Source organism: Chiloscyllium plagiosum, unplaced genomic scaffold (genome assembly GCF_037043375.1).
Source record: "Chiloscyllium plagiosum isolate Xiang-an unplaced genomic scaffold, Cpla_swu_hap1 HiC_scaffold_36, whole genome shotgun sequence".
NCBI classification, from domain to species: domain Eukaryota; kingdom Metazoa; phylum Chordata; class Chondrichthyes; order Orectolobiformes; family Hemiscylliidae; genus Chiloscyllium; species Chiloscyllium plagiosum.
Window position 1 is genome coordinate 11374700 of NW_028270174.1, and position 144179 is coordinate 11518878.

At 42.0% G+C, this 144179-nt stretch overlaps 1 protein-coding gene across 2 annotated transcripts; it reads left to right on the top strand.

Moving 5' to 3' along the window:
• The first annotated feature begins 15455 nt into the window (after positions 1-15455).
• Positions 15456-90893, top strand: LOC122539488 (alpha-synuclein-like). 2 transcript variants are annotated; one of them, XM_087979811.1, is made up of 7 exons: positions 15456-15666; positions 15769-15905; positions 16995-17036; positions 30106-30251; positions 85921-86013; positions 90226-90254; positions 90374-90893. In XM_087979811.1, the coding sequence occupies exons 2-7, from the start codon at positions 15785-15787 to the stop codon at positions 90441-90443; spliced, it is 501 nt and encodes a 166-aa protein (XP_087835937.1). In that variant the 5' UTR covers positions 15456-15666; positions 15769-15784; the 3' UTR covers positions 90444-90893. The 2 variants fall into 2 exon arrangements, with proteins under 2 accessions (XP_087835937.1, XP_043530319.1); XM_043674384.2 differs by having other exon boundaries at positions 15461-15666; positions 90393-90893.
• The last annotated feature ends 53286 nt before the right edge of the window (positions 90894-144179 follow it).

Consider the following 144179-nt stretch of genomic DNA (forward strand, 5'->3'; position numbering starts at 1 on the left):
GCTTTCAAACCAGATTGTCAGCCAATCACTGACATACGCAGTTCTCTTGGTAAACTCACTACTACCTTCATTGAAGCCAAACCCAGAGAACATATCAGTGCATGTGCAATCTTGGATGTATTTAAGGTAATGTTTGTGTGTAGAACTCATCTGATATATTTATCTCCACATAGACCACTACCTTGTGCTTCTTATCACCTTAGGTAGCTCTTCTATTGTTTCCTTATTCTATATTACTCTAAGTAAGATGTGTAACTCAATTCAATGTTTTACACCATGCCACTAACCTTCATAATATATTTTTCTCTCCTGTTTCACCCTATACACCATACAGTATTGTTATATTAGTCATAGAGATGTACAGCATGAAAACAGACCCTTTGGTCCAACTCATCCATGCTGACCAGATATTCTAACCAAATCTAGTTCCATTTGCCAGCACTTGGCCTATATCCCTCTAAACCCTTCCCATTCATATACCCATCCAGATATCTTTTAAATGCTGCAATTGTACCAGCCTCCACCAAAATCCTTGGGCAGTTCACAGCTACCAAACCTTCTTCCTGGTATTAGTCTAAGCTACTGATACCGTGTAGGACAGATGCCCACATGAAGTTTTTGTCAGAAGATCGGGATAACCTTGACGAACAATGAATTGGTTTATTATGTATTACTTAGTAGTTAGTTACATTACATCTGAGATACATGATGCTCTCTTGTGATACATCAGGCTCAATTTATAAGTAAGTTAACTTTACTGAAATATACTGAAATAAAGCAACAGCTTTGTTAACAAGCACAGAAGGGCTAGCTCCTCCCAGGATCAATTCTTTTATCCCTTAGGGGTGGTGCTGATTTTATTGTGTCAGTTAGCCCTTCCAGGTACTAACTGCCTGATACAACAGTACTTTTGCTCCTTCCAAACTATATCACTCACATTTCCCATCTGAATTCCCATCTAGACCTATTTCATAATAACATCCTGAAAAACAATAGCCACATCAAGCAGGTAAATCTAATTGTAATGATTGTAACACTTGCATTGCAGTGCATATATGAATGAGTTAGAGAGATTCTGTTCAGGTAAAATCACTTCGCTCCTGGAACTCCCATCATGAAGATAGTAACAGGTAAGGTTGCCAAAGTCTCAGAGGAATGCTCTCTCATTAGAGAGAAATGGTTAACAGTGGTTTAACCAGAGGTCACCGTGTCTCAGGGGAGGGGAGAAAGTGAGAAGGAGAGTACTTCATGGTAACCTCAACTGGAGCCAGAATTGAACCCAAGCTGTAAGGATTGCTCTAGACTGCAAGCCATGCACATGGGCAGCTGAGCCAACCAATACATGTCACTAAAATAATGCAACACGCCCTATTGAAGGGGATATTTTAGTCAAGATGTTTGCAATCAAAAAAAGTTTAAAATTCCCAGCAAAGCTCAGCTGATGTGTCAGAACTATTCAAAAGATTTCATGGCAATGTTGATGTTGGACAATGGGGCACGTTGAGTACCATGAAACCAATTTTCTTAATTCATTAACAGTACAGGCTAACCTTCAAATTATAATCATTTATCATGATGCTGATTTAAAGTTCAAGTTGGTCAGGTCTCTCTAACATTACAAAATCTATGAATGAGCATTTTGTCCATGCCTATAATACCATATGCCTGTACCTAAATTATCATGTCAACTTGTGATCCTCATTATACAGGTTGAGGAAACCAGTTCAAGTGAAATCGGATATACTTCCTTATTACTGTCATTTAGCATATCTCCCCAATGTTAAAATGTAATTAAGTTTTTTCTTTGAGTTATGAATTAGAATTTACATTAACTCTTTAACTGGTCACTAAAACATATGAAAATATAATTGAGGTAGTTGGCAGTATGGGGAAGAATACACAGAGCTTTATAACAAACAAGCTACCTGTGTCTTAAGAATCCCTGCAGCATGGAAGCAGGCCATTTAGCCCATCAAGTTCACACCGACCCACTGAAGAGTATCCCACCTAGTCCCACGCCTTTATCCTATACCTTTAACCCTGCATTTCCCACAGTCAAGACACCTAACCTGCATATCTTTGGACTATGGGAGGAAACTGGAGCACCTGGAAGAAACTCACATAGACACAGGGAGAACATGCAAACTCCACAAAGACAGTCACCCAAGGGTAGAATTGAACCTGAGTCTGTGGCTCTGTGAGGCAGTAGTGCTAATCATTCATGCATTGTATCACCCAAAGCTGAATAAAACATAACAATGAGACTCAGAACAACAAACAGGGATATTCAGCAGCTCATAGCTCTCTTGCGGAATCAGTCTATTTCTTTTTAAAGTGTTCAATGTTTAGCTAGCTATGTATCAACATTAATTTTGGCAAAGCAATTACTAAAGCTGCTTCGGTGAATGATAATTGAAATAAAACTGTTCTCAAGCTATGCATGAAATAAGGAAGTTGTATTTTCTCATTAGGAAGTCTTATGATAACACCAGCACAGCTTCTGTCTCTTTGATATATTAGCTCGATATAATTCAGCATTTTGTTTTTAAAAAAGGGTTCCAATCAGAGTCTGTTCTCAGTCAGAATAGTGTGATTTCTTTCTGTTGTTTTTAAAGTTCATATACATGAAATAAATATCCTTTGAATTCCTAGTTCAATTCATTATCAACAGTCACAGGTAATGTGTATGAAACAACTTACTAACTGGATAGTGTTGAGCTCCTTGATTGTGCTCTGGATGTAGGTTTGCTCACCAAGCTGGAAGGTTCATTTCCAGACTTTATGTCATCCTATTAGGTACCATCTTCAGTGGGCCTCAGGCGAAGCACTGCTGAAAATTCCTGCTTTCTATTTATATGTTTGGGTTTCAACCAACCAACACAAAGAAACCTTTGTGAAGCACTTGACAGGAGGCTCCCAAGCATTGAGGATGTCAGCTAGACAGGGGACAAAACGTCTGCAACACAAATTCCCAGTTCGGCGAACAGAACCACAACAACGAGCACCCGAGCTACAAACCTTCTCAAAAACTTTGAATCCATCACTGTTGTTTGGGAGTAGGCTGATGGGCTGATAAATTAGTTCGATTGTATTTTTCCTACTCTTTGTGGACATAACTGGGCAACTTTCCACATTATTGGGTAGATACCAGTGTTTGTACAGAAACTGCTTGGTACGATGCATGACCAGCTCTTGAGCACAAGTGTTCGATACTATAGTCATGGTGTTTTTAAAACCCTTAGCTTTTGGTGTGCCGGTACATGCAGTCTGTTCCTGATATCACAATATTAAAGAAACTTGAGTGCTGCAAACAAAACGATATCTCATTGTTCACCCAGATCTAACGGAGCACCATTATCTCTGATAGGATTTCCTTCCCTTTCATAAATTACTCCTGATAAATAGCTCTTTATTATTTATCAGGACTAGGGGTCAAAATGAGAAAATTGTTAAATTGCTTTAAAATCATAAGTTGATCATGCAAATCATTGCCTGGATTTGGCTTTAGATGGTTTATGACTTGTCCATTCAATAGAGGAATGCAGTATGCAATGGAAGTTATGTTCACTGTTAGGACTTGGAAACTGACCATGAGCAGAATGTTTGTCCATTGTGAAACCTCCCTGACTGTTGTTCCATTGATTTAAAAATCATGTCAATTACTATCACCTTCAATGAGATTGTTGGGAGTCGCACAATTGCTTTAAATTTATAGAATTCCAAATGGTGCTTATACCCTATTAACAATGAATAATACAAGTGATAGTTGCCATCACTTCATTCATTGGCAAATTATGGACACTTTTGCAAATCATATATGCTTCTGTTGAATGTAAAAGAAGTAGATTTTATTGGATTTGAGATAGTTTAGAGGAATGATCTGCTAATACCATGCAAAATTAATAAGGGCCAGGCTAGGTTGGAAAACAGAGCCAAGACAGGGTTACAGCAGCCAACTGTGATGTTCTGACTGGAAACATTGTGCAGAAGAAAGAGGTGAATGAAGTCAGGGAGCCAGACAGTCTAGAATCAATGAACATGATACCTTTATTCTGAGCACAGCGGAGTCTTGTAAAGTGGCAGCAAGTCACCTGCATGGTGTGTCACATATTACACAGTTACCAAGTAGTGCAAGTTGATTTGGATTAGTCAAGGTTTAGCGCATTAACCTGACACACGAGGCAGCACATGAGCATGAAGGTCACAGTCAGTTAAAACTGTAGGTCAATCCATGGCTTGATATGAAAGAGAATAGGAAATAAACGTTGGTTCATTTTGCTACTTTTGCAGCCACAGGATTTCCAGAAACACTTTTAAATAAGCAAAAGTGGAGTGGGGTGGGGTGGGGGTGATGGTAGGTGGGGGCAAGTTCTGGGGGGAAGATGGAATCAGTCAGCCAGCTGGCAAAACAGACTGATGCCATCAGCGTGGGTTCAATTGCCACACCAGCCAAGGTTACCGTGAAGGATTCCCCTTCTCAACCTCTCCCCTCCCTGAGGTGTGGTGACCCTCAAGTTAAACCACCCCTCTGTCATCTCTCTGTCTAATTAGATAGCAATCTATGATGGGGTAAAACGATGGTGACTTTACAACAAATTAAGTATTTATTAAAAGTATGGTCACTGCTGTTAAGTAGGAAACATGGCAGCTAATTTGTGCATAGCAACTCCCACAAGCTGCAATGTAATAATGACAAGATATCTGCTTTCCCACCATTGATTGAGAGATTAATGTTAAGTGCGTTAGCAGTACTAACTCCCTTGCTCTTCTTCAAAGTCATGCCATGGGCTGTGCTATAGAAGGAAAATGAGGTCCTGGGATAATATTTTTTTCTGAAGGACAGTACCTTTGACCGTGCAGTACTCCCTCAGTACTGTATTGGAATGTGCATTTTAATTATTTCCCTCATGTTCCTGGAATGAATCATGAACAGCATATCTCCTATCTCAGAAGAATGGTACCAACTGCTACTTACAGTATAATAATGAGTAAATAACACATCTTGTCCACCTGACAAATCAGGAACCTACTTCATTTACCTTGAGATATTGGCAACACTAGCAACATAAACATTTATAGCTCATCCATTTATTGCTCATTCCCGGAGGACATTTAGAACCGTCACATACTGTAAGGTTGTACCTGGGTAGAAATAGCCTGGGATTTGACCCTGAAAGACATCAATAAAATAATTAGGATTTTTGTGGAATTCTGACAATTTTCATTATTTAACTAAAGCCAACTCACAAACTAGGACGTTCATTGCACTAATGTTACGTTTGTCATAATACTCATGTTTTCTGCATTGTGTGATTAATATGTCCTGTTTAAAGTTTGGAGTACTTTATATACTTGGCACTACCACTTTCCGATTAAAAGTTAAACCAAAGTCCCATTTAATCTCTTGGGCACATTTAAAACATCCCATGGCACTTCCAAATAAGACAAGAAGAGTTCTTCCATACGTCCTTGACAATATTAATGTCTGAAATACTGTAATTACAGTAAAACACCTGGTCCTTATCACATTGTTGGCTGTCGGATTTCACAATGCACAAAATAGGAGCTGTTCTAATGTGCTTACATTCAAACAATGGCTACACATCAAAAGTAACTTCTTGGGCGGGAGAGTGCATGGAGGATGTCAAGTTGCCAGAGACACTAGAAATGCAAGTACTTTTTTTGTATTGGATGGAAAGAAAATCAACATTAATGGAGCAAATTGAATATTATAGACAACTTGGGCTCCAGTCACCCACGAGGGTTACTAGTTGGCTTCAACTGGACAACTGCAGCCTCTGAAAATGTAACATGAGATTTGAACACAGACAGCCTAAAGATCAACAAGCATGGATTCTTTATCCCGCTAAAAACAGAAGAAAATTGAGGATAAATAAGGAACTGTTTACACTATACACATGAAAAGAGAACATGGGTGAGGAATTCCTTTTTCTGACTCCTGTCTTCCCATTAGCCCTCTATCCACCAAATACACTTTCTCTCTTTTTCTCTCTCTTTCTCGCTTTGTCTTATGGAGCATAAGTCCATTCAATGGCTCCAGATGCCCTCCTTCACCATCCCCATTGGCAGCTTGAGTACATCAACCAAAGGCACTCAATGCCCAATCTTGGGATTGGAGTTTGGGAAGGAGCAGCCATCACCATTTCATTGCAACTGATCCCACAATATCTCTCCCTCCCCACCCACATTACTTGTAGCTTGGGCCACTTTATGGTCCTGAGAATCCTTAAGTGTACTTCTGGCTACAGCCACCACATCGCTAATGGCAGTGGCAATCGCAAGAGCTTCCAACCTCTGAATGGTCTCTTGATTGGCTGCAGTCCTACCCCTGGTGTGTTGATTTCAGGCAAAGGCTATTTGTGGCCTGATTAACTGATTGATTGGGTTTTGGTGTGGAGAAAATATAGAGAATCACCAGGAGACACAGTGAGTCCCTCAAGAAGTAGGTCTTTTATTTGGAAACAAAAAACCGTGACATTGAGAAAGCAGATTCTCGAATGCCCATGAACCTCAGGGTCCGTGGATTTTTTTAAAATCATGTTTCTGTTAGCTTATCAGCATGTCCAACTATATTAGTCAAAGTACCTCACTCTAGCTACATAATAAACCAGTGATGTTAGTTCCCATTATCTCTTTAGTTGTACATTCTACTTAATGTTATTCTAATGTCACGGTTAGATATTTAGTGCTAACTCTTGCAATGATGGTCTTTCATTCCAGATCCTACTTAACATTTTCCTAATGTCATGATTAGATATTTATTATCAGCTCTGCTACAGTGATCGTCCATTCCAGACTAACCTGTCATGCTAGATATTTAATAGTCTATTACAATAGTCTCCTGTCTCAAGCTAACTCTACTAACTATTAATTAGGTATTTTAGTATCATGTCCCAAACATTTATGGTCCCAATCCTGTCATAATAACACTTAACAGAGAAACTTGCTTTATTACTTGTGTTATCTCATCTAGTCATAGTGACCTTTCAGCCTTAACCTTACTCTGCTAATTGATGTAAGAGCGTTCCACTATGCTTATCCCATCTTGTCTACCACACTGCCAGTGGAAGACAAGATGGGATAAGCATAGTGGAACGCTCCACTTGATTGCCAGTGGTCTTCATGCTTTAACCCTTCCCATGCTTTCATGTTCTTTATGTTCTATAGTCTCCACCCAAACTGCAAAAGCTCTGATGCCACAACAAGATATAGAAATGTACAAACTAGTAGCAGAAGTAGGCTATTTGGCCCTTCAAGCCTATTCCACCATACTATGAGAGTATGGCTGATCTATGATCTAACTCCCATGTACCTGCCTTTTGCCCATATCCCTTCTTACGTTTGCTTAACAAAAAAATTATCTATCTCAGATTTAAAGTTAACAGCTGGTCCAGCCTCAACTGCCATTTGTGGAAGAGAGTTCTAAACATCTTCCACCCTTTGTGTATAGAAGTGCTCCCTAACTTCTTTCCTGAATGGTCTGGTACTAATCCTCAGGCTATGCCACATGGTTCGAGGATCTCCAACAAATAGAAATGGTTTATCTTTATCTAACCTGTATTTTCCTGTTAATATCTTGAAGACTTCAATCAGCTTATCCTTTAATCTTCTAAATTCTAGAGCAAACAGGCCTAATCTCTCCTCATAACTTCAACTCTAAAATCAGGTATCATTCTTGTAAACATATATTATACTCCCTCCAAGACCAGTATATCTTAAGATGTAGTGCACAGATCTACTTACCATAATCCAAGTGGGGGTTAACCGGGGTTTTTGTATAACTGCAACATAACTTTTATATCCCTATACTCCAGTCTTCTAGATATAAAGGCCATTACACAAACTTAATGTTTCAGGTTGGTGAATTTTCACCAGAACTGGAAAAAGTTAGAGATATCATAAGTTTAAAGAAAGCACAGAAGGAAGATAAGTTGAGAAGGAAACAATAGGAGGGAAGATCAGAGAACAGAGAGAAAGTGAGGGGCTGCAGATGCTGGAGATCAGAGCTGAAAATGTGTTGCTGGAAAAGCGCAGCAGGTCAGGCAGCATCCAAGGAACAGGAGAATCGACGTTTCGGGCATAGGCCCTTCCTGAAGAAGGGCTTATGCCCGAAACGTCGATTCTCCTGTTCCTTGGATGCTGCCTGACCTGCTGCGCTTTTCCAGCAACACATTTTCAGTTCAGCAGTGATTTAACAAGGTCAGCCAGGTGGACTTCATAGATTATGAATTCCCTGAGTGGGGCAGTTAACCTGGTCCAATCAAGGAGTCCTGGTTGACAGATTTAAACGGGACTGTCAGAGTTTCTCTCACCCTGAGAGCTGGCTCTGAGGAAGCCGTACCAGTGTCAAGTACCAAGCACAGGTAAATAAAAGGGGACTTGGTGATGAGTTACTGGCCTCTGTGGAGTTATCTCAGATTGGGTGGTGGTAAAGGTGATTAAATGACAAAAGAGGATAATGCTGAAAGGCAAAGGAAGATGGTGATAGAGCAAGGGAACAAACTGAAACTGGCTCCAGAGGAGGCATAATGACAAATGCAAAATAAAAATCAATGATTGCTGTTCAATAGAATGAAAACAGTGGTTATGATGTGAAATGGTTGAACTTTGTATTGAAGCTGAAGTCTTTAATATGTTTAACCAAAAGAGGAGGTCCTTTTCCATTTAGTTTCAACAGAATACACTTGGAGGCTGAGAATAAAAGGTCAGATTGGGAATGGATAAAAGAAGTTGAATGATCTGAAGCTCGGGGTTGCTTGTATTTTGAGTAGGGCCCGAGCTCGTTAGAGGCTGGCTAAGGTGGTGCTGACTAAATGTCTCATAATGTTGACTGAGTAAAGAGAAGAAACCTTTTTCACTCAGCAAGTGGTTAGGGTATGGAATGTACTGCCTGGAAGTGTGGTGAAGGCGGGTTCAATTGAGATATTCAAGAGGGTATTGGATGCTTTATTTTGGATAGTAATAGGATGCAGGAATTTGGGGAAAGGACAGGAAAATGACGCTCGATATTACAGACAAAAAAATCTGTAGATGCTGGAATCCAAAACAAATAGGCATGTGACTGGAAGAACATAGCAGGCCAGACAGCATCAGGAGGTGGAGAAGTCGATGTTTTGGGTGTAACCCTTCTTCAGGATTGCATGTTACAGAAGGGTTACACCTGAAACGTCAACTTCTCCACCTCCTGATGCTGCCTGGCCTGCTGTGTTCTTTCAGCCTCCTGCCTGTCTATATTACATAATAGAGTCAGACTAGATAACAGAGGCAGTACAAGCAGAATGGATCAATTAGCCTCTTTTTGCACTATCATAATTCTGTGAAGATCTGCACCAATAAAAAAAAAGTTTTTAAAATGGCATCTCTTTAAATGTGGTATAAACAATTGCAACAATGCAGACTTATTGAATATTGCATTTATCCACTTGGTGATTTCCAAGAACTATGTTTTTCCCAGATTTTCTGTTTGTAATGACTTTAATGAGCTATCAACCTCTGCACATCAAGTAAAAGCAGAAGGTGAAAAGCATTGGTTTTGATGTTAAAAAAATATAATTCCTATTGATATCTGAGCAATGAGCACAGAGCTATGAAATTTCTCTTGTAATTCCATACATAAAGATGCACCTGTTTGATTTTGGAACTGCTAAGCCATAGTCACTTTGACCTTCTGGCAATGATGACAAATGGTTTGTATTGTGATAAAGTAATAATGTTTTGTTTTCCTTTCACCTGAAGAAAGGGATTATTACATTCTGAAGTGCTTACTGAAGTATTAGATGACAATGGCAAAGAAGCTGACCAGCGATTTGAGTCTCTCATGCTTCAGGCTGTAAGTGAGCATGGCAGATTCATTGTGTTACTCTGATTTACAAAACCTTTTCCCAACTATAACCATCATGTGACTGGAATTGGTAATGATGTCTTCCTGAAATTCACTTTGAAAAACATTCAAAGAGACGTTAAACATAGATTCTGGTAACTTTTCACCTTTATGTTCTTGTTGCAGAACAATCCTTAAACACACAATCTGAACTTGTGCCTTTATAATTTTAGTCTGCAATGTCTGAGCCAATAAATACACTGATAATGATGGCAAAACAGTGTGTGCTCAATATTGTTAGTCCTCTGAAACTGATAGCAACTTCTGCAAGACTACTCATGCGCCAGATTACATGGAAATCCAGAAGTGGCTGTCATACTGTTCTAGAGATTATGCCATTGAATCACACCTGCCCACCCAACGCCCCCATTCTGAGATCAATAGGGAATCAGTAAACATGTGGGAATTTTCACATTGACATTGTTCACCAGACAGTTAAAAAATTGAACTATTAAGAGACAAATATTAGGTAAAGTTTCTTTACATGAAGACAAATCAATATTTGAGTAAACAAAAACAGAAATCGCTGGAAAATTCAGCATGTCTACCATCATCTGTGGTGGGAAAACAGAGTTAATGTTTATTAAGGTGAAAGTAAGGACTGCAGATGCTGAAGATTACAGTCGAGAGTGTGGTGCTGGAAAAGCACAGCAGGTCAAGCAGCATCTGAAGATCAGGAGAATCGATGTTTCAAGCAAAAGTCCTTTATCAGAGTTAATGATTTTTAAGTCCAGTGACTGTAAAGTTTGGAGTGATCTTCCAGACAAAGCAGTGGACACAAGGCTCCTGGAATTTATGTTTGGTTGGTCTTATGCCCACTTGTCCCATAATGCAGTGCAATTACCTTTTCAGCACTCTCTCAACAATTTTATATGTAGGATAAACCTTTCTCTGCCATGCTCTTGGATTGTTGATATATTTCCAGATTTTTGCGCAGTCACCATCATGAAATTTATTTTCTTTTTGTCCATTTAGTGTTTTTAAGAAGGTTTCATTTTTAATTTGTTGTAGTTAGTGTTACACATGCTGCTTCCAATATATTTTCACCTTTGTGAAAGCTGAGACTGTGATATTTTCCAGTGGTTGTTTGAGGATCTACAGGAGAGGCACTGTTCTTAGATAACGAGAAGTTTTATTACAGAATAACATTATGTACAACCATATTTGGTCAGGCATAATTACCAGAACCTTCCGGAATTGGTCCAGATATATCTGTTCCTTCAAACACTTATCTCCATCCATAGATTGAGTATAACCTCAGTAAAAGTGTGGTACAAATGTAAAGTGAACATTAACTGCTTCAGAATCATTACCATATGCAAAACCTCCCTCCCAAGCCTTTTTTTTCCCATTGTTAACTCAATATTCAATCGCGGAGGTAACTATATCACACTTACCATGGCCCTATCTGCTCTCAGGTTTCTGGTTTTACAATTGTAGGTGGTAAGTTCTGATTTCACACCCTCGTCAGATTGCACTCTCTTCACATTTGAAACAATGGTCCTCTTGCTTCAGGATTATTAACCCTCATTCTGATCTATGGATTATTTCACCATTGAAGGATCTCTTTATCTCTTCTATCTTCTTCATAGATGACCATATTCCTTGTGCACCTTGTTGATAATCCAAAACCTTATGTGGAGGTACCGTTAACCTCCTGAATTTCCTTCCTGGAAGAAGCTGATCTGTTGAAAAGATTACATCATTCCTTGTCAAATCCTGGATTTCTGGACCAAGTAATATCTTTCTCACTGGAAATAGTAGACAGCCCTTTGATTTTGCAGTAAATTTTCAGTTTTTTTTCCTACTTGACAATGTGCTGAATCTGTGAATGTCAATCTTTCTCGCATAGAGTCTGAAGCAGCTTATCTCCCTGGAGTTATCTGTCAACAAGGACATCTTCACTCAGCATTGTTGCTTGTTTGGTGAAGTAAATTTTTTTCAGAATATTGATGGTGTTACTGAAAGACTGTTATGCAGTCAGCGATATACTCATCACTGGCATTGGCTGCTTTGTTGGTTAAAGAGGATCAGTGAAATATTCCTGAGGGGGCCCAAGTGGATTGTGCTGCTCATTCCTCTTCTCAGTTCTCACTTATTCTCACAGGTTTTTGCTGGGCGTTTGCTTCTGATCTGCCTCCATTGATGACAGGGCTGTTTTGCAAACTTGCCAAGCCTGTATAAGTGCCACCCAATCCCGCCACATGACAAAACTGGAATGGCTTCTGTGCTGATTCCTCAATCATACCGAAAGCTTGCCACCATTCCCTCAATCCTTCTCTCCCCAACAGCTCAGTTACCGACATCTCGGTGGAAACGTTAGCCAGATTAAAATTTGGAGCAAGTGCTGGTGAGCACACCACTGCCGTGTTTCCACAGCTGATCGAGGGAGAAAACTCCCAGGTCACTGGAACTCGGAGGACTGCTGAAGATCAGGCACCTGCTCAGCCCCAGGCAGGTCAGGAGTCTGTCCGCAATGTGTAACTTCACTGATGTGCACAAGCAGACACAAGAGCAATAGGCATGTTTGTCAGGGACCCTGGGTAACCTGACCCAAAGGTTGTGGGACTGCAGTAATACAGTTGGGACCATGCTGCCTCAGACGTGCGAGTGTTTGGCTGCATCCGCAAGATGGCACTCCATCACTCTAACCATTGCTGCTCAGCACCAGCAGCAAGGTAACAAGGAGACAAGGGGCCTTGAGCTCCTTCCAGGAGCCCCTTCTCCACAAGGAGGCAAGGCAGTGTCATCAACTAGGGAAGGAATCACACATTGGAAAACCCCAAACACCTCCTTTCAGGACACTCTAGAAAGGAGCTATTGCGTTATATCAGAACTGACTGTAACTGGGTCAAAATGCCTGGCTTTCTGTTTGCACAAAAAAACAGGGAAACATTGATGAGCCTTTAAGCTCTGGCTGAAGTTCAAAAACGCAATGCAGAGATGCTGTGAGTGTGGATGTTGGCACAAAGTGAATGAGTGCTAAGAGAGCAAACGAGAAGCCCTGAGATACTCTATGGAATAATACATGATATGATAGGTACACTGCAACGTGCAGTGTTGGAATGCAGAACCATATTGTAAGTGGATCAGAGGAATGCCATGATGATGTAGTGGGACTAGTAAGTATCAATGCCAATGTATGTAGACAGTGGCCAGATGCGGTCACTGCCTATGGAATGTACTGTATGATTTTGGTGCTGGTTGTCCAAGATGAAGGTACAAAGGGGCAAGAGACAATCTGGAGTCGCCAGGTACCCACTGTGACTTTGTTAGGAATTTTCAGTGTCTAGTTCCATCTGGTTGGTGGGAGACTGGGAAACTGCACACTAATGAGATGGTAATACATCAAATAGGCCTCATGCTACTCACTGGTGAGAATCTCATCTCATTGTTCAATAGTTGCATCTACTGAATGACAAAAAACTCTTTGCTGCCCATCTCATCTGATTTTCCCAACTTTCTCACCACAGCCTGTGTTGTTCAGGGGCAAGAAACTTTGGATGCCTGTGCACCAGAAAAGAAGATTAAAGTGAGTGTTGGTTGAAAGATTCCATCCCATGTATTCTATGTATCATCAGCAACAAACGCATTAATTTTCCCAGACCTCGGGGTAAGGTTGAAATGGCATCAGAAGTGCCAATGTTTGATACAAGACTTTGCTAAGCAAGAGAGACAATTTACAGGTACTTCAGGGGGTGAAGTTTGGTGTAGACACCACGGCCCTACATGGCTAAGAGGTGTGGTTGACATGAAGTCAGGTCCAGTGACGTACAAAGTTTGGGTAGGTGCAACGGTCCTGAACAAGCAAGTGGAAATTCCAAACATGCAAACAGTGCAGGAGGAAATCATGCTTGGCTCCTCGACTGCCTTCCCAACTGTTCCAGAACCTATGGGTTCTCCATCCCTGTCAAGCATTGAAAATACCTCAGAATCTGAGATGGACACATTGGATATCGTCACCTCGACAACTTTGCCACCTGAAAAGGAAAATGAATTTCTTCCGAGATGCTCCAGGAGCAAGAGGTCAGAAACTGCATGTTACATGATTCCTGTACCTGAAGCAAAGTTGGAGGAATCTGACCAATGCCCAGGAGGAGTTACAAAAAAAAAACTGACCTCTCCCCTCAAACTCGGGTGGGGGACGGATGCAGTGATTGTAATGAGGTCAGCCAGGTAGACCTCACAGAATATGAGTTCCTTGATTGGACCAGACTAACAGCTCCAATCACGGAGCTCTGGCTGACAGATATTAACAGTAATCGAGAGTGTGGTGCTGGAAAAGCACAGCAGATCAGGCAGATCCGAGGAGCAGGAGAGTCAATGTTTCAGGCAAAAGCCAAAAGCCAATGATGAAGGGCTTTTGCCCGAAACATCGACTCTCCTGCTCCTCGGATGCTGCATGACCTGCTGTGTTTACCAGCAACACACTCTCGACTCTAATCTCCAATATCTGCAGTGCTCACTTTTGCCAAGATAATAAAAGAGTGTCAAACATTCTGTTCACTCTGAGAGCTGGAGTAGTGTCAAGGACTCTCAATGTGTAAATAAGGGGTGACTTGGTGACAGGATACTGGCCTCTGTGGAGTTATTTCGTTCATTGCAATCACTTGCACGATTTGTTGAGGCAATGTTCCATTGTTGAAGTGTCACATCTACACTCCCTCACATATTAACACAGAAAATCTTGGAGAAACAATTCCCTCAGCAAATATTAATACAATTACTTCATCCCTCACAGGCCTTACTTTAATGATTTTTCTTCCCACAGTACAATCAGCATCTTATTTTACACTGACTTTGTTTTTCATTGCATGGAATGAAAAATTAATTCAATGTGACTAGTGACTATTTCTTTCTGCTCTATTTAGCATTTACACTTCCCCAGATGGCAAAAGTCACCAGTTTTTGTGAGGCTGCTCCTTGTGACTTTGCACACAACACATTAAGAAAAATAAAAAATTACTATTAAAATATTACAGAAACAACACAATTATTGAGGAGGTTTTTTTAATGCTGTCAATACATGAAATCATTTAATTTGACATAAGAAACAAAAACAAGACCAGCAATTAATTTAAAATCTCAAAGAAATGTTCATTTTCACCTGGCTGGTTATGATTGTCAAGAAATCACATTAAATTAAACCCTACCACAGTAATGGAGGGAAGAGAGTGTAGTTTCTTTACACACGCTATATTAATAGCAAATCTACCAGACACTACAAAAAAGGTAACGTGTTAAACATATATTGCTGTGCATTTCTCCATTTGAAAGATTTGAAATACTGCAGGGCTCTAATCTTCAGCGCACATGGCAACAGAGGAATAATTTCCACAGGCGAGACAGATCCAAGATGATGAAACATTACCTTCAATAGAAGTTGTTGATGTGTTTTATGTAAATGTTGGAGCCGAGGGCGTAGAGGAAGAGAGAAAGGTGGAGGGGAGGGAGCGGGATTGGGTGGTCGTTTGTCCCACTGGTGGTGGGAGGTGGGTTGGAATCGAGAGATGAAAGTCCTTCACACCAACAAATCAGGAAGCACGTCCTCAGATCGGGACGCAGTGGGGAGAAGCTGGGCTGCTGAGTTGGAGTCAGAGCCAATCCGTTCCAACACCAGGGTGTTCGGTAGTTTCAGCTCCGCGCTGCGTTTAGCTCAGCCATCCTAAACCAAACCTCGATGCTGCAGTGATGTACTGAACGGCTGGGGAAATTATTTCTCTTTCTCTCTCTCTCTCTCTCTCTCTGCCAAATAAAACCAAACGGTAAACTTGTCCATTGCGTTTGTGGTTCTATGAGATTTTAGATGGTTTCAGTCATTGTGGATGCTACTTATTGTGTGATCTCTCTCTCTCTCTTTCGTCCAGTGACCAAAGAGTAGCCATGGATGTTTTCATGAAAGGGCTGTCCAAGGCTAAGGATGGGGTAGTAGCAGCCGCTGAGAAAACGAAGCAGGGAGTGGCAGAGGCGGCGGGAAAAACGAAGGATGGGGTACTGTATGTGGGTAGGTAGAAAAATTAATGTTTCACATGGCAAAGAAAATGCAATATTTGGCATGGAAAAACTCCTTCCACCTAATCTTACACCTTGGGTGGGGGGATGTGTAAGAAACCAGAGCATTAATAGAAAGCTTTTCTTTTCTTCTCTGGTAAGAACGTGTGTAAGTGGTTGCTAGTCAGGGAGAAAGGATAGCTGACACTTCCAAATCCGAAATGTTTAAGTTGTAGAGCAGCAAAGCATCAAGTGTTTGGATCCGCGAGGTAAAGAGATTTATATATATTTTATATATATATATGACAAAAAGACAAGACTAATCCAATGCAGTTTTGTAAAATTTAAACTGTTGGGTGCTAAAAAGGAATCCATTTTTTTCCAACAAATTAATACGAGGGTAGCATTAGATATGTGTTAAATTCGACGAGGGGGAAGGTTAGCGTCAAGGTCATTTCACTGCTGAATTATGAAGACCTTTTCTGCTGTGTGCACCGAGATTGAGACATTGACCTGTGTCAGTATAAGGTCAATTTCATTCATTTCCTGGAATTTGGAATTTTAAGAAAATAAAACCAGAATTTGATTTATTTTTCCACTAATTTAAGGTTTTTAATTCTGCCCTTGCCCTCCCGTGCCTTTCTTGCACTAACCTCCGAGCTGTGATTATTATTAGTTTTGTTATTAAAACAAACTGTTTGGACATGTTATGACACAGCTCAGGGGCAGGTGCGATTTGAAGCTGTTTGCAGGCTGTCAGTTCTCCCGCGGTCCGTCCAGAGGGAGGAGAGAAGATGCAAGGGTGGGGATGGGGAAGGCAGAAGGTCCTGGGTGAGTGGAACAATGGCGTGTTTAACCCTTTCCTGACAGGTAGCTCCTTGCCCCTTGCTGTTTCCAGACCCCGTGGCTCTTCCCCAGGTGACCACCCACTTGTCAGTTTCGCCAGCTTGAGCAGCTCTTGATAGTAGCTTTTAATTCCTTTCCACATCATGATGACTTAATTTGACCTGAACCTGGGGAAAGGGAATTTGCTGCTGTGATTTGTGACAATTTATTAACAGGGGTTTTTATATGTTTTCTTCTTAAATGTATTTATCTCCAGGCTCCAGGACTAAGGAAGGTGTATTTCATGGCGTATCTTCAGGTATCAGTAATCAATAGAATTCTGTAATGTGTGTGCTAGTCTCTTTGTCCACGTGTATGTGTCTGTCTGTTTCTAGGTACAGAATTAGGAACACAGAAAGAGGCCATTCTGCCTTCCATCCTGTTCTGCTATCCAGTTCGATCATGGCTGACCTATAAGTGAGCTTGGTCCTGTAATCCTGAATGCTTCTGCTGTCAAAAATCCAATCTCCATTTTGAAATTTTCAATTAAGTCATGGCCTCAAATGTTTTTGGTGGAGCAAGTTGGAGATTTGCACTGCACTTTGTTTGAAGAATTAGTTCTTGACACCACCCTTACTTAATTAGCCTGGTTTAAATTTTAATTTGTGTTCTGCTCACCCTCTTTCCCCCCCCCCCCCCCCCGCCAGAGAAAGTACTCTGTCTCTCTCTCCTACCAACTCCTTTAATAATCTCTAATCATAATTTGAACACCCTTCATCTCTTGTACTCAAGGAAATACAAAGCAAGTATTTCTCATAAGTTAACTCTGTTAACCCCAATATGTACAATGGGTCAGATTGGCCTGTCGAATTGATTTGAGTTTTTCTTTGATGCTACATCTGAGAGAAGAAACAGCCACTGTTGCAGGAAGCATTGCGTGAATATCCTATACTTACTACTGGCTTTCTGAGCAGTGAGTGTGGTTTCACCAACAGACCACGTGTTTAATGTCATTTCCTGTTGGCAGAATCTCCAATGTTGCATTGATTTCCCTCTGGCATTGTGTGACCCATAAAACAAGGGAGAAGGAGATCCACATGGAGATTAAAGCTTGGCAGGCCGCTTGGACTATTTCTGTGTGATAAATTTCTATCCAATGCAGGTCACAATTGGGACAGAAAATGTTAGAAGATGTAAATCAAGATATGGTAACATTGGGGCTTGAAACTGTAAGAGTGCAGTGTACAGCCAACAATGTACCCTAGCTCTGTAGAGCTTGTGTGGATACAGGTTAACTCAGTCTTAAAATTGCACCTTAAATGTTGCATCTTGTGTTTAACTGTTTACATTTTCTGTATTAAGTGTCTGAATTAATTCCTTTAAGCATGTACAGAGAAAACCGGGACAAGCTGGTAAAAGGCAACCTCACAAAACCATTCTTCACACCAAGAGAAATTAACTTGTTTGATTTGGTTTTTCAGATGGTGCCAGAATCAAAAGTTGCAGACTTATTGAACTATTTTAAAATGATGAGTTCTGTGAGGTTGCCTTACCTGTGCAAAACTTGTAACAGAATTATTTGGAGTACTGTTGTGCTAAGGCGTTTTTGGTGTCTGTGACAAATCTGATATTTCCACATGTAGCAGTTTTCCATGTGACTACCACCACTTGCTAAACTTGTTGAAAATGGAAAAATGATCATGTGTATAAGTGCTGATGGATGTTAAACAGACAGCAAGGAGCTGTCTCTCAGTGACATGTTTTGATTCACTCTCTGATCACTTTCCCTTCAATTTTTAATTTGAGTCTTGCTCATTATGTTCCCTCATGGTACAGTTCCAAGGCTATAACAGGCCTCTCTTACTTCATTCAACAGACTACTTATTTTGTGCCTGGACATTGGCTGGTAATAGGTAGATATCAAAGCCAAATAAACAATTGCTACGTTATAACAGGTTCGCAAACAAAGTTGGATTTTTGAACAATAATTTCTTGATGTCTGGGTTATTGACAGCACTGAGTCTCACAGCAAAGACTTTTATCCTTTCCCTTGTTGCTGTTTATCAGCAGCTGTCCCAATATATATCACTTGACTGGCATTTATGAGCCTCTGATTGCTGCTGTCTGCATGAACTTGTTCCTCCTTTTCTACTTTGGAGATTTTTTGTTTACATTTGCAGAGGCTGGCATGTTGGAGAAGAAGCTTATTCCTCCCTGTGCCCACGGCAGCATTGGTTATGTAAGCAAATGCTTTCCAGAATATCAAGGCCAATTGATGTGGAAGGATAGCCATTGCAGCTTTGTATTTCAAAGAAAATAATCTAAGTCCAAGGGAAGACTTAATGCAGGTCTGCCACCAGTTTGTTTTTATTTACCCGCCTAACTGCGGTATTGCTTATTTTTCCCCCGGCACCCATGTTGTGTGTGTGCAGGTGTGAGACACAGTGAAAGACACAAGGTGCACGAATCTTTATTCAAATTTCCACCACCAGAAAGAGAGGAAACACCCGAGTGGCCAGTGACAAGCAGTGTCCTTCACATCAAAGGGCAATGCTGTTTGCTGCCACCAGTTGATGGCCATTTGCCCATGATGCTTATTGGCCTCCAAGACAATCACTTAGTCAATGAGATGAGGGGTTTATGATTAGATCAGATCCCCTACAATGTGGAAACAGGCCATTCGGCCCATCAAGTCCACCCCACTCTCCGAAGAGTAACCCACAGACAGTCGCCTGAGGCTGGATTCGAACCTGGGACCCTGGTGATGTGAGGCAGCAGTGCTAACCACTGAGCCACCGTGCCTCTACCTCTAGTTTGACTTCTCTCTCAAACAATGTGGATCTTCTGTGCAGTAATATATAGTTGATCAAGTTGGAATTGATGTACTAGGCTCACTCTGTAGGAGAAAGTGAGAACTGCAAATGCTGGAGATCAGAGTCAAAAAGTACAGGGACTGTCCAACCACATGGGATCAATGTTGACTTCACCAGCTTCCTCACCACCCCTCCCCCACCTCATCCCAGATCCAACCCTCCAACTCGGAACTGTCCTACATGTCCATCTTCCTTCCCATCTATCCTCTCCACCCTCCATTCTGACCTATCATCATCTACCTATCTTCATCTACCTATCACATTCCTAGCTACCTACCCACCATCCCCACCCCCTCCCTTTTGTCTCTCAGAGCACTTGGGCACCCCACCCCACACCCCACACCCCACATTTCTGATGAAGAGCTTATGCTCAAAATGTCAACTCTCCTGCTCCTCAGATGCTGCTTGACCTGCTGTGCTTTTCCAGCACCACACTTTTTAACTAGGCTCATTCTATTGCCTGCCTGTAGTGACGGGAAGAATAGAAAATATGCAAGAACTTTAAGGAGAAAAAATCTTTCGGAAATGTAAACCACTTATGGTGGCTAATTTTCACCTGTTTGGGACGGAGCTGTAATTGGCATGGTGATTGGTGCGAGGCAGGGACATCTAATATGTCAGAACTGGAATTAACACTTTGTGTTCTGCTGTTGATGTAGCAGCTAGCTGTTGGTTGATTTGAGCTAACAGGTACTATGTACTAAAAATGAAGCATCTATATCTTGTTTTAATCTAGTCTGCTGTCCCCTTAAATCATATAAGGTGTATGAATTATGAAGCAATACAAAGTGCCCCAAATGTATTTCATCCTGTGTTTTTGAACTTTGTTATAAATAGAATCCATACAGCATGAAGGCAGGCCATTTGGCCCATCAAGTCCATACCAACCCTCCAAATAGCATCCCACCCAGACCCACCTCATCCCTGTAACTTTCCATTTCCCATGGCTAATCCACCTAACCTGCACATCCCTGAACACTTTGGGCAATTCAGCATTGCCAATCCACCAAACCTATACACATCCTTGGGCTGTGGGAGGAAACTGGAACACCTAGAGGAACCCCACGTAGACACAGGGCAAATGTACAAACTCTACACAAACAGTCACCCAAGAGTGGAATTGAACCCAGTTCCCTAGCTGCTGTGAGGCAACAGTGCTAACCACTGAGCCACCCTGTTGCCTCAGCAATACGTTTGAGAGGAATCCTACTGGAAGATTCTCATATATATACAGCTTTTGGATGGCATGAATATTTTTGAATTGATAACAGATTTTTTTTTGTCAATGAGGTTGTCAATGATGAATTTATATAATGTGTTGGCTGCAGGTTAAGAGGAACGAGTAATTCATTATTTTGGTTGCATGAATCAGACACATTTTAGATAGCTCCCCACAAATAGAAGAAAGGAGCGCTGAATGTAGTAATAGTTTTTTTTTTAACAAGATACAAATTAACATTAGATTTAAAATCTTTTACTATTTACAATTTCAACGACCTGAATTATGCAGTTTTCACTTTAATTAGTTATCTTTGCCACTGAAGGTGATCGGAAGTTTCCAGCACCGCACTTTTTAACAAGGCTCATTCTATTGTCTGCCTGTAGTGACGGGAAGAATAGAAAACATACAAGAACTTTTCTCCAAAACTAGTGAACAGATATCAACAAAACTTGGCACACAGGGTATGGCCCTGAAGGGAAAACTGATTAGTTTTCTGCAACAGAGCAGATCCAAATCCAGAACTTTTAAAATGATCAGTTAACATACAGACATATGAAATAGGAGCAGAAATAGACCATTTAACCCCTTGAACCTGCTCTGGCATTCAATAAGATCATGACTAGTCCTGTCTCAAGTCCACAATCCCTCCCAACGCTGATAACTTTTGTGTCTCTTGTCAGTCAAGAATATTGGGAAATAGATGTAATTGTCTTGTTTTTAAACAATGTTGTGTATATTTTGTTTAGAATATTGTTGGTTTATATTTAGGGTGGTGTTTATTTGAATTGCTGTGGATGAATTTGTCACGGTTGTCAAAAGGTGGGCAGAGTATTCAGATCAGGTTGTTGGATTTGATTTGGCTTGAATCCTCTTCAGTCAGATGGAAGGTCTCGATGAAAAGATTTATTTTCAGTTTTATACCTCCAAAGCATCAACCAGCCAGAGAAAAGCACCAAGGAAGAGCTGTACAATTATAATAACATTGTGTTAATACAGTGTGGTAAAGTTATGCACTCTACAAAGTGCCTTTCACCTGGTTTATGATATAATTGCTTGTTTATTGTTAAGTTTGCTTATTACCTTACTATTAGAGTTAGATTGGATTTAATATATTATCACTTGGCCAACAATCATTTCAGTAGCTTGAAAACAACCAAGAGACCAGAGCTTTCTGTTTGCTCCATGCATGTTACTGGGCATTATCCTTTGATAACTCTAAGGAGTTTCTTCATGTAGGCTCGAGGAATTGAGCCTCACTTAGAATGACTTGGATAGAGAGCCAAAATATCTGGACCAAGTAGGACAGAATAGATTGAAAATGTAGTACATGGCATAGCAATAAATGCAAACTACTATAGATGCTGGAAATCTGAAGTAGAGAATGCTGGAGAAATACAGCAGGTCTGTGGACAGACAAACAGTGTTAATATTTCAAGTCCAGTATAACACCTCTTCAGAATGACTCTATCTTCATGGATGTTGCCAGACCTGCTGTGTTTTTCCAGTCTTCTCAGCGTTTGGTTGTCTATTGCCAGAGGCAGTTGCTCATAGAGGACAGTTTTTGCAACTCCTCCAACCACCTCGTATGGAGACTCCAGGTTCCTGTCAGTGCAGTATTCCTTTAATGTCTGCTGACGTACCTCCACTTCGCAGCTAACATGGAGGCCATATTCTTGACCCAACCACTTATTTCTCCAAACAACAAATTCAGAAGTTAGTGATCAAGTGATCACTTGCATGATTTTCTCACAAATGTCATTGGGTGTGATGTACAGATCTAGGGACACAAATATGAGGAAAGTAAGTAGCTGCATTAGAAAGAAGAGGAAATTTATTTCACTCATTGTGATAGGTGCCTCGTTTCTGTGTTCCTTGTTGTGGTTCAGTGAACGAAGTAAATGTCTAATTGCAATCTTTGTGTTGTTACCTACCATTTAGTTTAAAATTTCTCAAGTGTCTTCCAAGCCCAGAAAATTGAAGTGGTAGCCTTTGTCCACCTCAAATTCAGTCATACACAATAAAGTGTTGAAGCTGAATTCAATGACCTTTTTTCTTTATTCATTTGTGGGATGTGGGTGTTGCTGGCTGGCCAGCCTTTATTGCCCTTGAGAAGGTGGTGGTGAGCTGCCACCTTGAAGTGCTGCAAACCACATGCTATGGGTTGACCCACAATGCCATTAGGGAGGGATTTCAAGGACTTTGACTCTGCAACAGTGAAGGAAGGATGTATTTCTAAGTCAGGATGGTGAGTAGTTTGGAGGGCAACGTGAAGGTGGTGGCGCTCCCATATATCTGATGCCTTTGTCCTTCTAAATGGAAGTCGTCATGGGTTTGTACAGGACTATCAGAGGAACTTTGATGAATTTCAGTGAAAGACTGCTTATGGAGGAATAATGAACTGTGATCAGGAGCATTACGTTTAATGAAACATCAGTCATATACTTCTAGAACAGTAGGAAATCCCACGGAAGAAAGACAAGTAATTCTTTCACAAAATTGAGGGAGAAAGTTAGTGTTACACTCCTAATGAATTGACCAGATTGAGGGGGGAATCTAATTTGTACCAGCATGCTATATTTATCAGTTGTATTAGTGAATAGGTTAAGAACAGAAAATGACTTCAGCTCCCCCACCAACACCCCTATGTGCTGCTTGAGATGTCACAGAAGGCTTGCCAGTGTCTGTCAAATTCTGACAATATTACTACGTACAAGAGTGTGTGCTGGAGCATAAAAGGCACAGAACGTGGCATGTTCAATGCTTCCTACAGAAGTGTTGCAAATTAATTGCATTCTGCTTCTGAGAGAGATCAGGAGGAGTGTTGTCAAGGAGATGCTGAGTGAATATGACCACAACTTGCAGTGAACCGCTTTATCCCCCTCTCTTCCAGATAATGAGACTGGAGTTCAAAATCCAAAGTTGAACCTCTGATGAGAATTCCATTATTTGTCATGTGGCATTGTTGCTTCAAACTTAACATTGCTATTTCAGCTTCTGGCTTGGTTTGTTAAATATATACACAAGCAGTAAGGTCAGGAGTGAGAATTCTTTTCAAAAGGAGAGAAAGGGAAAGAGGTGATGATATGAGCCTACTGCTTTCCCTGATAAATGCACATTCTAATCACCTGTCAAAATGTACATGGAGAAAGCTCTGTGTGAGTTATCATCTCATTGTAGATTATTCTCACAGCAGTCTCATGTCTGATGTAAATTAACTGCCTGCTGCAAAAAGGATTGAGATAATTATACGTTTGTATTGTACTTTCCTTTATTTCAGTGTCTAGGTTGTGGGTTGGAACCAAAATTTAGGACTGTTGATTAACTGTCAATTTCCAGAATACTTTGGAAGATATTATCATTAGGATAAATACTGTCTGTATATAGATGTAAGCATTTCAGATAATGATAATGAATTATCGCAATTTCTGTTTGAAATGGTGATGTTTTTAGCTTGAGGTCAGGCTGAAAGTGCTTTCTGTGAAAGATCTCCTGAGATTGTTCAATCAATTATGGCATTTTGTACAAAGATTATTAAGAAAGTGGATTTCTATTTGATGTGAGTATCACTCACCATCATTGAGTTTGACCAAGCTTAGGGTACAACCTAACCAAGTACTTCACTATTCTCGATACAGGCTCAGGTCCCTCCTTCAATGTCATTGGTCACAGTTTCCAGTTACAAGCTAAACCAATGGGTGGGCCAGTGTTATGACAGCTAATGCATTAACAGTATCTGAAATTTCGGCCATCCAATTTTGGTGAAAAAAGTCCATTTGGATTAAAGGTTTCTTTTCAAATCACATTTAATTATTCACTGAAATTTGCATGGACATGGACTTGGCCCCATGATTTGGCTATTCTGTCTGCATAACAGAAGGTAGGTTTTCAAATCATAGTTGTAAAGGGCAATCCATTGGGTGGCACGGTGGCTCAGTGGTTATCACTGCTACCTCACAGCACCAGGGACCCAGGTTCGATTCCTACCTCGGGTGATTGTCTGTGTGGAGTTTGCACATTCTCCCCGGGTCTGCGTGCATTTCCTCCGGGTGCTCCGGTTTCCTTCCACAATCCAAAGATGTGCAGTCCAAAGGTGAATTGGCCATGCTAAATTGCCCATAGTGTTAGGTACATTGGTCAAGGGTAAATGTAGGGGAATGGGTCTGGGTGGGTTACTCTTCGGAGGGTCGGTGTAGACTTGTTGGGCTGAAGGGCCTGTTTCCATACTGTAGGGAATCTAATCATATGTTTAGCTGAATAGAATTCTCAGTTCTGTTGCTTGCTTAGTACAAGTTGAAGATGTTCAGTTTCAAACTGCACAGTTCCATGTTAGGAATTCACCTTGGTTTATGGTCACCAAGAGATGAGACAAGCTTTCTGTCCAACTCAGTATTGCAGAGAAGAGCAGGGGCTGATTCTTGGGGCCAAAATGATGAGCTATGAGGATAGGCTGGAGTAATCAACCAGAAGGTATTAAAAAGGCACCTTGCGTGAGTACCTCTATGATTTAGGCATGTTTCATATGGATGGCAGGAAATAGTTAAAACTAGTGAAGGAGAAATGTTTGAGATGGCTATCCAAAAGTTTCGTATGCCAAGTAGACAACATTTGGAATTTTCTTTGTGTAAAGGTAAAAATTTAGGCTTCTTTGAGAAACTGAGATAACCACATTGTCAGTGTTTTATTCTAGACGGATGAATGAGCCAATTGCAGAGACAGTATCTTGCAACAATACTTATTGGGATCTAATGCAGTGTCCTAGCACATTTCCCTTATCCTCTCGCCTTCAATGATCACATCAACATTGGGTAAATTTCTCACTCAATGATAAAGTGATGCAATACAGGAGGAAATACTTCCAAGAGCCCAAACAGCAAAGATGAACTGAAAAAGCGGTCCAATTAATATCTCTCTTCTGATTTTTCCTCAGAATCCCGTAGTTCATTCTCTTCAAATATTTATGCAATTTCCTTTTACATCTTCTTATGAAAAATTGTTTCTGTCACCATCTCAAGCAGTGGATTTTACAGCATTATAACTCGTTCAGACTTTTTTATTTCTCCTTTGTTCTTTTGCTAATCACCTTAAATTTATATTTTCTGATTAGTGATCCTTCTGCCACCGGAACCTTTTTTTTTCCTTTTTTATTCTATTAAAGCCATCAGAATTATCATGGTTTAAAGACCTCAATAAACCCTCTTTATTTTTTCTATTTAACAAGAATAACCATAGTTTCTTTCATGTCTCTATTTCATGGAAGTCTTCCTTCTATAAAATTTCCTCAGGCCTCACTATCCTTCTATTAGTAAGGTACTCAGAACTGCACATGATACTCCAGCTGAGACTTAACTAGTGTTTTATAAAGGCTTAGCTTAATTCCCTTGCTCTAGTCCTCTTATACTATATTTGCAATGCCACGATCCTATTTAATTTTTTTTATTAATTCACAGAATATGGGCATCATTGCCTAGAGCAGCATTTATCAAGTTGCCCTCGAGAGGGTGGTGGTGAGCTGCCACCTTGAACTACTTTAGTCTGTTTTGTGTATGTAGTCCCACAATGTCATTAGGGAGGGAGTTCCAGGATTTGGACCCAGCAACACTGAACAAACTGTAACCCTCATGATGTTGTCAATGGAGTGATGGTAGTGCCATTGAATGTTAGATTCTCTCATTGGAGATGATCATTGCTGGCATTTTTGTATTGTAAATTTTACAACTTTTTTCCGTCTTTTTAAATTACCTTTACACAGAGTATCTCAAAGTTGTCTTCCTTCTCTCTCCAATTACATGTAATATGAGACACAAGCATGAAGTATTCCACTTAACAAAAACTGGAGTACATTTAAGAATCTTTGAACACCCCCAAAGTAACATTGAATTAGTTTTGGGTGCAGACCTGCTGTTACATTGGAAAATAAACAATTTTCTTGTGGAGATGAAATGTTAAACATTTGCTATTTGTGTTTTGCTCTGGATTCATTGGACTTTAATGACTGTGTGGCACAGAGATTTAGAATCTGGTTATTTTTAACTTCAGTTCATCAAAATTGCTCATGTAAGTGATTTATTACTTATTAGGTGCATATCTAAAATTATAATTTCCAGACAAATCAAATAAACTGGCAGTATGTTCATTTCAATACATGTGGGTGTATATTTCAAAAACAAAATCAAATTGTAGAATGATGAGTTTACATATCTGCATTGCAAATAGAGAAGAAACTCCTTCAGCAATTAATAATTAAAAAGCCTGATGATGGTGAACCAGTGGCTAACATAACATGTGGTTTAATTCTTCTACATACTTAGTGTGGGTGAGTAACGTAAGTCACCGTCGTCCTACTGGACTATAAGTCCTGTCTCTTATTAGAGAGATACAACTGTTGGTAGTTTAATCTGACAGTCATCACACCTCAGGTGAGGGTCGAAGTTGGGAATGAGGGACCATCATGATAACCTCAGCCACTACAGGAATTGATCTGTTGGTGTTGGTATTACTGTTGGTGTTGGTGTTACTCAGCATTTCAAACCAGGTGTCCAGCCAACAGAGCTAATTCAGCCACTAGCATGGGGGAAGAGAGGTAAAGAAACACAGAACTGCTATTGTATGTTGATGATGAGAAACATGTTGGCAGGAGGTAGGGAGCAGATGCCCTTTTTGTTTGGGAAGGAGACATGTTGCAGTTGAACAAATCATTGAAGTTCAAATTCCTTTATACACCTTGCTGACATTTAATAAAGTCTGTAAACTTTATTCAATGCTACTATTTACTCTAGGGCAAAGGTTTCATTCAATGAATCTTAATTAGTTTTACATTTGCTGCATTATTGCAAAGACCGCTTCATTCATTAGCAAGCCCACTATGGTTCCACAGATCAAAGCAAGTGAGAGGTTTGGTCTCTACACAAGGCAATGGGGAAAGGAAACACTCTGTGAGGTGGTCAAAGAAAAGGTTGCAGACCATCCAATTGATCTGTGACAATGTTGGTCTACTCACCATGAGACTTGATGGAATAATTAGGAAAGAACTAACAGTTATTTGGTAGCACAGAACATTGCTAGAGAAAAATATATGTTTAGTCGAATCTTTTTGTCTTGCACTCAGCAGGCCAGTTCACAAGAAATACCAATGTAAAGAGAAAATTCATACTGTATGTGAGGAGCGTGCTGAGTGTTTGGCAAGTGGACTCCATCAGTTTTCTCCTCTGAGTGTATTATATATTCATTTTCAATTGTCCTGGTGAGTGCGAAATGAAAAGCTTTTGACAAAATGCTTTTTCATCCAGCAATACTTAAGAAAGAAGTGTTTCCTGTGGCATTTGAGTTGGTAGTCTGCTCTAGATTTTAAAATATTATTTGCTCATGGGATCTGGGCATTGTTGGATACATCAACACCTGCTGATCCCTGATTGCTGTTTGAGAAGGAGGTGGTGAGCTGCCTTCTTGAACCACTGCAGACCTCTGAGTAGGGATGTTCAGAGTTGTTAGGCAGGGTGTCCCAGGATTTTGATCCAGTAATAGAATGGGAATGGTAATGTAGCTACACATCAGGATGGTGTGTGACTCCAGAAGGGAGTTTTCAGATGGCTGTGGTTCTCATGTCTGCTGCCCTGTTCCTTCTAGGTAGCAGAGGTCACTGGTTTAGAAGAGTTATGAAGGAAGTTGGGTGTGTTGGCTTTTGTAGGTGGATCATACACAATATTGCTCATGAGTGGAGTGAATTTTGAATCTGTTGGTTGGGAAACCAATCAAGTGGGTATGCCTTGTCCTGGGTGATGGACAAGCTCTGGGGAGTCAGCAAGTGAGTTACCTGCTGCAGAGTTCCTAATCCCTGGCCTGCTTTTGTATTTATGTAGGTGGTCCTGGTCAGTGGTAACCCAAGAATGTTGATAGTGGGAGAATGCCATTGAATGTCAAGTAGCAATGGTCAGATTCTCTCTTGCTGGAGGTGGTCATTACATGGCACTTGTGTGGCACAATATTATTTGCCACTTGCCAACCTAAACCTGGATATTGTCCAGATCTTGCTCTATTTGGCTATGGACTACATAAATATCTGAGGAGTTGTAACTTGTGCCATCATCAATGAACATACCCACTTTTTTCCCCTAATTCCCATTTATCCCAGTTTTGCCAGGGCTTCTTGATGTCACAGTCTGTCAAATGCTTCCTTAATGTGATGGAGAGTCACACTTCCCTCCTCTGTGGACTGTTATAGTGAAACAAAGAAGTCAGTCTACACATTGCATCTTTTTTAACATTCCTATAAAGCAAATATTCCTTTCTCGATTAGTTACTACTAAAGCACAAGAAGCTATTGATCAAAGATAAATAGTTCTATCACTGGTATTCAATATGTTTTTCAACCAAAGTGTAGTAATTGCTGACAATTGTGCCAGTCACACTTGTGTGAGCAATCTGTAAACCAAGGTTGGTAGAGATCAATAAAGCTCTCTGTTCTAAGAAACTGAATTGTCAGCCCCAGAAAACTGGCAGCCATTATGTCCGCTTGCCTATTCTTTTTAGAAATAAATCTGGCCGTTGCCTTGGTGACATGCTGTACAATCCTGCACTAAAATGTTGAGACTCCTGCCCATCTGTTCAGATTGCTACAAGTGGCAGCAAAGGAATGTGTTTCAGACTCGTGTTGCCTTAGCCTGAATTCCTGCCCCTATTTTGGTGTTACAGAGCAAAGCTGCATGTGTTTGTGTAAGTTTCATTGGCAGCTTACTGCATCCTCCAAGCACTTCACGGCCAATGAAGTACTCTCAAGGCAGCAGCTTACATACACACAGTCTGGTCTTAAATTAAATAACTAAAATATCTTGCCATTGGTTAAGATACAAATGTTGACCAGGATGACTGAATGCCCTTAGTGGGCAGAGATACTATGAAAACCCACAGTTAAATGGGATGGAGTGGGTGGTTGTGCCTTCAACTGCTCTGTGCACTAAGTCCTTAAAATCTTCATCCTTCTCTCTCACATTCTACTTAACACAGTCTGATCAAGCTTCTAGTCACCTGGCCTAATGTCACATTGTCACATTTTGTGAAGCACCTTGGGGCATGACTATGTTGAAGGCATTATATAAGTCTAAGCTTTCGTTGGTTAGAGTATTATTTAAAATATTCTAATCTGGAAATTGCAACTCCATCTTAAGAAAATGGACCAAGTCACTCTCCAGCCCAGGGCTAGTACTGTTTTGCCATTCATGTACAGATTGGAAAGGATCACTTGTCTTCTGTTGTGATTTTGCAATGAGTCTGAATGTTCCCATTGCTTCTCTTGTTAGTGGCTGAGAAGACCAAAGAGCAGGCGTCTCTGGTTGGTGGTGCCATGGTGACTGGAATGTCTACAGTTGCTCAGAAGACCGTGGAAGGAGCTGGAAACATTGCAGCTGCTACAGGTCTGGTGAAAAAGGATCAATTGGTGAAACAGGTTAGCTTTTTAAAACTAATCCCCTCTCTTCTAGACCCATCTCTACCTGGGTTTGTCTGCAAAATCAATGACTTACCCAGCTCCCTCCTATCTGTTTTATTGCCGTCTGATACAGTTTCATAATAACATTTTTATTTGCATTGTAATGACAGTGAGTGACGTCAATACTATCTGAATGTAATCTTCTGTCTCCGAAGAGACCCAAATGGCTGAAGGCTTTGGAGGAATAATATAAGCGTGGAATGATTATATTAAAATCTATTTTGTCAGCATGTTAGCGAGAGGATGCTGAGAATCACTGAGAGTATTAAGCTGAACATGCAGGAATAGACTGGGTATGTGAAACTTGTGAAATGCAGTGAACCACATAACTGTTCTATTAGCCAGCAAGCAGTATTGGAAGAGCAGTTGCATTTTAGTTGTGTCTTCAGGTCAATTTACTTTGAGAAAATGTGAAAACAAATTCTCTGAGAGAAAAGCTCCCTTGATTAGGAGTTTGTAGTGAATATGTCATATGAAGCTATGAAAATAGAATCATTTTAGAACTAGTGAAAGCTTTTCATGGTGAGACCATGGAGATAAGCAAGAGAATAGAATTCAGAGCTTGAAGTGATGAGATTCCTTCAGTTGCTATCTGCACATCTGGATGCTAACCGTCTTGGGTGCAGGTTGGAGCAAGTCTGGTGAAAGGTATCTTTAAGAAATGCATTCAAACTCTTTGGTTTTTTTACTAGAGGGATAGAATCCAACAACAAGTAAGGTATGCTAAATGGATTACTGATTACACTCCAGTATTGTGTTCAGTTCTGGATGTCTTACTTTAAGAAGGGTATTGAAGTTTTAAACAGCGTGCAGAAGTGGTCCAATAAAGCAGTTTGTTTTTATTGATTCATGGGATATAGGCTTCACTGGTTGGATCAACATTCATTACCTGTCTCTATTTGCTTTGGGATGATAGTGGTAAATGGCTTCTTGAACCATTGAATTCCATGCAGTGTGGCTATACACCCACAGTGCTGTTAGGGAGTGAATTCCAGACATTTTACCCAGTGCCAGTGAAGGAACAGTAATGTAGTTTTCAAGTCATTATAGTGAGTGGCTTGGAGGTCAACCTGCAGGAGGTGGTGTTCCCATATCTCTGGTGCTGTTGTCCTTCTGAATGGAAGTCAAGGATTTGGAAGGTGCTGTCTCAGAAACTTTGAATTTCTGCAGTGCATCTTGTAGATTGCACATACTGCTGCTACTGAGCTTTGTTGGTAAAGGGAGTGAATGCTTGTGGATGTGATGCCAGTCAAGTGGATTGTTTTGTGCTTTGTCAAGATTTTTGATTGCTATTAGAGCTGCACTTACCTGGGCAAATGGTAAGTATTCCGTCACACTCCTGATTTGTGTCGTGTCGATGGTAGACAAGCTTTAGGGAGTCAGGAGGTGATTTACGTGCCATAAAATTCCCAATCTCTGACCTGCTGTTGTAACCACAGTATTTATACTTGTACAAAGCTTCTCCATGATCACGTTAGAACCAACCAAGTGCTTTTGAAATGTAGTTGAAAAGTGTGGTGCTGGAAAAGCTTAGCAGGCCAGGCAGCATCCGAGGAGCTGGAGAATCAACGTTTCGGGCATAAGCCCTTCTTCAGGATTCCTGAAGAAGGGCTTATGCCCGAAATGTCGATTCTCCTGCTCCTCGGATACTACCTGGCCTGCTGAGCTTTTCCAGCACCATGCTTTTCAACTCTGGTCTCCAGCATCTGCAGTCCTCACTTTCCCTTTTGAAATGTAGCCACTGTTTCAGGAAATATGACATCTAATTGACACATAGCAAACTCCTTCAAACAAGAATGTGTTAATGGCCAATAATGTGCTTTTGTGATGTTTAACAAGGATAAACATTCACCAGGATACTGGGCTTAATTGTATGGTGCCAGGAGTGAGGAGGGGTGTGTGGAAATGCTGGAAAAGTTGTGAAGAGATTTGATGGAAATAAGTAATTTGGATATTGTAACTAAGGAAAAACTGTTGGCAGCAGGATAATTGACAAAACCAGAAACAACATGAGAGAAAGTTGTCATGATCCGGAAAGATTTCTCTGAAAGGCTTTTGGAGCACAACATTCAGTTCTGGTCTCCCTGCTACTGGATGTTATGAAACTTGAGAGGATGCAGAAAAGATTTGCAAGGATGTTGTCAGGGTTGGAAGGTATGAACTATAGAAGGTGGCAGAATAGGGGCTATTTACCTTGGACCATCCAAGACTGCGGGGTGACCTTAAGGAGGTTTATAAAATCATGAGAGACATGGATAGGGTGAATAGTCAGATCTTTTTCCCAAGGAAGGGAGTCCAGAACTGGAGGGCATAGGCTTAGGGTGAGAGGAGAAAGATCTAAAAGGGACCTAAGGGACAACCTTTTCACACAAAGGGTGGTGCGTGTATGTAATGAGCTGCCTGAGGAAGTGATGGAGGCTGGTACAATTCCAACGTTTAAAAGACAGCTGAATGGGTACATGAATAGGAAGGGTTCAGAGAGATTTGAGCCAAATAATGGCAAATGGGACTGGATTAATTTTGAATATCTGGCTGGCATGGACAAGTTGGACTGAAGGGTCTGTTACTGTGCTGTAGGTCTCCATGACACTCTGGAAACAAACTCAATAGTAACTTTCATGAGTAACTTGAATAAGTTTCTTTGAGAGAGGATGTTTACAGGCCTCCATGGGTAAAAAACAGGAAGATTGGATTCACTGGGTAGTTCTATCAAAGAGTGAGCACAAACACAGTGGACCAAATGGCTGCCTCCTATGGTGCTTCACCAAATGATTCATATTTGATGATGTGTCCTGTTCCTTCTCAGAGGAGAGTTTTTTTCTCAGGTGTACAGAAATGTCTTCCTATCCATCACTTTGTAAAATGCATATTTCCATTAGCTTATCACTGATGGTTTACAAAAAGTGAAAATATAATCTCTCCAACTGACTCAATTCTGATGATTTGTGGCAGAGCAGCACTTTGTACTTGCTGTGTTTGGGGGTAAACAAACAGGCATTCAAACTCCATAAACTACCCTTTGTAAAACCATAGCTGAATCCTGAAAGAATGCACATTCATCAAGCCCAGGTTTACTATTAGAGTTAGCACACATAACAAATTGGAAATAAGACAAGCAGTCAAATGATAAATCTGTCACATTTCTGTAATTGATGGGTGGATGAATCAGAGCACAGCAACTATTCACCACTGATCAAACTGTAATTTTAGGTTCATACTGAGATGTGTTTAAAAACATCTCTTTTCATCTCGGTAAAAGTAAAGTTACCATAGTACTGCTATCTCCTTAGAGAGGGAGAGAGACAACTGGTGGTGACTTTAACCCAAGGGTCACCCTGCCTTAGGTGATAGGGGGAGGTTGAAAAGTTATGATTTTCCTGGTGAACTGCAGCAATTGAATCCATGCTGTTAGCTGGTTTGCGATGCAGAGTGATGCTGTCCAATCAACTGAGCGAACCAAACCCCATTTCACCATGATAATGTTATTGTAGAAAAATGGTGTACAGAAGGGAGGCCATTCAACACTGTGCGGCTAGGTGTCCAATTGTATAAAGTTTTGTGATCCCATTTTCCTGCTGTTGCCCTGCTTCGCATCACATTTTATTCAAATCTCCCTTTGCTTTAGAAAGGAAGAAGTGTTTTCAAATCCTCCTCAGCTTCTCAGCACTTTTCAGTGTCATCGATGTTGGAACATGGGCAAATGCAACAGTCTGTTCACTTAGAGCAAAGTCTCAGAGATAGCAGTGTCATAAATGAGCCAATAATCTGTTTCAGTGATAGCTCATTGAGGGGTAATTGTTGGTCACACCACTAGGAGAACTGCCATCCTATAAAGTGTTTGATAAATTCAACAGGTCTGGCAGCATCTGTGGAGAGAGAAACAGAATTAACTTTGAGTCCAATTTCTGTACAAATCCTGTCAGACCTGCAATGATTCTGCAGCATTTTCTGTTCTTACGTCAATCTCCAGCATCCTCAGCATTTTACATGTTGTAGAATCTTTTACACCCACCTGTAAGAGGAGACAGGCCTCCATTTAATGTCTCATTGGAAAGGCAGTACAGCTAACAGTCCTGAGCTGATGTGCTACTCAGTGTTTTGAGTCTCTAGAGTGGGGACTCCGCCTTCTGACTCTGAGGCAGAAGTGCTACCACTGAGTGAAGGCTGATGTTATAAGAGATCATTTACAATTTGGTGCTTGAACGAACACCACAGAGGCCGGTATCCTGTTATCAAGTCACCTTTTATTTACACATGGAGTGTCCTTGACACAATCCAGTTTCCTCAGAGCCAGCTCTGAGTGAACAGGATCTCTGACACTCCTGTTCTTTTTTTTTAAACAAAGGAGACAACAATGAGATAAGGGAGGAGTTGACTAAAGTAGACTGGGAAAAAAGATTATATGGTGTAGGACTAGATTAGATTATCTACAGTGTGGAAACAGGCCCCCCGGCCCAACAAGTCCACACCGACCCCCCCCCCCGAAGAGCAACCCACCCAGACCCACTCCTCTCCGACCAATGCACCCAATCCAACGGGCAACCCAGCATGGCCAATCCACCCGGCCTGCACATCCCTGGACCGCGGGAGGAAACCGGACAACCCGGAGGAAACCCACGCATGCACGGGGAGAATGCGCAAACTCCATACAAACAGCTGCCCACAGCCGGAACCGAACCCAGAACCCCGGTGCTGCGAGGCAGCAGCACCAACCACTGAGCCACCGTGCCGCCCACATTCCTGTTCTTACCTGTCACCCAGGGCTCCCTGATTTGGGGCTGTTAATCTGGTTCAATCAGGGAACTTGCATTCTGACTTTGTTACAATCACTGCAGTGCTAATATTGAAACCTGATGTTGATTGGAAACAGGCCCCGGGCAAGTGGTGTTCACAACATTCAGTATTTTAACCTAATGTTTACAAACATTGCTTGAAAGAGAAACTGAGACCTGGGGGCCTGTGATGGAACAGGTGAATGCTCAGCCCCCTTAATTATTTGATGGACTAAGAATTAAGGCAATGTATTGAGGGTCAGCTATTGTGTTTCCTACAAGATGGCAAATTACTGAGACTCTGTCATTGGAGTTTAGAAGAAAGAGAGGTGATCTCATTGAAACACGCAGGATTCTTAAGGGGCTTGGGAGGGTAAATGCTGGGAGGATGTTTCCCCTTGACAAAGTCTCTGACCAGAGGCTGTAGTCTCAGAATAAAGGAGTGCCAATTTAAGACTGAGATGAGGAGGAATTTCTTCAGTCAGGGTTGTAAGTCTTTGGAACTCCTTGCCACAGAGTTAGTGGGCACAGAGTCCTTGTGTATATTTAAGACTGAAACAGAGAGGGGCAGAATAGGAATCAAGACTGATAGAGAATACACAGGAAAATAAATGTGAGGAGTGTTGGATCAACCACAATCCTTTTTGAATGGCAAAACAGGCTTGAAGGATTGAAAGGCCTTCTATTCCTGTTCCTATTATTTATGATCTTACAAGGTGGCAGCTCATCGCACTACTGTGCTGGTTTCCTACAAAACCTGAGAATAGTTGTGGGAATGTTCTGAATCATCTACATTTTGTTTAGTGAGGATTTTCATTGAGTTAAATCTGTGAACTGATATCACGTATCAGGAGGATAAGCCACAATTGCAGGTCACTAATACGATTAGGCTGTCAGCCTTTTTCACAGTTACTGCCCAGCCATGTGAAGCTGTGACACAAACTGCTGCCTTTGTTTTGCAAAAGTATGTTTTATTCATAAAATATCCATACATTTATAACAAAACATTTCAAATCCAACGTGACAGAAACACTATGTAAAACAACTTTTCTCAATTCTCTTGGGTGGCTCAATGCAGTTGCAAAATTGTAATGTTAGCTAAGTACAGCAAGAACTATGCAAATTCCATTACTGTCATAGAGCCCGAAAGGTTCTATAAGTTCCCAACCCCTTGACACAATAGGTCTGAAAGGCCTTAGACAGTGGTCTTTCTCAATTTGTGGTGATGGTCAGTTACCTCAGTTGGCTGGCCAGCTGCTTTTGTGATGTAGTGATGCCAACAGTGCAGGTTAAATTCAAGCATTATTGTGTCCCTCAGCATGTAGTTTTGGACCAGGGCACAAGCCAGTTTGCAAAACACTGTTGAAGATAACTCCTTGTACTAGAAGGCCAGCAACTTTTGGGCAGACGGAATGTTTTTCACTGAATCCACAAACACACATTGAAGCTACAATTTGAATGCTATCTGGGATGAGCATTTCAGTATGGGCAGCAGAACCTTCCCCTTGAATAGCCCCACCCCACTACCAACTTTGGCTTTAAGAGCTGTCTCTATTATAGTGAACTGTGGACAGATGTGTCATTGCCCTAGGAAGTATAGAATCCCTACAGTGTGGAAAGGGGCCATTCAGCTCATCGAGTATGCATTACCCCTCTGAACAGCATGCCACCCTATCCCCATAATGGGGCATTCAGCCTGGCCAATCCACCAACGTGCACATCTTTGGACTGTGGAAGAAGATTGGAGCACCTGGTGAAACACACTCAAGACACTGGGAGAAAGCTCCTCACAGGCAGTCACCCGGGGTTGGACTAGAACCCAGGTCCCTGGCACTGTGAGGCAGCAGTGCTAACCACCGTGCCACACACTGAGGGGTGAAGAGGAGATGAAAGTGACAATTGTGCTGAGCAATGCCTGAGCCATCTGTTGCTTGGATGTGTGATGTGACCAGGGGTTCACAGTGCTAACTGGGAATGAAACACAAGTGTAATAGCTAACTGATGATGGCATTGTCCCCGAGTGTCACACTTACCCTTGCTGCAGATGGCTCAAGCTGTGCCTTGGGTGGCATGCTGAGCCAGTCCTAGCTGGTAGATTTATAAAAGTGTACCCATATGGTCTGGCGCTTGTTATTGTCCTTGGCAAATCTTCACAACCTTAAGTAGTATTTTCAAAGCACTTTCAAACCAATTTTTGAAAAAAAATTGGATCAAAATGAATTAATACGAAGGCTTTCAGTGTTATGGAAGAAGTCGCTAATAAAATAAAATGTTGTTTTCAAGAAAAATTGCTGTTAAGCGTTGCACAAAGACTGAAAGGTTGATCCACCTGAGGACCTTTAGTCACAGGAACAGGGTGGAAAGAGCAATATCTGTGCAAATCCAGCAGAATTCTGCTGTGTTCATTTTCAAAAGAATTGGCATTACGTTTGGGCTCAGGCTATGTTTAAAATGTGGACATAAGACATTTGGCTTGCAAAAATGCACCAGATTGGATGCCAGTTTCCCACAGAGTTGCTCAATCTGTTCCCCCAATTCTGAAATTTCCCTAGGGAATTCTTTCTAGCCAGTTTTGTTTTGCACTTTTAATTTGTGATTTGGCAGTTAAAATGGTTTTTATGAAGTCTGTGCTCAATGTTTCCAATATTACCAATATTTATCCTTTGTCCAACAGGAATAAGACAGCCTATCTCATCATTATCGCACTGTTGTTTGTGAGAGCACTTCATATTCAAATTGGCTGCCATGTTTTCCACATTATAGCAGTAACTATGCTTCAAATTTATATCATTGGCTGTAAAGAGCTTTGGGACATCCAGAATTGGGGGAAGGTGCCATATAAATGGAGTTATTTCATTTTTCACCCTTTCACATCGCCTGAGCTCATGAAACAAATGGAGCAAGTCTTTGACTGAACCCAGAATCTGCCAGATTCCCATGGCTGAGTTCTGCAGAGGACACTGGAGGATTGATTGGTTGAGCCACTGGGTGAGTTGTGTGGCTATTATTCATGTTTGGTTTTTTTTGGTGGGCGATAGAACATTAATAGCAGTTATCTCCGGATGAATCCTTCTGTTAGAAGGTGCCTCTGGCAATGAAATTAAATCTTTCTTTAAAGAAAGCGGAGTTATGCCATGTACATGCACAGCTTTAGTCATTCCTCTGATTAACTGGAGACCTCTGAAGAATGGAGACCTAGATTAATTACATTGGTTTCATTCACTTGAAAGGTTTGGAAACCACTAAAATATGCAAGACCATTTGCAAACTCAATATCCATTTTCAGACAATATTCTTAAAATGATATGACACCAAAGATCTGAACAATTGGACAGCTGTGTGTGCCCAAAGCTGATTATCACCAAATTAATATTAATTAATATCAGGCTGATTTTTAAAGACTAAAATAAAAATCCTAATAGGTTTAACACTTCAAATTTCTTACGTGATATGCACTTCATTGATTTTCACTTCTTGCCTTGATTGGTTTGATAAAAAGTATATTTGTTGAAGTCTGAGCATATTGGCTTTATAAAGAACAAAGAAAATTTACAGCCCAGGAACAGGCCCTCCAAGCCTGAGCCGATCCAAATGTACTGTCTAAACCTGTTGGTCAATTCCTAAGCATTTGTATCCCTCTGCTCCCCATCTACTCATACATCTGTCCAGACGCATCTTAAATGGATCTACCGTGCCTGCCTCTACCACCTCTGCTGGCAACGCGTTCCAAATGCCCACCACTCTCTATGTGAAGTACTTGCTGCATGCATCCCCCTTAAACTTTCCACCTCTCACCTTGAAAGCATGGCCTCTCATTATTGAATCCTTCACCCTGGGAAAAAGCTTGTGTCTATCCACCCTGTCTATATCCTTCATGATTTTGTAAACCTCAATCAGGTCCCCTGATTGCTGATTTTATCATTTAAGCAATATCAATAAAACAGAGGCTCTGATCATTATACCATTGCTGTTTTGGGATCTTGCTGTGCACAAATTTGGCTAAAGAGTTTCCTGCATCCGCATTTGCTGCTCTCACTGCCATGGCCCAGGTTTGACTTCCAGTCAGGGCACAAGTGTTTATCTGTTCAATGGGGTGGCATGGTGGCTCAGTGGTTAACACTGCTGCCTCATAGCACCAGGGATCTGGCTTTGATTTCACCCTTGGGTGACTGTCTGTCTGTCTGTCTGTCTGTCCTCCCATAGTACAAAGACATGTAGGAATTGGATTAACAATGCTAAATTGCCCATAGTGTCCAGGGATATGTAGGGTAGCCATGGGAAATTCAGGGATGCAGTAGAGGGAGTGGGTCAGGGTGACATGATGTTCAGAGGGTGGTTGTGGACCCAATGGGCTGAATGGCCTGCTTTCACCTAAGGAATTCTCTGGTTTCAAAAAATAGGTGATGATGCAGCATAAATACACTGACTGTGTGATATAGCCAAATACATAATGCCACATTTTGGTTGTCAAAAGCACTATATAAATGCAAGTTTGTCATTTTCTTTATGTCCTTCCTTGTCACTAACATTCCACGCCCAATGAGCAGTGTTGACGCACATGGGTACTGAGGACAGATTTCAGAAATTGGAAAGTTTGGCTCAAATCATGGACACAAGTATTCCAGACAATCCCTAGGGAGCTGCAAAGTCTGTATTTGGTTATTTCAGTGACTCCGAAAGGGCATCATCAGAGCTCAGCTAGTGAGGAGGCAAGAATCCACTAACTCCTTCTTGGGAAGTACAAGTTTTCCTTGTCCTACTATTCCAAGGGTTTGGGAATCTCACTGAGTCATCCAAAATTTGTACAAGGCTTAACCGAGTTGATGCAGGAAGAATGATTTCCCCCTAGCTGTGGAAAGGGGTGGTGCAGTGGGAGGGCATCTAGAACGAGGGGCACAGTCTCGGAATAAGGTGCAGACTATTTAGGACTGAGAAGGGAGAATTTCTTGAGTGTAATGAATTTTTGGAATTCTCTACTCCAGAGAGCTGTGGTAATTCAGTAGTTGAGAATGTTCAAGCTGAAAAGCAATGTGTCTCGAGATATTAACAGCATCAAAGGCTATGAGTACGTCTGGGTAAATGGCATTGAGGTAGGAGGTCAGCAAGCTCGAGGGGCTGAACTGCCTACTCCAGTTCTTTTTTCCTTCTGTTTCTATCAAAAGAACTGTTCCTGAAGGTACGACCTCTTGCCTTTCGCAGTAACTGCAGGTTACCTTAGTAAGTAATCTGTCAGTCGCCTGAAAGGTAGTGACTCACAATAGGAGATGGAATCATATTGAAAACCAGTTCTCTGTTGTTACAGGTCATCTGCTTGAATAGCTGTTCAATGCTTATAATTTGTATTTTGATTCACTGCACGTTTTGAAACTCTTTATCAAGCTCAAAAATCACCTCTTTGTTGTAGGAAAAAATTGTCTATCAGAAACAGGTCACTTAATTGTTTTCTTTTAAGATACCTGTTAATGTTGTTGATTTTCCCTAAAGTTCTTCATTGGTTGGAGAAACTCAGCAGGTCTGTCAGCATCTGTGGAGAGAAATAGATTTAAAGTCTCAAGTCATGTATGACTCCTCTTCAGAGCTAGAAAAACTGATGAAGAAAGGCCTCAATGTTTGAAGAGTCATTCCAGACTTGAAACATCAACTGTTATTTCTTGGATCCTCTATTTCTAGCATCCAACAACCTGGCATTCTCCTTGTTTGTTTGATTTTCAGTGACCATAGTATTTTGCAATTATTTCCTCATTTGTTGTTGGTCTACAGACTAATGCCTAATGCTTCTTCCCAACTGTATGTACATGCATGAATTATATATGATTGTTCTCCTAGCACAGAATGTCAAGTGTCAAAAACATACTCGTACGAATGCCTGTAAAATTCTTCAGCAGCCTCCATCATCTTCAAGGGAAACCTCTTGAGTGCTGTACTCAGAATACACGACAGGCAGTGGGCGAATTTCTCCCTGAATTTTGCAAAATCTCCAATGAACATTAAATCATAAAGGCAACCAATGAGAGAAAGTTTGCACTTGTTCACGGGTGTGACAGAATTGATGTGGAGCTGCTCTTCCGGTCATAGATTCTGTCTCTCCCATGCAAGCTGGTCCAATTGAGTGAGTGTGACCCTCTATGTCTACTAATGATATCACCAAATGAAGAAGAGGAAGGCCGGGGGTTGGCCCCCTCCAGGTCTCTGAAGGTAACAGTGAGGAGGCAGGAAGAGAATCTATTGCGGGTAATACTGGTTATATTCATAAGACCATAAAACCAGAAGACATAGAAGCAGAAATTAGGCCATTCAACCCCTTGAGTCTGCTCTGCCATTCAATCATGGCTGATAAGTTTCTCAACCCCATTCACTGCTTTCTCCCTGTATCCCTTGATCCCCTTGACAATCAAGAACCTATCTATCTCCATCTTAAATGTACTCAATGACCTGGGCTCCACAGCCTTCTGTAGCAATGAATTCCATAGATTCACCACCCCCTGGCTGAAGAAGTTGCTCCTTGTCTCCGTTCTAAAAGATCTCCCTTTACTCTAAGGTTTTGCCCTTGGGTCCTTGTCTCTCCTACCAATGGAAACGTCTTTCCAACATCCACTCTGTCCAGGCCACTCAGTATTCTGTAAGTTTCAATTAGATCACCCTCACCCTTCTAAACTCCCTCAAACATAGACCCAGAGTCCTCAAACGCTCCTCATATGTTCAGCTTTTCATTTCTTCGGCAAAGTGAAACCGAGTGAGAGCAATCCCATTGAATGGAGCAACAATAAAGATGAGCACAAGGAGTGTCATGTGTTACAACATGGGTGAGGAATGATGGTCACGGACGTGTTGTGATTGTATTTGGGGTAGTTTAGTGGCAGCTAAATCAGTACAGGAATAGAGGGTTATGAGGAAAGGGTAGGAAATTGGGTGTGAGGAATATTGGATCAGCCACGATCCTATTGCTTGGTAGACCATGCTCGGGCGGCCACACTGCCCACTCCTCTTTGTTTGTTATGGTCAGCAGTGGAAACTTGATGGAAGGGCTTGAAGCATGAAGCTATCAGCAAGATGGACACACTTCCTACCGTTGTGAACTCAGATGTTGTGGAATTTCTATCCCCATCCTCTTTAACTAACTGGAATGTGATAATTGAAACAGTCTTGACAGCTTAAGGTCAGTAACATTGAGTTTCTCCAGTGGTTCTGCTGATCGAACAGGAATCAGCTTAAGGCACAGGACTCAGAATGGGTCAAAGCCCAATCCCTTAGTTGATGTAGTTAACCGATCTCAGCCCTGGAGATTTGGAGCTGGCAAGAAACCAGCACAGAGTCCCACTGGACCCACTTGAGAGACAGGGTGATTATTTTTTTCTTTTATTATAATGTTAAACATTGTCATTTCAAAAGTACATGACGACTAAGTCATATCCCTGATGCCTTTTATGACTGTATTAATTCTTAACCCAATGAATTTTGGTCTTGTTGTTTTATGCAATTAAATATTCCTTTCTCCACTCCTTAAATTCTATAGTGGCCTCCATCGTCTTTGTAGGAAACGTCTCCAGTGCCGTGCTCAGAATACATGGCAGCCCACACAAATGCCAGCTTCCACAAAGTCTAAGGCAAGATTGCTGTTGAATTACATACAGCAGCTCTGATGTGTGCAGCTGTGAGAATACCACTGAGAGATGGGTGACCAACCAAATGGAAACATGACCCCCTGTCAATTTAAACATTGGTGTGGACACACCTGGAACACACAGAGCCACAGGGCCTTTTATATTCATCTAATGAATGGCCCTTCAGTTTAATTTACTCTTGGCCCAAATAGTCAGGGTTGTGAGAATGTAACTTTTCATTGGAAATATGGCACTTCCAACAAGGCAGTGGTCCCACAATATTAAGTACACTGAGTTGTTTGTGCTGAGCATGTGCAGAAAACCTGGAGTGGGAGCCCACCATCCACAGAGTGCTACCAACTGAGTCAAGGACATTATTGACAGTCATACTGACCAGATCTTCTGCCAGTAGTAATGTTATTTCCATTTGATTGGTCTCCCATCTCTCAGTGGTATCCTCACAGCTGCACACATCAGAGCTGTAATTCAATGGCAGTCTTGTCTTGGACTTTGTGGAAGTTGGCATTTGTGTTAGGGCTGAGAGAAACTTGTTCAGTGAGTTGCCCTTATTGCAAAATCCACATTTCAGCTTGCTGTTCACAAGTCATCTTACGATATCCTTTTTCTTTCTCTTTTCTGACTGTCAGCTGTGATTGCATTCTCTGATTCCAAGAGTTATTTTTTGAGAGCTCTGCTGCTTTGCTGACTCTCAGTCGACATGTTACTGTTTCTTGAAGGAGGTTTTTTTATCCCTCATGCACGAGTTTATAATCCTATGTATGTTGCAATTTCTGAACCAAGGTTTCTCCAATACCCAGGAGCTGGAGGAAATTGCCATTTTGTGAATGAAACCAGAGCTTGCTTTCATGTTGCACCTTTTAATGTAGAGCAATAATACAAGAATGTCATTGGTGTGTTATCAGATAAAATTTGGTCCCAAGCCGCATAAACTAATACTAGTACGGGTGACGAAAATCTTGCTAAAGATAGGTGTGGGGTTATGCCAGTTCACTGCTGTATAAGTAAATGTTGCTCCACTTGTGGTTTCATTAACTGGCTCTTGCTTTTTTTTCGGTTTTACTCTGCTATTTCTCTTGGTAAAGCTGAGCTGCTTATTAGAGCTTGACTTGATGTTACAACTCAGCCGTTCTGATTTCATCAGTGTTATTATTGGTAGCAAAACCAGTGCAAAATGTCATGAAGACAGATCTAGCAGGCAACAAAAACAAACCCTTGCTCCCCCAAACCATGGCCAGCAGCACCCTGTGCCAAGGTGTATGTACACAGAATCATACAGTACAGAAGAGGTCCTTTAGCCCATTAAGTCTGTACTGCCAAAGCGATACTAAATCTACAGTCGTCCCACTTTCCAGCACTAGCTTGTAGCCTTAACTGTTATGACATTTCAAGTGCTCATCCAAGTACCTTTTTAAAAGGTTGGAAGATCCCATTTCTTGCCTCATGTGGTATCTTCCCTTGCTGCTCACATGGTTTGTGAGCTGAAAGTCTCTCTGTAGAGTAGCATGTATGCAGTGAAATGGAGTCTCATCACAAGGTAGCTTTGCTACCACCATCCTCTTTTTAGTGGAGGACCTGCTGAATCTAGTGTAATAGAGTAAAGCCACCCTTTTGGAGTGAACCTAAAGTAGCTTATTGCATATTATAATTAGTTACAAGTTGCATTGATATGATGGACATTATTGCAGAGCATGTGAGAGGGATCTCTGATGATATTCCTTTGAGATCCTTAGCCATTCCATCCACAAATCCATTTGAGTTCATTCTAATAGATGATGCTAACAGAGCCCCTCTGCACAAACAGCACAGTGCTAACACACAGGAGGAACATACTCAGTGCTGATTCAATAACCATGTTTGAGTTTGGAATCAAGGCTGGATGATTGGGATGAAATCCTTGTGCTTGGTATCTGCTGAATGAAGTGAATTTGACCAACTACCGTCTTAGCACCCAATGGATATGAATCATCAGTATTCTGCCACAAATAAAAGGATCCAGTGATGTATTGCCAGTTCTAATGAATGCAGTCCCTTTCTGCATTTTATTAATTCATTCATGGGATGTGGGTGTCGCTGACTGGGCCCCACATCACTGCAAGTCTGGAGTCACATGTAGGCCAGTCTAGGTAGGGGCTGGCAGGTAAGAATGTTAGTGAACCAGACAGGTTTTTGACAATTAACAGTGCTTTGACTTACACTTTGTTCCATATTTTTTAATCCAATTCAACTTTCACTATCTACCAGGCAGGGATTTAAAGCAGAATATTAGCATGGGTATCTGGATTGTTAACTCTGTTTCTCTCTCCTCAGATGCTGCTAGATCTGCTGAGTTTCTCCAGCACTCTGTGTGTTTCTGGATTACTGGGTCAGTATGTGATCCCTCTGCTATCACCACCCCCATGCTTGGAGTATATTTAGGGTTGCAACTTTGGGCTCATTAGTGAACATTCCAACAGTATATGTAAAGTTGATTTACTGAAATAAAATTGTGCTCTTTAACTGGTCCATTGTTACAGGTATCATCAATGCAAGGGTTAGCCAAATTCTCTAGCTGTGTTTCTTTTAGAATCTTAAGCCTAGATTTTGAACTTTTTGGGAAGTGGAGTGAGTTGGGATCATTCCCAGCTCCTAGGGTTAAGGTGTCAGGAAAGATGGAATTTTCATTCCTGGGATGAGGGCGGGTGTTAACAGGAGTTCACCAGAGGCAGTCTGGTGTAGGGCTTAGCTGTTTAAAATGTCTTCCTCAGTGGTATTAGAGTTCATCCCAATTACAGTGAAACAGGCCTTCACCCCGTCACCCCTCACTCATATCTTGCACTCTTTGTTCTCCAAGCACTCCCCATGCCCAATCTCTTCCCACAAACAACTCTCCTAGACTCTCATGCTCCTTCCCCTTTCCATTCATGCACTGTGCATAAGCAATGAGACCCATAGTAACATAGAAACTGGGAGCAGGAGTGGGACATTTGGCCCATTGAGCCTGTTCTGTCATTCAAAACAATCATGACTGATCCTCTATCTCAATGCCATATTCTCGATTTCTTTTCATATCCATTAATGCCTTTAATAACTGAAAATCTGTCTGTCTTTTATCCTGAATCTACTGAGTGGCCTGGCCTCCACAGCTTTCCATGGTAGCAAATGCAACAGGTTGACCACCCTCTGGGTGAAGAAGTGATTCCTCCCCACAGTCCTAAATGGCCTATCCCTATTGGTTTATATGTAAAACAAAAAGCTTTTTAAAAAAGTCAATCATTGATATTTTCGACATTGAAAGAAAAACACTTTGCTACTACTGGACAACAGAAGTGTCAATCATCCAGGCTCTTTAAAGTTCCAAGAGCCAAAAGTGAAGACACTTAACCCCAAGGCAGCGAAATGTGAAATCGATACTAGAGATCAGAGCTGTTAATTAAACAGAGGCTCAGGTGTCTTGAGACTAATGGACATTTGGGGTTTCATCCTTCCTAGACTGTGATTCCCTGAACTTCCCAGTACACTAGTTGTGCCTGACCAATGCTTTATAGAGGTTCAGCATAACATCTTTGGTTTGGTATTCAATTCTTCTAATTATGAAGCCCAAGATCTTTACTAATTATTCTCAGAATACGTTCTGTCATCTTTCCAAGGTTGAAGATACTGGACCCCCCCCCCAAGCTCCATCTGTTCCTGCAAACTCTTCAAAACTGTGCACTTAAACCAATATTTCCCCTCTCAATTCCTTCTGCGATTCACCTTAGTTACCTATTAAATTACATCTGCCATTTATCTACCGACGCTGCTGACCTAGCTACATCATGCTGCAGGTGATTGTGTCATTTTCTGTGCTTGGCATTTAGTGTCATCAATGAATTTTGAAATTGTACTGTCTCTGTGCCAATATTCAAGTCAGTTGTACGTAGCAAATAAAAGCAATAGGCCTGATGCTGACCCTTGTGGAACAGCCCTAAGGGGCATGTTCTGGTCTGAAAAATATAATGTGACTTGCTGTTTTCTGTCCTTTGGCCAATTTGTTTACCCAAATGGGTGTTGTCTCTGCTAGTCCACGAGCCTCAATTTTGTAAATTCTTGTGTTACTTCCTTCAAATCTTTTACAGCTTTGTCAACCTTGTCTGGTCCTTCATCAAAAATTCAGTTCAGTTAGCCAAGCGTGATCCATTCCTGCTGGCTATCCTTAATTAACATATCCTAAATTTAGACCTGATGTGCTGCCTTATTTTGCTTTTTCCAATTGCTGTCGTACTCTTCAAACATCAAATAACATGGAATTTACAACACAGCATCAAGCCGTTTGATCCTGCTGCACTGGGCTGGTTCTTGTGTCTCATATGTCTGCTTCCACTTGGAACCAATCTCAAAATGGTACATTTTATTTATGTAGCATTTTCAATGTGGGAGACTTCAGAGGTGTCATCAGACAAAAATCAGTGGTAAGACCAAGCTACAGATCTTGGGACAGGATCCAATAAGTAAGGAAGCCTTACAATTTAAAACTCCAGGCTGCTCGAAGAAAGATGTGAAATATTTTGCATGGACAGCAATTCTCGTGTCATATTTTTCTCTTTTTAGCATTTTAGTCTTCCTTGTGTATCCTTCCTTGAACACTCAACATGACTGTGGAATACAATGTGGTGGTTTCCTCACCTTTTGTCTGCCCAAAGCCTATCCACCATCTACAAGGCACAAGTCAAGAGTGTGAAGGAATATTCCCCACATACCTGGATGAATGTGGCCCCAGCTACACTCAAGGTGCTTGACGATATCCATGATGAAGCAGCCTGTTTTAATTGGCACCCTGTCCCACTGCATTAAAAGTGCAACCCCTTCACCATAGATACACCATGTGAGTGCTCAATGCCATCTACAAACTGGCAACTCACCAAGATCCCTTCAAGAGCAAACCTTTAACCCCTACCCATCACAGGATAGCATCATGGAAACTCCCACTCAAGCACCAGTTGACTATTTGCACCCCCTCAACTGCAGCAAATCAAGAAGACAACATACCATCACCTACACAAGGTGAATTAGGGATGGGAAATAAACATTGGCCTTGTCAGCAATACTGTAAAGAGAATATAAATAAAATATGCTGACAGTCTGTTTCTAAAATCGAAAAAAATGCCTTGGTACACCCCTCAACCAGTTGGGAAAAAAAAAATTGACGGCAGCTTTGCTATAGAGGGATGTTCTGACCCAGTATGTGCTTAAAATTTGGTTTAATATCTAACATCCTATAGCTATCTTTCAGGGCATATCTAACTCAGTTAGTCATTAAACTCCTTCAGACATGCAGAGCAAACTCACATACCACTAGTTCAAATTGAAATTCTAATAGAAATTATACAAACGCAGTCTGCATTATCATCATCATTGGCTGTCGATCACAGACAAGGATGATTCTCTTCCACTCTTGGGATGAGTTCTGTAGGTGGCTTTACAGACTGATGTAGCTACTGCAGGCTCTGTTACACTTGGGACAGAAGCTGGTCAGGGTGGGTGGAACATTGGCATGACAGCGTGCTCCTTGCGCTGTTTCCACCCGGCTTCCATTGGCAAGTCGATGCCTTCCCGGATGTGTTCGCCTGCCATTTCAGAGCTGGGAGTGAAGGACCTGCTTGGGGAGTCTCGTAATAGCCATGCGGATGACATGCCCAGCCTGTCATAGCCAATCAAGGCAGGGTGGGGGAATCAGTGCTTCGATGCCAGGGATGTTGGTCTGCATTCCAGAGCGTTAAGCAAAAGCCACAGTACATCCCTCTGTTTATGAACCTAAGGATTTTCAAGTTTGTACAGTGTAATAGAGGTCATTTAGACCTGAGGAAGGGTTATACCTGAAGCATTGATTTCTCTGCCTCCTGATGCAGCCTGGCTTGCTGTCTTCTGCCAGCCTCCTGCTTGTCAACTTTGGATTCCATCATCTGCAGTTTTTTTGGCTCTCCTACTGGATCAGGCAGTGCTTCCAGATTGTAGAAATATATAAATTATAAACAGAAGGAGACCATTCAGCCCCTTGAGCATGGGAGAAAGTGAGGACTGCAGATGCTGGAGATCAGAGTCGGAAAGTGTGACCCTGGAAAAGCAGAGCAGGTCAGGCAGCATCCGAGAAGCAGGAGATGTTTTGGGCATAGGCTCTTCACCAGGAATGCAGATTTTGGAAGGGGGAGGTCCAAGGGGACTGAGAGATAAATGTGTGAGTGGGGAGATGGTAGCTGGGAAGGTGATAGGTAGATGCAGGTGAGGGGTGATAGCGGTAGATCGGAGCGGAGAGTGGACCAGATAGATAGGAAGGAAGATGGACAGTTGGGACAGTTCAAGAGGGCGGTGTCAAGTTGGAGGGTTGGAAGATGGACAGGTTGGAGGTAGGGGGAGGGAGATGAGGAAACTCTAAGGTGGTCGACTTTGCTGTGTGGTTGGAGGGTCCCAAGGTGGAGACTGAGGTGTTCTTCCTCCAGTCATCAGGTGGCTTGGATTTGGTGGTGAAGGAGGCCCAGGACCTGCACAACATTGGCGGAGTGGGACTGGTCGGCTACAGGGCAGTGGGGTTGTTTAGTGCATGTGTCCCAGAGATGTTCCCTGAAATGTTCCACGAGTTGGCATCCTGTCTCCCCAACATAGAGAGGACCCGGTGAGAACCGTGGACACAGACGAGGTGTTTGGATGTGCAGGAAAATCTTTGCCAGATGTATAAAGATCTTTTGGGGCCTTGGATAGAGGTGATGGGGAGGTGTGGGTGCAGGATTGACACATCTTGCAGTGGCAAGGGAAGGTGCCGGGAGTGGAAGATGGGTTGCTGGAGGGCGTGCACCTAACAAGGGAGTCACAGAAGGAATGGTCTCTGTGGAACACAGATGGGGTAGGGGGAGAAATATATCTGTAGTTGTGGGGTCTGATTGTAAGTGGCGGATATGGTGCAGGATAATGTGCTGTAGCTGGAGATTAGTGGGGTGAAAGGTGAGAACCAGGGATGTTCTATCCATGTCGAGGTTGGAGGGATGGGGTTCAAGGGCAGAGATGTGAAAAGTGGAGGAGATGCACTGGAGGGCATTGTTGGCCACATGGGAGGAGAAATTGCGGTTCTTGAAGTAGGAGGTCATCTGGGATGATGGAAGTGGAGTAATTAGGAGCAAGGGATAGTGTTTTTACATGAGAGAGGGTGGGAGGAGGTGTAGTCCAGATAGCTGTGGGGAGTCTCACTGTGCGATAGATCAAGATCAATCAGTTTGTGTTTTGAATTTCACATTCCCATCTGCCTCCAATAATCTTAGTTTCTTATTTATTCCTTCCTTAAAAATATTCAATAAACATGCATCATCATCTGAGGCAGGGAATTCCAAAGTTGCACAACCCCCTGAGAGTAAATAAAATTCTCAACTTTTTTACAAAAAGGGTGACTCCTAATTTTTAAAGAGTCTGGATTCTCCCACAAGAGGAAACATCCTTTCCACTAAAATAAAACAAAGAGCTGTCCTGTCTCTCGGATCCAAAGTTCCTCAAACTGCAAACACTTTTAGGAAGGATATTGTTAAGCTGGAGAGTGTTCAGAAGAGATTTACCAGGATGTTGCTGGGAATGGAGGGATTGATTTTATGAGGAGAGACGGGATAGGCTGGGATGTTTTTAAATGGAGCTTGAGGGATGACCATATAGATGTTTATAAAATCATGAGGGGTATAGATAAGGTGAATGGCAGGTGTCTTTTCCCTCAGGTGGGGGACTTTAAGACCGGGGGCATATTTTTAAGATGAGGGGAGAAAGATTCAAAAAAACGGCGATTTTTTTTTTACATAGAGTGGTGTATGTGTGGAATAAACTTCCAGAGGAAGTGATGGATGCTGGTACGGTGATAGCATTTAAGAGATGTTTAAATAAGTACATGAATAGGAAATGTTTAGAGGGACATGGGCCAAGTGCAGGCAGGATGGGCTAGTTTAGTTTGGGATTATGGTTTCCGTGTTGTATGTCTCTGTACTGTATGACTTTATAACTGCAGATGCTGGAAATTTGAAACAAACAAAAACAGAAAGTGCTGGTCTGGCAGCGTCAGTTACAAAGTTAAAAATCACCCAACACCAGGTTTATAGTCCAACAGGTTTATTTGAAAGCACTAGCTTTCGGAGTGCTGTTCCTTCATCAGGTGGTCGTGTGATTTGTAATTTTGTACATGCTAGTTCAGCACCGGCATCTCCAAAGCACCAGTTACAGTTGCATGACACTGTGATCTTTTGCTATAAATTTTGTCTTATGATCCTGCTCCACAGCTACCTGATGAAGGGCAGCACGCTGAAAGCTAGCGCTTCCAAATAACCTGTTGGACTATAATCTGGTGCTGTGTGATTCTTAACTTTGTCCACCCCAATCCAGCACCGGCACCTCCACATTATGTCAAGAGAGAAGGGGTTAATGTTTCAGGGCAAGCGTTATCATTCTACACATTCACCGAGGTGCTGACATCCTTCTGTATGTGTGTGATCACAGTTGTGTAGCTGAGGCTGAACAAATGATTTATGAAGGTTGAGCATAACCCTTTTTGGTGGTGATGGGTTCTAATAACATTGCAATTCTTGTCCCTTTGACTGGAGTAAGTCAGAGAGAGGAGTGTGCAGTCAAACTAGCTTTAGTAACTTGGTGCATGAATCATGTATACTACGACTGCTGTTTTAATTATGTTATTTAATAAGCAATACATGTCATTTATATTTTAGCACCATTGATGTTTATTAATAGGAATACTGTTAATATGGGTATTCTTCCTGGAAGCTTTAATCGAGAATTAAAGACAGAGTTCTAAACATTTAGAGAACTTTGCACTGATTTGTGAGAGACAGCATGAATTTGTGAAGGGTATGTCATGTCTAGAAAACCGAATCGCATTTTTTGGAAGAACGATCTCCTCAATAGACTAGCAATTGTCCACAGATGTCGTTTACAGAGATGGCCAGAAGACATTTCATAAGATATTAAGTAATCATCTGAAAACAAATGTGAAATTGAAAGCAAATTATTAGCCTGTTTAGGAGGTTGGCTAAGTGATAGAAAACCAAGATGAAGGATACATATGAAAGTCAATAGAAGTGACTCATGGTTGTCCTAAAAAAAGCTGGCTTGGAGCCTCAAGCATTCACTAAGCTTATTAAAGACTTATATAACATATCCTCAAGGTTGCTGATGTGACAAGAATTGGTATAGTTGGGTAGACAGGAGCAAACCAACACAGAAATGCAGAAAGAGAATTTTGATGCAAGTAAGCATGAGGTCATATAATTGTGCTTCAAAGTGGATCAGTTCAAATATTATTTAATGGGTGAAAGGCTCGGAACAGTGAAGGCTGAAAGAAGTTTAAGCATTTGAATGACAGATTGCCAAAACATAATGGTCCGACACAAAAAAAATTAGCAAATTTGCAAATTAGTAGATTCATCAGATGTGCAGGTTAGGTGAATTGGCCATGCTAAATTGCCTGTAGTGTTAGGTGAAGGGGTAAATGTAGGGGAATGGGTCTGGGTGGGTTGCTCTTCAGAGGGTCGGTGTGGACTTGTTGGGCCGAAGGGCATGTTTCCATATTGTAAGTAATCTAATCTAATCTAATCAGAATGTTGCTATGGTTCCTTAGATTCTGAGGTGACATTACTATAAACTAAGTTTGAATTTACTACAGTCTGGGAATTTGAGGGGTAGTTCAGTTGAAGTCATGAGGATATTTGAAAACAATTGATGGGATAAATAGATAGAGAATGGAAATCTACCTCAGAATATGCTGCAATTGCTCACTCAATGACTAATTTTAATTCTGAGAGCAGTAAGAGTTTTATTAACCAAGTGTATTAAGGAACAAGAAGCCAAGGCAAGTTTAGATGGATGGAAGCATTGAAATTGAGTGGCCAAAAGATTTAAAGGGCTGAATGGCCTACTGCTATTAAATATAAACAGAAAATGTTGGAGAAACTCAGGTCTTGCTGCATCCATGGAGAGAGAAAAGTTTTCTTGAACTTGCACTTGTGGAGAGAGAAGCAGTTAATGCTTCAAGTCCAATATGAATAGAATAGAAGAAGGGTCATACTGTACTTGGAAATGTTAATTCTGTTTCTCTTACCACAGGTGCTACCAGATCTGCTGAGCTTTTCTAGCACTTTGTGTTTTTATTTCAGATTTCCATCATCTGCAGTTTTTTTACTTTTATTGTTTTTGTTACGTTTCTAATATATTCTCCCTCATTTAAAATCAACAGTGGTGGGCCCTTTAAGCTGGAGATGCATGGACACACCGTGACTGTATCAGGCATTTCTATCTAAGTTTAATAGAGAAGGCAAATGGTAGCGGAGAGATAAGGAATTTGTGACTTCCTATTAATGAGATTAGACCTTGAACTTATCAAGGGTAACATGAGGACTGTCTTTTCATTTGACTGAAGTACATTCTTAACATGAAACCGTCCAGAGGCTTGTCTGCTTCTAAAAGGTCAAAGGAAGTATTTTCTGCCTCCAAGGGTAATCCTTGTAAATTCAAGATGAGATAAAATCATTTAGGTTCTAGTAAATATCGAGCTGCACTGAGTAATGTTTCTGAGCTTCACTTTACTGCTGTGGCTTTTGCCATTGGCAATAGGGTCAGTTTTCTTTGTGGTTGCACTGGGCAATACTTTGCTCTGTTAAGCTAATTGTTATCTGTTCCTTGTTACCTTTCTCTTCCCTTGCTGCATGATGATCTCTGCTGTCATGGCAGACTCATTGTTAACTTCAGTCATATTGCATTGACAACACCCAAGACACTCTGCATAGGATATAGGTTTAAAAGCCAGTGCTCAACCATATCTCTACGTGGTGTGTGAAGAGTTAATAATTGTTGATCACTTTGCAGTAGTATAGGGTCACTCCCCAACTATATAAGACAGCCAAAGTTGGAATCGGGGCTCCCAGAAACTGTTTATGATTCTGTACAATCTCACTGTCTCTGGCACCTTCAGTCAGCTTTCAGGGTCTCTTACCAACTGTCTGCTGTTCCTCATTTTCCTCTCTACTAGGCAGCTTTTAGCAATGTGCTCACAGATTTCCTGCATCTGCACACACTCACTTTCTTAAAATAGAAAAAAAGCCCTCAGTTTTTTCTGTTGAAACCTGCAGCTCCATCTCCAACCTCACTTTCCTCTCCAAAGCCCTCAATTGGGCTGCTTTCAAAATCTATGCCTACTTTTCCATTTACTTCATGTTTGAACCTCTCCATTTCAAATTAAGTTGCATTGGCAACACATAACATGATTAAGAATGCTCTTTGCATCTTATAATATTTTGGAGAAATTAGCTGATTTGTAGACCACTGCTCTGCATCCCTGAAAGTAGACTTGCAGGTGCTGCAAGCTGTTAGAAAAACAAATGGTACATTGGCTTTCATTGTAAGTAAATTGGAGTTCAGATGTAGGGATATATTCCTCCAGTTGTACAAGGCATAATGTGGAAGAGCCGGTGCTGGGCTGGGGTGGACAAAGTTAAAAATTACGCAACACCAGGTTATAGTCCAACTGGTTTATTTGGAAGCAGTAGCTTTAGCACAAGTTGCTATAAATTCTGTGTCAAGGGTGTGGTGCTGGAAACATACAGCAGGTCAGGCTGCATCCAAGGAGTAAGAAAATCAACATTTCGGACAAAACCCCTTTAATCATTTCCTGATTAAGGGTTTTTACCCGAAACGTCGATTCTCCTGCTCCTCGGATGCTGCCTGACATGCTGTGCTTTTCCAGCACCACACTGGACTCTAATGTCCAGCATCTGCAGTCCTCACTTTCACTATAAATTCTGTGTCTCGTGGTTTTATGTTCCACAACCACCTGATGAAGGAGCAACACTCCGAAAGCTGGTGCTTCCAGATAAACCTGTTGGACAATAATCTGGTGTTGTGTGATTTTTATCTTTATACAAAGTATAGCTAAGTTCACACCTGGAGTAGTATGTGCAGTTTTGATGTTCCTACTTAAGGATGGATGGGAGTCCTAGAGGGAGTGTAGCGGAGGTTCACTGGACTGATACTGGGGATGATCGGACTGTATCACGAAGAGAGAGTTGTTTGATTGAGAGTTGTTTCAGTATTTACTACAGGTATGTAAGGGGATCTGATTAAAATTATATACAATTCTAACAGGGCTGGACAGACTAAATGCAAGGAGGATACTCTCCCTGGTCTCAGGACATGGAATAGACCATTTAGAACTGAGATAAGGAAACATTTCTCCAAAGGATAGTGAACCGGTGGAATTCTCTACCACAGAAGACTATGGTCACGAAGTCACTGAATATATTCAAGAAAGACGCATGCACAGAGACTAAGACACACACCCAGGGAGGCACACTCACGGAGCCAGAAAATGCATGGATTAACACAGAAATGGAAACACAGACACACATGCATACAAACACAGATACACACAATTAATCATTGCCTCCAGTTTTGAAGGGCTCATGCCCGAAACGTCGATTCTCCTGCTCCTTGGATGCTGCCTGACCTGCTGCGCTTTTCCAGCAACACATTTTCAGCTCCAGTGATCTGAGGATGGTTTGTGTGTGCGCCAAATTTGTCCTGTTGAGGTTAGATTTTCAGTTGCTGAAGAAAATTCCAGTTTTATCACCAGCTACAATTTAAAATGGTTACTACATTTCAACTCCCTTTCACAGTTCTCTGAAAGCGGTCAGAGAAGAATCCATCAGAAGGTGTGTGCTGTGGGAACCTTGACGCTCAGACGGATTGAGCCTTAAAAGCGCCAGGTGTAATTTCACACTGAGTCACTGGGAACAGCTTTCATTCTTTTTTATATTAGATATTGTATTCTGGTGGTACCATTCTAAGCTAAGTGGTTACGTTCTGAATACTTACTTCAGTTTTACTGTCAGAAGGTTGTCAATATCTGTTTTGATTTGAGTTGACAAACTTCATTTGTCTTAGCTGTGTGTCCTCCTTGAGATTTGTCACCCAAGTGTCAACTCATCCAGGCGAACGGTAAAATTGACAACTCAGTCAAGGTAGAGCTTTGATAACATGTGAAAGAAGGCTTATTATTCAGTGTTGAAATTTCTGAATTGAACAACAGGGTGAGACAATAATTTAAGATATGCAAACCTCAAGTAATCAGAGTGAACAGAAGGTGTAAATAGAGGGGTGTTAGAACATATAATCCACAATTGAACAAGGTTTGACCAGACGTTCCTTGAGGATTGTAGCATATGAAATCTCTGGCAATTTGACATGGGTGAGTCCAGAACCAGAGGTCATGATTTAAGGATAAGGGGTAAACCTTTTGGGACTTAAATGGGGAGAAATGTCTTCAACCAGAGAGCGGCATGGAATGGGTAAATAGACAAAATCTTTTCCCTGGAGCGGGGGAGTCCAGAACTATAGGGCATAGGCTTAGGGTGAGATGGGAAAGATATAAAAGGGACCTAAGGGGCAACTTTCTCATACAGTGCATGTATGGAATGAACTGCGAGAGGATGTGGTGAAGGCTGGTACAATTGCAGCATTTAAAAGCCGTCTGAATGGATATATGAACCGGAAGTGTTTTGAGGGATATGTGCCAAGTGCTGGCAAATGGGACTAAATTATGTTAGGAAATCTGGTCGGCATAGACGAGTTGGACTGAAGGGTCTGTTTCCGTGTTGTACATCTCTGTGACTCTGTGTGATATGGGTGATGCTGCTGTAATTGCCCTTGAGAAGGTGGTGGTGAGCTGCCTGAATGAACCACTGTAGTCCATGCGCTGTTGGTAGACCCACAAAGTACATGAATTGCAGGCACCTCAAAGGAGGTTGATGTTTGGAGTGAAGAACGAGCACTGTTTGAGCAGACTGGACCTGTACTCCCTGGAATTTACAGAAATGAGAGATAATCTTGCTGAAATGTAATATTCTGATGGGGTATGAGTAGGCAGATGCTAAGAGGATGTTGCTTCTTGTTGGAGAGTCCACAGGTAGTGGCATTGTGCCACTGAATATATTCAGGGATGATTTAAACAATTTTTTGGTCTACATGGAATTGAAAGGTCATAGGGTGATAGAGATCAAAATGAAATTCATGCCATAATCAGATCAGATCTCATTGAGTGAAGGAGCAAGCTTGAGAGATCAAATGGTCTAACCCTGTTCCTATTTCTTAAAGTTTTATGGAACTGGAACAAATTTTCAGAAGCATTTATTTGCAGAGATACACATTACAAATGAACACTTTCTATCCCAACAGTCCCAATTTCAGACTGTCTCAACTGAAAGAACACAAGTGAATCACCTGTTAGTGTCTACCATCTGCATACAATTAAACACAATTATTATAGCAATACAGGCCATGATGAATCTTCTTGTCACTGGCATCCCACTGCAATTCAGTCCCCATCTAGGGCAGCATGGTGGCTCAGTGGTTAGCACTGCTCCCTCACACTGCCAGAGTCCCAGGTTCAATTCCAGCCTTTGGCAACTGTGTGGAGTTTGCACGGTCTCTCTGTGTCTGCGTGGGTTTCCTCCAAGTGCCCCAGTTTCCTCCCACAGTCCAAAGATGTGCAGGTTGGGTGAACTGGCCATGCTAAATTGCCCATGTTCAGAGATGTGTAGGTTAGGCACATTAGTCATGGGAAATGTAGGGTAGGGGAATGGTCTGGGTGGGTTAGTTTCTGAAGGGTCAGTGTGGACTGGTTGGGTCAAATGGCCTGTTTCCACACTGTAGGTTTTCAGTGTTCTAAAGATTGGAACTGCCAGTCCAACGGAGTTCCCAATCGGGTAAAGGAGTTGGGAGGTCATGTTGCAGCTGTACAGGACATTGGTTTGGCCACTTTTGGAATACTGCATTTAATTCTGGTCCCCCTGCTATAGGAAATATCTTATTAAACGTGAAAGGGTGCAAAAAGGTTTTACAAGGATGTTGCCAGAGTTTGGAGGCTTTGAACTATAGGGAGAGGCTGAATAGGTTGGGGCGACTTTCCCTAGAAGTACTGGACTGGAGATTGGAGTGTCTGAGGCTGAGGGGTGATGTTATAAAGGTTTATAAAATCATGAGGGGCATGGATAGCCAAAGTTTTTTTTCCCAGGGTAGGGGAGTCCAAAACTCAAGGGCAAAGGTTTAAGGTGAGAGGAGAAAGATTTAAAAGGGACCTAAGGGGCAGCTTTTTCATGGAGAAGGTGTATAGAATGAGTTACCAGAGGAGGTGTTGGAGGCTGGTACAATTATAACATTTAGAAGGCACCTGGTGGGTACATGAGTAGGAAGGTTTTAAAAGGATATGGGCCAAATATTAGCAAATGGGGCTAGATTATTTTAAGATATCAGGTCTGCATGGATGAGTTGGTCCTAAGGGTTTGTTTCTGTTTTGTACATCTCTATAACTCTATGACTCTGTCATCTGCAAAGCCAGAATTGCAGTGGGCTGTTACAAAAAAAAACATGTTTGTTCTCAAGTCCCATCCTACTTTTGTTCTCTAATCATCTAAAGATGATGTGGGCAGGTCAAATTGACTATCTTCAAAAGGCATATTCTTTTGTCACGATGAGTGGGATAGAAATAGATGTGGCAGAAGGGTGTGGGCTTTGATCTCTACTGTCAAGCATCCACCTCCCTACCTCTAACGTCCTTTCAGATGAACCTTAAGTCTGTCCAATGACCACCTACCCAATATATCCTTATTTGGTTGGATGTCAAATTCTGTTGGGTCGTGCGCAAAATACCAGTGGGAAATTTACAACAACAATGCTGCTAAATAACAAAGTTATCGTTAAGGTAGTTTGTAGTTTTCTTGTTGCTCAATCCATTTTGCATTTTGTTGACTGATTTTGGCCACGAAGTTTGCCAAAGGAGGAGGTACCTATTGGGAAATTGGGAACATTAATGTTCCAGTTCACTTTTGCCAATTATCTGAGAGCAAGCTTCATTTTTAAATGCTACTTGTACAATCCCATCCTTCATCTTTTTATTTTTTGAAAGCTGTTTGATCGTGCATAAGAAGCACTCGTACACTAAAAGGGAACGGCTGCCTTTTTGATTTGACTGACCTGTAAATATTTGAACAGGCATTACAGAGTTTCAAGTCATTGACGTTGTGTAATCATTTGATCCTTGTTTTAGGTTTAGTACCTCACCTCTGAAGGTCAATATAATGATTTATCGGCGTACCCATATCTGAGTTTTTTGTGTGAAAAAATACCTACAAAGTACATTGCTTGTTCATGACATACAGTAGCTCATTAATATTTAAATTGGATTAACATCACCTCCCCCAGCTCCCACATCTGTGAATATGCATTATGAACAAGTTTCAATGAAAGAAAGAATTGCATTTGCATAGTGCCGTTCATAACTTCTCAAAGTGTTTTCAAATGTATTTCTGCAGTCACTGTTGTAACATAGGAAACTCAGCAACCAAGCTGCACACAGCAAGCTCCCACATACAGTCAGGTGACAACAGTCTGCTCCAGTGACATTGTTTAAGGGATAAACTCAACCACAAGAGTGTGGAGACCTTGCCTGTTCTCCTCCAAAGAGATCCACAGAATCATTGAGGCCCACTTGAGATAACAGCCTGTCCATCAGCAATTCCTCTAGAGTTTAGCGTTGACATCTCTGGAGTGGAATCCATAAATGTCAAACTCCCGTGAGAACATTACCAATTGAGGCATGTCTGACACCATAGACAGCTAGGTGGCATGATTGATTTTTTGTAAATCTTGGCAAACTATTAACCAGTACACTCTTTTACTGTTGCTGGTCTACAATATCACTGAATGGTAAGAGACCAGTTGATCAGTGCAGTGGGACTGTATCCATGCAGTCTTGCAGGATGGCAGAATTATGAACATATGAATTACAAACAGCAATAAGGCCATTCATCCCTTCTGACTTACTGCCTCCTTTAATACGATCATTAACTAATATGATTTGTGGCCTTAAATCCACATTTCTGCCCTAGCTAAATGGTAGCCATGATGTGGAGGTGCCAGTGTTGGACTGGGGTAGACAAGGTCAGAAGTCACACTACACCAAGTTATAGTCCCACTGGTTTATTTGAAATCACAAGCTTCCAGAGTGCTGGTCTTTCATCAAGTGAAGTCAGATGAAGGCACTTCATCTGACGAAGGAGCAGCGCTCCGAAAGCTTGTGATTCTAAATACACCCATTGGAATATAACCTAGTGTCGTGTGACTTTTGACCTTACTAAATGGGAATGAGGAGTGGGAATGCAGCAACCGGAAATTTGAGTCAAAACATTTTATGGATCTGGATGAAAGTGATCCAAGTTGTGTTTCATGAAACCTTCTAAATTTGTCATATTTTGTCTTCACAATGTGCTCTGGTGTTGTTCCCGAGTGATCAAGATGTTGACGAGCATTTGCACCAGACATCTGGAGAAGGACTTGTTAATCTCTCACCTAAAAATCAACTCCAAGAAAATATCTGTTGGCATTATGAGCATGCAGTTGTGTGACTTCCCTAAGCCACATTCAACAGGCACGTTGAACAATTTAAAATTAAAAGCTGTGGACCAAAGGAATCAACAGACTAGGTTATGGTCTGGAATATGCTTTTTGATAGGCCGGTGGAAGCAGATTCACTCAACTTTCCAAAGTGAATTGGATAAACACTCCTGGAAAATGTTGCAGATTGATGGGGATCAGCAAGGGAGACAGTCCACTGGGTTCCTCTTAGAAAGAACTTGTATGATAACAGTGGGTCAAATAACCTCTTCCTGCTCCATGAGATCCTAAAGGGTAAGGTTAACTTCAGCTTCCCAAGCCAAAATGAGGGCCAATGGTTTTCCTTTCATTGCACTTTTCTGTTTTTACTTGATATCACCTATCGATATATTCTTCTACCTCCTACCCCCTCATGTACTGACCTAACCTTCCCTAAATTGTCCATAGTATTTTCCTCAGCTACTCCTTATTTTATATTCTCACTGTTCACAGTACAAAGGGCTTTACCCTGAGTATTCCCTGTGGCATTTATTAGTGACTACCTTCAATTTGTGGGCACGCGTTTTGGATTTTCTGTGAAATGGAAACCTCTTTTCTCTCCTTCAACCCTAACAACCGCATCATAATATTAAAGATGTCGGTTACATCACCTCCTGAATTATTTCAATTTTCCAATATTACTGTCGAAAGGAAAAGAACAATCCTGTCTGTTCAGTATCTCCAGTAGACTGAATGGGCAGCGTATGTTTGCAATGAATTATTTAGTAAGCCCAGAATTAACAGTAACCGCCATGTTTTTCAATTAGCTCTGAAATAGCTCAGCATGTATGTTATCTTCTGGTTAAAATTGTCAAACTAGTGCAAACCTGTACTTGTTTTTTAAACAAGAAATCAGTGCAAGTGAAATCCATAATGAATTTTTAAAAGTAAAACACAGACCTATTTGAAATGGAGGAGAAAATAATAGGAGACAGGGGAAGTGCAAGAGACTAGCTGCAAATGGATAGCTCTTATAAAGAGTCAGCAGGGATATGACAGTCCTCTTTGGCTACTTTTCTGTAAGATAATTAGTCTTATACAATATTATAAGACTTACACAGCAAAGAACAAGCAGTGCAGAACCCTGCATTATGCACAAGCTGTTACAAAACATGAAGTTTTTTTCGCTGACAAGTGGCAGCATTTATTGACCATCCCTAATTACCCTTAAGCCGTTTGGCTCTCTAGGGTATATCAGAGGACAGGTAAGATTAAACCATATTTCTTTTGGTTTGGAGTCAAATATAGGTTGGTCCAGGTAAGGATGTTCGTCAAGGACATTAATGAGCCAGATGGGTTTTTATGACAATGGTTTTGTGATCATCATTAGACTGCCCTTGTTTAAATCCAGATTCTATTGAATAAAATTCAATTCACCGTTTGCCATGGTGAGATTTGAACCTATATGAGGGCTAGAATATGCATCCAATGAGATTGCCACAATGCCACCCACTGCTACACTAACTGTTCCCATGATGCCCACATTATAAATGAATAATAGAAAAAGAACTAACAGAAGAAGACCATTCGGCCCTACGATTATGCACTGCCATTCAGTAGGACACTGGCTGACCTTCTGCCTGAATTCCATTGTTCCAACCACTCTCCATATTCCTTGAGAGACTAAACGTCTGGTGCTCTCAGCCTTAAATATGTTTAACAATAGAGCATTTGTAACCTTCTGAGATTGTGAATTGTATGTATTCTCTATCATAAGGGTGAAGACATTTCTTGCCTTAGTCATAAATGATTGGCTTCCCATCCTGAGATTGCCATGAAAAATCCAAAGTTTTGTGAAGACATAAAAGGAATCTAAGGGCAGTTTTTTCATGCAAAGGGTGGTCCATGTATGGAATGAGCTGCCAGAGGAAGTGGTGGAGGCTGGTACAATTGCAGCATTTAAAAGGCATCTGGTGGGTATATGAATAGGAAGAGTTGGGAGGGATATGGGCTTGGTGCTGGCAAGTGGGACTAGATTAGGTTGGGATATCTGGTTGGCATGAACGAGTTGGACTGGTGGGTCTGTTTCCGTGCTGTACATCTCTATGATTCTCTGACTCTATTATCCCTTCTTTGCACTGAATCTTGGATGGAATATTAATTGGATAATGCTTCAATGAATATCCCCCATCAGCAACCAACTTGGAATAGGGAATGTAAAGAAGGGAATTGAAAGTCCTGGGGTCCTATCGTGTGTCTACCATTATAAAGATGCTGAGAAACATTATTTTGAAAAGATAACATCTTCTCTATGATCAGACATTTACAACTTGATTATCCCCAGCAGGTGAGTAGATGTGTGATCAGCATTAGTTGTCATCTGTTGATTTTCTGAAGCTGACATCTGATTGCAATGCAATCTGTTCTTAATGTCTGATTAGGATCCACAAATAAAATGCTGGTAATCATTGCAAAGGCTTCATTGTTTAACTGACTTGAAGTTTGCACGTTACTGCACTTCCAATCCAAGGATCACCTTCTCTAGGGTAATTGGAGATGCTAGCCAGCAATGATCAGAGCCCATGAAAGAATCAATATTTATTTAAAACCTCACTGCTGCAGAGATGATCCAGTTATCTTGTCTTCCAGATGTAAAACAACAACAAAATGCATTGCGTAACAGCTTTTTATACTAAAAGTGTTCCAGAGGAACATAAAACATTACAACGCAGTACAGGCCCTTTGGCTCTCAATGTTGCACTGACCTGTGAAACCAATCTGAAACCCATCTAACCTACACTATTCCATTCCCATCGGTATGCCTATCCAATGATCATTTAAATACCTGTAAAGTTGAAGAGTCTACAACTGTTGCAGGCAGTGCATTCCATGCCCCTACTATTCTGAGTAAAGAAACTACCTCTGACATCTGTCCTATATCTATCACCCCTCAATTTGAAGCTAACACCCCTTGTGCTAGTCATCACCACCTTAGGAAAAAGGCTGTCACTGTCCTCCGAATCTAACCCTCTGATTATCTTATATGTCTCAATTAAGTCACCTCTCAACCTTCTCTCTAACGAAAACAGCCTCAAGTCCCTCAACCTTTCCTTGTAAGACCTTCCCTCCATACCAGACAACATCCTAGTAAATCTCCTCTGAATGCTTTCCAAAGCTTCCACATCCTTCCTACAATGCGATGACCAGAACTGCAGGCAATACTCCAAGTGTGGCCTCTTCAGAGTTTTGTACAGCTGCAGCATGACCTCATGGTTCCAAAACTCAATCCCTCTACCAATAAAAGCTAACACACCATATGCCTTCTTAACAACCCTATTAACCCAGGTGGCAACTTTGAAGCATCTGTGTACCCGGACATCTCTCTGCTTATTTACACTGTCCAGAATCTTACCATTAGCTCAGTACTCTGCATTCCTGTTACACCTTCCAAAGTGAATTACCTCACACTTTTCCACATTAAACTCCATTTGCCACCTCTCAGCCCAGCTCTGCAGCTTATCTCTGTTCCTCTGTAACCTGCAACATCCTTCGGCACTATCCACAACAATACTGACCTTAGTGTCATCTGCAAATTTACTAACGCATCATTCTACACCCTCAACTAGGTCATTTATAAAAATGACAAACAGCAGTGGACCCAAAACAGATCCTTGCGGTACACCACTAGTAACTGAACTCCAGAATGAATATTTCCCATCAACCATCATCCTCTGTCTTCTTTCAGCTCACCAATCTCTGACTCAAACCGCTAAATCGCTCTCAATCCCATGCCTCCGTATTTTGTGCAGTAGCCTACCGTAGGGAACCTGATCAAATGCCTTACTGAAAACCATATACGCCACATCAACGGCTTTACCTGGCAATGCCAGAGGAAACATCACAGAAGCACTTCACAGGAGGCTCCCAAGCACTGAGGATGTCACCTAGACAGGGGATGAAACGTCTGCGACACAAATTCCCAGCTCGGTGAACAGAACCACAACAACGAGCACCCGAGCTACAAATCTTCTCACAGACTTTGAAGGCTTTACCCTCATCCACCTGTTTGGTCACCTTCTCAAAGAACTCAATAAGGTTTGTGAGGCAGTGAGGTGACTTATTGTGAGATGACAAGTGACCAAAAGCTGGCGAAGAAAGGTTAGTTTTCCAAAATGCCAAAGGAGGAGAGAAAGAGGTGGAGATGTTCAGGCGAGGGTTTGTACATTGCTGTTGGTTGCAAGGTTGCCAGTGATTGGCCAGAAGGAACTTGGGGATGCATGATAGGTCCACGTATGTAGAGCACAGAAAGCAGGATGACTTCACATGCAGTCACTACAGTGCAGGTCGAAACACTTTACCGTTGATGAAATACAGTCACTGTTGTAATGTGGTAGTCAGTTAGCGAACAGCAAGTTCCCACAAACAGCAATCATGTGATAATAACTAGGTAATCCATTTTATGATCTTAATTGAGGGGTTAATATTGATCAGGGCATCAGGAAGAATTCTTTCCTGCTGTCTTTTAAAAGAGTATCTCAGGATGTTTTAGGAACAACGGAATAGCAGGAAATGCCTTGGCTTAAAAGAGACAATACCTCTAATAATCCAGTACTGTATCATTACTGGAGTATCATCATTGATTTTTTTGCTGAACTCCTAGACTGAGATTCAAACCTATAAATCCTTGACTCAGGAGCAAGAGAATTATCAACTGAGCCACAACTTCTATGGACATGGTCAAACTCATGGATACGTCAAAGATTGGGTGAGACACAGGCTGTTTGCAAATTTGGATGAGAATTTTAAAATGTAGATGTTGCTAATGAGCTAATGTTGCTTACTGCGAAAATTCATATAGAAAATACGGCATGCAGACCCTTTCTCCATCTGAAGCATGATGACACAACGAATCCAGAGGAAGTTAATTTGCACTCTTCTTAAATGTCAATCAGTTATATCACCCACAATAATGTGGAATATCTCCAATCCAAATTATAAGGTAATGTGGTTTACCTATCAGAAACTGAGGCCATTTCTGCAATTAATGTTATTCATTCATTCAGTGAATCCAGTGAGCCATTAAATAAATCATACTTGTAGGGCTTAAACCATCCTTGCATATTTATTTCGCTGCTCATTATTTTTAATCAACTTGTTCAGACTGCACGGGCCAACATGGTGGCTCAGTGGTTAGCACTGCTGCCTCACAGCTCCAGAAACTTGGGTTTGATTCTACCCTCAGGTGACTGTCTTTGTGGAGACAGTCTTTATTCTCCCCGTCTCTGCGCGAGTGCTCTCCGGATGCTCCAGTTTCCTCCCACAGTCCAAAGATGTGCAGTTTAGGTGGTTTGGCCATGTTAAATTGACCATAGTATGCAGGGATTTGGAAGCTATGTGGATTAGCCATGGGTTATAGAATAGGGGATGGGTCTTGTGGGATGCTTTTAGGAAGATTGATGTGGACTCAATGGGCCGAATGATCTGCTTCCACATTGTAGGGAATCTACATATGACAACATACCTCTGGGAAAGTCAGGACTTGAATGTGGACCTCCGGCCCAGAAGTAAGGACTCTGCTGCCTGACCTGCTGTGCCTTTCCGGCACCATACGTTTTGACACAAGGTTGTTGTTGTGTCACCATAGTCTTACCAGACCATAGGGGCTGCTCTTTCATTCGAGAGAAGCAACTGGTGGTGATTTAACCTGAGGGCCACCAGACGTCAGGCAAGGGAAGAGGTTGAGAAGGAGAGTCCTTCATGGTAACCTCAAACCGGTGATGGGAATTGGGGCCACGCTGTTGGCATCACACTGCTCTGCAAACCAACAATCCAGCCAACTGAGCTAAACCGATTTCCCATGACGCAGGGTTACCACCAATGTACCGCAAGATCCTTACTTTCATTTCTCTGCTTTGTTGACTATGTCTAATTTACAACAGTTATTTTTATGTCTGTCAAACATAAATGATTTTAGATTTCCCAGTCTCATTTCCTGAGTTGTATTTGTTAATGTAGCAGGATCCTATTTGACTTCTTGAACTCAACATTTATTTTGTGATAGCTTCCAAGTGTTCATTTGGATCTATAGTGGCTTTCAATGGCTGATTTGAAAGTACAGTTGGAGGTTGAGGGGTGACCTTATAGAGATTTATAAAATCATGAGGGGCATGAATAGTGTGAATAGCCAAAAATTTTTTTCCCAGGGTCGGGGAGTCCAAAACTGGAGGGCATAGGTTTAAGGTGAGAGGAGAAAGATTTAAAAAGGACCTAAGGGGCAAATGTGTGTGCGTGTATGGAATGAGCTGCCAGAGGAAGTGTGGAGGCTGGTACAATTACAACATTTGAAAGGCATCTGGATGAGTACATGAATAGGAAGGGTTGAGAGAGATATGGGCCAAATGCTGGCAAGTGGGACTAGTTTAGGTTAAGATATCTGGTCAGCTTGGATGAGTTGGGCTGAAGGTTTTGTTTCTGTGCTGTACATCCTATGACTCTGTGACTCTAAGAAGAATATTTTCTATGTGGCATGTTTAGTCCTATCAGTTGTGCAGAGGAAGTTCTTTTTCATGCAGGGTTTGTTCCATTTTATTATTAGCTGGTAATGACTGTCTTTTCAGGTGAGTAGACGTACCTCTCCCATGTTGTTACTTAAAATCTGTGTGGCGTAGGCTTAAAAATTTGGACCAAGAAATGCAACTATGACTGCAACAGCATGCATTGATGTAGTACCTATAAAATAATTTGTTGAAACATGGAGACAGACAGCCAAACCAAATCAGCTTTTCTATCTCTATATTCACAACATAGTAAAATTAAATCCTTCAAAGACTGTCAAAATTGACACCAATGATTCCTAACCAGACTTTTGAATAACCAGTTCCAGACTCAGCAAATAATCAATTCCAGGCACCAGTTTGTATCTTAAGCAAAAAACTTAGCGATTTATTAACAATATAGTAACTTTAGCAGTGTAAAGTTAACCAACAAAGTAACCTAATTGGTCTATCTTATAAACCCAAAAAGCTTCAATTTTCGCCCCATTCATACAAAAGACAGACAAATAACTGTGCAACAAGACCTGGGTGTCATGGTCTCCAAGTCTAAGGAAGGACATTCTTGCTATTGAGGGAGTCCAGCAAAGGTTCACCAGACTGATTCCCGGGATGGCAGGACTGACTGACATATGAGGAAGGACTAGATCAACTGGGCTTGTACTTGCTGGACTTCAGAAGAATGAGGCGTGATCTCATAGAAACATTAAATCCTGATGGGACTGGACAGGCTAGAAGTTGGAAGAATATTCCTGATGTTGGGAAGTCCAAGGGTCATCGTCTAAGAATAAAAGGTAAGCCATTCAGGACTGAGATGAGGAAGGATTTCTTCATGCAGAGACCTATGAACCTGTGGAATTCTTTCCCACAGGAAGCTGTTGTAGTCAGTTCATTAGATATATTCCAAGGGGAAGCTGGACATGACGAAGGGATCAGAGGGCATGGGGAAAGGGCGGGAATGAGATGCTGAGAATGCATGATCAACCACGAGCATACTGAATGGTGGTGCAGGCTTGAAGGGCCGAAAGGCCTACTCTTGTACCCATTTTCTATGTTTCTAAGCACACAAACATAGTAAGGGCTAAATAAAAGAAAATAACAAAACTGACCAGATAAATTAAGTGGTTTTCACAATGCATTTATTCCATAACTTAGGTGATGCTTTCTTGGTTGATTTTCTGAAGATGTTAATCAAGATCACTTTTACAATTCGCTCCAATAAAGGCAATAATATTTATAACTTAGTTTCCTTGTCTCTGAGTGTCCAAGAACTGCTCACGGTTGGTTAGATAGGGAGCTTTCAAAGTTTCATTCCGTAGCATCAACTGGCAGATTCCTTGTTTTCACAGAAAACATAGTCCAAAACCTAAATCAAACTCTGACCCCTCCATGACAGATTGACCATCTCCTCCATGAGATTCCAATTACCATTCAACATCGTGGGCGGCACGGTGGCACAGTGGTTAGCACTGCTGCCTCACAGCGCCTGAGACCCGGGTTCAATTCCTGCCTCAGGCGACTGGCTGTGTGGAGTTTGCACGTTCTCCCCGTGTCTGCGTGGGTTTCCTCCGGGTGCTCCGGTTTCCTCCCACAGTCCAAAAGATGTGCAGGGTCAGGTGAATTGGCCATGCTAAATTGCCCGTAGTGTTAGGTAAGTGGTAAATGTAGGGGTATGGGTGGGCTTCGCTTCGGCGGGTCGGTGTGGACTTGTTGGGCCGAAGGGCCTGTTTCCACACTGTAATGTAATGTAATCTAATCTAATCTAATCTGTCATCTGCTTGAGCATAACGTCTTTTCCAAACTTGCTGGAACCAATTCCCAGATGCAAACCTCGTTAGTGGCTAATTTCTGCTATCTGTTTAATCATAATACTCTTCCTCAGTCACACAATGTCTACAGAACCTTTTGATCAGGAACCAACATACAACTAACTTCCAGGTCTGGCCTCACAAATAAACAAAAGCCTGTTTGGTCTGTTTTTCTTTTAACACAAGCTGTTATCCATGGTCGAAAATTTGAAAAAGAATTCAATAAAAATAATGAAAACATCACCGAGGGCTGTAACAGATTAAAAGTCTCAGGGCACTTTATGGAGACATTATAGATAAAATGTAAACAAGCTACTGGGGCATATGGTCTTAAGTGGCTCTTAAAAGTGAAAGGTGAGTTGGAGAGGCTGAGAATTTTAAGGATAATATCAAGCGGTAGGAAGATTAAACCCAGGGCTTCTGCTGAGGCCAAACTGAAAGGACTATTGAGATCCTGGAGCAGATCGCAGAGACAGAAAAGGATGAGGCAAAGAAAGGATTTGCAACCAACAATGATAATTTTAAAATCGGGATACAGTATAACCAGGAGCCAAAATTGATCAATGAGAAAAGAGGTGAATCAGACCTATCAACATAATCCCGACGCTATAATGGACAGGCCCAATATATTTGATATTGGGTCTTGGCATCATTTTATTGAGACTGGCAAAACAGTAAGATATTTATGAACTTCCCCAGACAGAGGTTTTTGAAAAGGCAGGAAGACTGGTCAGTGACTGTACTGGTCATACGGTGGCTCGGTGGTTAGTACTGCTGCCCCACAGCACCAGGGATTGTGTTCGATTCCAGCCTTAGGTGACTGTAAACTCCACACAGACAAATTTTACCTAGATCTGTGTAGGTTTCTATTGGCTGTTCCAGTTTCCACGCTGTGCAGATTAGCTGGATTAACCATGTTAAAATTGTCTGAAAAGTGTGCAGGCTCAGTGGGTTAGCCATGCACATGCAGGATTACAAGAATAGGGCAGGGGTATGGGTTTGAGTGTGGAATCATTGAATCCCTGCAGTGCAGAAAGAGGCCTTTGGCCCATCGAGCCATGGTAGGATGCTCTTCGGAGGGTCATCGCAGACCTGATGGACTTAATGACCTCTTTACGCACTGTGGGGATTCTATACTGGAGCTCCATTTTGATGTGTGCAAGATCATTCGGGCCAGTACATCCCATTCGCAATTTCTTATTGATTATCCTTCTGGGCAGGCAGTTCCCCAACCAAGGGGATTGAAATGTTGGGTCACTGTGTTACTTGCACCAAGCCTTGAGTAGGTCCTGAGAAAGGGAGCAGCACAAGGGCCAGAAATGATCTTGATCAATGTGTTGAACACTCACCTGCACCTGTACCTCCCCATTCAAGTCGGTAGATCTTCAAAAAAAGTATTTCTTTTGTACCAGGGGCCTCCCGCAATGCTTGGAAGACTTCTGTTTAGGCTGCACAAGGAGCACGTTTTCCTGAATGTGGCTGAACTGCTCCTGGTTGGATGGAGTGGAGCCAAGGAAACCTCAGACTAGCCATGAGTCTTCGATTTGCAGAGGTCTCACATCAGTTCAACTTGATGCAGCTGCAAATTTGTCATTTTCTACTGTGCCTTAACAATCAATGGAGTATCTATCTTTAAATACTGGTCAACTTTTCATTTTGTGAGTTGCAATTCCCCATTGACTCTAGTATTATGTTATTTAAATGATCCCACATGGCCTGGGAACTGCATCTAGACTGCCTCAGTTCCAGTCCTTTCCTCTGTCATTATATCCCTGAAGTGGTTTGTTTTATAAATTGAGAAGTATCGTCGAGCATTTAGCCGAAAGCTATTTATTCAGGGATTCATTATCTCTTGCTCACATTTATGAGCAATTCATTACTTGTTCTCAGTGAGGAATTCACCCGACATGATCAACTGAATATTCGATAAACTTATGGAAACATAAAGTAGATATGTGGAGTCATATTCAGGTCAGAGGATGATTTGTACCTTTTAAAGGAGTATAAATGTTAACACTTCAATTTGTGGGATGAGTCCCTCAAGAGTATGAGCAATTACTACATGTTAATTAGTATAGTTACTAACCTTTCACTTGATTCAACAGTAATTTTTCAAAGGGACTGCCTCTACATTTGAATTAGAACAACTTGCAGGCCTGTGGGGAGAGAGGAGGGTAGTGGATGCATCTATCTAAGAGCTAGCACAGACAAAATGGGCTTAATGGCCTCATTGCAAAAATGGGAGGACACTAATATAAATTCTTCAACAGGTGACAAATTTCTATTGTAAATTGACTTGCAAACAAATGTCCTTGGGCTCAGAGTGAATAGTTCAACTAGAAGCTGGCTTCATCTATTCCTATGATTTCATTCAGTTCAACAAACCTTAGATCTCTGGTCTCTCGTACTTCCTCGATTTACATCTTCCCACCTTTAGCAACTGTGCTTTCATCTGCCTAGTCCTAACTTCGGAGGTTCCTTCTTATCTCCCCATGCATCCTTAGTCTTCCAAGACGTATGTTTCAAACCTATCCCTTCGACATTGGTTAACCAATGTCTCTTCACGTGGCTCAATGTTACATTTTGGCTTTTTTAAATTCATTCATGAGATGTGAACATTGCTGGCTAAACCAGTATTTATTGCCTATTCCTAATTGCCCATTGGGCAGTAAAGAGTCATCCCCATTGCTGTGAGTCTGGATTCACATGCAGATCGGACCAGGTGAGGATGGCAGATTCCATCTGTAAAGGAAATTAGTGAACTTGGGTTTTTTTCTAACAATTGACAGTTTCATCTTCGGAACAAATTACTGCAGATGCTGGAATCTGTACTGAAAGCAAAAAGTGCTGAAGATCCCAATGGGTCAGGCAGCACCTGTGGAGAAAGAGCAAGCTAATGTTTTGAGTCTAAATGACTCTTCATCAGAACTCTGACTTGAAACATTAGTTTCAAGACCTGCTGTGATTTCCAGCACTTTTTGTTTCCAGAACAGTTTCATGGTCGTCATGGGCGTAAATTCAAACATTCTACCAACAGCAATGGTAGGATTCAAACTCAGGTCCCCAGAACATTACCTGGGTCTCTGGATTATTGTCCAGCGATAATACTAAGCCATCGCATCCCCTGAATCCTGTTAAAAAATTTGGTTTGTTTTAGTGCATTAAAGGCTCGATGTAAATGTAAGTTATTATTGAAGAGACATCAACAAATAGCTCTGAATTTTGTCTGGGAATCAATTGGCCCTGTCATTAGCCTGATTCACTAATTTGCTTGCTTGCTCCCGGTTTTGGAGATGGGGGTCACCACTTCCGCAGTTGGTTGCTGAGGATCTGAAGTGAAGTGATTTAAAGCACTCTCTATCCATTGCCCAGCAGGAGGGTGTCTGCCACTAATAAGAAAAAAACACTACCTTTAACTTCTCCTGTAATTGGTGCCACTTTGGCAGTCACGCTCAAGGGGGCCATAAGGAACAGAGGTTAGCAGATGGAAGTGTCATGTAAATGTGCTCAATGCAGCTCATTTGAGGTTGCACCATGTTGTCTGAGTAATGGGGAAGGAGGATACTGGATACTGTTATTAGGTAGAAAACAGGGATGATGGGACATCTTCTCATTGACATTGCATTTACAAGGGATGTTTTGCAGCATCAAAGGACCGTAACGATGCATAATGTAGTCATTTGCTCACACACAGATGCCAATTGGATTGCAATGGAGTTATTGGACTTGTCTCAGAATGACTCTTGGAGAAGTTCCTGAATTTCAAACTAGTCAGATCAAATAATATAGCACATAATTAATAAAATGACCAATATTAATTGATAAACAACTATGTCATCTCTCACTTTGGCAGACAATTTTTCTTTCTGGTAGAGATCCACACCATTTCTGTCTTTGCTGGTCCATTCCCAGTATATAAAGTGAGTGAATAGAGTAGACAAGGAGAAGATGGGGCAGCACAGTGGCTCAGTGGTGAGCACTGCTGCCTCACAGTACCAGGGGCCCAGGTTCGATTCTCAGCCTCAGATGACTGTCCGTGTGGAGTTTGCACATCTTCCGCATGTCTGTGTGGGGTTTCCTCCCACACTCCAAAGATGTGTGGATTAGGTGGATTGGTCACACTAAATTGCCCACAGTGTTCAGGGATGTGTAGGCTAGGTGGATGAGCCATGGAAATGCAGGGTTATAGGGATGGGGTAGAGGGGTGCATCTGGGTGGGATGCTCTTCAGAGGGTTGGTGTGGACTCAGTGGGCCTGCTTCCATACTGTAGGGATTCTAAGATGAGCACAGAATCTGAGATTGACCACCTAGGAGTGAAATCAGGAAGCAAGTTGTATTTTGCCCTGAAATATCTCCCAAATCTTTGGAGCATAAGATCATAAAAAATATAATAAGTAGATCTAGTTTAACACGCCATTCAGGCTGATTTGATTATGGTCTTAACTCCACTCTCCTGCCTGACCTTCACTCCCTTGTCAATCAAAACTCTGTCTAATTAAGCCTGGAAAATAATTCATTGACTCGGTTTCCACCATTCTCAGTGGATGTTAGATTAATGAAAATGTTCGTGACTGAGTTGAGTGTATTTTTCTTTGATATCACTTTCAAGGAGCAAAGGTGAGGAAATAGATTTAAGGTACAGGTCATTTAAGACCCACAGGGCCTAATGGCCTATCCCTGTTCTGATATTTTATTCTTTATCACTGGCCGGAATTGTATGGAGGCGTCTGGAGAGCTGACAAGACACACTTTATCTTCTCTGGAGAGGGCCCATATAAACCCTGAGCCACTCAGGCAGTAAAGAAGCCATCTCTGAGCCTTCCCCAGGATCAGACACCCACAGGGTGGAGGGGAGTGGAGGGTAACCAAGAGACCATAAGACATCGGAGTTTGGTTGGCCATTCTGCCCATCACGTCTGCTTTGCCATTCAATGAGATCATGGCTGATCTGATGATCTGCAACTCTGCCTTATTGCCTTTTCCCCATCGCCATTGATTCCCTTCCCACATCTACCTTGTCAAATCCCATAAGAATCTAGTATGTTTCAATTAGGTTCCTCTCTCATTCTTCTGTATTCTAATGAGTTCAGACCCAATCCAATCAACCTCTCCTCAAAAGATATTCCTTCCATGCCTGGTATCCACCAAATGAACCTTCTCTGTACTGCCTCCCGTGCTAATACACCTTCAATAAGGGGCCCAAAACTGTTCACAGTCTTTCAGCCGTGGTCAGGAACTTGGACCCAATCAGAGACTGCTCAGCAGCGCCACTCGGGAGAATGGCTGCTGTTGGGATGACTCACCAGGGTTTGAAGGGTGTTCCAAGCCAGAAGTAGGAAATAGCAGGAGGAGGTTCACAGCTATAAAGGGAACAGCAACAAAAGGTGGAGGAAGGTTAATAGCAGGTTCACCCCTCCCCTCACCTCATCCCTTTCTGATATCCGCTGCCTTTGAATGAAGACCTACTCTCAACACCCCTCTCTCCCCAACCACAAGAGAAAAGACAACGAGCCCTCACTTCACAGGTTTACTTTTCAGGCTGCCCTAGTGGAGATAGTAGCAGTGTGTACTATCTACAAGAGACACTGCAGAAATTCAGCAAAGATCCTCAGACAGTACCTTCCAAACCTATACCATTTCCAACTAGAAGGACAAGGGTACCAGATACATGGAAACGCCATCACCTGCAAATTCCTTTCCAAGCCACTCACCATTCTGATGTGGAAATATATTGCTGTTCCTTCACTGTCGCTGGATCACAATCCTGGAATTCCCTCCCTCAGAGCAAGGTGGACGGCAGTGGTTCAAGAAGGCCACTCACCACCACCTGCTCACCACCTTGGGATGGGCAATAAATGTCGGCCCAGCCAGTGATGTCCATGGCCCATGAGTGAATTTTTAAAAAAACTTATATTCATTTCGAACCCTTTCCAACCTCAGGACATCTGTGTGTTTGACAGTCAATGAAGTATTTTTGAATGCAATCGCTGTTGCAGGAAAAACACCAGCAATTTGAACTTGGCAAATTCCCACAAACTGTAATGTGATAATGACCAGATAAGCTATGTGTAGGTGTGACTGAGGGATAAATTTTTGCCAAGGCCTCTGTCTCTCCCTTGAGTAGAGCTGTGGGATCTTCACTGACATATGTGGTCTTGAATCATCATCTTCTTGGACTGCAAAGTGGGTTTTGATGCTGCTGACTAAAGCAAGTGGGCTGAAGCTAGGAAATTGCTACCTTTTCCTCACACACTTACTGGGTGATTTGAATCTGAGTGTAAGGTCTATTGGACACTCCCAGCAGAATATAAGAGACTGTTGAGGATAGGTGGCAGTGTATGGGGAGGCATGGGTTGGCACGCATGGCCTTAGGAAATGGGTGGGGGGAAGTGAGATTTGATGCCAAAGTATCTGATGTTCATAAAAAAGTCCCCGAGAACATGCTGCAACACTTGGCAAACACTGCGGCCACCTCTGATCTGCATTTAAGGAACGATGGGCCCAATTCGAACATGCACTGACCACCCAGATTGAAAATCATGCCACTCAGACTTAGTCCCGAGGCAAAGGTTCAAGACAGGAAATTTTCTGACTTGAGCTACCTGTTTTTGACACAATGTAAGTTTGAGTTTGATTTGATTTGATTGTAGTCAAATGTACCTAAGTACAGTGAAAAGCTTGGTTTGCAAGCAGTACAGGCAGATGATAGTAAGCCAGGACATACAGATTATAGGGTGCTTAGCCAGAGTGAGGCACATGGATTACAGTGCCCAGGAAGTGCACAAAGCAAAATCAATATGAACAAGATCAGCATTATTTGCAATTGGACAGTCCATTCATCTGTCTAATAACGTCAGGGAAGACGCTGTACTTGAACCTGTTGGTGCATGTGTACAAGCATCTGTATCTTCAGCCTGGCGGAAGAGTTTTGGAAGAGAACATTACTGGGGTGGGAGGTGTCTTTAATGATGTTAGCAGACTTTCCATGACAACGGGTAGTGTAAATGGATGGAAAGTTGGCTTACGTGATGGTCTGGGCTGTGCACACCACCTTCAGTAGTTTCTTACGCTCCTTGGCAGAGCAGTTTCAGCCAGATGGAATGCTGTCTATGGTGCACCTGTAAAAGTTGATGAGAGTCCTTATGGACAGCGAGCAAGAAGGTAGTAAATGGAGTATAATGTTGGGGAATTAGGGGAATTGGACTTGTAACTTCAATAGATACAGATTGAAGGGGTGGTTAGTCTAGCTGAAGTTATTGTAGACATTTTTTTTTAGATTACTTACAGTGTGGAAACAGGCCCTTCGGCCCAACAAGTCCACACCGACCCGCCGAAACGTAACCCACCCATTCCCCTACATTTACCCCTTTACCTAACACTACGGGCAATTTAGCATGGCCAATTCACCTGACCTGCACATCTTTGGACTGTGGGAGGAAACCGGAGCACCTGGAGGAAACCCACGCAGACACGGGGAGAATGTGCAAACTCCACACAGTCAGTCGCCTGAGTCTGGAATTGAACCCGGGTCTCTGGCGCTGTGAGGCAGCAGTGCTAACCACTGTGCCACCGTGGCGCCCCACTGTGCCCCGTGCCGCCACATTGTTCAATTTCACAGCACCCTCCCCTCTCACTCCATGCAATGAATTTCACGGTCATGTGGGAGAAATTATAAATTCAGTATAAGCCCTCAGCAAAATGCTTAGCAGAGCCTTGTGCTCCTTGCTTTCTTTCACTGCGTCTTTCCAATCTTTCGCTGAGATGGTTAACTGTCACAGCCAATGCAACAAGTAAGGTTCCTGAGTGTTGCTAGGGCCTCTGGCAATTTGATTGGGAAAATGCAATAGTATGCATTTCTCTGGAGAAATCAGTTCTGCCTTGGAGACAATTAATTTTTAAGGCTCTTGCATATTTAGTAGTGAACGTTTATTAAAAAGCAATCTTTCTGCTGTGGGAGGCTTGAGCAGATGTTTGAAAAAGCAGTTTTGTTTTAGGTCAATTGCAAATGGAACTAATTGTATCAGTCCATTGGTTTTGTGGCAGGTGAGCTGTCACAGAGTGTGACAAATTACTGCTTTCTCTGGTAGTGGATCTGATGCTGTGCATGGCCACGCAGACAATCTAATGATTGCCAAAGGGATTACTTGCGTATCAAGGACGAGTGACGTTCCTGGAAAGATGACGGGATAATTTGACAATTCCCCAGCTGACGTGAGCTGACTGAACAGAAAGTGGGAAATTTGTTTGGCCGACATGTGACTCCAGACTCACAGCAAAGTGGTAGAATCATGTTCCTGCCCTCTGAGCAATTCGGGTTGGAGAATAATTGCGGCCTAGCCAGTGATGCCTCCATGTTGTGGACAAGCTTCTTTAAAAATCTCCCTTTCATTTTCCTCATCAGCATTATCTAAGCCATTTTATTTGCCAATCTGTTCCATCAATGCTCCGTCCTCAGAATTCTAATTACCATGTTAAACTACATCTCCGTGTGTGTAGAGTGGCTGGTAGCTGAAATCAGATTAATTGCCTCAGAAACTTTCTTTGAATGTTCGAGAATTTGAGAAAACGAATTGACACACGGAAAGAGGCTTTTCAGCCGTCTGAATAGACCTCATTGTTTAATCTGACTAGCTATTTCAAGTCTTCCTCTTCCCCCTTAACCCTGTGAATATTTTCTTTTCAAATAAGTATCCACCTCCCTTTTGAAAGCTAAATTGAATCTGCTTCAACCCCACCCTCCTTCGATATATTCTTAACGCATGGTTAAAGCAACTTGTCCTCACCCTCTTGCAAGTGAGTCCTTCAGTTTCTGTGCCATCTGCCAGTTGAAATATTTTCCTCTCACTTAATTGATTAGATTGTCAGAAATGCAGAAGGTACAAATCTAATGAATGCCTTAAGGTCAACATGTTCTGCAGATTAATAGAGCCTTATCAGTGATTTAATTATTTCCAAGTACTGCTTCGACAAGTAAAACATTATTTCAGATTTTTAAATGGATTCTGTCATGGAACACGGATATCGCTGATTGGCCAGCATTCACTGCCCATCCCTCATTGCCTCTTGAGAAGGTGGTGGTGAGCCTCCTTCTTGAACCACTAAAGTCCATGTGCTGTAGGTTTCTGGTGTCCAGGTCAATGCCAGGTAGTCCATTCAGTTTCATTTCCTTGTTGAGACTTGATAGCGATTGATACATCTGAATGGCTTGCTCGGGTCTGGAGTCACATATGGGCCAGACCAGGTGAGATTAACACATTTTCTTCCCTGGAGGACATTAGTAATCTGGTTGGTTTTTCTGACAATAGTCAAAAAGGGTGGTGCTGGAAAAGGGCAGCATCTGAGGAACAGGAGAGTCGCATTTCAGGGATAAGCCCTCCTGATGAAGGGTTTATGCCTGAAACATTGACCCTGTCCTGCTCCTCAGATGCTGCCTGACCTGCTGTGCTTTTCCAGTGCCACCCTTTTCATCTCTGACTCTCCACCCCTCACTTTTTCTGACAATAGCTTCATGGCCATCAGTACTCTCTTAATTCCAGATCTTTTTTGTTGAATTCAAACTCTGCTATCTGCCTTAGTAGGATTTGAACTTAGGTTCCCAGAACATTAGCTGAGTTTCTGGATCAGGTCCAGCAATAATACCACTAGGCCATTGCCTCCCCTTGATACAAGTTTGAATTTTTAGATCTAGCTGGAACTGGAAAGATGGGTGAGGTAGTGCAATGTTTCTCCAATGGCCTTAAAGCTGGTTCCCCAGTTTAACCCCCTCCCATCCTGTGGTTTTATTAAGAGGTGGGTGGGAGTGAGGGGGTAGGGGCTGTGTGGCAGGGAGCATAGCTGCCTGGAACTGACCGATCGGCAAGCCTTTGGACTTTCTAGGTGTAGCAGTTATTGATGTCCAGTGGCGGGAATTCTCATCACCCCTTCCTTCTCCCCTTTATTCCCTCATTCACCCCATCCCCACATCCTCCTTTCTTACCTATCTGTCTCTCCTACCCACCTATCATCTCCTTACCCTTCCGCCTCCTCCTCTTCACTCCCCCATTCCATGTTCCTTCCCTTTCAACCACATCTCTCCTCTACAACTCTGCCCTTCTGTCATCTGCTCCCCTCTCCTCCTCACTCCCCCATCCCTTCTTTCTCCCCTTTCACCCATCTCTGCTCTCCCCTCACTCCCTCCCAACACCTGTCTTGATCCTCTGTCATCCCTTGACCATCTAACACCACTCACCTCTCCCTTCCCCTCCCTTCACTTTCTCCCTCCTGCTCCCCCTCACCCTTCAATCCCTCCCCCTTTCATTTCCAACTCCTGCCTTCCCCTTGCCCTCCCCTCAACTTCTCCCCATCTCTCTTCTCCCCTTCTCATGTCTGTCCTTATTCCTCCCTGTTAACACACACACCTAATCTTTCAGGAATTGGAGAGAAGGTGTAGGTCCATTTTTGAGAACCTCTCTCTCTCTCTCTCTCTCATTCTGTCTCTCAGTTCCCTGGTGTTGCTAGAGGGCCTAATCCAGCTTTGAGTCCTCCCTCATAGTTCTCAGTGGGATAGCAAGCTGGCCCTGTGCTCATTAATTGGCTGTTGTGGGGCAAATCACATTAGGTTGCTGTTACCCATACAATAGGGCCTACAAAGCCCTCTTTGAACTTGACAGTGGGGTTCAGAAAGCTGTGGGGCAAATCCTACCCTTCTGTGTCATGGTTATATGTGCATTAACTTCCAACCAGGAGAGGATTAAAATGTATGGGCCAGCAAGGTTTATTTCCATAGATCTTATTCAGTAGTATGTCTTAGAATCATAATGAGGAAGTTTATCTGAAGTATCACATTTGTGTATTTTTAATTGTTGAGTAGAGTACTTGAATTGAATAGACACTTAATTAAAAAGCTTCCCTGCTAGTCCCTAATCAGTGGTCCCTCTGAGTTGTAGAATAACGGGCTTTGTGCATTACAACTCTCTTGGGGACATACCTAAGTAGATTTGGATATGTTCACAGTTCAATTACTTCAACAGTTTTGCTTTCAAATGCCATAAAGTCAATAATTGTAACAGACTTCCATAACTAATGTGAAATCTGATTTATGGAACAGAAATCTTGCTTTTAAAGTGGACCTCCTGTCACTCTTAGGATATAATCAACTAGGTAAAAACAATGACTGCAGATGCTGGAAACCAGATTCTCGATTAGAGTGGTGCTGGAAAAGCACAGCAGTTCAGGCAGCATCCGAAGAGCAGGAAAATCAACATTTCGGGCAAAAGCCCTTCATCAGGAATAGAGGCAGAGTGCCTGCAGGGTGGAGAGGATAAATGAGAGGAGGATTGGGGTGGGGGCAGGTAGCAAAGAGTACAATGGGTGAATGGGGGTGGGATGAAGGTGATAGGTCAGAGAGGAGGGTGGAGTGGATAGGTGGAAAGAAAGACAGGCAGGTAGGACAAGTCATGGGGAGCACTGTCCCCATGACTTGTCCTACTGCCTATCTTCCTTTCCATCTATCCACTCCACCCTCCTCCCTGACCTATCACCTCTATCCCCACCCCCATTCACCTATTGTACTCTATGCTACTCTCTCCCCACCCCCACCCTCCTCTCATTTATCTCTCCACCCTGCGGGCACTCTGCCTCTATTCCTGATGAAGGGCTTTTGCCCGAAACGTCAATTTTCCTGCTCCTCGGATGCTGCCTGAACTGCTGTGCTTTTCCAGCACCACTCTAATCCAGACTCTTGGGATATCTCAAGAATACATCTGGTCACTTGCTGTGCAGACAGGCACAGCAGCACAGAATGATCCCACAATAACTGCTCAGTCATGTTCTGCCCTATGGTCTGGTAGGACTGTGGGTGATTAAAAAATAAATGTTGATTGACACTCAAAAAGAATCCATTCCCATCTTTGAATAATACCCCAGGATATCTTACATGTGCTACGTATCAATTTAACATTGGAAGAGTGTAGGCAATTGTGCAGCTTTCCCTCAGGATGGAATTGAGTGCCAGTCTCAAAAGTTGGAAGTTTTTAATGATTTTACAATAAATTAGTCAACAAAGCTATACTAGCCTTTCTTACCTCTTCATTTGCACAAACCAATAAAACAAGATATAAGTGGTTGTGACAAGTATCTTTATTACAGCAGCAAGTAAAGAGAAAATGATGTGGAATGTTAACAAGAGTCTTAGTGCGTCAGTTTTAACTCATGGCTATAAACAGCTCCTGGAAGTGAAAACAATAACACGAGGGACCAGGTTCAATTCCAGCCTTGGGCGACTGTCTGTCTGTGTGGAGTTTGCACATTCTCCCCGTGTCTGCGTGGGTTTCCTCCCACAATCCAAAGATGTGCAGGTCAGGTGAATTGACCATGCTAAATTGCCCATAGTGTTAGGTGCTTTAGTCAGAGGGAAATGGGTCTGGGTGGGTTTCTCTTTGGAGGGTCGGTGTGGACTTGTTGGGCCGAACGGCCTGTTTCCACACTGTACAGAATCTAATCTAATCTAACACCCATGATGCCTTTCGCTCTTAGACCCCAGTTAAATGCAAGCCAATTCGTTTCAGAATTGTTTTGCTTTGCACTCATTGAACAGCTCTGGCTCACCTTTGGTCACATTGCCTATCTATCCATTAACCTCAGCAAGTTGCCACCTGCTTCTGTTCTAAGTCACTCATTTCTTTTGTTTCTGTTCTTACCCTGTCTCTCTTGGCGGCCCAGGAGAAGTAACCCTTCTTTCTCTCATTCAGTCCACACCATCACACCCCCTTTCCCTCTTTTTTTCCTTATTCTACCCAGCCATTGTTCAAAAACCATTACATCTCTGACTTAAAAACTGAAAGAACATCTCTATGACTGCATAACTGCGGATGCTGTAAATCAGAGACAAAAAAAGAAAGATTGCTGGAAAATCTCAGGTCTGGCAGTATCCGTCTTGTCACTTTTTTGATGACAAGTCACAGATCTTATACATTAACTCTGTTTTTCTTCCTCTTTCCACACTGATGCTGTCAGACTTGCTGAGACTTCTTTCCCTGCATTTTCTGCTTTTTAAATTTCAGCGTTCCAGTGTCCGCACTCCTCAGCTAAGCTCCTACTGCTGAGCTCCTGTACAGTTTGTGAGGAAGTGGTTTCACTTTCTATCACAGAGATGCAGAAATAATGGTAACATAGATTAAAGAGTGAAGATTGCAATGGTTTGAAGGCATTCACCTTGTGAAATGTTAATGCAGCAACCTGCAGATCGCAGAATGATATTAGCACTGCTGAAGTTTACAGATTATTAATGATGTCCTTGGGAACTGAACTGTGCTCTCTACTAATTAAGGGAACTATCAGATTCTGTTTTTAATTTTCACAGCAGCATGCTGTACATCAGCAATGATTTAAAGTATTCTAAGCCTCCTTTTGTTGTCTGATCCCTTTCATGAATTCTCTGATGTAAAGTTCATGTCTCTCTGCTCCACTCTATTGGTTTCGATTTATCCTTTGGCCTGCTTGTGTTTATATGAACAGATGTTCATGGTAGTAATTGGAGTGCAGTGCCATTGACTGTGAAAACTTAGTTTATTTTACTCTTTATTATCTGTAAAGCTCTTCCTGTAAGGAACCAGTTCTTTTGGTTCAAACCTCAAATACAAGGCTTCCCAAAGTCTGGCCTGTGACCCCACTCTGAGGCAGGAGTGGCTCCAACTGCAACACCCCTTTAAATTTCTATGTTTTTTTGAAAAAACAATTGTTTATGGTTTAACTGCTGAATCTTTTGAGGCCCAATCCGGATTCTAAAAATGTGTTTTACTTAAAAACGCTCCTGTGGTAACAGCATCTCACTCTCTCCACTCTCCACCTGCCCTGTGCTCACAGTATTTCTGTTCAACTCTTGACCCAGTATGATGATAGCAATTTACAAACCTCAAAATAGGCTCACAGTGGGATGGTGTTTAAGAGACACTGTTTTAATATTCAGTCACAATGAGGGTTAGCCTTTTGGCGTGAATTTCTTGGTCTTAATGTGACTTAAATGAAAGTAAGAAATGGTTAAAGTGCATCCATCAATTTTTTTTTGAATTTCTTGTATCACCTTTATGAGCTATTTAATCCCCCAGCGTAAACACACTCACTCATTCCATTATCATAGAAGTGTGGAAGCACACACCATTTGGCCCATCAAGTCCACACCGATCCTTTGAGGAGCATCCTACCCAAACCCACCTCTCTACCCTATCCCTGAATTTTCCATGGTTAATCCACCTAGCCTGGACACTATGGGCAATTTAGCATGGTCAATTCACCTAACCTGCATACCTTTGGACTGTGGAAGGAAACCAGAGCACCTAGAGCAAACACATTCAGAATGTGCAAATTCCACACAGTCACCTGAGGGTGGCATTGAACCACTCCCGTGAAGCAGCAGTGCTAACCACTGTGCCACCCCAAGTATGGCTGTAACATTTGTGTTCTATCACATGTATTGAACAGCTTCAGAATCAACCTGATCATGTCATTGTTTATTATCCCTACTTAAGCTGGCATGCTTTGGGACTTTGATCTTGGTTATTTTTGCATGTTCAGAGTCCCCAATTGCTCCTTTAGGTGGATCCTGCATCCCCTATGATGATGATGAGGGTGTTTTATTCGGCCTAGTATCTAGGTAAACAGTACAATAGTGATCTCCCAAAGCCTTAAAATGTGACAGTTTCTATCTAGGCATCAAGCAATAATGGGATCAAGCCGATTATTATGTCACCCATGGCCAAGGAGCTGCCAAAATGTATGGTGGTAGCTTTCTACAGAGGACAAGAGCAACAGATACATGGGAACAGCAGCTCTTCTTTCTCAGCCACCCATCATCCTGACCTGAAGCTCTGTTGCGTTCCTTCACTGTTGCTGAGTCAAACAACCCTTCAGCATTGTGAGTCACCCTACACCACACTGGTCTGCAGTGGTTTAAGAGGGCAGCTCACTGCCACCTTTGCTTGGGCAACTAGGGTTAGGAAATAAATGCAGGACAGCTAGTAATGCCCACCTACCATGAGTGAGTAAAAATAAGTTATGAATAGGCAGCCACAGCTGGTCTTGCTAGTGATGACCACGTCTTGTGAATGAATTTTAAAAAACAAGAGCAATCAATTTAATGAAAGCTGCAGAGCTGAAATCTATTCTGTTTGTCTACGGGATGTGAGCGTCATGGCAAGCCCAGTCTTTATTCTGCATCCTTCATTGACCTTGGGATGATGGTGATGAGCCACTTCCTTGTAGAGTTGCAACCCATGTGGTGTTGGCATGCCATTAGGTGAGAAAGGATGAAACAAAGTGGGTATATTACAATAGATTATGTATCATGATTAATGTAACTGAGTTTGTGGCTATCTGACAGATCATTACTGACCTATCCATGTGATTCCTTCTGCCAATACCAGGCAACCTGCCAACTGTGCTGCTTACTCATTATCAGTGCCAATTGACTGACACCTTGCCAACTGTTCTTGCCTTTCTGACTAGACCCCATCACTTTGCCATTCTGAACCAGTCTTGCTACTTAATGGACAGCTTGACAACTGATTTATTAGCTCCTCAGTCTCCTGGCAGTGTCATGATTCTCCAGAGAAGAAAAAGATCTTGTAAATAGCACGCAGTTGTATGTGAGAGGCAGCAAACCACAGGAACAGAGGTAGACTACTCACCCTCTCACATCTACATTATTCAGTTGCCTCGCATTTGATCTGTCTCTCAGCATGGTTCCATATTCTGTACTACTCTACCTCATAAAAAATGTAATGGAATCAGACTTAAAATTTAGACTTGACCTTGCCTTGACAACTATCTCATCTAAGAGAGTTCCAGATTTCCACTGCTTCCATAGTATGCCAGCGATCAGGTTTTCCAGCTGGCAAAAGATTGGGTCATGGTGGCATAATGGCAGTGCCACAGACCCAGACTTACATTCTGAGGACATCTTTTCAAATCCCTCCCGAGTAGCTTGTGGAATTTAACTTCAATTAATATTCCTGGAGCACAAAGCTAGTCTGAGTGACTGTGAAACTATCATCAGTTCTCGTAAAATCCCGTCCGGGTTCACTAACGTTCCTCAGGGAGGGAAATCCGCTGTCTTTACCTGGTCCAGCCTCCATGTGACTACAGACCAACAATGACCTTCTGAAATGGCTTCTAGCAACAAATGCCAGTGTTGCCCACCTCTCATGAAAGAAATAAAAAAAAATGGATGCACGACTCCAACAAAGAACAAGGAATGGTGGTTTTCTGATGCTCATGTCCAAATTTGTCATAAAATAATATCCTAGCCCTTGTTAAATAAAGCCGTTGTTTGTATTATTTTAATATTGTTTCATAGGATATGAAACAATATGTCACTGTCTAGGCCAACTGATATTGCCCATTCTTTTACATTGCTCCTCTGTAGCCCTCAGAGTACAAAGTCTGGTAACCATGGCTTGGTTAATCACACTTTGCCTTTGAGCTGCCAGGTCTAAATCTCCCTCCAGGGATTGAGGGCAAAACTCAAAGTTGACCCTCTCCACTGAGACAGTGCTGTCTTCAGATGATTGTTAAACCAAGGCTCCATCTTTGATCTCCATCAAAGGTGCCATGTTACTCTTTTTATTCCCATTTTCTGACCTGATCAATGGTTTTAATCCCTCAAACAACATAACAAATATAGATTATCTGGGCAATATCTCATTCCCTTTTGTGGGAGTTTACCTTACGTGTGTGAAGACTACTCTACCTCCTACATTCCAAAAGAGACTACACTTCTAGAAGTATGTCATTGATTATAAAGCGCTTTATGATGTCTGGTCATTTCTTTTCTATACCCCCCTTTCGAGATGGGAAACAAGTGACAGTCTTCACCCACTGCTCTCCCACTTGCCCCCTCTGCAAACTTACTGGAGTAGAGGGCATTAAATTCAACCCAATGCATTGTTGTATTCCCAGCTGCACAAAGGGAAATGAGTCTCTCTTGGACTCAGAAACTAAGCTTTTGACTTTTTTCTCCCTGAGCAATATTGAAACAATCCATGGGCCAGGTAACTGTTAAACTCAGTCAACTCAGCGGGATCAGGCTGGACCTGGGAGCTCAGAATCAGAGTGGGCACAGTAGCTCGAGGCCAAATTGGGCCAGGGAGGTCTGAGTCAGACTGGGCCTAGTTCCTTGGAGTCAGACTGGGCATAGGTCCTTGGAGTCAGACAGGGCCCGGGAGCTCGATGTCAGACTGGGCCTAGTTCCTTAGAGTCAGACTGGGCCTGGTAGCTCAGGGTCAAACTGGGCCTAGTTCCTCGGAATCAGAATAAGCTACAGACTGGGCTCTGTAGCTTAGCATCCAGACTGGGCTTGTTCATTTTGCTGTCTCACAGCCTTGCAGGGCATTCTGAGGATTAATTAACAAACAACAATACTAAGCATTTTAAAATGGCACATACAATTAAATCCAACAGTATTGATGGTGACTTACTCTGTTGACAGGATGAAGATCTTTTCCCTCAGGAGGGTGTGATGGACAGCACAGAGGCACTCCAAATTGACCCTGATACCGAAGCCTTTGGAGCAGCCCCTGGGGTAAGTTCATGAAATTGTTCTCATTATGGGTCATTTAGAATAGGAGAGCTTTAAACGAGCTTCAGGAAGAGACAATGCAACCTTAAACCAACAAATGTAAAATGCTGGACAGATGTTTGAATTCAAGAGACTGAGATCCATTGAGAAGGTTTAAAAATGTGACACCATTAGAACTGAACGTTGAGTCGGATTGTGACACCTGACTGCATGTTTCTGAGGGAAAACTTCAAAGGGCATATTACTGTTCAAATGCCCTTTCTTTCGGTTGTTTAAATAGCAGTGATGAGAACAGAGTACAAATATAGAGAAATGCTTTGTTGTGACTTCAATTTTTTTTTATTTACACTTACTTCCATTTTGTAAATACATATTCCCTTGAGTTCCCATAGACTTGCATACAATTCAGGAAACAGTTACATCCCTAGAACGTTTGGATTCTGAGGAAACTCTGTTTCTCTCTCCACTGATGCTGCCAGGCCTGTTGAGTTTCTTCAGTATTTTCTGTGCTTATTTTAAATTTTCAGCATCCAATGTATTTTGCTTTTATTTAACAATTCCTTATGTGGGACTTTGGAAGTGAGTAAAGGGCACGGTGCTAAGATTCGAGTAGAGAAATGTTACTTTAAAAACAAGATTTTAATTCCCAATATGTTAAAACAATTGCACAAGAAGATTTTAAGTTCTAAGACTGTCACTGTAACGCTCAATCTAAAATTGACTATGACTGAACTATTTCATTATTCAAATAATGCGCTAAACTCTGGAAAAGATCCTCCAGTTAAAACTTAACTGTCCAAAAATCACCCTCTATGAATATTCCTCATTCTGTCCCTTAAGTGGCTACATCACTCTGCAGGAACCAGTCCAAAATAATTCCTACTTAATTCTCCTTTTGCCAGTGAGATAACTTGTATTCCTTTCGTGGAATTGATATTCATGGTGTACGTTATCACAGAAATCCTTTCTCTGAGACAAAGTGAGGCAATGAATCTTCTTTTTGTCTTTAAAACCTCATGATTGTGTTCTCTTGAATCTGAGTGGAAATTCCCACCAAATTCATGTATTGTAAAGCATAAAGACATGCAGACTCTCTCTCTCTCTCTCTCTCTCCCCCACTTTCCCCTCTCCCTCTCACTTATTACATCACTCTCTTGCTGTCTCCCTATCTCCTTCCCTTTTGCTGTCTGTCTCTCTCTCTCGCTCTTTCATTGCAGGCTTGAGGATAACCCTGTACTGTGGTCCTACTCCTCTCAAAGTCCATCTCAAAAACATATGGGCCTTGTATCCAAGTAAAAATGCTGAGTAGCTTTTGACCTCTTGACTCACAACTTCATTCCATTGTGAAACTAAATTGATAATTGGCATCTAATCACTTACAAAAGCTAACACATCCGAGTATATTTTTGAAATTTTTGAGATGAACAGTTCATCAGTGCTGATGCTTTTGCCATTGTCATTGTCTGAAGACCTTGCCCCTATTTCTCAATTAAAGAGTCTACGTCCCTTTCTAATCTTCAATAAGAAATCCCAATAAGAAATCCTTCAGTCACACAACTTTACTGTCAACAAGTCATATGGCTATCCTCAATCTTCCTTTGTATCCTAAATTACATGCACTGTCCCCAAACACAGTCTACAGAACCTCACACTTGTAATAAGGGTAACTTGACAAGGTAGATGTGGACAAACTGTTCCCATTTGTGGATGAGTTTAGGACCAGAGTAACTGAAGATAAGATAGCGGCAATCGGATTTTGCAATAGTTTGGAAGAATTTCTTTTCACAGAATGTAAGGATTGGATAGTAATTACAACATGGAGTATTTGGAAGAGTTCACACTGCCGCATTTTTGGGGTGGCATGAAGCTTATGTGGGACACACCTGGCAAAAGCTGGGATAACAGAATCTGTTAAGAGGAAAGTAATTAATAGAGAGATTCTTGGACTGTATTTTTAAAAAATATCAGCAGAGAGCATTGGGTCTAAGTGTCCTGTTTCTCTGCTGTAGGTTCTTGGTTCTCCTTTGAGCCCATGGAGACCAAAGGCTGGATATTTTCAGCCCTTCATTGGATGTGCTTTGGACAGAGGGTGGGTACCATAATGTAGGGAGAGTTCCCAGCCCATTACTTTCCGACCAACCTCTGAGCTTGCCCTGCAATACAAAGGACATGTGTAAAATTGACAGCCCACCCACCATTATTCAGCTTGTTTATAAATCAATTCATTGCCAATATTAAGCGGCCCATACCAGAATATAGTTGACACAGGCAGCTCAGCAAAAGTTGGAATTGTAATTTTTGTTTAGCATGCTTAAAACAGTGGAAAGGAAGTGAAGTGTTTGTACTAAACAGAAAAACCAAAGAACTGCGGATGCTGGAAATCAGAAACAAAAACAAAGATGGCTGGAAAAGCTCAGCAGGTCTGGCAGCATCTGTGGAGTGAAGTCAGAGTTAACATTTTGGGTCCAGTGATCCTTCTTCAGAACTGATTGTAGCTAGGTAATGTTTGGTATATCTGCTAAAGGAGAGGAAGAAGGGGTAGACAATGGGGGAGGATGGAGTCCAGAGGGAAAAATTGTTGGGCAGACAAAGGAATGGGTGAAGGTCAGCCTGGGAGAATGAATACCTGCTATTGGGAGCCATTAGTGGCTTACAATGGGTTGTCTGTAGTAGAAGCCCATGTGATCAAAAGGTCTGGTGTGTGGGTTTTTGGGGGAGTTATCATTGGTGGGTATCCATCAGGGTCACACACCACCCCACCCTACCCCACCAAGGAGACAGCACTTCTCTTTCCTTCCCACCCACAAGTTCTTGACCAATCTCCCCAAACTGCAAAATGAAAAAACCTCAAAGTGCCTGGCTCTAATTCATTTGAGGATCCACCAAGCCTTCCCATGGACCTGGGTGTGGTCCCAACTACCCAACCAGTTTGAGAGGATGTGAGGGCTCCTATGAGGGGTGGTAGACCGACTAGGAACTGGTTGTGTCCACTGCTTTATGGGTTCAGGGCAGACCCACCCAGTCAGCTGACCATTTTCCAGCTTCTCTCACCCCTGCCCCGGAATGTTCCTCCCCAGATGGTGTCAGGATCCCTTATCCAAAAAATGTCTCAGTCAAACATCAACTGCTATTTGGTAAAAGGCCTACCACTAGAGACTAAATGTTAACTACTTTGCCAGTTCTGGTTGCTATCTAGCATTGCCTGCTGGGAATGTGAGGTCAAAGGTCAGGATCCACACTGACACACACTCTCAATTTCTGAACCCATACAAGTGAGAAACAGGAGGCACTCGTGAGCGTTGTAACTACAAAAGCCAGTTAAGGTTGTGAATCCTGCAGTGAGTAACTCACCTCTTGACTCCTTAAAGCCTAACCACCATCTATTTACAAGGCACAAGTCAGGAGTGTGATGGAATGAGTGCAGCTCCGAACAACTTTCATGAAGCTGGACACCATCTTGGACAGAGCAGTCCACTTGATTGGCATCCTACCTAATGCATTCAACATGTACTCTTCGATCGCTGATGCACAGTGGCAAAGTGTTGGCCATCTACATGATGCACTGCAGCAACTCATCAAGTCTCCACCACCATCCAAACCTGAGACCTCTACCATCCATAAGGACAAGGGCCGCAGATACTTGGGAACACCAGCACCTACAAGTTCCCCTCCAAGCCTCTCTGGATCCTGACTTGGAAATATATTGCTATTCCTTTCACTGTCACTGGGTCAAAATCCTGGAGCTTCCTTCTTAACCCATACCACGTATAGCACAGCAATTCAAGAACGTAGCTCACAACCAACTTCTCCAACACATTTAGAATTGGGGAATAAATGCATGTGCACAAACCCGGAACAAATGAGCGTTTTAAAGAGATACATTTTACATATGGAGAAGGTAATGCAGTTACCAAATTGTCATCTATCTGTGTAGCAGGGACAATGTGGGCAATTGTTCAGCCTCAGAGGTGTTGAAGTCCCTGTTATCCTTCGGCCGATCTCACCAGGTTTTAATTACCAATTCATGCAGTTGGGGCCCCTCCCTCAAGAGCGGGTGGGAATTCAGGATCAAATACTGTTAAAAATCACCCTGCTGGCTCAGGGTGGTAACCATGCAGAGATAGCACCTCTCAGGGGCTCATCCTGACACGGATAGAGAAAATCGGAAACTTTTGATTGTAAGCTGATGTTTCTGTCCTTCTCCACCCTATATAGGACGAATATCAAGATTATGAGCCTGAAGCGTGAGTATCCACAGACCTGGGCACACTGACCAAGAACTCTTTTATTGCTCCTTCTCTCTTTTTCTATGTGAATGTACTTCAAATTCAGATATTACTGGTTGTAAAATTCTTTCTTTAAGTGTGTATGTTTTTTTACAGTGTTCTTTGAAGTCTTCCACCCGCTGTACTCAAGAGTGTTGTGGCTTTTGACCAGGCCTCATTCCAGTGATTCCCTCCCACTGAAATGAGGGCCTGGGAGAGGACCCGCTCAGTTCCATAGACATAGTGTTTGGGTTCAACAGTACAAAACTGCCTATCTGTCTCATGCTATCCTGTGTATGTGTAAAAAAGAAAGGTTTTGTGTGCCTGCATCATGTGTATGTGTGTGTTTAATGTGTCTGTGAGTGTGCGCGTTTGTGTGAATGTGTTTGTATCTCTTGGTGTTACCTATTTACTGCTCCATTTTCTATGTATGACAATTCCGTTTGCTGAGAACTTTGTTGTATGTACAGTGTATGCAATGGTCAGCATGGAGCTATGCACATTACAATTATCTACTGTGACAATGGAAATCAGTTTGTGCTGGTGGGTTTTTTTTGACGAGTGTATGTAAATATCTGGTGTTTCTGTGAAACAAATTAAACTGAATATGCAAAACTCTGACTGCTTTTGAGTCTGTTCCATGGGTTATGTTGCAGCAACGTGTTTGGTGAAGCCTGAAGACACCAGCTCTGGGCCAGTGCAGAAAGTGGGAACTCCACCACCTTGTGCTGGGTACAAGTTTACACCCTGACATTCTGGTTCTCATCTGTTATTCTTTCAGGGTGAAGCCCTGGTTACCACCTTCCCGGGGTGAGGAGAATAAGAGGAATTAAAAGGAGAGGTGGGGTGAGTGCGTGAAATTGCACAATCAGCCATGACCATATTGAATGGTGGTGCAGGATTGAAGGGCCAAATGGCCTCCTGCTGCATCTATTTTCTATGTTTCACCCCCTCCAGGCAGGCCAGCCTACCCTGAACCAATTTAATGGCTGTCTCTCTATCTTAATTGGCACAGGGCAAGACTTCTGTATCTCAAAGAAGTCTTGTCTTCAAAAGCAGGTAGCATTTAAATGTGGCTGTCTCATCCCAGTAGTCATTGGGGTGAGGGGTATCCTCAAGAAAGTGGTGCCAAGGTCCTGGACGCCCAGGGAAGGCCTGATGTTTGGTTGGTGAGTAAGATACGAGCAGTGTTGGGTACTTGCACAGCTGCCCTGATGCCTGACTCTGCCCTCTTCCCCCTTCTGTTAGCCCTCTCCCAGGGGCAGGTGGAGAGAGAGTGAAATCACAGCCTATATCTTGTTGTGACAGAGTGATTAACTTCATAGTGAGATTGAGAAGAGTCTTGGAAGTATATCCCCTCATTACACTCTCACAGAAGCCTAAAGAAAAGGGAAGTAACTGTTAGGAAAGTGTCCCTAGATTAAAATATTGGTGTAAAATGTCATTTGTTCAGCAAAAAGGTTCCTTTCTTAGAGGCTTCACTCTACGAAAACAGTTTTTGTGTGTTACAGTGTGAACATACGCTAAAAATATTTTCATTGTGAATCATAACTGAGTCATTTGGGAACAACACCATAATTCCAAGGGACAAATTCTGAGGAGTAGTTCCACAAGCTAGAGATCTGTTCCCCAGAATGGAGAAGGTTAAAGTTGTTCCATAAAGTGTAATCTATGAGCTAAACTGAACTTTACTCCCACTGTGATATAAGGTACAGCCATTAGGTGGAGCCTCACACAGTTGGAACAGATATGAATCTGGTATCAGTGTGCTGACGGAGACACATTTGTCCTGCTCACTACTACTTAGTCATGGTTAATATGCCTCAGAGTGAATATAACTTACATACAGTAACTAAGATGTAATAACCACATTGTATTATCTAAGACAAAAGGGCCTTCTACTGAGAATTATTCATGGTCCATCCTGTACCACAGACTACTGAACAGCCCTTAGACTAGCATGGAAAGAAATATTGGTGGCAGCTTCTATACCAACCACAAGCTGCTGGTGTTTGGTACCCAGGCATCACATCACCCGATAGCAGTGGCCTGCTATGCTATTTACTACTGCAAAGGGCTGATTTGATCAACATTTTTAAACTATTAAGGGAAACATAGGATGGATGGAGAGAGAAAGGATTTCCTCTAGATTAGGAGTCTCAGACTTAGGGACATTGTCTAAACATTTGCTGTGTGGGTTATTGCTGGCTTTTGGCTCAATTTCAACCATGAAACAACATTTTAATCGCAATATGAATGTGGATTGGTATAGCAGAGACATTGAGGAAGGTCAGCAGAGATACACTTGAGAGTTAGGTGCAGTTCACATTGAAACAAAAAAGAGAACATACTGCAACATAAAACTAGAGATTTGTGGCAAACACATAGAAGAAAGGCATGGTCTGTCAAGAGAGAAAGAGTGAACATTTCAGGCTGATAACCATTTCTGAAAACAGTAAGATGTTGAAGATTTAATGGCATGTAATAAGTAAGGAGCATGACCAAAGTAAGGCAAGAAAAGTCAAGGATTAAAGGCCTTCAGTACTACAGAGGATATAATCCTCTTGGTCTCACTGAGTATTTGCAGATAGTGCTGCGGTAAGGAAAACATAAAGTCACAATAAAATGTTTCTTTAATAGCTTTACCTTGCCACAAGGCTGCAGGAGTGAGTAAGATCATGTGACATTGCATCAGCTCCTGTGATTAGATTCTGATAGAACAGCAAGTCACAGACTTAACCTTCTACACCACAAAGGACAGTAGAGATTATAGGACAAAAAAGGAAGATGGTGCAATGTGCAGTCTGGTAGCAATGACTCAAGTAAAGAAGCAAATGATAGCTCTATAGGAGATTCCAGCAGAAGACCAGAGGAGGATAGAAGTATGGGAAATGTAGATCAGATTCCCAAGGCTTGGGAATGTGCCAGGAGAAAATCATGTAAAGCCAGGGATTGTGGACCAGTCACTATCCCCGAGAAATACATTTGATAAAAGCAATACATTCTGGGGGAGTTTAGTTAAACAAGTAATTACTGAAAATGACTTTCAAACAGGCATATTAATACAATCGAAAATTATCATTCACTCAGATAAATGGTCTATTTCACCATTTGGCTGAAAACTGAGCAAGATGGATAAGGTTTTCCGTTCAGACCTTGATCATGCCACAGTTGGGTGCTGAGCAAGTAAAGGTGCACTCCAAGGTCAGAGGAAATGAGGACTCATTACCATGAGTGTACCAAAACACTTGAGCCCAAGAGAAACATTTCACAAAACATCTCAGAAACACAACCTCGCCCTTCCAGACAGTTTTAACCTCTTGTGGGCTCAGTATTTTAAATCTTGCAACTAAACTTTCTCAAGACTAACAGGCAGGAGCAGTAGATTTCCTCTCTACAGGGCATTTCATTGCCTGGGGCAGCAGTGACACCTATACAGCAGATAGGTTCCAGGCTCCCTGCTCTGTGCCGAGTAGAGAGGAATAGGGTGCTGATGTTTGCTCTGACTGCCTCTGTAGTGCAGACGGGAAAAGTAAGACTCTTTCGCTCTTTATGGTTCACTCGTTACCGGCATCCAATGCTGGACAGTGTGATGGATGGATGAACATGGAGTCACGCTCTGCTATATTACTGCGCAACCTGTCCAAATCCACTGTCAGAAGAAAAAGAGAAAACAAGCTTGCATTTCAATAGCACCATTTTTGATGTCAGAACACCCAAATCATTTTAGTCATAATCATAGAGGGCTACAGCACAGAAAAAGGCCATTTGGCCCATCAAGTCTGCACCAGTCAAAAATCAAGCACTTATCTATTCTAATCCCATTTCCAAGTCTTGGCACAAGGCCTTGTATGTCTTGGTATTACAAGTGTGCATTTAAATACCTCTTAAATGTTATGAGGTTTTCCCCCACCATGATTTTAGACAGCAAATTCCACATTCCCTCCTCCCTCTGGGTGAAATTTGTTTCCTCATTTCTCTGTGAAAGCTCTTACCCCTTAACTTAAATCTATACTTCGGTCCAACCCGTCCATGCTGACCAGATATCTTAACCCAATCTAGTCCCACCTGCCAGTACCCGGCCCACATCTCTCCAAACCCTTCCTATTCATATACCCATCCAAATGCCACTTAAAATGTTACAATTGTACCAGCCTCCACCACTTCCTCTGGCAGCTCATTCCATACCCGTACCACCCTCTGTGTGAAAACGTTGCCCCTTAGGTCTCTTTTATAACTTTCCCCTCTCACCCTAAACCTATGCCCTCTAGTTCTGGACTCCCCAACCCCAGTAAAACGACTTTGCCTATTTACCCTATCCATGACCCTCATAATTTTGTAAACCTCGATAAGGTCACCCCTCAACCTCCGACACTCCAGGGAAAACAGCCCCAGCCTGTTCAGCCTCTCCCTGTAGCTCAAATCCTCCAACCCTTGCAACATCCTTGTAAATCTTTACTGAACCCTTTCAAGTTTCACAACATCTTTCCAATAGAAAGGAGACCAGAATTGCACACAATATTCCAACAATGACCTAACCAATGTCCTGTACAGCCGCAACATGACCTCCCAACTCCTGTATTCAATACTTTGACCAATAAAAGAAAGCATACCAAATGCCTTTTTCACTATCCTATCTACCTGCGATTCCACTTTCAAGGAGCTATGAACCTGCACTCCAAGGTCTCTTTATTCAGCAACACTCCCTAGAACCTTACCATTAAGTGTACAAGTCCTGCTAAGATTTGCTTTCCAAAAATGCAACACCTCACATTTATCTGAATTAAACTCCATCTGCCACTTCTCAGCCCATTGGCCCATCTGATCAAGATCCTGTTGTAATCTGAGGTAACCTTCTTCACTGTCCACTACCCCTCCAATTTTGGTGTCATCTGCAAACTTACTAACTGTACCTTTTATGCTCGCATCCAAATCTTTTATTTAAATGACAAAAAGTAGAGGGCCCAGCACCGATCCTTGTCGCACTCCACTGTTCACAGGCCTCCAGTCTGAAAAACAACCCTCCACCACCACCCTCTGTCTTCTACCTTTGAGCCAGTTTTGTATCCAAATGGCTAATTCTCCCTGTATTCCATGAGATCTAACCTTGCTAATCAGTCTCCCATGGGGAACCTTGCAACCTAAAAAGAACAGCTTGGGGCCAAATGATACCCTAGAACTGATCAAAAAGACATTCAATTAATTCATTGACAACACTTGAGAATTAATCATTAGCAATTCTATTGGATAACATTTCTTGCTGAAAGATAAGTCAGCACATTATCTTGAACTGTCAGCTTTCATTGCTAATAAAAGTGGTGTTGAGAAAATCCCATTCCTTCACACAGAATGGTGGAAACATCCCAGCAAGTTAAATGTTAAACCACAACAGGCTATCACCAGCCAAATTCATTTTAGCAGTGGTCTGATGCCTTATAGTTTAATTTTATCATTACAGAACTGGCAATTGCTGGATCACTTTGTTTACTTATTATTTCTGTCGTTTAATCCTTGCAGCTCTATTAGTGAGTCAATCCGACTGTTATGTCTATCATTCTGCAAAGGTTAGTGATATTCCAGTGGTAAACTGGTTTTAGTTCTCTCATTTCTCATTTGCCATTAATAAAGCCTGTTTGGTCATTTAAAGCCTAATTCATGGTCAAATGAAGACCTCATTGTTGCAGAACTTCATGCAATATGTGATGAAGCCAAACTGAAATATAATGTAAAGGTTTTCTATTTAATTGTCAGATTTGCTACAAATTTCTGAGGAAGTTGATCAACAAAGCTGCATTCCAGATTACACAAAATGAACCACAGCACTGAACTCAGAGAAACAAAAAAAAATCTGAATTAAAATGTCCTGTTGTTTATTGTTGCTGCGTCAGTCAGATTTGAGACCAACACATTTCATTGTGACCTCGTGCTGTTTCATTAGTAATTGTATTACAGATTTCCAGAGCTGTTAATGGATTGGGACCATATATTAACTTTTTCTGTACCTTGGTTGAATCCTTTATCTTCTATATTTTGGGAGGTGCTGGGGGTTGGAATAATCTTATAGTTATTGTCGCCACCATCAGCTTCAAGAACTTTGCTTTGGGAAGAGTGGAAGTTGGATTGTTGAGTGAAGATTGGGTCTGTGGCTGGGCTGGCATTAATTATCCTTGAGAAGGTGATGGCCTTCCTTCATTCATTCCTGAAGAAGGGCTTATGCCCGAAACGTCGATTCTCCTGTTCCTTGGATGCTGCCTGACCTGCTGCGCTTTTCCAGCAACACATTTTCAGCTCTGATCTCCAGCATCTGCAGCCCTCACTTTCTCCTTGAGAAGGTGATGGTGAGCTTTCTTCTTGAATTAGTCCATTTGTTCTCGGTAAATCAGCAATGCCATTAGTCAGGATTTTCAGCCATTGACACTGAAGGAGTAGCAATATATTCCCACGTCAGGATGGTGAGTGACTTGGATGAGAAATTGCAGCTGGGGTGATGATGTTCCCATGTATCTGCTGCCCTTGAACCTCTGTATGGTTTTATCCATTAGTTTGGAAGGTGCTGTCCAAGGATCCTAGGCAAATTTCTGCAATGTATCTTGGAGATGGTACACACTGCTGCTACTGAGTGTCAGTGGTGGAAGGATTGTTGAAATTTAATGAAATCAGACTGTCCACAATTGAAGGCACAAGGCTGTCAAATAGAACTTTATCTGTTCACTAGGAAACAATGTTTACACTGACAGATGCAGGATTAAAAATAGCTCTAGGTTTGAGCTCCAGGTGAAGCAGTGTCAACAGGTACCTTCAACTTTAGCAATCATCGAAATTAAAGTCTTTCACTGGCAGGCTATAACCAAGCAGCTTTCTGACAAGTTTTAACCGGCAGCCCATTTGCATTGCTTCACAGACCAGAGGGGACAATCTTTCCTTATTCATTCTATAAAAACCCTTCTTAATAACAAAAATTTTATCAAATCTTCTTGTGGCCGTCTCTGCTACAGTTGAAATAATTCTTGGTATTTCAATCCTCTTCATAATTATAGTTCCTCACCCCTAGTGTCATCTTAGTCAAGCTTGAATGTTCTTTCTATGTTAAGAAAGGTTACCAAAACCATGATCGAGCCATTAATTTGGAGAGCGGGATGGGTGAGTGGACCTGTGTCATTTTGGTAATGTCTCTAGAATAGCGGAACCCAGGTTAATCCTCTGGAAACAGGAGTTGAAATCCCACTGAGACAAACTCTGAAACTTCAATTTAAAAAGTTAATCTAAAAGCAACTGCTGCCAATTGTTGTCAAAGCACATCTGATTCACTAATATACTTTGAGGAATTAAATCTGCTTTCATTACCTGGTCCAGCGCTATACGTGACTCCAGATCCACAGCAATTTAGTTGGCTCTTAAATATCCTCTGGGCAATAAGTGTTGGGCAATAAATACTGATCAGCTAACCATGCCCTCATCCCATGAATGCAGAATAAAGAAAGTCATAAATGCCTACTTACTCTTGTATACACTGCCTCTGTTCACAAATACTTTTCTCTTGTCGGGCATCATTAGGTTCAAACACCATGTCACCATGGAGAAATGTAAATTGGTGCACTTAATAAGCTGTGAATTCAGAAAAAGATCAATCAAAGGGACTTAATTGCAACTAGTTTTATTGAGTGCAGACTCCCACAGTGACAGATTTGGGTGATGGAAGTAATTATGGACATATAATGGATGTAGAAGGTGTGTCTTTAGCCGCAAATTCTTGTTTACTAATGAAAATACATTTGGAAGAGAACCACGGGGATTCAGCTGATGAAACTATCTCACAGCATTTCTGTTCAAATCAGTGATAATGTAAGCGAATAATGCAAATTCTATCATCTGGGAGTATTTGGCAATCAGATCACCAAGATAATTGTGAGCACACAAATTTATATTAAAGTAATATACAATGGAATTGTTATTAAATTTGCTCATACATATGAAAACAATGTATGAAATCGATATAAATGGGTATGGAAGAAAATTACTTCGATAAACCAGGACCATCATGATCAATATGAGTCAGAAAACAGCAGGAATCTCTGATCATTTTCTCTCAATCTCACGATTGATTCTTTTCTTTATATTCACTTATGGCATGTGGGTGTCACTAGCTGGGCCTGCATTTCTTGCCCATCAAATTGCTCTTGAGATAATGATGGTGTGCTGCCTTCTTGATCTGCTGTAGCCCATGTTGTGTAGATAGATCCACAATACTGTTAGGGAGGGATTTGGATGTAACAACACTGAAAGAATGTCGATATATTTCCAAGTCGGGATGATGAGTGGCTTGGAGGGTAACATGCACGTGATGGTGTTCCCAAGTATCTGATGCCCTTGCCCTTCTAGATGGTATTAGTTGTTGATTAGGAAGGTGCTTCCTAAAGATCTTTGGTCAATTCCACTAAAGGGAAATGCTGTATTGGGAACTGGATTCTACAAGATGGATAAAAAGGCATAAACCGAGAATAAGATCTTTTCCACCTCAAAACCTCCAATCATTTACTTTACCAAATAGAACAGCATTGCCAGTGACAGCCTGGTATGACTTTATCCATCCCTTCTCAGTGCTGGTTGACCCTGAATGTGAGTTATTGCACTCTCCTGAGTAAAAATCCTGGAATTCCCTCCCTCATGGCATTGTAGATCGACCTCCAGCACATGACTGTAGTGTTTCAAGAAGGCACCTCACTATCACCTTCTCGAAGACAACTCAAAACAGTCAATAAATGCTGGTCTAGCCAGCAATGCCCACATCCCATGAATGAATAAAAAAATGAGTCAGTGGTGCATGAGGTTAAGACTGAAGGTAATTGAATGCAGTGATATAGGGGATTGGCTGCTGATGTGGGGCTGTGGTGGATTGGCTGCCAAGGTGGGGAATTTTACCAGGTTGACTGCTGAAGTATGGCTGTACTGGTTTGGTTGCTGAGGTGGGCCTGTGCCAGACTGGTTGCTGAGGTAGGGCATTAGGGGATTGGCTGCTGATGTAGGGCTGTAGGAGATTGGCTACTGAGGTAGGGGTGTAAGGGATTGGCTGCTGAAGTGTGGCTGTACTGGATTGGCTGCTGAGATAGGGCTGGAGGGATTTGGAAAAAAATGGGTTCTATCAAAATCCTGGAACTCATTGCCAAGCAGCACTGGCTATACCTGCAGCAGATGGATGTCAATGGTTCAAGAAGGCAGCTCACCACCACCATCTCAAAGGCAACTAGGGATGGGCAATAAATGTAGACCCAGTCGGTGATGCCCACATTCTATGAATGAATTTAAAAAAGGAACTGTGAGATGGGGTTCTTCCTCTGCTATGGACTATCATCAGCGGTTTTCGGAACTACAGGTACTCTAGTGGGTGGGCAAACGCAAGCTCGAGTCCAGCAAACAACTGAAGATAAATGCTTCATTGCCCACTGTAGCTTTTTGACATAGTTGCTTGCAACTGTGTCCAACAGATAAAGTTGCCAAACCAGGGTAATCCTTGCGCAGGGTGTGTGTGTGATTGGGGAGGTGGGGGTATTGACAAGCTTAAAAATAAATTACATCATTGCATGAGTTAGCCCTCATAAACAGCTAACGAGTAGATGAACTGAGTTGCAACTTTTGATTAGGGAAGATTAGCTGACTTTCAGTTCACAGAGAGCAGTAACTGACACTGAGCTGTCTGTAGCAGGGAGCAGTTACTCATATTAAATTGCACCCAATTAGCACTCTTGTCCTTTCTACCTCTTCTCAGTTACATTTTGTTTTTTTCTCACCAGCAGTGCAAATTACTTCCCAGAAAGATAAAAAGAAATCTAAACTTATCAATGCCAACACCTCTTGTTCCTAGCTGAAGAGGATATTTTAATTAGATTTGATTTAAATATGTCTTTTCCCATCCAGTAGCTATGGAGAGAATAGTTTAATGCCCTTTTAAGTTGCATTCTTATTCAAAGTGTCTGCACTCTCTACCATCAAAAAATACCTTTGGCTTGGGGTTTTGATGGAACATGGGACAGATGCCAAGTCTGAGAAACTTCCATTGGCAATACTTGGTATTTGGTTTCAGCATATTGATTTGACTGTGGTCAAACACCCCTTTAATTGCCTCAAGAAGTAATGATACATCAATACTGGCAGTGTCATAATGTCTTCTCCCACAAAAATATATTTTATTCGTAAAAGTTCTAAACAAAATTATTGCAAAATATTTAACATAGGTTTGACAGAATTTGCAAGAAAATCAAATGTCTCCTGATTGTAACATTTTGAATATTTGCAAAAGGCTTTCCAAGCCGATATAAAACCCAAAAGCAAAATATATCAGATTGGAAATTACTGAAAGTGCAATTGTTGTAATTTTTCTCTCTGTATACCATATTCCACTCGGAGGTTGTTGTGATTGTAACAAGGTCGAACAACTAGATATTATAGAATATGAGTTCTCTGATTAGGGCTGCTAATCTGGTCCAATCGGGGAATCCTGAATGACAGATTGAAAAGAGCAGTTTTCACTATGTCTCACACCTGCACACACACACCATGGGTGCTGGGGATAAAATAAGCACTACCGCACTTAGGCGGTAGTGTGGGGGTTAAATTCAAAAAAAAAAGATAAACAGAGCATTAAAAGAAAAAAAGAAAAAAAAATGAAAAGAGCATTTTTGTTCCCTTTCAGGGGGTAAAAAGGCAGGCCCTGTATAGACTGCTGCTGCACACCGTCCACCTCTTCTTCCTCATCCACCGTCCAGACATGCCTTGGCGTGCCCATTTGCCACCGGGCAGTGGGGATCCCCAGTGGAGGGGCGCTCTACGCGGGAGTCCTCCCCCTTTCTATCGGGGATCTGGGGTGGAGGGTGCTGCACGTAGCAGTCCCCTGCAAACGCAGATTGCGGTGGTTCACGGACTCCCAGCCCAACTGCTTGTTCTGTGGCGCTGTGGAGTCCGTGGACCATGTATATATTGGGTGTGGGCGTTTGCACTCCCTTTTTGATTTTCTCAAAAACTTACTCCTCTGTTTTTGGTTGCACTTCAGTCCCACACTCCTGATCTTCGGGCACCCGGTACGGAGGAGGGAGGGCAGGTCTGAAGACCTCCTCGTGGGTCTGCTCCTGGGCCTGGCCAAACTGGCCATAAACAGGTCGAGGCAGCGGGCCGTGGAGGGGGTCGTTAGGGCCGACTGCCTGCCCCTCTTCCGCGGTTACGTTAGAGCCCGGGTGTCCTTGGAGAAGGAGCACGCGGTGTCCAACAACACCCTGGAGTTGTTCAGGGAGAGGTGGGCGCCGCAGGGAGTGGAGTGCATTATTTCCCCCTCCAACTCTATTTTGATTTAGTCCCTACCCTCCCTTCCCTGTTTTGATCACACAGCACTGCCCTTTGATGTGAAGGGCAGTGCTTGTCACTGGCCACTCGGGTGTTTTCCTATCTTCCTGGTGGTGGAAATTGAATAAAGATTCGTGCACCTTGTGTCTCTCACTGTGTCTCACACAAAAAAAAAGAAAAAAAAAGAAAAAAAGGGTAGTATGTGAAGGGCACTGCTTAAAAAAAAATGAAAAGAGCAGTGTCAAGCAGCGTTGCCCTTTGATGAGAAGGGCACTGCTTGTCACTGGCCACTCTGATGTTTCCTTTCTTCCTGGTGGTGGAATACAAATAAAGATTTATGCACTTGTTGTTCTTCACTGTGTCCTACACCTGTAAAAAAAATGTAAAGAACAGTGTCAGAGATACTGCCACTCTATGAGCTGATTCTGAAGAGACAGTACTAAAGTCAAGGACTGTTCATGTGTAAATAAAGGGTGACTTGGTGACAGGATATTGGCCTCTGTGAGTTATTTCAGAGGTGACTTGAACTAGGTGTGCAATTCTTGAAAATCCATGTCTTCAGGCCTAAAACGTCATACCGTCCTCACCCTCAATTTCTTTCCTGATTAATCTACTTCAGATAGATCTCATTTCAAGTGTAGACAATTCAAGAAAAATATCTTCTGATGTTTCTTCTCAGTCATCTGAGACAAGATCATTTTTTATGTTTCATGTTGTGCTGGAATGAATATTAATACATTTTTTTTGAACTTCAAAGAATCAAGACAAGGTTACATGATGATTGAAAGTGAGTCCTTTCTAACATCCCGGGCATGCTGCTACTGAGCATTTTTTATGGCCTTTTATGCAGTGGACTGCATTTTCAGATGATGGGGTAGGCAGGGCAGTGCCTCTATGGGGCACCCTCTATGGTGGACATCTCCCTGAAGCATTCAATTTGTATTGTAGACCCTGTACGGAGCTGAGTGGAGAGCTGTGTAAATCAATGCATTCCTTCACGACTCTAAATATTACTCATTGAAAAGCCCCTCACTGATTAACCACTGGTTTACCCCTAAACCAACCTTTTACTTTATTCACTCACAGGATGAGGGCATCAGTGGTAGGACCAGCATTTATTGCCCATCCTTATTTGCCTGCATTGCTGTGGATCTGGAGCCACATGTAGGCCAGAGCAGGTAAGGATAGCAGTTTCCTTCCCTAAAGGATATTAGTGAACCAGACAGGTTCTGCCAACAATCAACAATGGATTCATGGTCATCATTGGACTCTGATCCAGATTTTTAAATTGAATTTAAATCCATCATCTACCATGGTGGGATTCAAACCTGGGTCACCAGAACATTCCCGGGGTCTCTGGATTAACAGTCGAACGATAACACCACTAGGTCATCATCTCCCCTAAACTCTACTAATTTCTTGTCCTCTGTGTTTTGCCAACACTTTCAAGGTGCACCTTATAATCAGAACATCAATTGACAACCATTATTAACCAGGACTGAGATTCAGTCTAGGGGTTGACTATGTCAGAATATCTCTGACTGTATGTACGACATGATATACATCAGCCGTGGATCAGATATAGGTTAGAAGGTTCTATGTTCAAGTCCTGCTTCAAAGACTTGAGCAGAACACCAAGGCTGACACTCCAGTGCACCACTGAGAAACAGTTGCACTGCCAGAGGCGCCATCTTTCAGAAAAAACTCTAAATCATGGTCCAACTTCTTCAAGTGGGCAGGAAAGAGCCCATGGTGCTATTTCAAAGAGGAGCAAGACCTGATGTACCCTGGCCAATCTGTACCTTTAGTGCAACATTATATGGCCATTACCATCTTGTTGCCTTTGGAACCTTCCTGAGTGCAAATTGATTGACGTATTTCCTGCATTACAACAGTGACTGCACTTCAAAATACTTAATTGGCTATTGAGCATGTTCAGAAACCTGGAGCACACTGTAGAATTGCAAGGACATAATTGTTCCAGAGAGGATACCAGAGGGGATTTACAAATGTGTTGCCAAGGCTTCGAATCTGAAATTCTGAGGAAAGATTGGATAGGCTAGGAGTGTTTTCCTTTGAAGAGAGGAAGGTGAGGAGTGCACTAATTGAGGTGTATGATATAATGAAGGCCTTTGGTGGAATGGACTGGGGAGACCTGTTTTCATTAGTAGAGAGGTCAGGAGACACGGATTTAAAGTGATTGATAGGTGGATTACAGGGGACAGGAGGGAGAGCCAGAGGATGGTGGCTGTCGGGAATTCACTGCCTAGTTTGGTGACTGAAGTGAAAACCCAAAGCCCATTTAAAAGAAACCTGGATCTGAACCTGAGGCTAAGTTTGCTGACCAGGGACTTGTAATTGATATTAGAACATGTGGCCTAATTATTCATCCAGGCTGACTTGATGGGCTGAATGGCCTCTTTCTGTGTTGTGTCTTTCGATGGTTCTAAATGCATCTTTCTTTGTCACAATTACATAGGAGCAGAGGTTGGAACCTTTCTTCCCTCATTGTTAAATTGAGTGACTCAGGTCACCAATCCTTTATTCAAGAATAAGTAGTCATTAATTATTTTCTGAAATGTCTCTTTCTCTGGTGGCACACGATATACACATTACATTTACTTCATACTGTGTGCACTGATTGTGCTTCCATGTGCTTTTGACCTTGTTTATTGTAGCCCAGTGGCTACTTACTCAATTCTGAATTTCTCTCTTCTAAATAAGTTTGCAGCTTATTCAAATATTACAATTACTGTCTATTAATACATTTTTATTGTGCAGAAAGGAAAAAATAAGATCCTTGAAATGATGGAATACTTCAGTATTCATTTCAAATTTTATTCTCTGCTAATTTAACTGAGAACTTAGCTGCTTAAAATTCCAAGATTTAGGTTTCTCTATTTAACCATAGATTTGAATTTCTCTATCCAGACCACACTCTGCTTCTGAATCCAGTGCAAGTTAACTCACCATGGATTCAAAGTCACATTTAGAATTAAAACTAATCCATGAATGTTTCCACCTTGTGAGGAAGGAGGGTGTAGAATCTTTAAATGTACATTTTAATTTTTGTTTGTTTCATAGATAGAAAGACTTACAACTATGAAGGACACCATTCAACCAATCTTGTCAGTGCTGACTCTTTGGTAGTGCAGCCATGCCTGGCTCTACATTTCTTCTTTTTGTCCAAAGCTCTGTACCTTTTAAATGACATACCCTAAACTGCTGTCATCACTTTCCACCATAAGATGGGATGTGATGTATAATTACAGATGCTGTGTGGAGAGATCAGAGCCCTAGTCTCTCAGACCCATCATATTCTATGTAGCTTCTCTACATGCAATTGTATGTATATGATATTTTCTTCAAAAAAGCCCTGTATTACTGTTTTAATAACCTTTGTATCATTGATACATTTCCACTAAAGAAAATAATGCAACAAGTTCCTCATTGTAAAGTTACATGTTCAACACACTTTATTTCTTTCATTATTTGTGGAATTTATATTAATGGAATAAGCTTCTAACACTTTTTTCAGGTACAGGGTTCCAGCTTATGACAACTGAGTGAAAATTATTTCTCCTCCTCATATAGATCTGTTTTTGGCTCTAAGAGTTTGGCTTTGTGACTTCTGGTTATTGTCCCACACAGCAGATGGAATAATTTTTTTTTTCTGTCATCACTGATCCAACTATTCATCGTCGTGTAAACCTCTGCACCATCACTTTTTAACCTTATCTGTCGTCAGAAGAAGTTTCAACATTTCTAACTTCTGTTCATGACTGTAGTCTTTCAATCTGATTGGAGTTTATACAAATTTTAAGAGGGAGGGACAGGCTAGATGCAGGGATGATGTTCTTGTTTGGGGTGTCTGGAACCAGGAGACAAGCAGTCTCAGAATGCGGGGTTGACCATCTGGGACTGAGATGAGGAGAAATTTCTTCATCCAAAGGATAGTGTAGCTGCAGAATTCCATACCACAGAGGAGGCCTGGTTGCTGAAGAAAGAGATAGATAAATGTTTAAATTTTAAATGCATCAAGTGGTATGGGAGAAAGTGGGGATATGGCATTGAGTTAGAGTAGCAGCCATGATCATATTGATTGGCAGTACAGGCTTGAAGGGCCAAATGGCCTATTCCTGATACTATGTTCCTGTCCTTGGTAACACCCTGGATACTTCCTCTGTAGTTTTCCTGAGGTCTTTCCTGAAATGTGATGCCCAGAATTGTTCAAAATATTTCAGCTGAAGCTTAGATTTAAATGTCTGTTGTAAGCTCAGAACATCAGTGAGATAATTGTCTTATCGCTTGATAAAGCCAGCAAATATTCAAACCTCAAAAACAATTTAGCGTTTGCAGAGAGAGGAGGCAAGTTGAGCAATTAGGAATTTAGAAATTGTATTACCACATTCTATCCCTTTAACCTGTTCCACCATCTGCTTAAATCAGACCTGACCTGTATATTAAGTCCATCTACCCACTTTGGTTCCACAACCATTAATACCCCATCTGAACAAAAACCTATTAACCTCAGTTTGGAAATTGATTCAACAGAGGACCACGTACTCCTTACTCTTTGCATGAAACAGTGTTTCCTGATGTAACACTTAACAGTCTAACTCAAAGCTAATATTCTGCCCTTTTGCCCTAGACTTTACCACAAGAGAAAATATATTCTCTCAACCTAGTCTGATGAAGCTTCATAATTGAGTCTCTCTTCCCAAATAATGACTTAACCCTCAGTCCTCCTTATTCTTTATCATGTACATGATGCAGTGACAGTAAATGTCTGCTCCAGAGAACGTATAAAATAAACCCAGCCATCACTCCCAGGCAGAAAGCTTTAAGCTATGCCCTCTCACCTCTTAACAACATATCTTGAACCCTTGGACCCTTTATGGGAGTATGTGCAGGACTCTCAAGAATTTTAAGGATGGAAATGAAAGCTGAAATTCCTTTTCAAACATCTTCAATACTCCTATAAGATCTCACTGCTGCAATCAATGGGATTAAAGCCTGTTTGAGCCTAGTTATGATGCTGGTGAACCCCAGTGCAAGAGCAATCTATCATTCCTTCCTGAATGACATAATCCCAGAAATGACTGCAGTTTTCCAGATGCTTCAACTCTCATCAGAGCTATGTCCAGCTGTAATACAATTTCCAGGCTTTTGAATTCCAACCCCTCTTGAGATTAAAACCGATGTTCCATTGTTTCTCATTTGTTTTGATGAACCGTTTAGTCTCCAGGTGCTGTCCTCAGATTACTGTATTTCCAACTTTTCACAGTTATATTTCAGATTCCCATATTGCTTGTGTTTTTGTTTATACAATAATTACAATACTCTTCACATTTCAACTCTTCAACTTCCACTCGTTGGATGGGAGAGCTGTAAAGATTTTAAATTTACTTTTTGCTAGTTGCCCCTCAGGATGTCGCCAAGGCCAGCTTTCATTGTCCATCCTTAAACTTCCTGCGAGTCCAGCACTTATTCCCATAAAGGGTCCATTGTTCAGTACAAAGATTTGTTGGTAAGAGGTGAGTGGGCCAAGCATCAAGCTTTCTGCCTGGGAGTGATGGCTGGGTTTCTGTTATATGTTCTCTGGAGCAGACATTTACCGTCACTGCATCATGTACATTATAAAGAACAAAAAGACTGAGGGTTATGTCGTTATTCTGAAAGAGAGCCTCAATTATTAAGCTTCATCAGAATTTTGGATAGAAACCATAGTGCATCTTGATCCATTGGGTCATAGAGTTACACAGCAAGGAAACAGACCTTTGCTCAATCTCATCTGCACCAACCAAACATCCCAATCTGACCTTTGTCAGCATTTGATCCATATCCCTCTAAACCCTTCCTATGCATATACCCATCCAGATGCCTTCTAAATGTTGTAATTGTACCAACCTCCACCACTTCCTCTGGCAGCTGGTTCCATGCATGCACTACCCTCCGCATAAGAAGTTACCCCTCAGGTCCTTTTTAAACCTTTGCCCTCTTACCTTAAACCTATGCCCCCTAGTTTTGGATTCACTCACCACATGAAAACCCTTTGCTTTTCATCCTATCCATGCCCCTCATGATTTTATAAACCTCTGTAAGGTCACCCCTCAGCCTCCAACACACCAGGGAAAATAGCCCCAGACTCTTCTCCCTATAACTCAAACCCTTCAACCCTTCAACATCCTTGTAAATCTTTTCTGTACCCTTTCGAGTTTAATAAAATCCTTCCTCTAGTAGGGTAACTAGAATTGTGCGCAGTATTCTAAAAGTGACCTTGCCAATGTCCTGTACAGTAGCAACATGATGTCCCAACTCCTATACTCAATCCTCTGACCAATGAAAGCAAGTTGTACTCTGAGAATTTGCTTCATTGTCTGATGCACCACCTATTTTGGTGTCATCTGCAAACTTACTAACCATACCTCCTATAGTCACATCCAAATCATTTGCCTAAATAACGAAAAGCAGTGGGCCCAGCACCGAACCTTGTGATACACAGACTTCCAGTCCGAAAAGCAACCCTCTACCACCAGCTTCTGTTTCCTACCTTCAAGCCAATTTTATATCCGGTTGGTCAGCTCCACCTGGATCCCATGTGATCTAACCTTTCTCCAGTCTACCATGTGGAACCTTATCATTATAACAGCCTGAGTCTATGTTTGGAAAGTTAAGATGTCCTATCATTGCAATCTTGTTATTCTTACAGGTATCTCAGCTCTCCTTACATATTTGCTTCTCAATTTCCCACTGTCTATTGGAGTCTGATGATGCAATCCCAACAAGGAATCATCCCTTTCTTATTTCTCAGTTCCATCTGTATAACTTCACTAGATGATCTCCCAGGAATATCCTCCCTAAGTACAGCCATAATATTATCCTGAACCAAACATGCCACTCTCCCTTCTTTTTGCCTCCCCTTCTATCCTTCCAAAAGCATTTATATCTAAAACATTAAGCTGCCATTCTGTCCCTCCCTGGGCCACGTTTTAATAGTAGCTATGATAACCCAGTTCCCATGTTCCCAGCCATGCCCTGAGTTCATCTGCCTTGTCTTTTGGGCTTCTCGCAATGAAGTAAATGCAGTTTAATTTATCAGTCCTACCTCACTTTCTGCCAAGTTGTTGTCTGCCTTGACAATTAGATTTGCTCCTCTTATCTACTGTACCAACGTCAGCCATTCCTCTTTTCTCACTATCGCTTTGGTTCCCCCTCCTTTACCAGTTTAAAGCCTTCCAAGTAGATCTGGCAATTATCTCCACAAGGATACTGGTCCCCTTCTAATGCAGGTGGACCCTGTCCCTCTTATACAGCTCTTTTCCACCCTGAAGAAATCCCAATGGTCCAAACTCTGAATCCTTGCCCCGTGCGTCAGTTCCTCACCCACACATTCATCTGCTCTCTCCTCCTATTCCTACTCTCACTAGCATGTGGCACCAGCACTAGTCTGGATATTGCTCTTCTCGAGGGCCGACTTTTTAACATTCTGCCTAGTTTCCTATGTTCTCTCTTCAGGACCTCATCCCTTTTCCTACCTATATCATTGGTGCTAACATGTACAACAACCTCCTGCTGGTCACTCTCCCCTTTCAGAATAATCTGCACCCACTCAGGGAGACAACACACCATCCCGATGTCTCGCTGGTGGCCACAGAAATGTCTGCCTGAGTTCTAGACTAGACAGGCTCCTTTTACAATCAATTGCTTGGAACCTGATATACCCCTCATTTCATTAAACCAGTCACAGTACCAGAAACATGGCTATCTGTGGTATACTCCCCTGAGAGGCCATACACTCCATATAGTATTGAAAATGGCATAGCTGTTTGAGATGGGGATAGCCACAGGAGACTCCTGCACTATCTGGCTACCTCTCCTACCATTCCAAGCAGTCAGCCATCTACCTGACTGTATCTGCAATGAATGCCAATTTTGGGTTGAACCTTGACCTGGAACTCTCATCAGCTCACCCCATCTGTCTAACTCTCACGATCCTTCCTCTATGTGCCTGTTATGCCCATTGTTGTGGAGAAGAAACTGCCTTCCTACCACAATACTTCCTGATTCAACAATGTTTGACTGCCAGTCCAACAGCTGCACTATTTCATTTCCAATACTTTTGCAACTCATAAATATTTGGCTTATGATTCAGGAAAATGAGAAATAGAAAATGCAATGTTTTTCTTGTGACACTGTGATCGATCTCTTTAATTAGTTGAGACCCAAGAGTAATCAGGGAGAGCTGAAGCTCCTAAATGTATCAGTGGAAATGGTGTTCTGCCAAGTAATGGTCCCTTTCCATGGTTTTACAACCCGTCCAGACTGATTGCTAACAGATACAACTGGGATTTGTAGGTGGGGTGAGCATTGCCATTGGGATGCCATTATAGCTCTGTTAACGCAGTACCTTCAACATTCCTGACTGCAGAGTCTAATCTATTATTTATTAAAGTGTAGGGCTCTATGCATAATGAGGAGGTTTTCTGGGACTGTGGGTAATGTCCCTTCATCTGGACCAGAAGGTATGATTTCAAATCCTATTCTAGGATATCAAAGGAAGATGTGTTTGTTATATGGGCCAAATAGGTTGAGTATCAACTTGTGAATCCTTCCAACCTGCCTGTGATAGCAGGTGAAATTCCTGGGTGGCCCTGTGAAGGAAATAAAATTGGAGTTTCTACCATTACGATATATAGCTCCAGACTACCATGTGCATGTAAAAATGCATGTTGTCATGACAACGCAGGCTCTCTGAGTAAGCTGCAACACACCACTTGCATAATAACAACGTACAAAAGCAAGCTGAAGAGAAGGCAGCCGTTTAATATGCTTCATAAGATCGCAGAATTCGAAGGGAAGGTACGTCAGTGATGGATTTCTAACCTATCATATGCTCAGTATGAATTATTTTATCATGAGAATCTTACAGGAGTAAACAATCTAGGAACTTACCTTTGGGGAATCAAGGTGGATCAATCATTGTGTTCTATGAATAATGATAAATAATCAAACATGTTGGAAATACTCAGTAGGACAATCAGGAGCCGTGGAGAGAGAGAATAAAGTTAATATTCCATGTCATTGACTATCTCTACAATTAAGTACCATTATTGCTATTAATCTTTCAGCCAGTTTCTCGCCCAATGCCAAAATTTACTTTGATGCCTATTTTGGTTAAATTGACAGGACAAGTGATTGAATGCCTTTGGAGTTAAGGAACTACTAGATATAGAAGGTAAAGGTGCCAAAGTATTATCAGATTATAGGACTGCACTCTCTTAGAGAGAGACAAATTTGGGGTGGCACGGTGGCTCAATGGTTGGCACAGCTGCTTCACAGCATCAGGAACCTGGGTTTGATTCCACCCTTGGAGGACTGTGTGGACATTATCCCCTTGTCTGCGTGCATTTCCTCCCACAGTCTAAAGATATGCAGGTTAGGTGGATTGGCCGTGCTAAGTTGCCCTTGTGTAGGTTAGGTGGGTTAGCCATCGAAAATGCAAGATCACAGGGATAGGATAGGGGGGTGGGTCTGGGTGAGATGCTCTTCAATGGGCTGAATGGACTGCTTCTACTGTGTAGGAATTCTATGATAGTGGTTTAAGCTGAGGGTCAGCAAGTACTGGGAGAGGTTGAGAAGGAGAATCCTTCATGGTAACCTCAGCCAGTGTGGGAATTGAACCCATGTGATTGACATCACTTTGCATTGTAAATCAGCCATCCAGCTACCCGACCCTCTCCCCAGCTACAATGTCGAACAGGTCAATGTGTTAGGGTTTTTCCTCCCTTCTCCAGATAGCCAAGTGAAAACAGATTTCAGTGTATTTCAGTTGTAAATATGGAACTGCATTGGACAAAAAGAATTATATCAATCATCTGATCCCAAAACTGTTGATTTTATGAGCTTCCCAATTACAGTTACTTAATATAGGCAGTTGACTATTTGTAGGAGAAAGTGAGGACTGCAGATGCTGGAGACCAGAGTTGAAAAATGTGGTGCTGGAAAAACACAGCAGGCCAGGCAGCATCCGAGGAGCAGGAGATGATGTTTCGGGCATAAGCCCTTCTTCAGAAATGAAAGAAGAGCTTACGCCCGAAACCTCGATTCTCCTGCTCCTCGGATGCTGCCTGGCCTGCTGTGTTTTTCCAGAACCACATTTTTCAACAGTTGACTATTTGTAGCAACTTTCTGGTAGTTTATTGTGGTTAAGAAGCAGAAGATACAATTAGCTAATTCAATAAAGAAAGCATGTAACCATGAGAACTGGGACTGGTTCACTAATACCAGAGGCCACACAGGTTATTTCCAGGTGATGTGTTGGGGCAGCATCATGCTCTCTAGCTGGAGTGTACGGGATCTCTTCCCTGAGTCTTCCTTCTCAACTTTTGATCCATCTTATATCTGGAAAAGACAGCTCTCTGAGACCTGCTGTCTGCTATCAAACATTTATTATTATATTTGTAGGCCAGGTAATGCATGCTGTATTAATCAAAACTTCTGGCCAATGGCTGGGAGGCAGCTACTTACGACGCAGGACATCCATTGCCCCCTTACTCACCTCCATTGAAAAGTTAGTTTTCATTTGTTCTAAGAACAAACCTTCTTATTTTCAAAACAGTACATTAATAATAGAGTATATTTGGCACCAGATAAATTGTTTATGTGAGTTCAAAGCACATCGTGACTTCTGTGTTTTTCATAACTCTTCCCTTTTGTTTTACCATGTTAGAATTTTGGAAAGTTAATTATTGCTGTAATAGCTGTTAAATGAAATCTGAGTAACTACTTGACAAATTCAGATTTTAAGGGATTCCAATTTCCAACGAATCACTGTTCTGATGTCAAGAATCTTCCTCTTTCCATTCCCCTTCCAAATATCATTAACACTATCTATTAATTCGATCGTGTCTGTGTTAGCCTCAGAATTAAACATTACATCTGGTGTTCTATTTTGCCAAGTTTGCCTCTCAATAGTGTGTTGTATCAAACAGGGAAATGTAAAATAAACAAAGTTGTTTTTCCAGGACACATTCACACACTGTGTCTGCAGATCTTTCTGCAACCACAGAGTTTGCTGATGAATTTGTAGTTTTGAAATATATTGTTAGTGCTCCAAAATACTGACAATCAAAATCAGCTACACAGTGGATTTTTAATGGAGCTTTTCTACATTTATCCACACCCGGACATAACCATATATTGACATCACTTTCCCCAGTTGCTCTCAGAATCTCCACTTGGACTTCAGGATCCTACTGTCAGGGTCAAGTAGGGAGAGAGAAGCTCATGCTGTGTGGAGACCAGTAGCTCACTCATGACTTTCCCCAAATCAACTGATGAGGATCAAGGCTGGAAATCCAATGCAACTCCTTCCAATATGGGAACAGTGGTGTAGTGGTTAAGTCCAGTTAAGTGTTCAAATCCCATCATGGGTAAGGGCTGAGACTTGAACTCGATCAAATCTGGAATAAAAACCTATTCTAATGGCAGCCATGTAATAATTGCCATAAAACCCCATCTGGTTCACTAACCTACTTCAAGGAAAGAAATCTGCCATCCTCACTTTATCTAGCCTACATGTGACTCCACAGTAGGCATAGTAATATGAGGAGGTAAAAACAATGACTGCAGATGCTGGAAACCAGATTCTGGATCAGTGGTGCTGGAAGAGCACAGCAATTCAGGCAGCATCCGAGGACAGGCAAAATAACTACCGTCTGAAAGATCCTAGAAAGCCTAGGCAATTAGGGAAGTTGACAGGATATGTATGGAGACCCACCTTGAGGGACAGCCACAACCAGGGGCATAATCTCAGAACAAGGGAATGCACATTTAACACAGAAATAGGGAGTATGTCTTCTCTCAGAGAGTAGTGAATCTATGGAATTCTTTACTGTAGAGGTTGAGTCATTAAATATATTCAAGGCTGAGATGGACAGATTTTTCATCCATACGGGAATCAGAGGTTATTGGGAAAGTGGAATGTCAGATTATCAGATCGACCACGATCACGTTGAATGGTGGAGCAGCCTAGATGGGCTGAATTGCCTACATCTACTCCTACATTGTATGCTCTAATAATTAGGGATTACTTTGGGATTGGCAACAGCGCTCACCAGAGGCATCAACGTCTCATGCCAGAATAAAAATGAAGGTGCCATCGCAGAATGGGGGTGCAGTGTCTCCAAGGTTTGAATTTTAAAGTAAGGAAAAGGCTTTGTTGTACCGCTGTGTGGGTAGGTGATGAGGACACCTCACAGCATGGCCCAGGATTGTAATCTAATTGGGGAAGGGGAGGGGCTTCTAATCCATTGGCCCCTCAGTCTGGGTGCAGACTATCTTCAGGAATCTGTCTCCAGGCAACTCCCGTAACTTGGCCACCCATAACCTGGAGGTTGTCAGCACCATCCTATACAGTTACTGGTAGTCGACCTTTAATGGCTATTAACAAGGTGAATGTAAGTAGGTCACATACTCCCCACCCCGATCTCCATTTAGCATCTGGGAAATTGGCAGGGGTAGGTTGGAACTGGAGATGCTGCCTTTCATGCCAAGGAAACAATTCTGTGCATTGCCTCCCCCATGCCCTCGCTCCTGTATGCCCTCCTCCATGTCCCACCTCTGTCCCTCCCTCCTTTATGACTCCTCACCCATGACCCCTCCTCTATACCCACTCCTTCATGTCCCCATCCTACATTCCCCTCCCTCCATGCCCCACCCTCCTCTATTCCTCCCTCCTCCATGTTCCCCTCCTGCATGCCCTCCTCCTCCTTATCCCTGTAGTTCCATCTCCTTCCTCCATGGCCCCCTCCTCCATGCCTCCCTTGTCCCATGTCACCTTCCTCTATGCCCCTGGCTTCCATGCCCTCCTCCTCCATCTTCTACCTCCTGCATGCCCCACCCTCCTCTATTCCTCCTTCCTCCCTCCTCCATGTCTCCCTTCTCTATGCCCCTTTCGTCCCACGTTCCCTTCCTCCATGTCTCCTTCCTCCATGACCCCTCCTCTATTCCTCCCTCCTCCATGTTCCCTTCTTCCCTGCCCCCATGTCCCACTCCTCCATGCCCTCCTCCCAATCCCCCTTGTTCCATGTCCCCCTCCTCCAAGTCTCCTTCCTCCTCTATCTCCCCTCCTCCATGCCCCTCCTCCTCTATTCCTCCCTCCTCCATGTGCCCTTACTCCATGCCCCACTTCTAGGCCCCAGTCCATGTCTGCCCTCTCCATGCCCCACCCAACCCATTTCATGGATGAGAATGGTAAGTTGATGCTGCCTATATACATATTGTATCTAATTAAACAACGAAATGCCGTCTGTGCAATGAGTCAACTTGTCACTGCCAACAAAAAGCCTGGATGAAAGTGCTCAGCATCACAAATTGTAATCCACACAAACATTCCACTGAGGCTGGAACCTTGACACTTGGTTAATAATAGCACAATGTGTTGTAGTGATTATGTTGTAGAGATTTTCACAGATCTATATCTGTGTATTAATATGTGCAAATGTGGTATAAAAGACCGAATCTTATCCTGTCATTCTGTGAAGAATACTTCAGCTCTTGTCTTTGCAGAAGCACAGATTTTAAGTCGCTCTACTGCAGGACAAATCTTGAGGATGAATCACTTAGATTCCACAAAATTGCATAAATACTGTTGAAAGTAAATTTGAGTCTGTGGACAGCGCTGGAAAGAGCCTTTGGATTGTTTCATAGAACATTACAGCGCAATACAGGCCCTTTGCACCTCAATGTTGCACCAAACTATGAAATCAATCTAAAGCTGATCTAATCCACATTATTCCATTCTCGTCCATATGCCTATCCAATGACTATTTAAATGCTCTTAAACTTGGTGAGTCTACTACTGTCTCCTCATGCTTCCTTCACTAAGACCTCAATAAATATCACCATGGCCTTCTCATCCACTGCTGACATCTTGAGCCATGGCTTTATTATCCTACACACACACAAACGATGGACTCAATTTCCTTCAGAACTCTGCTGCCTGAATCCTGCCTTGCCCCAAGTCCCTGTTTAGTAGCGTATTGATGTTAAATGTCTCACCCTTGTGAGACCTATCCTTTTCCAATACTATAGGATGGCAGTGCAATCATGCCTTATCCACCTCCCACTGCCTCCCCATCCCCCACCTCCCCAATCCTCAAATCCATGTACATTAATTTCCCAACCAGTGTCTTTGAATAGTGACCGGGAGAGTGGGGAGGAATCTTGACTAATTCCTTTCTTATGAAAGCCCTGCCATTTTTCTGTAAAATCCTTTCTGATTCAATTTCTAAACAGTGAACAGCAATATTTATTCAAGCAGAGCTTTTGTGGGAAGAATGGTACTTTATAAATAGTATGTGTCAGCAGAAAGTTCCTAATCCCATCTATAGAACTGTGGAATTTCTTTATATATATCATATATATTATAAAATTATTCTTATTTTGTGGATCACATTACAATTATTGTCATTGCAGCAATTAACTTACCTGTTGAAAAATAAATTTAAACTTTTATTAAAATTTTCGCAACTTGAGTCACAACGTTCTAACATTTTTGGGTTAATTATCAGTGAATGTCTCCACACTCCTGAATTCAGATTTGCAGCAGAAAGGTTCTGAGCACTCCGAGGGACATTAGCATTGTAGCAGCTTTGGCTGTGGTCTTTTTCTACCATTCAGGAGTTCTCACCTTCCCATCGATACGGTGGGTGTTAGACTGCAGTGATTCAGAAAGGCAGCTCACCATCACCGTCTCCCCGGGCAAGTTAGGGATAGGCCTAGCCAGTGACCCCCACATCCCACAAAATATTATTTTTAAAAAGTGACTTCACATTCTGCTAACACATTTTTTGCCTGAGCACCAAGGTGACAGGAAGATGCTTCAGGATGGAAGTGAGCCTTTGCAGCACTGTTAAATGTATCCTGACATGGTACAAATAAACCAGAGGGAAATATTTACTTTGGCCATCAACTCTGTGAAACCATTTGATAGTGCTTAACTCTGAGACACAATTAGTTTTGTGTCAATCACATTTCCTCTTCTATTTGTAACCCTGTCTGCCTGTTTCGCTAATGTTACAATATTTACTTCACTATCACCATCTATTATGGAGTTAACAATTGTTTTAACCTCAAGCACCCCTCCCCCCCACCCTCTTTTTTCCTTGAATATTCTTTGCTGTTATGGTTTTAAATCAAAGACTGAATTGTTCAGCATGAAAACAAAATAAAGCAAACAATAAATTCCACTTGATGTCTTCCACCAAAGCATCCCAAATAACCTTTAAGATTAACATCCTTCCAGGAACAACAGCCAGTTGGCAAAGAGGACAGTCTCTGGAGAAAAGCATTGTTGCTCTTGTTTGTCGGAATATGAGAGAGCTGCTTCGGCTCGTAACCAGTTGACATGGTTGTTAGAAGGAGCATGTAACATGTGATTTGAAGCTTTTTTCTTTTATTTATTAATGACAGTTGGGCATCACTGGTTGGGGCAGCATTTATTCCCCATCTCTAGTTGTCCTTGAGAAGGTGGTGGTGAGCTGTCTTCTTGAACCACCGCAGTCCATTTGATGTAGGTGGACCCACAATGCCATTGGTGGATGGGGGAGGGGATTGGTGTTCCAGGATTTTGACAAAGAAGGAACAGCAATGTATTTCCAATTCAGGATGTTGAGTGGCTTGGACAATGTAATAGCTGGCTCCTTTCAGGATACAGTCTGAAGGAAGAGTCATGTGACCTCCCAGTCCAATCAAGGATTGAGTAGGGAATCTACACTAGGCGATTGGTGACTTGCCCAGTTGAATTGGGAGCTCGATATGTAAGGACCATGGAACATACTCTGTAAATAAGTGTTATCATTGTATTAATCATTGTGTTTTATAAGTTAACCAGCAAAACCAAGATTTGAAGTTATTGAAGTTATTTGTGGGTGGCACGGTGGCACAGTGGTTAGCACTGCTGCCTCACAGCACCTGAGACCCGGGTTCAATTCCCACCTCAGGCGACTGACTGTGTGGAGTTTGCACGTTCTCCCCGTGTCTGCGTGGGTTTCCTCCGGGTGCTCCGGTTTCCTCCCACAGTCCAAAAGATGTGCAGGGTCAGGTGAATTGGCCATGCTAAATTGCCCGTAGTGTTAGGTAAGGGGTAAATGTAGGGGTATGGGTGGGTTTCGCTTCGGCGGGTCGGTGTGGACTTGTTGGGCCGAAGGGCCTGTTTCTACACTGTAATGTAATCTAAAAAATCTAAAATGTAATCTAATCTAAAGTAACTTGCAGGCAGTGGTGTTCTCATGTATCCATTGCCCTCGTCCTTTTAGATGGCGTTGGTCTTGGCTTGGAAGATGCTGTCTAAGCAGCCTATGTGAATTTCTGTAGAGCGTCGAGATAGATAGCACAAACCACTTCTCCTGAGCGACAGTGGTGGAAGAAGTGAGTATTTGTGGGTATGGTGCCAATCAAGTGGTGTTACTTTGTCCCTAATGACGTCGAGCTTCTTGAGTGTTGTTTGGAGCTGCTATCATCCAGGCAGAGGAGAGTATTTTGTTATACTCCTGACTTGGGCTTTGTATATAGTGTACGAGCTTTGGGGGGTCAGGAGGTGAGTTGCAGGCTGCCTCTGACCTGTGCTTGTAGTCACATTGTTTGTATTGCCCAACCAGTTCAGTTTCTCATCAATGGTCACTCCTAGGGATGTTGATAGGATTACTATTGTAGCAAAATGTGGAACTAATGTGCTAACCCACCTTCCCCTGAAGATCTCAACAACATTAGGAACTGGCCATTCGGAACCTCAGATATGCCTCACTGTTCAATTATATCATGGGATGACCTGCAGTTCACAACCAGTCACCAGCTTTGCTTTCAACCCTCTTGATTCTTTTACCTAACAATAATCTATCACTGTCTTGAAATCTTCAATTAGTTTTTGATCCATAATCTCTTGGGAAGAGAGTTCTAAATTTATACTGTTATATGTGTGATTGTTTTTGTAATCTTGCTTCACAATGCCCGAGCTATAATTTGACAATCATGCCCTTAGGTTATTCACTCACCCACCAAAGAGAATAGTGCCTCTGTATATAGAGTCATAGAGTCACACAGACAGAAACAGACCCTTCAGTCCATGCCGACCATAATCACAAACTAAAGTAGACCCATCTGCCTATGCTTGGCCCACATCCCTCCAAACGTTTCTTATTCATGTATTTAGCCAAATGTCTTTTAAAAATTGCAACTGTACCCACATCCATCCCTTCCTCTGGAAATTCATTCTATACATGAATCACTCTCTGTACAAAATCTATGAAATGTGTAAACTGTTAAAGAAAGCTTTAATTGGAATATCCTTACCTAAAAGCAGTGGCGATTTAGTTTTAAGGCAGAGGTAGATAGATTCTTGTCTAAAAAGGAAGTAAGAGGTTTTCAGGGATAGAGGAGTTGAAGCCACAATCAGATCAACTGTGATCATACTGAAAAGTGGAGCAGGCTTAAGAGGCTGAAAAGTCTGCTCCTTTCTCGTATGTATGTATCTTCAGACACTTCAGGGAGAGAGGGAGAGAGAGACAGACAGACAGACAGACACAGACAACGGGTGGTGATTTAATCTGAGGGTCACCATGCCTCAGGTGACATTGAGAAGGTGGGACCTTCATGGTGACCTCAGCTAGTGCTGGAACTAAACCTACACTGTTAGCATTATTTTACATCACCAACCTGCCATCCAGCCAACTGAACTAACCGATCACATCTGGTGAAGTTAGTAACCTGTGCAGAATAAGAGTCACTAATCTTCAGGATTCCGAAGTCTGTTTTTGGCATGTAAGTTCACTGAAGTTTACTAACAATAACCAGTGAAGCACTCCTTACTTCAGAGTACTTTACGCTCAGGAATGGAGCTAATACATGAGTGTAAAAGAGAAGGAACTAGATATTTGGATGGAAAACTGACAATAGTTTTTTTTCTACGGGACATCTTGCCTTGCTTTGGACTTCTATCCTTTCTTATTCATATGTCATTAACTATTCAAGAGCATCTGTAAAGGTTCATAATATAGTAAAACAGCTCTGACGTCGAGTCATCTCACACTCTAAACATTTCTCACTCCAGACTTGCTGATTTTCTCCAGCACGTTCTGCTGTTATGTCATAACATAGAATCTTGTTTGTGTTAAATGACAGCTGTGATTTTGCAGCTCCCAGATGTGTTCTCCATTAAGAATTTAAACATACAAAATTAGAAACAATCAAAATAGTTCACTCCATTCATTGGATCTGAATGAATCAATTACAACTTTCACAGTGAAATTCATCAATTAGTTATCACCTTGTGTTCCAGGAAAAGCAGCAAACATCTATCTCTGCCATCAAAACTTTCCTTTTATACTCAGATGAACTTGATTTGATGGTGTGCCATTCAGGCATGTTTTCAATGAAGGGAATACATAAAATAGACCAGGAGACTAACCCACTGACTTCCTGCCCATCCACAACCTGCTCCCCATAATACAGGAGGTGGTTAAGCCACTGCTAGTCCTCCTGCCCTTATGCCTTTGAGGACCTTTTATGACCGACTATTGACCATTTTAGCTGCTCAAAACACCTCAAATGCGGCGAGTAGGGGCAGGTAGACAAGAGTGAGCAGGCCATTTTGTTTTACCAAGTTTGATGAAAAGTGGGAAAGAGGGAGGATTACATCTCTCAAGGAGTGTCCTGAGTGTATGGGGAGGGGTACCTACCCTAGGAAGTTACCCTCCTACCTACATTTCTACTTCCTCACCTGGTCTCCCATCCAAATCAAACTGTACTCCATCTCCTCCTTAGGTTGTCTCATTGCCCTAAAAGCCTAGGAGGTACCAATATTCAGTGCCCATGTTCGATCCTGGTGGGCATATCTGTTCTCCCAGCAGTGGCCACTTGTGAGTGGTTAGCAGCTCTCAAAGGCAGGACCTCCACACACTGAGGGAACATGGAATCAGGAGTAGGTCATTCAGCCCCTCAAGCCTCTTCCACCATTCAATGTCATCATGACTGACCTGTGACCGAACTCCATATACCTGCCTTTGGCTCGTATTCTTAATTCCTTTCTTTAACAGAGAGACCAATGTCCACACACAGCCTGCTGGACTGTTTCAGTGTGTCACTGTCTCAGTGTGTCACTGTCTTGGGGACCATGTTAAAGCTGACTCGTTCAAAACTGAGATCTCCTCTAGGGAGGCAAGTTGTACATCGCCATTTCCCAAACACATGGCCCCCACAAATCCACCACCACCTTAAAATCCTTCCCTTAATTTGGCGTGCAGACAATTTTCATGTTAAGCTATCAATTAAAGTTGCATGAAATGCTTCATGTTGTCACCTATTGCACCACCATGTTTGATCACTTTGGACTCTTTCTGAGTGCTTGGAATGAAAATTATTTTATCAAAGAAAATAAAAATCAGTTACATTTTGACCTATCAAATAACAGAATTGAAACAAAGACATCTTACTGTTTCCTTGTCTCTTTTTGAGAGGCTCATCAAAACAACAACACCTGACTGGTTCATTGTCTATTGGCAGATAGAATCAAAAAGTGTGGCGCTGGAAAAGCACAGCAGGTCTGCGAGCATCCAAGGAGCAGGAGAGTCAACGTTTCAGGCATAAGCCCTTCATCAGGAATGTTGGCTGATAGAATCATAGTTAACTTAATATGAGGATGTAGACAGTGCTTTGGTTTAATGTTAGATTCATTCAGTGAATGGTAGCTTTCACGGTCCCTATTTCTAATGTGTATTTTTAAGAGATTTCAAAGCCTTGAGGTAAACAGTCCAATGCATTGGAAAACAAAGTGGGTGGAAGGAAAAACTACTATTGTCTACTGACAAGAGTCTGGTGACATGAAGAGAAAGATAGAGCAATCTGAAAAGTCAGTCTATCGATGGGTGCCAGAGGGAGGAGGAAAAGTCTCTGACACTGACTTTAAAAATCTTGTGTATTGTCTTCAAAGTTATAATTCACATTACACGTTGCAGTTTGTTTTAGGATTCTTAGGGAGAGATACCAGGTGAAAGAAACTAACAGGTGAATTGTTAGTGCTAAATTGCCGATAGTGTCCAGGGATGTGCAGATTGGGTGCATCAGGGGTAAATGTAGAGTGGTGGAAGAATGGGTCTGGGTGGGTTACTCTTTGCAGGGCTAGCATGGATGTGTTGGGCCTAATGGCCTGTTTCCACACTGTAAGGATTCTAAAGCTTCTAAAGAATATCTGCTGACCACATAAACCTGTGCGGAAAGGAAACCGATTGCAGCTGTACCAGTCTGGGTCTGAACAAGAGGCTTTAGCATGAAAATAATGGCAACTCTTTGCTGCTGTTAGGGTGTTTATTGGTGTTGAGACTTCCATTTTTTAAAATCACTTTGGTATGGATCTGTAAACTGTGAGTTGCAGGTGGCATTTTGAATGTGAATAGCAGCTTTTTATTTTGAAAAAGAGAACGAACAAACTGATAAATGTTTATGAGAATAGTCCTGGAAGTTAATTGCAGGTTGATTCCAGTTGAAAGTGCTGTGTAGATACTATGATTACAGAGAGGCAGTATGCTCATAGAGATGGCAGATGTTTGAATGGTAACAGGGAGACAACCTGTCTAACAAAGAGGAACTGAAGTTTGAACTGGTTTTTGATGTGTGTTTAAGTCAGAAGAGTTGTGCCTACAAAGTGTACAGTACAGAGGTTTGATTGCTCCCTTGTTTTCCCTACATTATCAACTTATTGAAAATTTGGAGCATAGAATCTGAGTTGTAATTATTAAGTGAATATTCCTCAGAGCCTATTGGAATCTAGTTGCATTCATTGGTGTCTTTGGAAATCACGCAAGATACAATCCCATGTGCCTGTGATGTGACAGATCATGAAGACTGCTTCAGTGAACTAGCCAGCTATGTTCCATCTTATTCTTTGATTTATCCCATAACTGTGTCTGTTTGTCTGTCTTTGTGTGAGTGGGGTGGGGAGCTAGAATCAAACAAGTTTAGGTTTAAATCATAGACATTAATTGGATTACTTTTGGGTTTAACTTTTCTCTACTAAAGATATTGCATTGTTAATAAGTAGTTTTTTTTAGCTATAAATCTGGCATCAGTTTTTGACAAAGACTGGTCCTAGTTATTCAAAATGTCAGGTTAGGGTCAAATTTGAGGATCATTAAGTATTTTAATTTTACTGTCTTGCAAATATAGGAGTAGGCAGGCTGATTTGATTTGGTTAGGAGAATGTGAGGACTGCAGATGCTGGAGATTAGAGTCAAAAAGTGTGGTGCTGGAAAAGCACAGAGGAGCAGGAGAGTCGACACATTCCTGATGAAGGGTTTATGTCCAAAATGTCAACTCTCCTACACTTGATGCTGCCTGACCTGCTGTGCTTTTCCAGCGCCACATGTTTTGATTTGGTTTGGCTGTCTGTCTCCACAGTGTAACACTGAGGTCGGGCTTGAGGGGAAGGAAAATTGTGAATTTGATTTATTTTCTGATATAAGAAGCCTTTAATTCTTTTATTGTGTTTGGTCAGTATAGTTTTTTTTTTGCAAATTAATAGTTTATTCTTTGTAATACACTGGCAGCTTCTTGTAAATGTGCTCCATAACTAACCTCCACAGTTAACAAAACAACGTTATAATCGAATAGGCCAACATTCACTGGGGTTCTGACTTGTCCAGTATTGGCATCAGCTAAGATCAATTTCAGATTCCAGCATGAGCTGCAATTTGCTTTATATATAAATATTTTGCTTTCTTGTCTATGTTTAACAATTACATCTTAAATGCTTGTTTTGAAATGAAAGCATTATTCTCTTAAAAGGCTATAACGGAGTCAAAAGTACATCTATGATCCAGTAAGCCTTAGGGAGTTCTAGCTGAAAAGACACACTCGGAATATGTACACAGTTTATCAACAAGGCACACAATTTTAATCAATATGGCACTATGACTCATTCAGACTCAACAACAATTATTCTTATAACTTGCAAACTGTGTGGGAGTGTAGGAAACTGAGTGATCTGAGCTGTAAGAATTTTGTAGCAGAGACTAAGGGTGAGTCACTTTTCTTACTGATCAACCATTAACATCTTGAAACAGTTTGAAGCCTCCAGAAATTTCAAATTGCCATCATATGACCAAAAACTTAAATGTTTCTGAAAACTCATTTTTTAGAATTAATGTTAATTATTTACGGACATTTAGTGAATGCTGTAGAATAACAGGCACTAACATAACTGATCAAGTGTATAGGAGAATGATTACTGTTCAGGATCCTCTTCAGTGAGTATTGGAATACATTGGATCTGATGTCAAAGCTGTAAGGTATCGTTTAATATTAAAATGCCAATATACTATTACTGAAGATATATGGAAAGGTTTTTAAAAACACTTAAGAATCCTCATATTCGTTTTCAAATCTGTCAATGGCCTCAACTCTCCCTCAGCTTGTGGCCATATTAGGTTCAGTTTGTAATCTATTGCAAGATCTGAAAATGTCCCTCCTTTGCCCTCTTCTCTTCTCTCTGGTGCCCTCTGGTGCATTCTCTGTTAAAGAACTGTAAATAGAAGCAGTTCAATAATGGCTGACTGCACTGAACACAATCATTTGTCTTGCATGATGTAAAACACTGCCCAATCCTCTGAAATCTTTGCTCTACACTCATTCATTGTTTATCTCCAGTTTTAATCACTCAATCATTCAACCCAATGGCTTCGGCTGTCGAGAGGTCCTACATTCTGAAATTTCCTCTCAAAATCTCTCTATGCCTCTATCACTCGTCTTAAAAAATATTTCTTAAAACCAAGCACTTGGTCATTATTCTTGTGTAACGTAGTGTCAAATTTATTTGATCATATTCCTGTGAAGCTTTTTGGGACATTTAACTATATTCAATGTTTAATACAAATGCAGGCTGTTGACAGCTGGTTGGAAGCTATGGTTTACACACCAAGGGAATTTCAGAGTAATGTGGGAAGGTAAAATGTACGCCAAAGATCATCCATAACGTAATGGAATGTTAGACTATGTTTGAGGGTCATGAGGAGCTTACCCATGCTCTAATGGCTTAAATTCTCATCAATTGGCACCCCATTTCACAGCTTACAATTGTTGACCAATTTCAGCCAAAGGCTGATTTCACTGTTGGTGAGTTTATCCTGTAATAGCTGAAACATTCAGACACACAAGACTCCAGGCTCGATCCTCAGTCTGCCTTGAGTCAGGCTTCCTGATGAAGAGCTTATGCTTGAAACATCGGCTCTCCTGCTCCTCAGATGCTGCCTGACCGGCCGTGCTTTTCCAGCACCACACTCTTGGACTCTGATCTCCAGCATCTGCAGTCCTCACGTTTTCTCAGTTGATGACAAGCAAAGTTCTCCTGAACTAATGGTGAAGTTTGTTTTATTTTTTCATTAGCCAGTGACATTCACTGGACAGTATGGATGTGTCAGCAAGGTCAGAATCAGATGTTGTTTCATACACTTCTGTGGAGACCTGATGTGATGAATTGCGAGAGTAGTACAAGGTAACCAGTGTGATTAGTTATTTGAATCCGTACAGTGTGGAAACAGGTCCTTCAGCCCAACAAGTCCACACCGACCCTCTGAAGATTGACCCACCCAGACCCACTCCTTTTATTTATACCTTACTAATGCACCTAGCCTACACATCCCTGAACGTGACCAATTCACCTAACCTGCACATCTTTGGATAGGGAAGAAACAGGAAATCCACGCAGACAGTGGGAGAATGTGCAAACTCCACACAGACAGTCGCCCGAGGCTGGAATTGAACCCAGGTCCCTGGCACTGTAAGGTTGCAGTGCTAACCACTGAGCCACCATGCTGCCCTTAATCTTCAACAAAGACAGGGAAAGACCTGAAAGATTTGCATTTCAACACCTCTTTCATGGTTTCTGCGCATCTCAAATCTCTCATTTGAAGAGTAGGCACTTTTGTATTGTCGAAAACATAGCAATGTGAGAACATATGGATTTATCAGCTGACTTTCTGAATGAAGCAGCATTGAATAATGTAAGAAGCACACTAGCTATGGGTTGCTTGGCAATTATCATATGTTCTTAATAAAGTATAGGGCGAGCTGAACCAGTTGCTGCCTTTGTTGAATTATGTGAACATTGACTCAGAGCAAATTGAACCGAGAAAGATACAGCACAGATGGATCCCATTCGCCCCTGCTGGTTCTTTGGAAGGACAGTTATGCCGACTCCTAAATGCCGTGTTTTTTGTTCAAAAACTTGCAATTCTTCATCCTGTCCAACTCGTGTTTGAATTATTTATGGAGTCAACTTCCACAGTATTTTCAGATAGAGCATTCGAGATCCCGACAAAAATGGTCCTCATCTCTTCCTCAGTAGAATGTTTACCAATAATTAAATGAGTAACCTCATTATTGAACCATTCACCAGTAAGAATGCTTTTTTTTTCCCTTCTCTGTCTTATCAAAGCTTCTTGTCATCAGAAAAGGCTCAATGGAGTCACCCAGAATCCTCTCTGGTCTTGTCATTATCAGGATGTGTGAAGATGCTGTAGATTAAAGGGTTAACCATACCAGCACTCTGTCAATAGTTACTGATCATATACGTAAGAAGCTATGTCACGATGATGCCAGATCACATGGTGAGACCTGGTGGAAGAAGGCACTTGTGCAACCATGCAGATGTATATTTAGTTTACAGGCAATGAATGTTAATGGTTTGCACTGGCTTTGCACTCAGATCTCATATGCAATGACTTTTCAGAAGCTCCTGAAGATATTCTGACACCTGCAAGTGGATCGAGCGAGCAAATCACTATATCCTATTCTAATAATAGTAATCTGCCTGCTGAAAAGCATCATATTCATCATGGTTGACCAAAGAACGAGTTCAGGAATCCAATTCCAAATTCCATTTCTTCTGACAATCAACTTGACCAATGCTTCATGACATTGACACTCAGTTCATTAACTGAGCTCAATTCCAATTTGTATAACTGAGGGTCAGTCAGTCAGATTGTGTGAAGTGAGGTATTCTGCTAATTGTCACAATCTAGGCTCTCCAACAAAAAAACTTCTGGGATATTGGAATTTCACTGCATAGAGAAAGTGAGCGGAAGATTGAGAGGGAAAAATCCTGGGTCGGATGTGGTATCCTGACAAAGTGAGTGTATTGCGAATTTAAAGGTAGCAAGGTAACAAAGTCAGAGGAGGGATATAGATTAATGTTTCAGTGAGGTCACCTTTGATCAGGCGTTTCATTCCATCCCTAACCTGGGGAGAGTTGTTCCTGCACACATAGGATGCAGGATCACAAATAGGTTGGAGGGTGGGGATGGGAAAGGGTGGAGATGTAGTGCAGGATGGTTTAATTCGGAGAAGCTGAGTTGTATCCACTCCCCAGTGCTGCCCCTGCACTGGGACAGTGGGATCAGCTTCTGACAAATTTTGTGTCCCCTGAGCTTATTCTATTATCCATTTGAAAATTACAGATTAATATTAATTCTCTTGCACAGTACATTCTCACAGCTTAAAAACATTGACAGACCCTAAGCACAGTTCCATTCCTATGTATGTACCAAAAGATTGACTCAATTTTTCATCGAGATACACCTTTTGAGAAACTCTGTTCTCTTTTCCACACTGCAATCTAATCTAATCTAATCTAATTTTCGCAGATATTTTCCCCCATTCCTCCTCATGCCAATTTTTTTTTTAAATGATTTGATTGGATAGTTATTGACAATCAATTTTTGGTGGCAGAGATTGAATACATTGGGCTCATTTCTCTACAGAAGACATGACTGATGGGTGAGATGATAGAGGTCTTTCAGACTGTGCAAGGAGTAAATACCAAGGTTGACATTCGTGGGTGAGATAAAAATTAGGAAGCTTAAAAAGGATAGTCACTAATAAATCCAGTTGGGAATTCAAGAGAAGCCTCTTTACTAACAGAGAGGTTTAAGTTTGGAACTGACTGACAGGGATTTGTTGAGGCAAATGGTATATGTGCTGGGTAAACATGTGAAGGTGAAATGAATATAAGGTTATGCTGATAGTTTTGATGAAGAAACAGAGAAGGAAAGACATGACAAGGACCAGGAGTCCTGAATGTTCTGTTTAGTTGCGACATATTTTATTTCTTTTACTCTTGATAGCTGGGATAGAAATATAAAACTACTTCATTTTTGTTCCAAATTTAATCTTTTACCATCATGTTAGGTGGTATCAGAGAATGGAGCAACAGGTAGGATATTTTTATCCATTATGTTCAAAAACGTAACAATGAGGTGAAACCCAGTCAGGTTCATAGGTTTGTATTTTTTTCCGTTCACTCAACCTCCATTGATTGGAAGGGGATGGCTGTTTTCCGTTCGGGTCTTGTGGGTCCTGAGGTGACTATATCATCCAATGCTGGAACCATATACATCGTTCTCTCTAAGCTGCACAGTCAATGAGAGGTTCCACTCATGCCAACACATCAAGCCAATGCATTGACTTCCACTTGCAGACATACTGCTGCACACAGACCTCGCAGCTGGGTGTCCCAACGAAATCTGAGGGAACATTGTCCAAATGCCATGCCAGAGGTGAGGCAGGTTGTGTTTGAAGAGGCAGATGGATGGGGCACTCGGGTTTCCACACCCTCCTCTGCATGTTTACGCTTGGCTTCCACCTAGGCCTGTTCGGGTGTACTGTTTGTGAGGGACTCGGTGGCCTAGTGGTATTATCGTTGGACTATTAATCCAGAGGCCCAGATAACATTCTGGGGAGCAAGGTTCAAATCCCACAACAGCTGGTGGAGTTTGAATTCAATAAATATCTGGAATTAAGAATCTAATGACTACTATAAATCCATTGCCAATTGTCGGTAAAACCCATGTGATTTACTAATGTCCTTTAGAGAAGGAAGATTGCCCTCCTTACCTGGTCTGCCCTACATGTGATTCCAGGCCCACAGCAATGTGGTTGAGTCTCAATTGCTCTCTGGGCAAGTAGGGAAGAGCAATAAATGCTGCCTAGCCAGTGATACCTTCATTCCTTGAATGAATAAAAGTAAAAAAAAAGACCCTTGAGATGGTTGGCCCTTCTTCTCCAGTTTCAATGTTCTTGGGCTATTCAGACTGTTGTGGCTGTGGGAATGTGGTATTTTATCGGTGATGCTTTGAGGATGTCCTTGAAGTGTTTCCTGTGCACACCACCACCACCCCCACCCCCACCCCCACCCCTGACAGCCATGATGGAGCTCAGTGAAGAGAGCTTCTTTTGGAAGTCCTTTATCAGGCGTTATGCCCACATAACGCAGTTGACTAATTGTAACCTTGCGCCTTGATACTGGGGATGTTAGCCTGAGAGAGGACTTTGATGTTGGAGCACCTGCCTAATAGATGTGCGCAGGTATATCCTGTACACAAACAGCAGAACAAATCCAACCCAGCCAATTACTGCCCCATCAGTCTACTCTTGATAATCAGTAAGGTGATGGACGGTGTCCTCAACATTACTATCAAGCAGTACCTGCTGAGCAATAACCTGCTTAGTGACACCCAGTTTGGATTCCATTAGGGCCACTCAGCTCCTGACCTCATTACGACCTTGGTTCAGACATGAACAAAAGAGGTGAAACCTAGAGGTGAGGTGACAGTGACATCCCTTGACATCAAGGCTGCATTCAACCAAGTATGGAATCAAGGAGCCCTAGCAAAACTGAAATCAATAGGCATTGGAGGCAAACTTTTCTGTGGTTGATGTCATAGCTGGCACAAAGGAAGATGGTTATAGTTGTTGAAGGTCAGTTATCTCAGTTCTAGATCATCTCTGCAGGAGTTTCTCAGGGTAGTGCTACCCCCCCAACCAATCATAAGGTCAGAAGTGGGGATGTTTGCCAATGATTGCACAATTATCAGCACCATTCGCAACTCCTCAGCTACTGAAGCACTCCATGCTCAAATGCAACAAGATCTGGGCAATATCCAGGCTTGGGCTGACCGTGGCAAGTAACATTTATGTCACACAAATACCAGACGATGACCATCTCCAATAAGAGACAATATAAACACTGCTTCTTGACACTCAATGGTGTTACAACCACTGAATCACCTTTTATTAACATCGTGTGGGTTACCATTGACCAGAAACGCAACTGGACTCACCATATACAGGTGGCTACAAGAGCATGTCAGAGACTAGAAATACCACAGCAAGTAACTCACCTCCTGACTGCTCAATGACTGTCTACCATCTGCAAGGCACAAGTCAGGAGTGTGATGGATAACTCCCTATTTTCCTGGATGGGTACAGCTCCAACAACATTCAAGAAGCTTGACATCGTCCTGAACAAAGTGGTCTGCTTGATTGGCACCAAATCCCACAACTATCCACTCCCTCCACCATTGACGCTCAGTCACAGTAAGTGTGTACTACTATCAATGAGATACATTCAGAAGTTCACCAAAGATCCTTAGATCGCACCTTCCAAACCCGATATCACTTCCATCTAGAAGGACAAGGGCAGCAGGTACATGGGAACACAACCATCTGTAAGTTCCGTTTCAAGTCACTCACTATCCTGACTTGGAAATGTATCGTTCTGCCTTCACTGTTACTGGGTCAAAATCCTGGAAATAACTCCCTAAGGGCATTGTGGATCAACCCAAAGCACATTAGCATATCAGTTCAAGAAGGCAGCTTACCAATGCCTTCTCAAGGGACAGGGACAGGCAATAAATGTTGACCTAACCAATGATGCCCAAGTCCCACTCGAGAATAAGGAAAAGTCTGGCCTGTCGAGTTCTTTCAGAATTAAAAAAAACTCCATGAGCTTACTCCTCAGTCCTCCTTTTACTTGAGAAGAGACTGCCAGGTTGGTCAATCTTTCAAGATAATTACAAACTTTCAGATCTGGTATCATGCTTGTAAATCTTCTTTTTCACACCTTTCTAGTGCTTCTATATCCAGTTTGTAAGATAGAGACAACAGCTGTGGACAGTGTTTAAATTAAATGCTAAATCATTTGAGTCAGGTATCCTGTTGTCTTCATCTGGAAACAGAAACTGGACCCCTGAGCCTTTTTGACAGATGTTTTGTGTAACTTGACAACCCATATCTACATAGTTATCATTGCCAAAATAAATGAAGATGTCCATACAGATTCATAATTTGCATATGGTTCTGATGAAAAGAGCATAAGAACATTCAAACTGTAAATAATCACAGGAAACATGTATCTTCTATCTTGTGAGGCCTGAGGTGTTAGACAGCTAGTCAGTTTATAATGGGAATTTCAGAACCAGATCTCTTCCATGCACCATACTCAACAAGGAATCCTAATATAATGGCACCAAAATATCAAACTGAAACTGATTTAAAGCTTCCAAGCTGTGGAAGATGTTACAGTTTTAAGATGAGTTAGTGGACCGTGTTGTGAGTTGCATTTACACTATTGCTTTTTTCAAGCTATGGGGGTGAATCACTGGACTTTTAAGGAACCATGAGTGTGTGTTTAGGGCAGTTTTGCTCAGGGACAGCTTGTTGAATTGTTTTTTGATTAGGACTGGTTGTGTGGGTTAGTAACTTGTGCCTTCCCCCAGACTAATAATGCTGACCCCTCCAAACTTCACATCAGCTCTGATGAAGAGTCATCTGTATTTGAAACGTTAGTTTGCTCTCTCTCCAAGGATGCTGCCTAACCCGCTGTGATCTCCAGCATTTTTTTGTTTTCAGTCATAGTACTTTGCAGTTCTTTCATTAGATTAGGTTCCCTGCAATATGGAAACAAGTCCTTCGGCCTAACAATTCCACACCAACCCTCCGAAGAGTATCATACCCAGAACTGTTCCCCTACCCTATATTTATCCCTGACTAATGCACCTAACACCATGGGCAATTTAGCATGGCCAATTCACCTGACCTGCACATCTTTGGATTGTGGGAGGAAAGCAGTGCAACTGGAGGAAACCCACACAGACACGGGGAGAATGTGCAAACTCCACACAGATGAACAGTCACCCAAGGATGGAATCGATTCTGGGTCACTGGCGCTGTGAGGCAGCAGTGCAACCACTGAGCCACTGTGCCATCCCCCGAATCATGTAGGTCATGTAGAAACAGTGGTCACCAACTCCAGAGATTTGATTTTTATTTGGAATGATATGATTGTGAGGAAAGGGTGAACAGACTGGAATTTAGAAGACTTAGAGATGAAACATACTTAACTGAAATACTCAAAATCCTAAGGGGACATGCTCAGGTGGATGCCAAAAGAATATTTCCTTTTGTAAGAGAATGTGGAACTCAGGATCATAGTTTAAAAATAAGGGGTTGTTCATTTAAGACAGAAATAAGGAAACATGTTTTCTCTCAGAGAGTTGATAGTCTTTCAAATTCAATTCCTTAAAAAGCAGTGGATGCAGAAATATTTTTAAGATGGAGGTAGATTAATGGTTACCAAGGGGATGAAAGATTATCAGGAGAATGCAGGAATGAAGTTAAAATCAGATCAGATCAATGATCTTATTGATCGGATTCAAAGGACCTACTGGTCTAATTCTGTTCATTGTTCACATGTTCGTCAAGGTAGTGTTACGGTTTCAGCAGGGCCTATCTCCACGAATAAAGCCCTTTGCAAATATACCCTGAGGGACATGGTGGCACTCCATATGAGTCTGGCATTTATGGTAAGTGTCTGTGGCCAGTGTTTGAATTGAACAAAACCAGTCTTAAACAACTACAGATGAATATAAAGTAACCTAATCTGCTTATGTTAAAGTGAGTTTGGTGTTCATTCTCAGTGATTGTGCTTGCTACGAACAAATACTGATTTCTGTCCCCCTCGCCCCTTACTCACTGGCAGGGCTTCACATAAACACAAATTTTATCAAGAGAGTTTAGAAGAGTGAGGGGTGATCTTGTAGAAACCTATGGAGTTCTAACAGAATAAAAGCTTTCAAATTCTAACAGGATAAATCCTATGGAATTCTAACAAGACAGGGTAAATGCAGGAAGGTATGGGTTAGATCATTAAGGACTGAGATAAGGAGAAATATCTTCACCCACAGAGCAGTGAGCCTGTAGATTTCTCCGCCATTGAAAGCAGTTGAAATGAAACATTCAAGTTTTCAAGATGGAGACTGAGTTGCTTCTTAGGACTGAAGAGGTCAAAAGGTATGAGAGAAAGTGGGAACAGAGAACTAAGTTGGATGATCATATTGAATGGCAGAGCAGTCTCAACGGGCTGACTGATCTACCTCTTCTCCTGTTTGGTGCGTTTCTATTGTGATATTGGGTCAGAAGCCCTGGGCAACTCTGCCTCAACTGTTTGCTGGAAACTTAGCTGTATTTGTTTGGGAGACAGACAACAAGTATTGTCAGATCAGCCCATCATTGGAGGTTTGGTTGATTGCCAGAGACAGTGACCATTGCTGCTAATTGCAGCAGGGCTTCTCCATGGACCACACAGTACCCAAATAGGAAACAGTGTGGAAGCAGGCGATTCAGCCCATCAGGTCTACACTGACCCTCCTAAGAGCATCCCACCCAGACCCAACCCCCTACCCTATCCCTGCACTTCCATGGACACTATGGGAAATTTAGCATGGCCAATCCACCTAACCTGCACACCTTCGGATTGTGGGAGGAAACCAGAAACCATTTTCCCTAAGTGTTGCAGCTAGAGCCCATCCAATATTGGAAAAGTACCAATGACAGCAGGAAGAGACCCTTAATTTGTTACTCGAATTGCTCAGTTGGTTTCTTGAAGGAAGGACCGTGCTTTTCTCTGCTTATGGTAAAGTGATAAATGGCAGGGAAATGATAGGCACTTTAACCATGACCTTCCCTCACCATCTAATGATACCCTTTGCCCAACTTATTTACTTAAGGACAGTTAGACTTGTAACGGAAGCTGTGCAGAGAAAATCCATTCAGCTAATTCCTGGATTGAAGAGACTTGTCTTAAGATTGAGGAAAGGTTGAGCAGGTTTCGCTTGTACCAGTTGGAATTCAGAGAAATGAGAGGAGAAATTTTTGAAATGTAAGATTCTGAGGGATGAAGGCATCCATTTACTAAAAAGGGAAACTATAGACAGAGTTCTAACACAAAGCCCACATCTTAACATGAGCATGAACCTACCTTTTCTTCGGTTAAAATCAGCAGATCACTTACTATTCATTTCAAGCTCAGTCCAAAGCCAGAGGTGTTGTGCCTGCCGTGCTCCATCATATTATTTGAGTAGGGAATAAGCACTTTTCATCAAATGCTATCTTTGATGTACTGGCCTATGTTCTTTCATATACTGGCTTTCTGATGCTTTTGAGCAGTTTTTGAAACTAAATTCTGTGCAAGCTTCCCTGTTTCTATTGTAAAGGTGTATGCCCTGAACAAATAGACTGACAACATCTAATCTGGCTTTTTTGTATCTTCCTTCTTTCACAAGATATGGGTGTCATTGGCAAGGCCAACATTTGCTGCCCATCCCTAACTGTTTTTGAATTGAGTGACTAGCAAGGCCAAGCACATTACTATGCGTCTGGAGTCACATGTAGGCCAGATCAGGTAAGGGTAGCAGATTTCCTTCTCTGAAGGACCTTGGTGGATGAGATGAGTTTTAATTAACTCAATTGACAGTTTCATGGTCATCATTACTGAGGTAAGCTTTATAATGCAGATTTTAGTAATTGAAATTAAATTGTTTGGGTTTGATACAATTCATTAGCTTGGGCTTTGGCTCATAGCCCAGTGATACTGCAAATATCATCACCTTGACTCAAATTCTGCCTTATGAGGTAAACTCTTAAAACTCTCTGAATTACTCTATTATTCTCAAATAACTCTGAGCTTCGTATATTTGCTCAAGAGAATTAGCGTAAACAGTTGTAATAACCTTACCAACATTAGCCTTGAGGTATTGAAAAATAACATTAAAAATCACACAACACCAGGTTATAGTCCAACAGGTTTAATTGGAAGCACTAGCTTTTGGAGCAACACTCCTTCATCGGGTGATTGTGCTTCCAATTAAACCTGTTGGACTATAACCTGGTGTTGTGTGATTTTTTACTTTGTACACCCCAGTCCAACACCGGCATCTTCAAATCTTGAAAAATAACTATAGTGCCAGAGGGCTGCCCTCTCATTACAGAGAGAGAGAGAGAGGTGAGTGGTGGTGAGTTTCACCTGAGGGTCACCACACTTCAGGCAAGAGCAATGTTGAGTAAGTAGGAGTGTCACAGGAACCTCAGTCCCACAAATTAACATCATTCTGCAAAATAATCTAGCTACCCCGTCAATTGAACCAACTGATCCTGGTGGCACAGTGGGATTGCATTAACCTCTTGTTAGAAGTTCAAGTCACACACTGCTCCTGGAGGTGAGCCAGAACATGTTTGAGAACTTAATTTAAAAACACTTTCTCAATATGTCTTGAGAATTTTAAAAAAAATCTTCTAAATACTGCAAAAACCAAATACTAATCATGTTGGGAGCATTGGCTTTAATGAACTGATGTGCAGAATCAGTATTTTTATCAATCATCACAGATGAATTGTCCAACAAAAGCAAGTGGATGGATGAATTGTAACACTGTACTTCTGTTGGGTTCCCTTGAAGAAATTGAGTGCGATCACCTTGGTCCAATAGTTTCACCGACTGACTTTGCTTTTCACAGTTCTTTCAAAGAATAGAACCAATATCACAGCGATCTTTCATCATCTATGACAGTGCTTTGATCTGCTGAATTGGAGCTGACAGAACTGAGACTTGCTTTGCTCTCATACATTTGAGTCTCAGAGGATTTCTAGCACTGTATGTTACTTTGATTAATCCTTATGTCATGTTTTCTCCATTTGAGACTTCCTGATGAAGCATCTGATGTGGTTTCCATTAAAAAGTGCCAGCTCCTGTTCCGCTAACACATTTACAAAAGCTATTTTCACTTCAGTGAGTTTGGGGTTGATTCAATGGAAGGACAGAGTCCTTGAGGTTCAGATGCATGGGGCATGTAAAGCAACATGTCAGGCTGATAGGCTGTATTTAATTCAATGCAAAAACCAAGAGTTAGTGATTGACCGTCCTAAATCCTTAACACCTCATTTAGAATTTAGGGCCTTGAGACTTTATCAACAGCACAATTCAAATTCACAAGGTCGTTGGATGATATAGGAATGGAAATGAAGAGCAAAATCACGCAGAGGGTGGTACGTGTATGGAATGAGCTGCCAGAGGATGTGGTGGAGGCTGGTACAATTGCAACATTTAAGAGGTATCTGGATGGGTATATGAATAGGAAGGGTTTGGAGGGATATGGGCCTGGTGCTGGCAGGTGGGACTAGATTGGGTTGGGATATCTGATCGGCATGGACGGGTTGGACCAAAGGGTCTGTTTCCATGCTGTACATCTCTATGACTCGATGAGTAGGTGATCTCAAAACTTCATAAAGTGCTTCCTAACTAATGTCGTGCTATACTTGTTGACGAGTACACTCCTTATTTAGTGCAGGGAGATGTGACAGTTCATTGGTACACGAGAAACAGCAACTCAAATGCCTTCTTTGTGTATTTTTCATTTGGTTAATGAGTGATGTAAATGGGGAAGAAATGTTTAGTCTTAATAGTCTGGACATCAGGAGTGTATGTTTACATGTTTGATCAGACTTTTCTTTACCCTCAATTTTCTATGCTTGTAAAGGGTTCAATTTGAGAAATGATGAGTCAAAATGTAACCATCCCCAAAATTAAAGCTGCACAGTTTATTCTCTCTCATTTCCCAGAAAATCTGTTCCAGTGAATCTTGTTAAAATCCTGTACTCAAGACAATTATATCAAGGAGAAAACATGAGAGAAACTCAATAAGTGTAACTCTCCATATATCAATATGGTGACATTATAGTCCATGTGTTAACAATAGTGATAAAATATGCTCTTCCGATTTTTGACTTCCACCATCTGACTTTTTAAATACCTGAAACATTCAGGGACTGAAATAATCTCAAAAATGAACAAAGAATGGACTTAAAAATGGCCACAGTGATCATTTGACCACAGGTTGAGCGAATCATCGTTAAACCATCAATAAACAAGAATTAGTCGGAACTGAAATCTATTTTTTTATCAAAAAAGGCTGAAATCAATTAAGCATGAAGCACACTGTGTTGCTTGATTGACTTACACCTTTATGAGAAGTCCACGTGTTGGAGATATGAAAGACTGCCTCCAATTTTCCAACTTGGAGTTAATGAGCTCAGTCACAGAAATATGCAAATGAGATGTATTTAAAGCAATAGCTTTGGCAGAGCTGGGGAGGTGGATTTATGACTGGAACTTGAGCAGGTTTTCTCTCTCTGTCTCTCTGTTTTCCCTGGAAGGACAAAGCCCAAAGCAATTTGGAGAAATATTCAACCACCAAGAACTGAAATATCCAAAGATATCTGCAATATTTATGGTTGCCATTAGACACCCCTAACTAATTGTGCTCTCAGGTACAAACCTAACATCTCAGTAGCACCCTAAACAGTTGAAACTGCATATCTGTTTAACGTCTTTTCCAAATTGGACGCCAGTCCCTTAAACTTTCTTATCAACTGCATGGGACTCCAAGGTCCGTGAGTGACAGTGACTTCTAGAACTGAAAGTTAACAATGCAATTGGCATGTGGACACCAATCCTTCTGAGTGGAATTATTGGAGTGGCTATGTGCACACATCTGTGTACTTTAAGAAGAATGTTGGTGGACACTAGTCACTTTTTAACTTGTTGTGTGGGATGGGTGGGTATATATGTGTTTGTGTCTGTCTGTCCATCTGTCCGTTACTTCTCAGAGCTGTAATTAATAAAATTTATCCTCCCTTCACTCAAGAAAATTTTTTCTCATTGGCTCATTGTTGTTTCTGGTGAAGTAATTGTCGACATTTTAATTAGATTGAGGTAAAGCTGTTACTCAGTAGAACATAAAAGCTTAGGTATAGTCTCTTGAGGAAGTGGAGAACAAGGGGGAGCTGATTCACCCCTCCTGGCGTGATTATACCATTTCCTAGTTCTTCACGAGAAGATCAGCTATTCTTCCCCCATTAGAACTTAGCTGTGTTAACAAATGGTAGGTCCAATTAATTTGTAATTGGGAATGAAGCCTGTCAGAACCAATCCAATCCAACTCCTTCCTATTTATGATCAAAGTCTGACTTCAGTCACAAATGTTTTACGAGTTTATACGTCACAAAATCCCACTGCATACAACAAATAAACGCAACTTTTCTCAATTTTTCCACCATACTGAAGTAAGATTCGGGAGCCTTTTGGCATCCTTCAAGCTTTGTTTCCTTCAGGACACTGTGCAACCTTGTGGTTTCAATGGAAAATCTATTCCTGCTCTCAAAGTGTCTGCTGGTGGGTTTGAAACATTTCTTCCAAAATCATAAGGTTGTGGGCTCAACCCATTTGAGAGATCCTCATACCAGCTGATGACTGTGTGTGATACAGAGGAGCTGCTGCACTGTCAGAATGAACCAAGTGTCGTCTGAGGTGGATGTAAACAATAAGAAAAATCCCATGTCACTACATGAAGAGACACAGAGGAATTCTGCCAGTGCACCGACCAATGTTTATCTCTCAACAAGTTTGGTCCGATAACTTGGTCACACATCTATTGCTATTATTATTGGAATCTTGCTGTGCACAAAGTGGTTGCCATATTTCAGTACTTTACAGTGATGACAATACTTCAATTGTGCTGCATTGGTTCGAAAGGGTTTCCTGAGGTCATGAAAGGCACTAGGTAAATATAAATATTTCCCTTTCTTTTAACTGTCTAGCTGTCATGCCTAAGGCTCAAATGTGAGTGTGAGTGACAAAGGATGGGCTTACTTTCAGCAATTAGATTAGAGTGATGCTGGAAAAGCACAGTAGGTAAGGCAGCATTCAAGGAGCAGGAAAATCAACGTTTCAGACAAAAGCCCTTCATCAGGAATGATGCTTTTGCCCGAAACACCAATTTTCCTGCTCCTCGGTTGCTGCCTGACCTGCTGTGCTTTTCCAGCACCACTCTGATCTCCAGCATCTGCAGTCCTCACTTTCGCCTTACTTTCAGCGATGACTGCTGACTGAAACTGGATTGCAGATTCTTTTTTTTCATTATTTCGTAGACCTGTTCTGTGATTCAGATCAGTAAACACAACAGATGAAATGAAACCTCAGTAAGGTTTAGGCTAGATGTTGGATTACAATGGGCGGATAGTTTCACAAACCTTGGTCAATATTTTTCATTCATTAATGGAATATGAATGTCTATCGCTCGGCCAGCATTTATTGCCCTTCCCCAATTGTCCTGAGGGCACCTAAGAGTCAGCCACGTTTACAATCCCATGTGAGTCAGACCAAGTGAGGATTGCAGACTTCTGTCTGCTTCCTCCTTTCTGTTAGTAAGTTTTCACAACAGTTGACAGTGATTAAAAATAGGAACCCTGAGCAGAAAGAAGCTATTCGGCCTAGTCAAGCCTTCTCCGCGATTCAATATTATCGTGGTTGATCTGCTTGTGACATCAAATCCACATTCCCGCCATGAGGCTGGCTCATACCAAATTATTATTAAACTTAAATTTCATCATTTGCCATGGTGGGATTCCAGTTCATATCCCCACAACATTAGCCTAGATTCAGAGTCCAGTGACATTGCCCTAATGCCACCATCTCCCCAGCACCACATGGAGTAGCTCACTGGGAAATTGTAAAAACTTTTCAAATTCAATTCTAACACATGAGGATTTTCTTTTGCCCATCCCTATCTCTAAAATACCCCCAGCCCTGTAACTGTTTGAGATATGTGTGTTTCTCCAATTCTGACCTCCTGCTGGTCCCTAGTTTTAATCATTCTATTACCGGTGTCTGTGCCAACATCTGCCTCGGTCCTGAGCTCTGGAATCCTCTCCTTAAACCCCCCACCTCACTCTCTCTTTTCTCCTTCTAGAGGTTCTGTAAAACCACTGGGATGAATGAGCAATGCTTATCTCGCTGAGTGTGAAATTTTGTGAGAACAGTCTTTGGGTGAAGCATCTTGTGTGCTATTTAAATGCAAGCTGTTATTGTTGTCATCTAACCTAAACCAACATTATATCATGGGGAAGATTCTTAATTTGGGTGGCATGGAGTGCCAGGCAGGGAGGTTAAATCCAGCAAAAATGTAAGCACATTGGATATTTTGTTCCAAGTTAGCCGTATCCGTATGACTTCAATGCAGTGTTGTTCTTGAGTGCCATCTCCTTAGAGAGTTAGATAGTCAATTGATATCTTGGTAGATGGAAGTTATTGACATGAGTTTTTAAATGTGGGTCTTGAGATGTCTTGAGCTTCCTGCATATTACAAGGATGCCAAAATGGAAGAAACACTGTGATAATTGAGGGACTGAAGCCTTGGAAATGTCAATAAGTGGAAACACCTCCAGCTGCTTCTTACCTGCTTTTTATGAAAGCTTGTTTTGTCACAGCACCTATTGTATCACTGAGTCACACAGAATGGAAACAGGCCCTTCGGCCCACCATGTCTAGGTCATCCAACAAACACCAAATGACATTAATCCCATTTACCTGCGCTTGGTCCATAGCCGACTATGCTCAGGCATTTTAACTGCTCATCCAGCTGATTCTTCAATGTTGAGAGAGTATCTGCCTCCATCACTTTCTCAGGCAGCACGTTCCATATTTATACCACCCTCCGGATGAATTTTTTAAAAATCTCAGATCTCCTCTAAACCAGTTACTCCTCACCTTAAATGTATGCCCTCTGGTCTTAGATACATCTACCATGGCAAAGAGATTCTCATGATCTACTCTGTCCATGTCTCTCATAATTTTGTCCATTGCAATCTGATCACCCCTCAGCCTCCTCCGATCCAGGGAAAACAAGCCCAGCCTATCCAGTCTCTTCTCACAATTGAGACATTTCATCCCAGACAACATCCTGGTGAATCTCCTCCGCACTCTCTCTGGTGTATTCATGTCCTTCCGACTTGTAGTTAGAGGCTATGTTACTCACTTTTGAGGATCTTATCACCACCTTAGAGCTCTGGTCCATCAGTTCAGCTTTAGTGCCACCCATGCTCTGCTAGATTAGGCCACAGATGAGGACCAGTAACAACTGCCCACCGACCTGAAGGGCGTCAGGAGCAAGGAGATCTGCAGAAAGAGGTTCAGATTGTAGAACCTCTTACCTGGCACAATGGGTTTACAGACAGATCTTCCTTGACACTAGCAAACACCAATGTGTTAGGACGATCTGAGGTTAGGGTGGTGACAGACATTTAATGCTATCGTCAACACTCCTGGCTTCTGGGTCCCTCCTGGTGGAGAAATCTGTAGCACTACATAGTGAGGATTTGGAGATGCTGGTGTTGGACTGGGGTGTACAAAGTTAAAAATCACACAACACCAGGTTATAGTCCAACAGGTTTAATTGGAAGCACACTAGCTTTTGGAGCGCCGCTCCTTCATCAGGTGATTGTCCACAATGATGCTTTTCTCTCACAGCAGTCCACCTTCTCTGATCTCTTCCCTTCTCAAAGCAGGATCACTGACTGCTCAGAAGTTTGCAATACCCTGATAAAACATGGTTGATAGTAGCCCAGCAGTGCTACTGTAAAACCCATATGGCAACCACAGTTATGTCACTGGGCAAGCCTGTGGTATGCTGAATGTGTGCAAAAGGCTCCAGTCAGTCAGCACTAACTATGACACTAGTGTAGCAGTAAGATTTGGCCCTACAGATGGAATAATGTCCAAGGTGTAGAATATTTTTAGACAATTGCAAGGAGAGGAAGTGAGCAATGCACCACCAGAAGTATAAGCTGCTTCATCATTTTGACACTTGCTTAGCACTGGGGGACCCTAACCACCACACATAAAGGGCACTTTTGCCACCTTCTCATTCCATTCTCTGCCGTGACCAACCCTAATCAGAACAGGCATTCCTTTCACATCACTCCCATTGCATCATACCATTCACATCTTATCATTTTGCACTATGCATATTGAGAAGTTCACTTGCAAACAATCAATGTCCCAGCTTTACTTCCAGCACATCTACATATTAAAATCGAGGCTCCCAGAACAGGGCTTCCCAACCTGTGCATCATGATGGCCAGTGAGATTTAGGATTGGCAGAGTTGCTGATAGTGCTGACAGTTGTGAAAGGATACAATAGGATATGAAAAGGCCCCAAAGGAAACTTCCATATCCGCCACAGATTCACCTGCACCTCCACACACATCATCTATTGCATCCTCTGCACCCGATGTGGCCTCCTCTATATTGGGGAGACAGGCCGCCTACTTGCAGAGCGTTTCAGAGAACACCTCTGGGACACCCGGACCAACCAACCCAACCACCCTGTGGCTCAACACTTCAACTCCCCCTCCCACTCCACCAAGGATATGCAGGTCTTTGGACTCCTCCATCGCCAGACCACAACAACACGACGGTTGGAGGAAGAGCGCCTCATCTTCCGCCTAGGAACCCTCCAACCACAAGGGATGAACTCGGATTTCACCAGTTTCCTCATTTCCCCTCCCCCCACCTTGTCTCAGTCAAATCCATCGAATTCAGCACCGCCTTCCTAACCTGCAATCTTCTTCCCGACCTCTCCGCCCCCACCCCAGTCTGACCTATCACCCTCACCTTGACCTCTTTTCACCTATCACATTTCCGACGCCCTTCCCCCAAGTCCCTCCTCCCTACCTTTTATCTTAGCCTGCTGGACAAACTTTCCTCATTCCTGAAGAAGGGCTTATGCCCAAAACGTCGATTCTCCTGTTCCCTGGATGCTGTCTGACCTGCTGCGCTTTTCCAGCAACATATTTTCAGCTCTGATCTCCAGCATCTGCAGACCTCACTTTCTCCTCAAAGATATGAATAGAGTGGCGACTTGGGCATAGAAATGGCAAATGGATTTTAATCCAGACAAATGCGTGATGATGCATTTTGGAGAATCACATTCAGGTGTGAATTATACTGTAAATGGCAAAAACCTTAGGAACATTAACATACAGACGGATCTGAGCGTGCAAGTGCACAGCTCCCTAAAAGTGGCAACACTTAAATTAAAAATCACACAGCACCAGGTTATAATCCAACAGGTTTATTTGGAATCACTAACTTTCGGAGCACTGCTCCTTCATCAGGTGGTTGTGGAGTATAAGATCGTAAGACACAGAGTTTATAGCTAAAGTTTACAGTGTGATGTAATTGAAATTATCTATTGAAACAGACCTGGATTGTGTGTTAAGTCTCTCATCTTTTAGAATGGGCATTTTGGTTTCAGTTCTTTCATATGAAAATCGCAGAGCTTTTTTAAAGTTACATTCTCAAGTGAACTTTAACAATTGGTGTCATGTCAGCCCAGATAATGCGTTAAAGTTGTGAGGTGCCCTGTGTGAGATTGTGCCACAATGTTCAGACTGATTCTAATCTAAAAAATGGATTTACAGAATCTTATATGGATTCATGCAGTTTTTGAGCAATCTAAAATGTAGTTCTGCAAGTACAAATTCACCCCACAAACTGATATGTGTGTGTATGTGTGTGTGCATATGGGTGTATGTATGGGGGGAGAGGGTATATGAGTGTCTGTGAGAGTGTGTGTATGTGTGTGAGTGTAAAGGGGTATAGGTCTGTGAGAGCATGTGAGTGTGGGAGCATATGTGTGAGCGTATGAGAGAGAAGTTGTGTATGAGAGAGGGTCTGCATGAATCATAGAGTGATAGAGATGTACAGCATGGAAACAGACCCTTCGGTCCAACCTGTCCAGGCCCTCTCTCATACACAACTTCTTTCTCATACGCTCACACATACACTCCCATACTCACACCCACACATGCCACCCTCTCACAGACTTATACCCCTTTACACTCACACTCACACATACACACACTCTCTCACAGACACTCACAAACCCCGCCCCCCCCCCCCCCCCCCCCCCCAACACCACCCCAATACACACACATATAACTGTGGGGTGAATTTTTACTTGCAGAATTACATTTTATTTTGTTTAAAAACTGCATGAATCCATGTAAGATTCTGTAAATCCATTTTTTAGATTAGAATCAGTCTAAACATTGTGGCACAGACCGTCTCACACAAGGCACCTTAACTTTAAAAATGTTCTGCGATTTTCATATGAAAGAACTGAAACCAAAATGCCCATCTAAAAGATGAGAGACTTAACACACAATCCAGGTCTTTTTCAATATATAATTTCAGTTACATCACACTGTAAACTTTTGCTATAAATTCTGTGTCTTACGATCTTATACTCCACAACCACCTGATGAAGGAGCAGTGTTTCAAAAGCTAGTGCTTCCAAATAAACCTGTTGGACTATAATCTGGTTTTGTGTGATTTTTAACTTTGTACACCCCAGTCCAACACTGTCATGTCCAAAAGTGATTAAGAAGGTGTATGGCATATTTGCCTTCATCAGATGGGGCATGGAGTACACGAGTTGGCAAACCATGTTGCAGCTATACAAGACCCTTGTTAGGTCGCATTTGGAGTATTGTGTGCAGTTCTGGTCACCA

What these genes read in the sequence shown, in the direction of transcription:
- LOC122539488 (XM_087979811.1), top strand. Translation starts at nt 15,785, where the DNA reads ATGGATGTTTTCATGAAAGGGCTGTCCAAGGCTAAGGATGGGGTAGTA. An exon ending in AGGATCAATTGGTGAAACAG is followed by an intron (nt 30,252 to 85,920) that starts GTTAGCTTTTTA and finishes CTCTGTTGACAG; the next exon opens with GATGAAGATCTTTTCCCTCA. An exon ending in CAAGATTATGAGCCTGAAGC is followed by an intron (nt 90,255 to 90,373) that starts GTGAGTATCCAC and finishes TCTTTCTTTAAG; the next exon opens with TGTGTATGTTTTTTTACAGT.